The sequence below is a fragment of the Diadema antillarum genome, unplaced genomic scaffold (genome assembly GCF_040938485.1).
Source record: "Diadema antillarum isolate AM-2024a unplaced genomic scaffold, OU_Dant_1.0 seq00000890_RagTag, whole genome shotgun sequence".
NCBI lineage: Eukaryota > Metazoa > Echinodermata > Echinoidea > Diadematoida > Diadematidae > Diadema > Diadema antillarum.
In genome coordinates, this window is record NW_027271754.1 from 107,350 (window position 1) to 251,528 (window position 144,179).

Genomic DNA, 144,179 nt, shown 5'->3' on the forward strand with positions numbered 1-144,179 from the left:
TAGGAAGGAAGAGAACGATGTTTTATGCCGACAAAACGAACTACTTGAAGGCCGGAAAGAGGACTGTTAATCATTCCGACATTAGATAGTATTGAATTGAATGATGATTTATTTTTCAACGTGATTATTATGCATGAGACTGGCTGGTTTATGTCCCTTCGGATAGACTTAGTATATTTAGGATAAGGTCAACCTCAAGTTGTTAAAAATCTACAGTAGTACTTGAGGCTAGCCCAGGAAGGTGGGTAGTGACACCGAGTTAAAGATAAAAGCGCGGCAGCAGCCGAATGAGGAGAAGGTAACCCAAGGTGAAAGGGAATGAGTTGAACACAAACCCGGCAGAGGCGGGTGACGTACGTCACCGGCAACATGGTGGTTGTAGGTGCCACGGTGATATGTCCGCAAAGACAGCGATTTCTCGAAGCTTTCCAAATGGAAAAGAACTATAAAAGCACGACGGTCACCGAGTTAACCTTGAACCACTCATGATTTTTGCAGCTGGAAGTGAGCAGGAAAAAGGAAATGTGAAGATTAAATCAGACGACGGGGGAGCGGGTTAGGGTTAACCCTGAAACGGAGGCAAATGCAAATAATGTTGCCCTACTTCAAGTTTCGTCCACAGTTTTGACCCGTAGTATCACAGTAACGTTGCCTCACCCGAGTGCTAAACTTTTATCAGTCATTGCATCCCTCTCTTTATACAGTACACCAATATCGTCCTAGATTCCTTTGCAGAGCTTCTACTTTCAAATGCTGCTGGCGTCTAACGTACTGCGCTTGTCAAAGGCAGTAGCGGACTTCAAAAGGGGCATGGTTGTGATGTGTTGGTGTGCTGATGCGTTTTGACTCCTTTAAATGTATTATACACTAAGCAAAAAAGAAAGAAAGAAAGAAAGTAAACACTTTTTAGGTTTATATTTCTCAAAGAATATTTGGCTAAAATTAATGTATTATATTACATATTGAAAGTAATTTAAATGGCTATGGGCCTGGTAGGCAAAGAAAAAGGGAAACTTTTTGCTTGATAGCCAGTTAGATTACCTTTCATACGGTATAAAATACAATAACTTTCAACCCAATATCTATATGAAAATATAAACTTTAAAAAATGTTTACTTTCTTCTTTTTTTTTCTGCTGAGTGTATTTCAGTCATTCCTTTGTATTATCAAGTGTTACCGAACTTCAGATACTGATGCAACAGGAATTATACATAAGAAAATTTCGAAATTCGGGTACTCTGAATTTATTTCTTAATTTTTTTTTTCATCATTCACGGACACAATCTAAAAACGTGGCTTTGTTAATAACAGAAGAAAACATTGTGCAGTAGAGAGCATAAGTACGACGAAGGATTCAACTTAGATTTGATTACATCATAACGTTAATAGTCAAAGTAATATGCAATATTGTGTGTCATACGTATATCATCATACATATTTCTATATCACCTTCTACACTAAACACCTACGTACATTCAAACGCACACACTCACAAAAACACGCAAGCGTTATAAACAAGGCAAAACCAATCACATTTTATACATGTAAAAGAGTTGCGTAAATAAACTAGAGACCATGAGAGGTATGGCGCTCGACCGAGTACTGTATCGCAAGTCACCTTCCACGCTTTCTTGCAAACTATTTCCTTAAGAAAAAAAGAAGGAAAAAAAAAAGCTTAGGAAACTTGGCGGGGCGTCCCAGAGAGGCTTATAGTCTCCATTTGTATGTTTACTAACGTTGATAAAAAAATACTGAGAGAATACTGAGAGAACTGAGAACGACGTGTTGCTGACACAAAGGGTCATAATGATTCTGCTTGCTTTCTAAAAGAAGTAAGTCAAGTGCTCTTTCATTATGCTATAAAAATGGAAAGATATTGGATTTTTTCCTCATATTTTCTTCACATCGTTGTCCATTTGTGACGTCATAAAGTGTTGTAATCTTCTCATCCAGTGATGGCTGCAACAAAATGCAACATTTCATAGCTTTGGGATGGATTGTCCGATTTCCCCCAAACTTCGCTGATGTGTTCTGCAATAGTGCTGCATTTTCTCAATTCACATGTGGGTTGCATTTGCCTTTGATCTGCGTAGTTGGTATGACGTCAGTCTGTGAGAGTTTGTGAGCGCTATCGTTTGGCATCTTCGCCCCACCGAACTGGTCCTGTAATACGCTAAATGTTAAATCACTCCGTTGTAGGTAACAGTGCAAATGAATGCAAGCAGTATTGCCGATCCTGGCTGCATAATTGCCCCTCTACCACTCAGTCCCTTTGGCTCTGTATTTCGACGAATATGAAACAAAGGAAATGCAAAAATTCGAAAGTTTCGTGATCACATCGTTTACAGCAGGCTTCAGAGATATGTTTCAGGCCCTTTGTGGGAATCGGAAAATTTTCACATTCGAAAACGTACCTTTTAAGGCGGCCCTCTATCCCTGGTAATATTTCTTGCCTGTTTTAACCCTCTCCTGGAATATTTGACTTCTATTAAATCCAAGTATGGCTATGACCTCAACGGACACAAGGTCATAAATATCCCTTATGTAGAAGATTAAACATCATCCCCAAAAATCATATTAGAGCTCAACTCCCACTGCAAGTCCATGGGTCTTTCCCTAAAGCCTGCAAAATGTTGAAGTCTGTTAATTTTTTAGTGTAGTAGTGTAACATCCTATATTGATACATGTAATATAGAAGTAAATTGCACTGAAAAGAAGGCCCATGTCAGTTTTTAGGACCACGGATATTTTCTCAGTGGGAAACTTAATGAAGTTTTTGATTTTGTGTAAAACGAAATCAGTGAAAAAATATAGAACATCGGCCGATTATTGGTCCGTCCGGAGTATAAAGTTTTTATGTAATGTCCGCAATAAATATTTTGGTTTATAGAATTGATATAATTGTAATAATGATTGCGAGTTTTAAACATTATTATTGATATCGGCGCATTAATCTCACGGATGTCATTTGAATTGTATGTTCTTAAAATTGTGAGTTGTAATTTTCGATGTATACCTGCAATTATCTAAATGGATAATTGACCTGGGCCCTGTTTTATCAAAAGATAAAATCGATTTTGAATTCCCTTAACACACAGGCTGCCATAGACTTATGATGGAAATCAACTTTTAACTTTTAACTCTTCATAAAACAGGGCCCTGGTTATGTATAAACATTTTCTAGAATAAAGAAATGATTCAATCAAATACAGTGGCAGGCTACTATGAGATAGGTACAGATTCGCCAACTGAAGAAGGACCTCTTTAAAAATGATAGTGATAACATCCACGAATACAATACATACGCTGGCCGCATTTGTTTCGAGTGGAATAGAATGAAAGAAAGGGAAAAGGAAAAGAAAAGAAAAGAAAAGAAAAGAAAAGAAAAGAAAAGAAAAGAAAAGAAAAGAAAAGAAAAGAAAAGAGAAAAGACATTCCAAACCAAGCAAATTTGCAGAGGAAACTATACTTACAGCAGAGGTAGTCATAGGTGATGATATTGATAATATCATACTGTAGATGCTCACTCCCAGGAAGTGTACTGTGTATTTCTAGTTTGAACCGATATCGAGAATTATATAGAATCCGTGTCTAATTGAGTCCCCTTTCTAGCTGCCTGTCAACGTAAGTTGTAACTTATGTTTTATCTCTCCAAATGTTAAAGTAAATTTCAATTCATTTTCATTTTCTCAAGGAAAAAAAATGCATAAAATGTAATAAAATACAATGATGCCCAGAATAATCACAATTCAACTTGGATGTGCAATAGTATATCACTAACATGACGGTCAATTTATGAAAATTTGAATCTAGTGAAAATGTTAGAGAAATAGGGTTTGACTTGATTTGATTTCATTTGAGCTTTTATTTCTGCATTCTTTTTTTTTAATACAAAAGTACAACAGAAAACCAATCGAACAAAGTTGTTGAGTGATATTTGAACAGTGAATATACAGGGAAACAGGTCAATGTTTATGATTTTTTTTTTACCCGTCAAACATAACTTCGTTTGTTTGTTTGTTTGTTTTATTTCCGTCATAAACATACATACAGATATAAAAGACAACATAAGGTACAAGGAAAATGATACATCATGCATAAAATAAAACACACATACGTAGCAAATGAATAGTGTGACACATCATCGACATACAAAAAGAATAGAATGTATGATTATAGAAAGATAACGGCTGGATAGCCCATAATCAGCTGCACTTTTCTGGTGCCGCTGGTCTTCCATGCATGGGGACCAGTAATTCGTAATTTCAGTATGTGTGCATAATTTGTCGATTATCATTGTCATACTTTGTAATATATATATGCTTATGATTGAATCTTTGATCTACTCTGTGTTATGTTTTGTTGAAAGAAGAAATGAAAATGAAAATGAGAATGCAATACAAATGAAGCAAATCTAAGTGTAATAGAAATGGAGGAGAAAATTATCATAAGCAAATACTTCATGAGGGTAATTGCCTTAAAATAATATAACGTAATCAAAGACAATCTAGTCACGATTCACCGAGCAGATACCGAGTGGGGAAACCGATGCGAAATCTTACTTACTTAACTTAAAAGCAAGCTTGCTGCTAAGCGCAGGTACCAGTAGAAATCGAGTGGGATGAGAATGGAAAGGAGTACGGATACAGCTTAGGACCAACGGCATAGCAATAGATGTAGAATGAATGGTATGATACCTTGAGGGGTGTACATCTCTGGCCATCCCAGAACGTCTCCGTTCTTCCGGTTCTCCTCCTCGAGGTAATCAATGAGTGGCCGGAAGTATTTCACCAAATACTCGGCACTCACAGTCCTATCACCCGTCATGGCTTCCATCACATCAGGCCATGGCTCGCTGCTACCTTTCTGCATCATTTCACTGAAATCGTTCAATACGAGAGAACCACAGTAATAATCATATAAATCGGATGTTGGTTTAGTACTTTATGTTGTTACAAGTTGTGCTATGGATTTAACGTCACAGTGTTTTATAAGGTATAGAATTAACTATCTTTTAACATTTGAATTATTTGTTGTGTAATGTGTATTCTATTCTCCCCCTCCACATTATCATTCATTCCTCTATATCATACGTACAATATTCATCGAAACACATAATACATCGCAATATTTCCAGGTGTGTATTTTTGATTATCGTATTCCCACAGCAGAATGAAGTAAAAATAGATGTATATCTCATATTTGAATTAGCCACACAATCCATGAATCCAAGTAGTTCATTCTTATTTTTCACCATGCGTGAAATTCAGACGTTGCCATCTTGATAATGACAGGGTGATGATTTCTGCTGCAAAATTGCCTCTTAACATTATGACTTCTTCTACATCTCGACACTATCAGGTAGAACCAGGGTATCCTCAGTGAATTCACTTTTAAAAGTTTTACACGTGAATCCCTTCTTGCGCTCCAAGACTCAATGAGTGCCTCAATGAAGGAAAACGGGACCATCATGCACCTACATGCACCCATCAGACGAACGCTTTGCAAATACACTGGGATTTTTCTAACTGAAAAAAAAAATAGAACAAAACACATGAATGAATCATGATTGCTTGCGTGTGATTCGAAAAAAAAGTAACTCATTATTCAACATTCACTGCGATTAGTATTCAATGGCATATGTACCATGATAATGCCATAGCCACACTAGTAAAAAAAAACATAGGAGGTCTCAACATCTGGTATGAAAAGGCTAAAGATGATAATTTTGACTACAACGATAATGGAACTCACGACAGCAAGGCACCCGCTTCTTTGGACCCATGGATGTCGCAGGTGTAGAGAGGGCCAGTGTGGTTGGCTGCCTTGCACAAGGCGCCATGGAATTGGAACTGTATGATGTAGCTGAGGAAATACCTATCAGAGGTAGATGTTGAAGAATCACGATAAATATTCTGAAATCTTTGAAGGCTTCCGTGGCGGTAGAACGTTGGGTGGAAGACGACTTTAATAAACGATGCACCACGTATCCTTTCTAGGGTATATATTTGGCCCTGAAAAGGGCCTACCGAGGACTGGGTAGGTCCTTTTCACGCCCAAACACATACCTTGGAAAGAATACGTAGTGCACCGTTAAGCCTTCTTCAACCAGATATAAATATCTGGCCATTAACCACTAGTTTTGCGTTCCTGGGATAAAAACTTACTCCCCCCCCCCCCCTAAAAAAACCCACAGTGAACCAGTCGAAAAGTAATAGCAAAGGAAAGGCATACTAGTATAGTCGTATGACGAGAGCAACATTACTGGCCCTGAGCATGGATATCTATGACGATTCCTACCTGTAGGCCTACATGTACGTTCTATTTTTGATATACATGTATTTTCATATGATCATTGAGATACATTCTTCTTTTTTTCACAACACTGGCAGAAGGAATACATGAAGGCTCGAAACAAGTTTTTCAAGGACCACTTTTAACCGGAGCTCAGTCAATGGCCATATTATCACTAATATTTTGTCAATATTAAATCTTCCGTGTCGACAAGTAAATTAGACTTATCGAATTCTCCTGGGAAGTAAAATCGCATGAGCGGCAATAGCAAATATTAAATAGATGGTGACTGAATAAGGGGAAAACAATCAAGTATTCTGAATATCTCATTAAAACTATAAATAAAAGAAATGAGCCTTCAGCCATGAGAAGTGCAGAGTGTTTTCGAATGTCACACATTTACAAACATCACCTTATGTAAGGAACATTTGCAACTATGTGAAATTTTGCCGCGGGGTCGAAGTCGTCTTCAGTTCGCTTCACCGGTGGTATGATACCCTGGTACCGCAGCCTGAAGGAAAGAATGAAAGAAAACAAATAGTGACTACCCCAAGGGTATATATTTTGAAAATCATCATTATTCTAGTAAACCATCCCGGGCAAAGATGGAAACTATATGCCATCGTTCATGTAGACTTATGAGATCTGCAGCATGGTAAGTAATTGCAGGAAACCCTTGTGTCATTTCGCATTTTCATCTGGTATTTTGCTAGCCATTGATTTCGAGTGTTGTCGGCTGATGATATGTCATAAAAACAAAAAGAGATGCAAGAGTGTATCATGAAATTCGTGAATTAACCTCTGGTACTTCCGTGTCACTTTACAGCATTAGAAATATGACAACACAAGTATCTCCCTTTCTCTCTCTAAGAGCACTTCAAGAAATGACGTCCTCTATCTATTGTTTCTTGCAAAGTCATAATATGTTGCATGTTGTTATTACGTTTAAACACTAAAGCAACCCTTTTTATGGCATTGTTCACTAACAATAACACACTTAACGGAAGATGTGTGGTATAAAAGCAATTCAGTTGCCTTGCCTTAATTTCCACCAGTCTGAGTTGTATCGCGACTCGGGGGTGGATCCGTTGAAGACGCTCCATCGCCATTGGTCAAATAAAATACCCGAAGGGAGGAACGCGATCTTGTACAAGGCGACTCCCATCAAGAAGTTGAGATCGGCCTCTGTAGGAGAAGGGTGACCATGAACAAACGATGAAGCAGATTCATTTCTTTGTTGAATCAAACTAGAAAACCACATTAAAGCATAAATGTCAGTTACAGATGATTAATATTCAATCAGAAACATCTGCAGCTTTCACATAACCTCGAGATGCCAACGGACATGACGAATGACAAAGATGATGACGATGATGATGACGATGATAGCGGGTGATGAAGAAGAAGAAGAAGGAGGAGGAGGAGGAGGAGAAGAAGAAGAAGGAAAAAGGGAAAGATGACGTAGAAAAAGAGATTTGATGGACATTATCAACCAAACTTGGTAACTTTTAAGGGTACTTTCGCGGTTGAAGACAAACATCTCTTTGCAAGCGGTAACTCACCGCGGTCAACCTCAAGGTTTTCTAGAAGACCGACTTTGTGAAGATGTTTAGGTGTAGAGACGGAGAGTGCTAGCACGTCCCCGAGGGCTTCGTGGAAGGCAGCGTTAGCCCCGTTTCGGAATCTCAAGGGAAGATCCTTATACTTCATCTGATATTGGGTGTGTCCCATCTCATGATGAACCGTTATGAAGTCATTCATGTTTACCGTCGTGCACATTTTGATTCTGATTTGGGCAAATAAAAAGACAAACAAACAAGTAAACAGAAGAACACCAAATAGGAAAGCGGCTTGATCATTCTCATCATAGTGTGAAATGCAAGTAATTTCACCGTAAGCACAAGAGTGAGATGTATTGTGTTTTACAATCTCACATCGATAGGGATACTCTATGTGCGTGGCAGTTCGTTACAATCGGCCATGCATTGTGCACGCACAGCCACACACACCACACAATACGGTCATGTGTAACATAACATTATAGTTTATGAAGCACCTGTACATCCCCTTTTACAAAGCATTATAACACAATGATCATTATTGTACTAACATAACATTAGTGGCAAATTACAATTAATAGAAGGTAGACTAGGCACGAGTATAGTGAAAAATTTTCAGGTGATATCAGTGAAATTAATGATTTAAAAAAAAACTTCTCCAAATGGTGTGTCATGAATGCATTTGGATGGAATGAATTCGTTTGCAAAAGATTTCGAAATTTCTGATAAAATGCAGAAAATGAACAATCACCAAAACACTGTCTTGTGTGCTGACATGAAAGAATGATTTTCATGATAGGCGATTTGACTTCAGAAAATACCGTAGAAAGAGGTGATCGAATGAGGAACATACAAAGTTCCAGACAGCCAGAATCTTATTCGTAAATAGTACAAATGAATAGCAAACAAATATCGGGAACAGATATTGCAAACTCTCGTCTAGTATGAGAACCAACACTTTCTCACGCAAGGTATATGATTATATTGCATTTCGATGTATCACATTAGAAGGTTCTGAATGGCGGAAGATGAGAGCCCTTATGAGAAATTTACGTTTTACCAATCTTATTTTTGTATTCAGATTGAAATCATATATCATTATCATTTTTACTGTATTTTTGTTCATTACTTTGTATGCATAACATATTGTGTTGTTCTTTGGCAAGGGCCCTTTGAAAATCAGTTCTGTAACTGAAAGGGCTACCCTGTGAAAATAAAAGAGAATGAATGAATGAATGAATGAATGAATGAATGAATGAATGAATAAATGAATAAATAGAAATATAAATAAATAATATTCGACAAGTAATCAATACACAGGTAAAGTGGAAGCGCGGATGTAAATTTCCCAGAGTTTGTTCATCACGTTCCTTGGCTGCGCTGAACTAACCTGAAGTCCCGCTGATTATCAAAATCCCAAGCGGAGGGGTGGCAGTTGACGTTCCGCCCGTCCGATGGTCGGACCAACATGGAGTCGTTCCAGAAAGAAGCAGGCAGCGGATCAAGCCCCAGAGAAATGAAAAATTCTTCGGCCATTTTGTACATCTTGATTACCGTATAATTCTGCATCGTCATGTTGAAACGCGATATACGCCGTTAAAAAAAAAAGGGGGGGTAGGAAAAAGTAAGGATGGAATAAATAGACTAAAGTATGAAAAGAATAGAGAAAGATGTACAACAAATGCAGTCAAAGGAAAACTGACCAGAAATGAAAATATTTGTCAGTGAAAAATTGAGTAAAGAAAATGAGATTCCATCGGGATTCCAACCCGAGGTCTCAAGATTGCTAGGCCGATAGAAAAGAATAGTACAAGTACAGTGTTCGTCCAAGAAGCCCTTAATTTTCGTGTGGTCAGAAACTGTTGTAGCGTGTGTGTGTGTGTGTATGTGTGACACACACATACGCACACGCACACGCACACACACACACACACACTTAACCTGATACAAATTTGGGGTAAATCCGAGGGATCACACAAGTGATGCAGTTTTTCTTTTTAATATGTAATAAACGCAAACAAAGGGGCACTGACCGGAAGTGTATATATTAATTGATCAGTGAAAAATTGAGCAAAGGAGATGGGCTTCAGAAGAATATAGAATGTCATTATACAATAAAACATTAATAAAATTCATATAAAAGCGGGAAATAGACGATAAATGACCGTTCATCGGTACAGAAAAGTAATATGAATCTCACAGTACATCTAGTCAGTTATTGATACTGATGCTCATAGTTTATGTTGTGTATGTATGTAGGCCCTTTAATTATTTTGAGGTTTTTCCAAGACAAGCCGAAAACCTATGAATACAATTTCACATGAAACAATAATCAAATAAATAGATTTGTATGCTGTTTACCTGCTTTACCATGGTTCTGGTCAATTCTTCGAAATCCACTCGAGTCTGGTTCGGAAATGGCTCACAAATGTCGCTCAGGTAAGACCAAGTCTGAGACCACATGTGACCTGCGGAGTGACGTAACAAAGATTACTTTCATATTTGGCAACAAGGACACAATCTATGCAATTATCACGACACTCAATTGAGTCCGAGAGAATGAATCTGAATATGCGCAAATTTCCAGGTATCAAGGTTTGGCAAGGAATAATCTAGTGGCAGCGTTTTATAAATTTTATAAAATTACTCTTCAGGGGCATTTTGTACAAGAAAAAAAAAAGAATCCTCGAATTTCCTTGTCTTAAATGTTGTCGTACTGAGATAGAAAGTCTTTGCACCTCCCTGGTTTATAACCGACTGTCGTATCGGGGAAACTTCATTCCACTTTTGAATCCACTTTGTATAAATCAGTTAAGAAGAAGAACAACAACAAAAACAAAGGCGAACGGTAAAGCTGGTATCTCACTGAGCGGCGAACGTTTGCGAACGTAGCGAATTGAGATTCGCCAACTTTTCTGACGAATGTTTGCGAAAAATCAAGGTTCGCTTCTGCTATTAGCGACAGTTAGCGACTTTTAGCGATGTTTAGCGACAATTAGCGACACTTGAGCGAATGTTTGCGAAAGTGTTTGCGAAACACAGGTGGCGACTATTAGCGACTGGTAGCAAATGTTAGCGACAGTTTTGCAAATATTAGCAACTGTTTGCAAATCCCTTGCGAAAATTTGCGAATGTTCTGGGACCTGAAATAGTACCAGGCGATTATGTATAGTAAGCAAATAATCAACGTTGGTGAAGGTGATGGGACAAACTATCACTTCCGAGGCGATCTGGATGTAGCTATCTTTCCGAAGCGCAGCCAAGAAGAGGCTCAACGTGCTGCTATCCTTGAAGAGCTGCTTTGCCTGGCTGCTGCTACAGCTATCATGCAGCTTAAGAGAAAGAAGATGAAGAAAAACAAGAAAGGAGGAAGAAAAGAAAGACTGTTTGGGTCAGAGAGTGGTCGTTGCAGAGGACAGGCTTTGGTCAATATTAAAAGCCTTTGCAGCAATTACATTATGGAGATGTCAAGAGCTTCAAGAACTTTTCGAGTTGAACCATGCCTGTTTCAGGAGCTTTTATATGGGAACCATATGGTTACTTGTTCGCTAGCAGTGGCGAATCAAATAAAATGTTTAGCGACACCGTATTACGACCGTTTGCGAATTCTTACGAGTGTTTTGCGAATGTTTGCAACTGTTGGCGAAAATACAAATTCGCAAAGAAATTTTGAACATGTTCGAAATTTCTTTGCGACAAGAAAAATTGGTTGCGAGAATAAAAACCGTTTGCGAACTGTTAACGAACCTTTTGCAACCCTTTACGAACCCTGGCGAAATCCCAAATTCGCTACGTTCGCAAACGTTCGCCGCTCAGTGAGAAACCCCCTTTAAGTTTTGATGCCAGTCAGGAGGAAACCTTGATAGAAAATGACTTCAGCATTTCTTACATAATCTTACGACGTCATCATTGTGACCAATACAAATGTTTCTTTCAAACGTATGTGAAAGCCTGAAATCAATAAGTTTTAATCATCTTTAATTGTTCAGTTTTGTTTGCTTCATGTCACTTTTTTTCCCAAAGTAAGTTTGGATCCAATCTCACCTTTAGGGACTTTGGCATATTTGTGTTTATCTGTATGTATGTATGTATGTATGTGTGTGTATGTGTGTGTGTGTGCACTTTGAAAAAAAAGGAAGAAGATGAATTAATTTCATATTAGATTTAATCAAATGAGAGCTATTCAAATCCAACTAAACACACATGAGAATATATGGCATACCCAAAATATGTGCCGGTATTGGTCCCCGGAGGTTGATGTACCTCGGTCCGTAGAGGTTGTAGAGCTTTCTCCTCACGTACGCGTGAAGGCTTAGGTAGAGGGGCTCCAGCTGATGGTAGAGATCATCCACCATCTCGGCCAGGCTGGGAATCGACTCGACCTCATACCTTCCTCGCCAAGCCTCCCCACTGTCAGTAAAGCCTGCCGTTAATGAGAAATGGATTCCACGTGTGTCGTGATTTCATCTGCGATTACGTCATTTTAATGCTAATAAGATGTGTTGTCAATACATTGTATTGTCAAAGTATTCATCACATCATATCAAACCCGATCAACATCAACGCGTCAATGGCATAAAAACATAGGGCGTATACGGAATCATGACATTTTGGTCGATCAGCTGTACACATATTTATGGTAACCAGAAGAATCATTATCATGGCCCCGCTTGCACGTTTTCTTAAATAATACTCACGTCAAGTTTTTAGAAACGTGAGCTAAACCTTTATCTTTAAGAGTGTTTAAGTCACAGTCTTCATGAAAGGATAGCATTATTTACTAAACCCAGAACATCTCGTTATTATTGACCTGTTACTTATCGACTATACCAAACTCTCCCTTTCAATCGATAAGAACTGGTTCTGAAATTGTACACTTCTGCTTCACCTATGTATAGATATGAGGGAGAATAATGAAAGGGGATGTCTAACCTCTTACATGTTTACACAGCTGATTTTTCACAGGTCCTGTGACTAAGTATTAATCCTAAGATCTTCCATACCGTTCGCCCTAGCAATTTTGTTCTTGATCTGCACATATTTCACAAAGTCAGCCCGGGCCGGCGCTCCGACTTCGTCTCTCCAAGAATCCCATGCCCAGAACAACTCGTCATAGTCTCTTGACCTTTCCATGATAGTTTTCAGATCTGGAAAAAAAAACAACAAAACAAGCAAACATAGAATGTAAGGGAGACAGTACAAAAATGTTATGTGCAAAAAAATAATTTTAATACAGATGTCTAGACTAAATTTGCCCACAAAGCTCACGCGACCTATAACTATCATTTGCCTTGAATGAAAGTAAAAGCTAAAACAAAACAAAAAACACAAAAAGATAATACAACAAATAATACACAATGAAATGTTGCCTAAAAATAAACTCAGGCATTAAAAAACAGGCATAAACATTCTGTTGGCAGCAAGAGGAACAACTTCACTGTTTAAAACCAAGGTGATTTAATTATGTTCATACCTGGATCAAGAGGGTAGCAAGTTCCGTCTTTCTTGCACGGCTTTCCGCTGGAATAACGCCCTATCATAGTAGACAGTAACTCCAGGTACTGTTAGAAAGAATTTATAAATAAACGAGTTAGAACAGATATTCTCTCTTTAGAAATGTTAATAGAGTGATTATTGAAGCATTTAGATTTTATCAAGCAACTCTTTAAAAAGATGACATCAAGTAAAGAAAATTTGTGAAAGAGACAGCACTTTCGGGAACAGAAAAAAATAAACAAACTTTCTTTCCTGTACGGGATAGCCTTGCACCTATTTGAACCTCTGTCGTGAAACTACTTTTAACATTCAAAAAGTTTCTCTGAATTTGCACTTTTCTCGTCTCGCCTCGTCTTTGAGCTCAGCTAGGTGCACAAAGCTTTGATTAAGGCCGTGTCACACCATTCCGTGCAAGCTACGTGGGCTTGTGGCGAGGAGGTAGTTTCCAGCACGTAGAAGATTTTCAGCGGGTGAACAAGAATGTTTGCAATTTTCATTCATGCCTTGTCATACCGTACGGGGGAACTTCTGCGGCTTGACTTGCGGGGAAACAAATTTACTCCCCGAAACTCTCCGCAGTTGGTCCGCACCTGACAGTATCTAGCGCGTAGTTGCCCGGAGGTGCCCACGCAAGTCCGATTTAACCGCAGCCAAGTTTTGAGCATGACCAAAACTTTTTCAGGGTGAGTGGCGGGAATGCCCGTAGAGGTCCCACGCGACTGGTACAAAGGTCACACAGTATATTCGCAAGTATAACGCGTCCAGCAAGTAAAGGCCACCGCACACTTCACGATCAGACTGGTCTTAAAGTCTTAAGCCAAGCTGGGTCTTAAGACCAGTCGTACGACCGGACACCGCACACTATACGACCCGACTGTAAAGCGCGCGCAGTGCGCACTGTGTGCGCTTGCATTTTACTGCATTGTGAATGGCTGAAAGCCTACGACCAGTCGCAGAAATTCAACATGTCAAATCCCTACGACTGGCGCTAAGACCCAGTCGTACGACTAGAAAATGGCAAAACTGTGACGTCACATTTATAGTCTTAAGGTCTTAAGACCGGTGAATTGGGGCAAAATCGTGTAGTGTGCGGCGGGCTTAAGACACATGCGCTGACTCGCACAAATCCTTTTCCGCCCTCAGGAATGTCCGGTATGCTAGAAAATCCATACACGTAACAAGCCCGAGTAGCTTGCCCGGAAAGGTGTGACAGGGTCTAAACACGGTTGCGGGTAAAAAAAAAAAATATGCGTGCGCACCTCCGGGCGACTACTTTTGAGATACATGCTAGGTACTGTCATGTGCGGATCATCTACGGGGACTTCCGGGTAGTCAAAATTATTCTTTGCAAGTCGCACGCAAGGCTGGTGTGACACGGCCTTAAGCTTCACTCATGTATACAAACTTCAACCCTTACACTGTCACTGGTTTATTCGTTTGTTTATTTGTTTGTCTGGTTGTTTAACCTGATAAAAGCAACCAAAGGTGTTGAAAAAATGTAAAATTGGAATGTTGCCCGTTAAGAAGTCGTTAATGAAGATAATAGACCCAATGAACACTTTAGGGCAGGTTGTTTGAGAGCCACTCTTTTTTTAACATTCTTAAAGGCCCACCTTTGTCACACCGTTTCGGGGAAACCTTGCGTGCGACTTGCGAAGAACTACCCGGAGGTCCCCGTATGGATGACCGCACATGACAATACCTAGCACGTATCTCACCCGTAGTCGCCCGGAGGTGCACATGCAATTCCTCTTACCCGCAGCCATATTTATTGAATTGAAATGATTTATTGATATCAACATCGTAGCAGCCAAAGGCAGAATTGTGATGTTTTACAGCAAATGATAAACAAGAATACATCAAAATAGCTTCAAAGAAAAAAAAGAATACAAAAAGTTGAACTACACATAGATATTCATAATAGCTAAAAATGATTATAATAATGATGATAACAAAATCCAGTTTTGTTGTCTCGCCTCCCATTTCTCTCTCCCTCTCTTTCTGTCTATTTATCTCCCTCTCTCTCTCTCTCTCTCTCTCAATATATATATCTCTCTCTCTGTTCTGCCATGGACGTCACTGCCCGTTGGCGATCACTGATGCAGTATGTTTCCGCCATCTCCCTCTATCGTCGCACGAATGCAGCAATGTAGATCCTCTCTCGCCGACTAATCCAGCCATTGCAGAAAGGAAAGTGAGTCGCTGTCGTCCACGTGATCTCTTCCCATTCACAAATCCAGACAGGACTAGATGTTCAGTTTGCCTCTTCCTCACGACATGGCCCCAAAACTGCATCTGGCATTTCCTGATGGTCGAGAGCAGCTCACGTTCAGCCGACACCATTTCTAGTACTTCTGTGTTTGATTTTCTTTCCGTCCATGATATTTTCAACATTCGCCTGTAGCACCACATCTCGAAACTTTCTATTCTGTGTCTCATCGGCTTATTAACTGTCCATGTCTCGGCGCCGTATGTCATAGCTGACCATAATGTATGTCTTCAAGAACCGTTTCCTTGTGGCGATGGACAATTTGCGGTTCGTCATCACCTTGCGCATGTTCTGAAACGCTGTCTTTCCAATGCCAATTTCTTGTACTGAGCGGCTGTCTGAAGTCAGCAGGCTACCGAGGTAATTGAAAGATGACACCTGCTTCAGCTCTTGTCCATTTATCATTATCAAACATCGAGGTGGCTGCGCAGCTTTGCTGAAGACCATGGTTACTGATTTCGCGATGTTAATCGATAGCCCCTTTTCCTCGCTTGCTCTGGAGACAACATCCATCAATCCCTGCAACTTCTCTGCACTGTCAGCTAGAATCACCGTGTCATCGGCGTACCTCATGTTTGTGAGTTGACTGCCTCCGATTGCAAAGCCAGGTAATTCGTCCAATTGTCGCATAATTGACTCTGTGTATAAGTTGAACATGTATGGCGAACCAACACATCTTTGTCGCACACCTGGCTCAATATCCTGCCAATCACCAACTTCTCCATCATGCTGTACCGCAGCTGATTGCCTCCAGTACAGGTCTGCCAACAACATTTTATCTTCGTCATCAATGTCTAGCTTGTCGAGTGTCTTGAACAATTCTTCATGTTTAACCTTATCAAACGCCTTCGTGTAGTCGATAATACATACATACAGATGTTGATGCTTCTCTATAGCTCTTTCTGCCAAGCGGCGAATGACGAAGATCGCATTCCGTGTTCCTCTGTCTGGAACAAATCCATATTGCTGCTGTGAAATCTCATTGCGTGTTCGACCTATTATCCGGTTTATTAGCAAACGAACAAGAATCTTGGTTAGATGGCTCATCAAACTGATGGTTCGGTGTTCCTCACATTTGGTAGTTCCTGCTTTCTTCGGTAGAGCAATGAAGATTGATCTACACCAGTCGTCTGGTATATGTCCTTCCCGATATACTGCGTTCATCATTTCTGTGACTGTGTCAAGGATTTCGTCTTCTGATGCTTGTATCATCTCTACCAGTATACCATCCGGTCCTGCAACCTTTCCGGAAGCGCTCTTCCATATCGCATGTCTGACCTCATCTTTGGTGAATTCCAGCATCCGACGTTCTCCTGCATTGTCATCCCCATATGTAGGCTGCGGACCTCTATTGTCAGAGAAAAATTGGACTATGTACTCTCTCCATCTGTCTGAAATTGCTGTTTTTTCCATCAAAATTTCACCGCTGTTATCTCGCAGGCAACCGCCGGCAGCTGACCTTTTCCGCTTTCCAGTCACTTTCTGGATGGAGCTGTGCATGTCGTTATACTTCTTCTCTTCTTCCAGTTTCTGGATGTGATCACATTGTGCGTTCAAAAATTCCTCCTTTGCCCTTCGACACTCGTATCGCACTTCCAGCTGTTTGTACAACACAGCATCATGTGTTTGTTTTTTTTTTGTTTTTTTGTTTTTGCTTTTCTTCTCTGATCCATTAGTTGAAGGATATCGACAGTCATCCATTTCTGCTTTGCCTGTCTCGGCTGCTCAGGTATTACCTATTCCGCTGCTTGTACCAAAGCTTCTGTCAGCCTCATGTTCAATATCTCAGCCTCATCTGATGTCGACTCCTTGTTCAGCAGTTCTCCCACACGCTTTCTATATTGATCAGCCACCGCCGGGTCCGTTCTTAATAGATCAAATCGACGTCTTGGCTTTCGAGATGGATTCCTCTTCGCAGGCCGGTTGATCTTTAACCGTAGATTGCAAATCACTGGAACATGATCACTCCCGCAGTCTGCCCCGGGGTATGTCTTCGTTGCTGTAATCCAGCTATGAAAACGACGGTTGATGGTGATATAATCTATTTGGTTACGCACTCCATCTCCTGGACTGCACCATGTGTATAGGCGGCGTTTCGGCTGTTTGAACCAAGTGTTCTTAATCACTTGTTGATGTACCATACACCACTGAATCCATCGCTCACCACGTTCGTTCCTCTCTCCCAGCCCATAGGGACCCAACACATCGTGCTCGCACGTGGTTCCATCTCTACCATGTCCAACTTTGGCGTTCATATCCCCCATGACGATATTTAGTTCACCTGGCTTGCACTGCCGATATGCCTCCTCGACGCTTTCGTAGAATTCTTCGATTTCATCTTCTGTACACGCGCTGGTAGGTGCATAAAGCTGGATGATATTACAATTGAATGGCTTGGAGTTCACTTTCAAGACGATCACCCTTTCTGAAACGGCGTAGAATCCGGCCATTGCAGACGCAATCTCATTTGACATCAATATCCCGACTCCATTTATACGTGCCTTTCTGTTTCCCGAGTAGACCATGGTGTACCCGTCCACCTTTATTCAATATAAAGGTGGACGGGTATATACTATTCATTGATATTAAATACCATCGATATCTATGTCAGATTTACATCACTGAATATCACCCCATATGGTAACTCTTCTAATGCTTGCATCAAATATGTATAACAATACAAGATATTTTCTATATATATATACATAGTCATAAATATCTTATAATTTTGGATGCTTCAAAAAGATACACAACCCATGATCCAATTCAGTTACAAAAACTCAAAGGTGTGAAATAACAAACAAAAAGAAATCAAAAGAATACCATTTTTAGAAAACAAAATCATCACCCGTGTATATCTATTAGTTACACACAAAAAAATATATAGTCTACATAGAAAATAAGCATCATAAATATTCACTTCTATTTCCTTCAATATCCTGTAATATCATCAAATTGAGATCCAATTCAAAATTATAAAACATACAACATTCTTTTAGACACACACAAGTATATACAAAACTGATTAAGATAAATAAAACAGATAAAGAGACTTCACTATGATCATACTCATACAAGAGATTTGCTGAGATCAAAGAGAAAGAGAAAAAAAAACCGAGGGGAGAAAGAAAAAGAAGAAGCAAATAAAAAAATTGAAATTCAGGCAGTATTTTATCCTTATTATCAAATACACTCAAATCAATACATAACTATGAAGATCAATATTGTTGGTATGGGTAGCCCTCCCGTGAAATCCATAACATATCATAACATATAATAACATAACATAACATAACACAACATAACATACATGTGTAATCTTACGCATAGAAAACTCTTGCAGAATTCAAAATGCGTGTGAAGTGTGGTATCGGACTGTTTCTGAATCTACATCGTACTTGTCCTACACCGAGGCTTTGATCGTTGGGTGCCGCTCCTAGTGTTGTGATCATGAGCTTTCATGGGTAGTAGGAGATGATGCAGTTTTAGATGTTGGGCGTTGCAATGATTGGGCAAAAGTCGTACATAGCTGCTGTCGGCCGTCGGCCAAAGATGACAGGTTGCACTTTACCAACGATTCAGAATATCGGGTATATGTGTTCCCGAGAATGATCTGCTCAATAACCTGGCGTTGCCGCTTTGTAAGACCACTAGACCACACTGGAACGGCGTACTGCAACTCTGGTCTCACAATAGTGACGTATACCGCAACGAGGTCACAGACAGAGGTGCCGTGATGTTTCAGCGTGCGTAGGACATACAGATGGCTATTTGCTCGTTTCACTATGTACTCCACTTGTGCATTCCACTTGGAGTCGTCCTGTACGAAAACTCCTAGGAGTTTGACTGCCTTGCTATTGCGCAGCGTCACATCGTCTAACATGAGGGTGTTTGGCTCACAGTTGCTCCTTCCAAAGCACACATCCATGGTGACACATTTTTCGGGGTTGAGTCAGGTTTGTTGCAGACCACTCTTGCAATGTTTGGAGTGCTGAAGAAAGATGTGATTCGGCGTTAGCTGCTCGTGTTTCTACCAGAAACATACTTGAAACGTCGAACATGTCTATCGAGGTTGTCGTTTTCGTCGATGTCGGCTGCAGCATCGTTCGTTGACAAGGACGATGAATAGAACAGGACCTAATTTGGTTCCTTGCTGTACGCTGGCAATGGGTTCACGCCACTGACACATCTTTCCTTGTATTTCACCCTTTGACGGCGACACGACAGGAAATCTGTTATCCATTATACGTATCCGTGGGAAACATTCATGTTCAGCAGTTTTGCGATCGAAGGCCTTCGAAAAGTCGGTCACGAGTATCGTCGATGCTGTGGCGGGTTTATCTGCATGGCTGTGGAGCATACAACATCAACAAGGTAACGTGAAGTTGAGGCTCCTTTTAGGTTTCCGTACTGGGCTGGGTCTAATCGATTGATCATAGAGCGTAGTACATCCTTAGCGATGGAGTGGTCTGTGAGGGCCACGGTGCGGAGGTTGTGGATGGTGGCTGGAGATGACTTTGGCACAGGAGTCACATTCTCCTGCTTCCATAGCATTGGCCCTGTCACACCTTTCCGGGCAAGCTACGCGGGCTTGTTGTGTGTGGGGATTTTCCAGCATGCCGTACAATTTCTGAGGGTGGACAAGGATTTGGGCGAGTTTTGCATGTGTCTTACTTGCTGGACGCGTTCTACTTCAGTTCTACTTGCGGGTATTCTGTGTGACCTGCATGCCAGGCACGTGGGGGCTGACAAATCAGTGACGGAATTCCTCTGAAGGAATAGCAGAAGTCCCACAGAATGTCATTATCTTGGCCGCATACGGGGATTGCGAAGTATACCTGCGTGGGAGTTGCCTGCGAGGTGCTGCCGCTAAGGGCCTCCTACTGGCGTTCTGCGTAGACCTCTGTGAGCAATCCGCGTGACTCACCCGGAAAAAAGTTTTGGTCATGCTCAAAACTTGGCTGCGGGTAAATCGGACTTGCGTGCGCACCTCCGGGCAACTATGAGCGAGATACGCGCTAGGTACTGTCAGGTGCGGACCAACTGCCGAGAGCTCCGGGTAGTAAATTTGTTTCCCTGCATGTCAACCCGCAGAACTTCCCGAGATACGGCATGACAAGACCTTGAACATGCTCAAAACTTGTCCCGAGTGAGTCGCGGGGGTTCGCTCTCAGAGGTACACTCAGAACACCAGTAGGAGACCCTTACCGGCAGCACCTCGCAGGCAACTCCAACGCAGGTACTTCGCAGTACCTGTAAGTCGCTCGTAGCCAAAAATGGATCGGTTTCAAAGCTCTCACGCAGGTCACACGGACTACACCCAAGCAGAAGATAAATAGCACGCGTCTAACAGGTAAGGCACAAGAGCGAAACTCGCAAACATTCTTGTCCGCCCGCAGAAAATTCTCCTTCGTGCTGGAAAATCCCTACTCGCAATATGCCCGCGTAGCTTGCCCGGAAAGGTGTGACACGGCCTTAAGGGAATCATCCACTCTATGCTTGCCTGTAAGCTTATGTGGGTTCTAGTGTTCAATACAGTATGACGACATAACTTTAACATTGAGCGAAATCAAACAATGATATTGTTTCTCATGTAAATGTTACATCACTATAATCACGCATGTCCTTCAAGTTCTGTGCGTCAGAAGTATCGATAATTTCGAAAATCTATTATCATCTTAACACTGTCCAAAGAAACATTCTTCTTTTCATGACCATCCTTACTTTGACCTCCATTGTGAACGTAATAGATAATTAATTAAAATCAGCAAGGGTCTTTTTATTCCATTTTATTTATTTCTTCTGTAAAAAAAAATCAAACGAATATCGTTTACACTATGATCGCAGTGGCCATGGCAGCCCCGTCTGCCTAGAGTTTTGTTTGGTCTTGCTAAGACTTCTCACGGCCTGTCGCGGTATTCGTGAAGAGTCGTATGGGAAAGGAGCTCAAAAGAATGTCGTGCAGTTCGGTCCGCGGTCTACCAAGGATTCCATTTCGTTTTCTCTCGGCTCAGCTCAACGGTCTGATGGAGTATCTCAGGTCTGACACGATTGTACGGTCTACTACGGTCTGTGACGGTCTCGTATGGTCTGCCCCAACCGGATATCGATGATACGCTGCACTTTTAAAGTTCTATAGCAAAGTAGACTGTCGTGTGCAGGTACCAGGGAAGTGGAAAACGAATTTCTCTCTGGATGTACATAACAAGTGGTTGATAACGTGGCAGTTTGTTTTAGAAAGGTAGAGAACAGAAATACATGTACGATTGAATAAGTAGTCTGTTACAAGACCGGAGCTCGACCTTCATGGACCTACAGTAACGAACCATTATCATGACCCTCGTAACTCCGCCGTGTCATGATACGAATAATCCCGACTCGGCTAAACATTAGCCGTATCAGACAGTTATGGGCCGTTTTGGACTGAGATTAACTGATCTCGAATACGACGATTACTAAATCCGTAAAGTTATGTCAGTAATGGTCCGAGATGGTCTGACAAAGATCTGACCATGGGAACCTCGAACGGGGAACTGAGGGTTAGATACCAATCTCTCAATCTCTGAGCCAAAGTTGCTCCAATCATCATAGTCATCATTACCACATTATCGCGTCATCTGTTATCCTTATTACCAGTATTTTTGTGATTGTATCATTATTTTGTCGAATCACCATTATCATCATCACTGTCATCACCATCACTATATCTCTTATAATGATATTTACCCCCTTGTATTCCTCTTCGTTGTTTAGCGCTGACCCGCCTTTGTAGGTGAGAGAAGAGAGACGTTTCTTTGTGAGCTTCGAGAATTCGGTGTCGTCGAAAACCAAAGCCCGAAGACGCATCTCGGCGGAGAAGTGTGATGTCCTCAGCCGTGCCTCAACCTAACAGAATTATGGAAAATAAATGAATGAATACAATCACAAACTAACGACAATAAACATGATAATATTTTGCTAAGATACAGATAAAGATGTGCAATGCTATAGACATGTTTCATTCTCGTGGTCGGTAAGTGTAGTCTGCACCGCTGAGCAAGGATTTACGTCACTCATAGGCAGTATGTTCCACATGGGGGGAGGGGGGGGGGGTCATCCCACGAGACCGACACCCACGGGTCATATAGTCCACGAGTCATACAGCCCATGAATTCGACACTAGGAAAATGAAGCACATGAGTTCGACCCTAGGTAAACCAAGATACAAGTTTTCTCAGGAGTATCTCGCTACCACGACTAGCCGGTCGGAGTAAATTGCCCGTGCGGACAAGCCCTCGGAGTATCTCTGAACTTACATACCTTACTACCTAGGTAAAACTTCCGGAGTCAAATCACAATGTTGGCATTTTGCGAGTACATGTGGGCGTGCAGTACAATTCGAACGGAGCCGATCGCGACAAAGAAGCTATGGAATATTATAGATATATTATTATTATAGATATATTATTATTAATATTATATACGCTGATCCCCGCAAAGGCCGTTGTGAATTGTTTCTTCCCACGACCGTCGTGTGGACACAGGATCGTGGTAAGATAAGTATAGATTTTAATTTTCATTGCTGCGCCATAAAATTTTACTCCGACTAGAAATACGTCTGAAAATGGCTGAGGTCGTGGTGAGTTCCTCCGACCGGAGGAAGTTACCACGACCTTGTTCAGACGGGCACTATACTCTGACGCTTCCTCCGAAGTTACTCCGACCAAAACTGCCCTCGTCTGAACATAGCTATTATGTTAAGAGTTAATAATAGCCATGTTCAGACGTATTTCTAGTCGGAATAAAAATTTATGGCACGGCAATTAAAATTCAAATTCATGCATATCTTACCACGACCCTTGTGTCCACACGACGGTCGTGGGAAGAAACTCCGAGCAATTTAAATGCGAGGGTCGGTGTAACTTCCGGAAGTGGTAGCTCCGCGCCCGTCGACCATGCGATTGTTTTTTACCAGTGGCATTTGTCTTCTCCATTCTTGTTGATGGAAATTTCTGCATGAGCGCTATCTTCTTCGTCGCGATCGACTAGGCTAGAATAGATTTGCACTACATGCGCACGTGTAGTCGCAAAATGTCAACATTGCGATTTGACCCAGGAAGTTTTTCCTAGGTCGTAAGGTATGTAAGTTCATAGATATTCCGAGGGCTTGTCCGCACGGGCAATTTACTCCGACCGGCTATAGACCGGGGGCCCAGAGGATTTATTCAGCTGAAAAGGGTCACACTTTTTGATGGTCTCATCATATAAGGATGTGGTCAAGGGTCAATAAGATGAATTGCTGGCAAGTCACATCCTGTACCGTAAGCCTTGGGGCCACAAAAAGAGGCCCCGAAAATGGATTTATTCAGCCGAAGGGGGTCATGGACAAAAGTTATTGGATATTGTTCCTTTGGGTGTACTTATGAAAACAGCAATGCCAGCTATTTTATCCTGTATGGGGCCCCAGACAGTAGCCCCAAAGTGCCCCACCCCCAATAGGCCCTACGTAAACACACACACACACGCACACACACATTGACTTTATTCAGCTGATAAGAGTAACGGCTAATTTCTTTTGCAATGAAAGTAATACCCATCAGATATCCAAAACACCAAAGCCAGCTACTTTATCCTGTACGGGGTCCCAGACAGTAGCCCCAAAGTGCCCCCATACACACACACACACACACACACACACACTAGTTTCATTCAGCTGAAAAGGGTCACGGCTAATTTCTTTTGCAATGGAAGTAGTACCCATCGGATATCCAAAATACCAAAGTCAGATATTTTATATTGCACGGGGCCCCAGACAGTAGCTCCAAAGTGATTTGCTTTTTTCTCTTCTTTGTCTTCATCTCTTCTTCTTCTTAAATATGCGCTCCTTCGTCTTCATTTTCGCGACAACGACAACGTCCTCCTCATCATCATCAGTTTTGCTGTTCTGGCAAACATTTTCCAGCGTATCGGTTACGTTCGATTTTAGAGCGGCGAGAGCGGAAGACATGCGTAATTGAGTCTGGGAAAGCGTAGGAACAGCGTAGCTAAATCGGCCAACAGCGTTATCGAAGCAGGAATGAAGCGTCGTAGGAACAAGCCTTGATTTTATACGAGAGTAGAGAACTTAGTGAGAGCGTCGTTAAAGCGGGAAGGTCGTGCTGATTTGATCAAGAAAGCGGCGCAGCAGCGGGACCACGTCGGTGTCTAGTTTAGACTACTTCCCGGTCTTGTGCCGCTGTTACACGGTCAGAAAAACCTGGAATTGTTACACTCTTCCCGCGGTATTTACACTGTCACTGCTCTCCCCCCGTTTGAGCTACGATTCAAAATAGGTCAATCTTGATGGGGAGATGGGGAAGAAATTTTGAACCAGTTCAAAATTTCTTCCCGATCTGTAAAATTGCCAGATCCAACCCCATCACCCAAACGCTGCTGCTACGATGCTCCCGGTCCCCGTACACTTTTGCCGCTCTCTCCCGATCTGACAGATTGAATAGATCGGGATGCAGATCTTGATAGTGGAATTACATGTGGGGACACTTTAGGAACACTCCGTGGAGCCCCGTACAGCTATAACTGGTTTCGGTGTTTTTGATACCTCGTTGAGTACTGCTTCCATTGCAAAAGAAATCATAGCAGTGATTCTTTTCACTTACAATAAAATAATACGGGAACACTTTCCAGCTACTGGCTGGGGGCCCTTAAAGAATAAAAATAACTGGATGGGTTTGTGTTTTAGGTATCTCAGCTGTTAAATCCACTGCCAAGGAAAATAGGCATACATGACTCTTTTCACCTAAAAACGCTTAATTCATATGGGGTGGGAATAATGGGGCTATACCTGTCAAGGGCCCTGCATCCGGGCCAATTTCGCACCTCTTTTAATCCAATTCTTTAATGCTGAATTAGATTTAGCAAAAGTTTCGCCTAGATGATAGGGTAGTTTAATGTCATGATCTCTTCATTCAAATTCCTTTTGAAACATTCACATTACCTCTAACCTTATTCTATATAACACTTTTTCAACTGAAATTCATATGACAAGCACCATTCCACTATCCGTTCATTCATAAATTCATAATGATATAGTCACGTGATCACATGCTGCGCTCGTTCATTCACATTGATTTCTGGGTATCTAATTTAACATGTTCTGCAGTCAATTAAACAGATATGTTCATGCTTGACCTCTTTCCTTGTTTTCTTTCATCGTAGCTATTGTTTTGTAAGCATCATAACATTTCATGTTTTCGTATTCGTTTAAGAAACTTTGACTACAGTTTTTTTTAAACGTGCTTATTGAATCCGAAGAAGTAAGAAGCCACAAATTATCTGGCCGTTACGAGCGGTCGGCCAGTTCCAGGAAGTCAAGGTTATGATCCTCAAAATTTTTTTTTAAAATAATTCTTTCTATATCTTCTAGGAATATACGTCTGTATCTATTGTGCTGTCATGACCATTAAAAAAAAATGAAGTTAATCTTCATTACTGGTACACGTATAGTCCTATATAATGACATGTATGAAAGAGAAGGAGCGTTACAGAACAACCAAATCCAATTATACTAGATAAAAAATATGATACTTTTACTGCTTTATAACAGTAATTTATAGATGAAACAAAAACATATATAGAAAGACACGTTAAAACGTTCTCACCTTTAAAAACAAACAAATAGCATGATGTAAATTTGAATGAAAACATTTGGAATTTGACTGTCTTTCGCGAGATTTAATGACTGAAATACCCTTTTCGGCGAGTCAAGGCGAATTTGAATGAACGTAGGGTACCAGCCAATTTGAATACCCATTTTACGAATTCGAACCTTCTATCAAATGAACCGACAAAAGAGCAAAATTGGCTTGGAAAACCTAACTGGCTTTGATGTTTTGGGTATGTAGTCTACACTGTATGATGTAAACTAAGGCCTACTTTGATTGTAAAAGAAAAACAACTATGACTCTGTTCAGCTAAATGATGTCATAATAATTATGTGGGGGAGGGGCACTTTATGGCTACTGTACCGGGCCCAGCACAGGATGAAATGACTGGTTTTCGTAATATGGTCATGTCGGTTGTGCACTACACAGAAGTATGCTTCCTTTGCAAATTTCTAGGGTGTTTTGCTACTGTAACCTATACAGGACCCCGTATACAGGATAAGATGACTTGCTTTGGTGTTTTTGATATCTCTGTTCAGTAGGCCCTGCTATTTATACGTTACAAAAGAATTTGTAAGACCATTTTCAGCTGATTCACAGTACATGTAGACCTATAATGGATGGGACACTGTGGAGCTACTGTCTGGGGCTCCGTATAGGATAACTGACCTTGGTGTGTTGAATATCTCTGGTACTGCTTCCAGTGCAAAAGAAATTACCCGTGTTTGGGGCTATACTGTCTGCGGCCCCGTACAGGATAAAATAACTGACTTTGGTATTTTGGATATCTCTGATGGGTACTACTTCCATTGCAAAAGAAATTAGCCGTGACCCTTTTCAGCTGAATGAAACTAGTGTGTGTGTGTGTGTGTGTGTGTGTGTGTGCGTGCGTGTATGTGTGTGTATGTGTAAAGGGGGAGGGGGGCGGGGGGGGGGGGAGGGGTTACTCCGACCAAAACTGACTTTGGTATTTTGGATATCTCTGATGGGTACTACTTCCATTGCAAAAAAAAAAAAAAAAAATTAGCCGTGATCCTTTTCGGCTGAATGAAACTAACGTGTGTGTGTATGTGTGTGTGTGTAGGGGCACTTTGGGGCTACTGTCTGGGGCTCCGTACAGGATAAAATAACTGGCTCTAGTGTTTTGGATATATCTGATGAGTATGCCCACTACTTCCGATTGCAAAAGAAAGTAGCCATGACCCTTTTCAGCTGAATAAAATCAATGTGTGTGTGTGGAGGGGGGGGGGGGGAGGGAGAAAGGGAGCAATTTGGGGCTATTGACTGGGGTCCCGTGCAGGATAACATAGCTGGCTTAGGTATTTTGGATATCTCTGATGGGTACTACTTCCATTGCAAAAGAAATTAGCCGTGGCCCTTTTCAGCTGAATGAAACTAAAGTGTGTGTGTGTGTGGGGGGGGGGGGGTGGGGTGGGGGGGGGGGGCACTTTGGGGCTACTGTCTTGGACCCCGTATAGGATTAATAGCTGGCTTTGGTGTTTTGGATATCTCTGATGGGTACTACTTAAATTGCAAAAGAAATTAGCCGTGACCCTTTTCAGCTGAATAAAATCAATGTGTGTACGTGTGTGTGGGGGGGGGGGGGGGGAGGAGGGGGCAATTTGGGGCTACTGTCTGGGGCCCCGTGCAGAATGAAATGACTGGCTTTGGTATTTTGGATATCTCTGATGGGTACTACTTCCATTGCAAAAGAAATTAGCCGTTACCCTCTTTAGCTGAATGAAACTAATGTGTGTGTGTGCCGGGGGGGGGGGGGGTACTTTGATGCTACTGTCCGGGGCCCCGTACAGGATAAAAATATAGCTGGCTTTTGTGATTTGGATATCTTTGATGGGTGCTCCTTCCATTGCAAAAGAAATTAGCAGTGACTCTTTTCAGCTGAATAAAATCAATGTTTTTGTGTGTTTGTACGTAGGGCCTATGGGGGTGGGGCCCTTTGGGGCTACTGTCTGGGGCCCCGTACAGGATAAAATAGCTGGCATTGGTGTTTTGGATATCTCTGATGGGTACTACTTCCATTGCAAAAGAAATTAGCAGTGACCCTTTTCAGCTGAATAACACCATATTTGTGGGGCCCTTTGGGGCTACTGTCTGGGGCCCCGCACAGGATAAAATAGCTGGCATTGCTGTTTTCATGGTAATTACACCCAAAGGAACAATATCCACCAACTTTTGTCCGTGACCCCCTTCGGCTGAATAAATCTATTTTTCGGGGCCCCTTTTTGTGGCCCCTAGGCTTACGGTACAGGATGTGACTTGCCAGCAATTCATTTTATTGACCCTTGGCCACATCCTTATATGATGAGACCATCAAAAAGTGTGACCCTTTTCAGCTGAATAAATCTTCTGGGCCCCCGGTCTACTAGTCGTGGTAGCGAGATAGCGAGCGTGGTAGCGTGGTAGCGAGAAAACTCAGGAGTATCTCGTTCGGAGGAAGAGGTCGTGGTAAGTTCCTCCGACCGGAGGAAGTTACCACGACCTTGTTCAGACGGGCACTACTCCGACCTATCCTCCGAAGTTACTCCGACCAAGCTTCCTCCGACCCTTCCTCCGAAGTTACTCCGACCAAAACTGCCTCCGTTTGAACACAGCTTATGAATCTTCAGATTGCTCAAACAGACGGCGGCATGGAACCACGATCATCAAAGGCACAAGTGCACCTGTGGAATTCTTCTGTGCATCCATATAAAGATTAGTTCTGTTTGAATAATTACAGCCAATTGGAACTCCATCTCTCAAACCTCCTTGGTGTTACAATGTTCATTTCGAACGCACTGCAAAATACCGATACATTGATGTCATATAAAATCATCTGGGCGGTGTCGTTAGAAAAAAAAAAAAAAAAACTGACGATCGCTCATTTCGTTTTACCATCCTCTCTGGACTTTTCTCGAGAATCAGCTTTTCTTGAGAATCAATTATAGTCTGATAGGCTCTTACCAGTTAGAATTCCTACTGCAGTACATTCCTGGGAGATGTTTGTCTCAACATGAGTTCATGTACTCATAAATTCTATTCTCCCGTTTGTTTTTTTACATATTTTCACATATTTTCACAAATTAGTAATACCAGGTACTGTCACATGTGCAAATTAGACGGATTGATTCGCTTTCACTTAAATCTGTTTTATTCATTTCCTGTCTTTTTCTATGACATATTTTGTGCAAGATTTTCATAGTATTGTGATTTCTTTTGCTTTTATATGCATTATGTATTGAATGTCATTGTGCATTTTTTGCATGTCGTCTTGTATACTGAGTGATTACCGTACCCTTTTATGCATTCTGCACAAATGTCCGAAAACAATATCTATTGGTATTTTACATGACAATGAAATACTTTGAACTTTGAACTTTAACGTAAATTAAAGAAATAGAACTGTACTTATTGCGTTCCTCACTGTTAACAATAAAGCATTGATGACTTTTACAAGAGTGAAGAGAATAATGACTGCTGAATTATATTGACAAAAAGGATGATCTTATGATATCTTATATTCAAACCAAAGTGAGAAAATATCGAGATCACCTCATCTACTGCACATTGACATTTTGGTTATCGATACCATCGTTTTGCTATTAAAGAGGCAGAGTCACCTTGAATGCGTGGAATATTTTGTTTTCTTACTTGTATCAATGAGTATGGGATTACCTTTAACGATCATGGAGAGGAAACGGGCCCGTGATGTGCTCATCATTGACCCGAACAATTTGCTGACGTCAACCTTTGGAAATAATAGCAACAGGTGTCCTAGGTACGTGTAATAACAATTTTGTTTCTTTTTTGTTTTTATATTTTTGCTACCTCCTTTCCTCTTGTCGTGACCGAGTTCTTTTCATCTCAGGGGAATTCATGTCAACTTCAAGTTGTCAGCTTCTGTTTTTGGGAGCAATCATATATAACTTTTCCTGTTCATTTTCAAACTCATTTTCATTCAATTTGATAAAGATTTTTAGTTCAATTTCGTCCCAAGAAATCTGGAATATGTCAATCCTATAGACAAAGTCTATTCAATTTAGTCATTTGTCACAACAGTTTCGTCATTTACAATTCAAATTCGTCCGTCACATTCGCTGCACACATGACAGCAAAAGCAATTTCGTCTTTTAGCGATCATTTTCGTCAAATTTTCCTCAAATTCGTCTCATATCCTTTCTGTTGTGATTTCTTGGTAAGGAAATAGATTTTTCCTGCAACCATTCACTTTTTCCACATTTAGGAGTAAAATGAACACACATGTACCCCACCCCACCCACAAAAGACACACACACACACACACACACATATACAACTACATCCTAATCAGAGTACATAAGGCACACAAACAAAAACAGAGATCCGCGATTTCCATGCACATGATGAATGAAGACAAGTTTACATACATGTGTGTTTGTAGGGGGTATGCATATAGATCGTATGGCAAGCCTTTTTTTTAACATTTAAAGCTAATTTCTGATATCACGAATTCCATTTTGTGATATAAAAAAATCAAATTTCTGATATCAAGAATTCAATTTGTGATATCTAGAATTCAATTTTTGATATTAAAAATTCCCGTAAGTGTATCACATGAACTTAATTTGTAACATCAAGAAATCGAATTTGTGATACCACAAAATCCATTCTTGACATCACAAATTCAATTTGTGATATAAGAAATTCTAATTCGTGATATCAAAAATTCAATTTATTATATCACTAAATGAATTTGGGATATCAGAAATTCGAATTCTTGGTATAAAAATAGGTTTCACGTGAAAAACCAATGGTAATTCGTAATTATTATCACAAAATTTATTTTTGATATCACAAATTCGAATTTGTGATATCACGAAATAAATTTGTGATATCACGAAATAAATTTACGATATCACTAATTTGAATTTGTGATATCGAGAATTCTTATTTGTGATATCAAAAACGCGAATTTCTGATATCACAATTTCCATTTTGTGATATCACAAATTGAACTATTGATATCATCAATTCGAATATTTGATATCAGTGAATCACAGGGAATTCGAGCGTTAGTTTTGCACTGAGATTCAACTGTGAATTCGAGCGTTAGTTGAGGGCAGAAATACAAAGGGAATTCGAGCGTTAGTTCAGTGCAGTAAATCGCCCTGAATTCGAGCATTAGTTTAGCGCAAAAATACAAAGGGAATACGAGTGTTAGTCTTGCGCTGAAATTCATCTGTGAATTCGAACGTTGGTTGAGCGCTGAAATACACAGGGATTTTGAGCGTCAGTTCTGTGCAGAAAATCGCTGAGAATTCGAGCATAGGTTTAGCGCAGAAATGTACAAAGGGAATTCTAGCGAAGTTTTGCGCTGAAGTTGAACTGTTCGAGCGTCAGTTGAGCGCTGAAATACACAGGGAGTTCGAAAGTCAGTTTAGTGCATAAAATCGCTGTGAATTCGAGCATTAGTTTAGCGCAGAAATACACAGGGAATTGGAACATTAGTTTTGAGCTGATATACAAATGGACTGTATACTACTGCTAACTTTTTTTAGAACAATGTTCGAAATACAAATAAATAAAGGGATATATATGAGAAACTTACACATCCATCATTCTCTAAAATGATCATCAAGGTATATATATTTGACGTGTTTCTCCTAAAGACATTTTCTCACTCCTCAAAAATCCCTCCTCCAGAACAATGGGGTGTATCCATTAAGACCAATAGTCTTGGGTATACAATCTGTTAAAGGGACTGTACAGGTCTGGTTGAGGTGAGGATTTGGCTTTTAACATTTTGCGAGATATTCAGAAACCACTCTATGAGATGTCGAAGAGCATGCAATTCTGGGTATCGAAAGTTTATTTGATGACAATCGGTTTTGGAATGGCTGAGATATCCCAAAACAAGGCATGGGCGTCACCAGGGGGGTGCGTTGGGTGCGAACGCACCCCCCTTCAGATCCTTAAAAAAAAAAAAAAAAAAAAAAAAAAAAAAATCAGTCTGCGAGCGACCTCAACGCCGGACGCTAAATAATTACTCTTTTCTATCTTTTTTTTTCATATTTTGCACCAGGGACACACACACACACACACACACACACACACACACACACACACACACACACACACACACACACACAAAATCAATTCGCACCCCTGGTTCTGGCAGCACTGATTTTATACATATCTATTAGTAATCTACAGTGTTTCTTATTTATCGACCGTACTGTACATCCGTACGATACGGAGCACTTATACACGTTTGCATGTACGTGTGCACACTTACAAGTATGTAGGGTCTATGTACGTTACTTCTGACCATTCCATATTGCCAGCCCATGAGCGAGCCTTAGCCTCATTAACAAAAGATGGAGGGGCAAGCATATCATTTTGCCCACCCCCCCCTCCATAATTCCAGAGACGAGAAGATTTTCTTATCTTTTTTTTGACAGAAAAACAAAAAGGTACCCACATAAGAATATTGGAGGGGCCAGCATATTTTAATTTTGCCCCCCCCCCCCATAATTAATAATTCCCGAAATGAGAGGATTTTCTTGCTTTTGAAAGAAAACAAAAATGTTGCCCCCATAAAGATATTGGGAGGCAAGCGTATCATTTGCCCCACCCCACATAATCATAATTCCCGCGATGAAAAGATTTTCTTTCTCTTTTGTTAGAATTCAAGAAATCTGTCCAAGTTATTTCACCCAAAAGTAGTGGCGTAATTACGGAGGGGGGCGGGGGGGGGGTGCGTCCCCCTCCCAATCCGCTGGTAAAAAAAAAAGACTTACCGAAATAGTAATTCAGGTGTATAGAAAACTGCTTTTGAATGAAAGGGTGATCAAGAAATAAGGTATTTTTCTATGATTTCTTTTAACCATAATTAGATAGGTATATAGTGTGAAACATTGTTCAAAAAGCCCGGACCCGACAAAAGATTGTGATTCAGCGTGATTTCTGGCATTCTGCATATAAGCAGGATGTGCGCAGTGTACTCAGTACATCCGAACGAAGAGTGGCTACAATGTTGCGCGATGTGATGTAGAATGTACACCTTTGTACCTTACGCTTCGTTATATCAAAGCTAGATCATTGATTTTGCAGTGTTGCTTTACATACTAGTGTATGTAAAAATGTCTTGCATTGCCAGTAAAAAGACTTGACCTGGGCTAATTCCTAACTTTTCAATGTACATATAATACACACAGACAAACAAACACGCACAATTAGTTTAGGGGATGCTCTGAAAGTGCTGATTTTGGACATCCTTTCCCCGCTTGGTCACTTCGACGCCACCTCGCTGGTCAAACCTCCTCCAGTCATGAACATAAACCCACACCCTTGACTACCAATGGGGGATCCAGGGAGAGGGGCGCACCGGGCGAACCGGGCGTCCCCCCCCCCCCCTCCCCCTTTAATTTCCAAAGCGAAAAAAAAATAATATAGCTTAAAACGGCAGTTTTTGGACAGTAAAATGTCACAACTTTCAAGCTCGCTCGCTCCTCTCGCTCGCATTTAGTCGTAATGCCATTCTCCTGAAGTTGCTGCCAGTAATTGCCGGCAGTTGCGCCTGGTGCGCCCCCCTTAATTTCCAGAGCAAAAAAAAAAAAAAATATAGCTATACAAACGGCAATTTGAGGACTGTAAAATGTCAAAATTTTCAAGCTCGCTCGCTCCGTTTGCTCGCATTTAATCTTTATGCCATTCTTCTGATGTTGCTGCCAGTATACCATTGCCTGCAGTTGCGCCCGTTGCGCCCCCTTAATTTCCAAAGCGAAAAAATATGGCTAAGAACGGCAGTTTTTGGACTGTAAAACGTAAAATTTTCAAGCTCGCTCTCTTCGCTCGCTCGCATTTAATCGTTATGCAATTTACCTGATGTTGCTGCCAGTAATTGCCAGCAGTTCCGCCCGGTGCCCTTCCCCCTTAATTTCCAAAGCGAAAAAATATGGCTAAGAAAAGAACGGCAGTTTTTGGACTGTAAAATGTAATATTTTCAAGCTCGCTCGTTCCGCTCGCTCGAATGTAATCATTATGCTCCTCTGATATTGCTGCCAGTATTTGCCAGCAGATGCGCCCGATGCGCCCCCTTAAATTCTAAAGCGAAGAAATATAGCTACAAACGGCAGTTTGTTTGTTTTTTACTGTAAAATGTCAACATTTTCAAGCTCGCTCTCTTCGCTCGCTCGCATTTAATTGTTATGCCATTTACCTGATGTTGCTGCCAGTAATTGCCAGCAGTAAGATGCACCCGATAGTTCAAAAACTATTCATTCGATAAAACTGTCATTGATATGAGTAATAGCTGAATAGTGTACAATTTGTTTGAAGGTGATTTGCACGTGACAGCATAAATCAGTTTCATTAAATCTAAGATTGATTTTGAAGTAAGGTTTCAGATTTTGGTCAAATTTTAACCCTCTGTACAAAAATTGAACTTTGCACAGGAACCAATGATGTGTATGTGAGTGTGTGCTGACAATGGCCCTGAACAATGGACATGCCTGAACCACCTGTTTGACTAGGCGTCAGTCTCCTGCTCCCTTGCACATGAATGCTTAATCAATAATTCATGTGGATTGCCCTGGGCACTATTGTCTGAATTCATGCACGGTAAAGTGCTTGCAAACATCACATTTCGTTCCAGCTGGCAATCGTTTTCAAATTTTGCTTCACATATCACTAAATTTGGGATATAAATAAGAATAAATTATCTAAAGTTCCTCATTTTAATACAACTGTCTACTGATTGAATAGTCTAACAAATTTTTCGCTTTTTCGATAAAAAGAGATCATTTTTTTGGTAAAGAGTTCAGCAGCATTTATCATAGGGGGGATTTGTTTCACAGTAGATTGATTTAAGGCTCCATGATACACAAGTGTATACTCTTTGCTTCCTGTCACCATGTTTACGATAGAACAGAAGGTATTCATTGTAATTTCGTTTTTCAGAAGTAGGGAGAGCACTGTCACGACTCAACAACAGTATCGGCAGGCGTTTGACTTTACACAGATACTGCCAGAGGCTGAATAAAGACTAGTTGTGATAGTGGAATTTCTCATGAATAAATAATGAAGCATTCAAACCCTGGCTATTGTTCAGGACCATTGTCAGGGTGTTAACCACACACTCCCATACACACCCATTGACCCCTGTGCAAAGTGAAATTTTGTACAGAGGGTTGAAAATAGAGCAAAATCTGGAACCTACTGTGAACTTATTCATAGATTTCATGAAACTGATTTATGCTTTCATATTCAAACCACCTTCAACCAAATTGTACACTATTCAGCTATCGCTGATATCAATGACAATGATATTTGATATACAGTTTTTTGGTTATTAAGAATCAAAAGTGGAAAATGTTTTTTGAAACACCTAGTATTTCATAAGAACTTTCGCATTATCTCAGTTAGGAATGTTCAGAACAGCTGAACTAACCCTCGAATTCACAGTTGCATTTCAGCCAAAACTAACAATCGAATTCACTAGCTGTGTATTTTAGCGCTCAACTAACGCTCGAATTCATGGTTGAATTTCAGCGCAAAACTAACGCTCGAATTCCCTTTGTATTTCTGCGCTAAACTAATGCTCGAAATCACAGCGATTTTCTGCACATAACTGACGCTCAAACTCCCTGTGTATGTCAGCGCTCAACTAACACTCGAATTCACAATTGAATTTCAGCGCAAAACTAACGCTCAAATTCACTTTGTATTTCTGCGCTGAACTAATGCTCGAATTCACAGCGATTTTCTGTACTGAACTAACCCTGTGTATTTTAGCGCTCAACTAACAGCTCGAATTCACAGTTGAATTTCAGGCAAAAATAATGCTTGAATTCCCTTTGTATTTCTGCGCTGAACTAACGCTCGAATTCTCGTTGGTTTTCTGCGCTGAACTAACGCTCGTATTCCCCGAATATTTCTGCGCTCAACTAACGCTCGAATTCAGTGTTGAATTCAAGCGCAAAACTAATGCTCGAATTCCCTGTGTATTTCTGCGCTCAACTAACGCTCGAATTCACAGTGGTTTCCTGCGCAAAACTAATGCTCGAAATCAAATGATTTTTTTTTTTTTTGCGAAAGATAAGTGCTGAAATTCCATGTAAATTAATGACATCACAAATTGGAATTAGTGATATCACAAAATGTATTTCTTCATATCAAAAATGTGAATTCGTATCCCCCTCCCACGGTGAGATCTTTTTGCATTTTGATGTTGCAAATGGTGCAATTTGATGCATGTTTTTGCGTGTTTTAACGAGTTGAAACAGTCCCACTTGTTTAAGGTGGCTGTATATTCTAGTGTAGATTATTGTTGCACAATTTGCCTATGATATATATAGAATGGTATCATTTAAATGAACTTTTTCTATTAATACTCTGAATATCGTTAACGCGCCTGAGCCCGAGCAAGCGGAGCGAGCGAGGGGGAAAGGGAGGGTGTGTCCCCCCTCACGTGGTGAGAACTTTTTGCACTTTGATGTTGCAAATGGTGCAATTTGATGCATGTTTTTGCTTGCTTTTGCGTGTTTTATCGACTTGAAACAGTCCCACTTAGCAATATACTTTCATGTCAATTATCACTGAACATTGTGGCTACAAAATGGTATCATTTGAATAAACGTGTTGTATTAGTTCTTACACTGAATATCATGAACGCTGTCTGTTCAGTAATCAAGCAGAAAAAGCATGCACACGAGGGTGTAGATAAGGGGCATTTCTCCTCCCACACGAAGGTGATTTTGCATTTTCAGACCTTAAAGTCAGCGATCTGGAGCAAATTTTTGGTGCAATACTTTTTCATCAAAGTGTTAAAATCGCGGAATGTAGCTCTTATTCCGAATGTGCATCATCTGTGTGTATCTACAAAGTCTAGTGAGGAAGAGCTTAGGGGAAGGGTATTCCCCCTCCCGCTCGGCGAAGACTTTGCGTTTTAAGAATTGAAATAAAGCGATCTGGAGCACACTTTTTGTGGAAAATTCGGAAATGTCATTCCCAAAAATGTACTAAGTCTAAAGTGGGTAACAAGCAATGGAAGCGCGGCAAGATACCTCTCCCATATTCACTCCCATATTCAAGGGAGCCTTTTTTCCACTTTTAAGCTTTTTGAACTGAAATTCAACAATCTGGCGCACACTTTTGTTGGAATATCTGGAAATTTTTCAATCAGAAGAGAAGTGTAGCAAGTCTGTGGAAGGAGATTCTGTGTAGTTTTCTAATTGCAGTTAAACGTTTTGGTGCACACATTTTGTGTCATATTTGGAAAACTGTTTATGTTCAAAGCGTAGCCACACTTCTATGCATGGGGGGGGGGGAGGGGCGGGCGAGCAGGGAGAAGGCGTGGGCGAGTGTTATCTCCAACCTTCCAGTACGATGGAGCTTTTGCCTTTTTAAGGTTGAAATTGAGATATCTCGTATACGCATATTTGATGGAATATTTGGGAAATCATGATAAAAAACTGATGTGGGGGGGGGGGACTGAGGGAGGAAAGGGTCGATTCAAAGGGGAAATTCCCCTTGTACATGAGGGAACTTTGAGTTTTCGGAATGTAAGTGATAAGTCTTGTGCACTCAGAATTATTCATAATTTTGTGTAAATCTAAAAAGTGTACAAGGCTAGGGAAAGAGGCACAGAGGGGGAGGGTTTGGGAGGGGAATACCCCCTCCCAAGCACGACAGATTTTGCATATTTTGAATTGAAATTCAGCGATCTGGTGCACACTTTGAGTGAAATATTCAAAAAATTATGATCTTATTTGATGAAAGGTTGAAAAGGAGACCCGCTTCATGTGCATTCATAAAAGTATACTGTATCCGCCTCGCAAATCCCCAGTCCAAATCTTGGGGGGGGGGGGGGGGGGGGGGCGACTGCCCCCATAGCCCCCCCCCCCCCCCGGCTACGCCAGTATGTTGCATTCAATATCATTACTGTGTATTTGCATGAGAAAAAAAAAAACATCATTTAACCAGAACACAGTATTGTTCATTCTATACAAAGATGTATATTTAGATCGGACAGCTTTCGTATGAATAAATGAAAACATTCGAAACTAGACAGGTTTACCATCTGCTCCTTATTGTGGCTGGTAATGTTGGTGTTGTATATCCACGCTTTGCTCGCAGAAAACGAGTACACTTCCATGGCGAGCCGTTCATATTCCTCCAGGAATATTAAGCACTGGGTTTCGTTCGCGTTGCTCTCGGGTTCTTGGACTGCCAGCTCGTCCATGATGGATGCTGCTTCCATCACGGTGACTGGTGGCGTCGCCTGCGTGGGGATACTTTTCGCCGCTGTCAATCCGCACTTGGCGGCCACCAGAACGACGGCGAAAAAAGCCGTGGTGCGAAAGAGCATGGTCATGATCTTGGTGCTTACCAGTCAGCAGACCCTGATAAGATTGAGTACTTTCTCTCCAATACAGTGTATATCAAAGACCGTAGCCAAAACCAAGACAACAAACCAAACCAAAACAAAACAAACTCGTCCCATACAGTCAACAGTTTTACATTGCGTACATCAAGTTGGTATACTGTCACAGAGTCTCCATCACTTCCCATTGGGCCATTTAGAGGGGAAGTCTTCCTGAAACTCCATATAAAGTGATTGCAGAGGCCTGGATAATGTGCTTTCACCGTGACGGGCACGCCGAGAGGAAAAAAAGATAAGAAGGAAAGGATGGAAACATTTGGAAGAAACTTTAGGTATGTTTGGTATGTGAGTATGTGCTTGACATTGATAAACAATATAGCCCTACGATTTTATGAGTGATTGGTAGAGGTCAGTAGGTCCAATACATGCACGGTACGACCTTCGGAACTATGGGTGCGTTTATCAAGTCTTTTTCTCGGCAGAAACATGTTTTCCAAACGGCTTTCAGGGAATTTTTTGGAGATGATAAACGCAAAGCTGTTTTGATTATGGGGTTCGGTAAGCCTTTTTGAAAACTGCAAATTTGTGATTTCCGAAACAGGTTTCCGAACAGATTTCCAGAAACCTGTTTGTAGAAGCCCTTTGAAGCGAGATAAACGCACAGCTGCCTTGAAACGGCTTTGTACTGCGGTTACGAACCGTGCCGTCTCCTCGAGTCAATTTTTCATTTGTAGAGGGAGACAAACTGAAGAAACTCAAACTTGAGCCTTCACCCCTCTGAATAATATCTTTCTTTCAACTATTATGGAATTTCACTTGCACTGAAAAGGTGGCTTATAGGAATATAGGTCTACGTTCGCGCTTTGTCTTAGGACGGAAAATTGGGAAGGCAGCTTGGAGAAGTATTAAGGCGATTTATACGGAGATGCATCAAGTCACCTCACCTTATGACACTGAACATTGTACCTTGGCCAATTTAAGTACAGTCTCCTTTCCTTCCTTTATTGTTGACACCTTATATGAGTTTTGATAACTTAAGCTTCACCACTTCTCGTTTTACATACGGTGCCTTCGCGAGTTTTAGCATGCATGTGAATTGGATACCAGCTCCTGTCAACATCTTCTGGAAAAGTAAATAATCGTGCCATCCATGTCTCACGCAATCATGAATGGGTGTGTATGCACTTGATACATTATCATTATAAGACAAACCTGACATTATGTCCAATACACATTACGCACAATCACCATAAATCGTTATATATGTCATTCAGGAATCGAGAGAGAGAGAGAGAGAGAGAGAGAGAGAGAGAGAGGGAGGAAGGAAGAAAGGGAGGGAGAGACGAAAGCCTAAAATTATTAACGTCGGATGAATCTAATGATGGCATAATGGTGGTTTGCAAAGGAGTCACTGGAATTCGTGTTTACCTTTGCATTGTGATAACTGTTGACAACGACAAAAATTTGACAAACTAACCCATCTACGTAAATGAATGTATTCATCCTTTATCTAAACAAAAACAAAAATCCATGTTATATTTATATCATAATAGACAAGATGGATTCTCCTTTTTAAGGAGAATTCAGAACGAGGATCGCATTTAATTAACCGTTTTGGTCGGATATTTTTCTGACAAACTGTTGCAAGTTACTGAAATCCTTGCATTTGATTGGCTTAGAGCAAATTTGTCCGACAACTTTGTCGGACAAAAAGATCTATGAAATGCCCCCCTGGCCTAGGGGGAAAAATTACAAACTAATTTGAATGTGCATTCTTGAAATGTGACACTGATCATGAGGTTCGTATCAAATTTTTATTAATTTCATATTTTTCCTTTCACCTTTTTAGCACCTTTCCGCACAACTACTTATCAAAGGTAATTACTTGGCCTACCCCCGCTTCATCTAACAGCCATGTACGTCGTCTCAACCCACATGGTCTCACCCCGTTTTGTCTACAACCAGTTTGTCTAATGACCATTTCGTCCAACTGCCACTTAGCCTCATTATCAGTTGACCTACTTCCAGATGGGCTATGCCCATTTCGTCTAATACCCACAGTTTATTAGACCAAATGGGGAAAATCCCAAGGAGGCAAAATTGCGATTAGACCATCTGGTTATTAGACGAAATGATAATTAGCCAAACTGGGCATTAGACCAAGTGAGGATTAGACCAAACGGGCATTAGACGAGGTTGACAGTAGACCGTCTGACAGTAGACCAAATGGCAATAAACCCTATCATATTGCATCACTTCATGCGTCTTTCTTTTCGTGTCTCCTCACTTTCATATAGCAAATATATTAGTAACGTCAACACGTTTTTTTTTCTTTATGCCTCCGCCAACGAAGTGGCCGGAGGCATTACGTTTTCGGTCGTCTGTCCGTCCGTCCGTCCGTCCATACGTACGTCCGTCCCGTTTTGTTTTTGTCGATATCTCAAGAACCGTGTGGTGGTTTTACATCAAACGTGGTATGAGGGTATATCCTTGGGGGATAATACTTTGTTTGGATTTTAGGGTCACGGGGTCAAAGGTCAAAGGTCACAGGTTATTTTGTGAAAAAAGGTTGAAAATTCATGTTTTTCTCCATATCTCGCAAATGGTTCAAGGTATCTTCATGGAACTTAGTATATATGCTTGCTCCAATGGGCAGTGATTATCTAGGGAAGTTGGGGTCATGGTTCAAAGGTCATGGGTCAAAGGTCAAGGTCAACTCCTCAAAATATAACTACTTTCCTTACATTTATGCAATGCCTGAAGGTTTTTTTTAAAAAACTTGATGTATGCATGTATTACCCGATATATATTCTGTGGGATGTTTCTTGCCAAAAGGTCAAAGGTCAAAGGTCAAGTGAAAGTGTTGAATTACACTTTTTCCTCCATATCTCAAAAGTAAGTCAAGGTATCATCATGAAACTTACATATTTATGCATGTTCAACCTGACTGTGATTCTCTTTGGAACTGTGAGGTCAAAGGTCAAAGGCCAGGTTTAGATAATGCTATTTTCCCATTTGATACTGAAATTATACTTTTTCTCAATACCTTGAAAATTACTCTATGCATAAACTTATAAAAGGGTCAAAAGTCAAGTAAAAATCATCAGTTCCCCAAATACCGGCACTCTGACATTTTAATCATTCATCCAATTGAACCTAGTTCTAGGAAAGTGAACATTCAGCACATTTGTGGCAAACCTGTCATTATAATATTTTGCCCATTGTGTGAAACTGTCATCACACATTGTCAAGACATTGTACTATAGACCTATTAGGAGAACCATGCATTATGGCGGAGGCATATCAGTCGCCGTAGCGATGTATCTAGTTTTTTCATGCAATCGATTTTACGAAACACTGCTTTTCAAGGAGAACATCGTACTCGAGTAATTCACCGGATTGTGACACATTGTATCTCAAACTTTCATACCAAATCACATTACACTGAACATTCCTATAAGAAGCCAAAGCGGAATGTGCCGTTTGAAGTTCAATGTCAAAATGACCTTTGACCTAGATGGATTGGGCCTAAAATCTGATCAGCACATTCGCACCCTGTGTAGCAGATCTGAGCCTAGTACATGACTATATCAAGAAAACCCGAGGAAAGGTTTCGATTTCGACGATTTCTACAAGATATAAGATCTGGAAGGAATGAGTTGATGGATAACTAAATTTAGAAAACATATCGCCGTTGGAATTTTGAAGCAGCGACAAAACAGATCATTAAAGGGCAGCATTTCTATAGCTGCACGTCAGACTTCGGTAGTCTCAAGATGCAGGCCTAAGAAGTTTCGTCGCTGAAAAATATTACCAACCAACCAATGACAAAAATATTCAACGACTTTCCGATGTAATCACATGAATATTCTTTGGCTATAGAACAATAAAGATTTGAAACATTCTTTACTCATTACGATAACCAAATATGACAGGTGAAAAAGTACGATGTAAATCAGATAATAATTGGGTATAGACAAAAGTTTTCACATTATATAATGACATGAACATTGCTGCGTATGACAAGGCTTTGGCACCAGTGTTGCGTCTCCACAGCAGAGATTATAATGATATTGAATACAACTTATTTTTTGTCCCTAGTCTGTGTCAAAGGCCCTTACCCTGCAGTTGCTACAAGAGAAGCGAGCACAGGGGCGTCACGAAGGGACATAATATGGGCAAACCCGTGACAGGACTCGCGCTGATGCCTCCGGCTTCGGCTATCTTCGTTCACGACTATCGCATACTACAGATTGTGAGCTTTGAAAACAAGACTACATGATTTCTTGTGTGTCGAGTATAACACTTATAGTAGGCTTGCTAAGGGCGAAAAAAGGGGTGATCACTGCATTTTATAGTACAAATGTCCTATTTGGCACACATGTTCCTCAGTACAAGTGGAATTTTTTCATCTAAAGAGACAACCTGTATCTATGCAAATAAGCCTTAATTTGCATAATTTATGCAAAAATACATATACAAATTATTACAAAATATATGTGCAATTTGGTAGAAGTATTTGATAGAGCATGTGGAAACAATTCCTGCAAAAATTGATGTCACACCTATGTAAATAAACATAAAATTTGCATAATTATGCGAGTTATGCAAATTGATTTGTAAACAATGAAACCCCCCTTAAATCTCATCCTAGATAGATATAACCCGTTAGAAACACTCTATGAAACCAAATGAGAAAAGAATTTGAATAATTGAACCATCTTTACCAGCTAATTTACATAATTACTAAAGAAAGTAAAGTAAAAACATTATTTTTAAAGTTTTCCTTACAGTCTAAGCACTTCATTTTATGATAAAAACTACCAAAGTAGTATGCATATCCTTTATTAGCCAAAGGAAATGGTTTGTAATATCAAAACACTATTCTTCTATGCAAATACCATCTTATTAGTATATTTTGCATATTAGTACCCAAATGTACCAGAAGTAAATGGTCAAGGTCGACTAAAGAAGTGGTATCATTTTACGCGATAACTCGAGACTTGATTAAGCAAATTTCGCAAAACTTGGTCCAAGGATGACGTATGATGGGGCAATTAATTAAGCTGTTTTAAGTAAAATCGGCTAGAGGTCAAAGGTCAAAAAGTTCAAGGTCAATGCAACAATTTCATTATTTCTCCCATATCTATGCAATGCCTGAAGATATTTTCTTGAAACTTAGTGACTGCATACATGTACTACCAAAATAAGATTCACCAGAGAGTTTGAGGTCAATAGGTCAAAGGTCAAAGGTCAGGTTAAAATGTTAAAATTTCACTTTTTCTTCACTGTATCTCGCGAATGGTTCAAGGTGTCTTCATGGAACTTGGTATTGGCAGGGATTTTCTAGGGAATATAGGGGTCATTTGTCAAAGGTCAGGGGTCAAAGATCAAGGTCAATTGGGCCCTCAAAATTTCACAATTTCCCTCATATTTTGCAATGCTTGTAGGATTTTTCTTGAAACTTAATATACACATGTATTACCTAATGGAGATTCTCTGGGAAATTTCCTGTCAAAAGGTCAAAGCTCTGATGAAAGTGCTATATTTCACTTTTTCTTCCATATCTTGAATGTGAATCAAGGTATATCATGAAACTTAGTACATGTTTGTGCATGTTCTACCTGACAGTGATACCCTTGTTGATTATCGAAAAATGTTAAGCCCTCCCCTCTCAAGTGTTTTGTTTCCTCTTGATAAGTAGGAAAGGACATGGAATTCAGTGACATGGTATAGTCATCACGGTCATTGCATTTAATGTATGGGTTGCATGAAAGTTAATTTTGATGCACACATGTATAACCTCTGACATTCTTATCTTTTACATTTTTACCTGTGTATTCTTTTTTTTAAATCTTAACCTCTGACATCTTTACACAAAACCAGTTAACATAATTATCTTTTGGAAAAAACTTCAAGATCATGTAGGTCATGATCATCTATACAGGTATTAGCTGGTATGTGGTGGAATATAACATTCTTTGGACTGCCAGGGAGTTACATTATCCCAAGGGAAAACAATGACAACCAGGAAGAATAAGACATTTACGATCCTCGTAAATAACAGTAGCATGTGACAATCTGTTGACAAATCACATCCTAGTAATTGTAAAGGCCATCTTATATACTCTTTTATGGTTATGAACATATTATTTCTGCTTTGATTTATTGTTGAAATTGACTGATTTTAAGTCAGAGACTAAGATTATTTGACTTAGAGTATAACATCTCCTATATTGTTCACATGACAATTTTTGCATAAATTATTGCCTTATCAAAATGTTATTATGTAAACATTTCCTAGCATAGTTTCCATGCCATAGCAGTTAATAGTATACTGAGGGAACGTTTTTTTTTTTTCAGAAACAGACTTTGTTTCTAACTCAAGCTTGTAAGTTCTTGATATGTGCAAATACCCTTGCATACACATAATTTGCACAAGTTTATAATCAGTTTGATGTAAAAAGCCTCTTATTCGTTTGGTTGCCTACAAAATACGATGAAAATCAGAATTCACACTTTCGCTATGGTAGTGTTTTTTTGTAATGATTTTCTAACCATGACCTCAGTTGTGTACTGTTTGCAAGGGAAAAACAATCCTTTTGTAAGCAATATTGTTCCGATTTGCATCTGTTCCTATGTAGGCCCTACTGTTTTGCAGAATCATATTTAAAGAGTGTCACTATCGATTGTTATTATTCCCACCCTGCAAAGCATTTATGCAATGAGGGAAAATTGATAGTAGAAATTTTTTCAAAGATCAATATGTTTCGAAATTTCACGTCTTGTATACTTATTTACATAATTTCTGCATAGAATGCCTAAGTTAATTAAATAATATGGAAACAATTTAAGCAACTGAAAAGTGTTGTTGTGATATTAGTTCAAAGCCATATATTACGACATTTCGTCACATAATTGCATTTTGTTTGTTCTGATTATCTATGTGTAGGTATTGATATGCATATCACGCAAATAGCAGGTTGCTTGCATAGAGACAGTTTGTCTCTTTAGATGAATCATTTGCTTTTGACCCAAGGGACATCCATACCAGGTTCAAACTTTGTACTACAAGATCCAGTGTTTAATGGATTAGGAATTCTTTCAAAAATGCAGATTTTTGAACAATAACTTGCATAATTAGGTATGAAATGAATTTTTGCAGGAGTTGTTTCTACTTACTCTATAAATTACTTCTACCAAATTATTAACCAGGTATTTCTGCTGGATGCACATGTATTTTTTTATAATTTTTATGTGTATTTCTGCATAAATTATGTAAATTAAGGCTTATTTGCATGGATACACAGTGTCTCTTTAGATGAAAATTTTTCAATTGCCCTAGGGAACATCTGTGCCAAGTAGGACATTTGTACTAAAAAATGCAGCGTTTACCCCCTTAGCAAGTCTACTATTACAAGTATTTCACCTATCATGCCGATTGCAAATCGCGAAACACTGAGCGTGGAGGTTAGAGATTTGTGATGTAACCACACACTGTTGAATACTGTTGAAAAATTGCTGAAAACTGCAAAATATTGGAACAAAAAAATCATTATGTAAGAAGAGTTGATTCAAACGCCAACGTTCATCACAGTAAGAGACTGGTATCGCTGAAAATTATGTTTTTTTCTTCAACTGTACAAATTGACTTCCATTGTTTGCTTAAAACTCGCTCCCAAGGCTATTATTCGTCTAAAACCGCATTTTTATGAAAATCTTTTTTTCATGTATTTTTTAATGTGAATAATCGAGAAATGAATATCAAATCTATTAAAGTCAGTTTCATCATGGCCTTTGAATTTCAATTAGCCTATATAGACATTGAGTGACATTATCCTTTATAATACTACCTTGCTGAAATCAAGGCACTTTCCTTATTCTTTTGTCGAATGTGTGTCTTGATTTACCTCCTTTACTCTCCTGTTTCTACGGTCTTCTCTCGACAGTCCTTCCATAGACACCTGCAGTTGTCACCACTGAACTCTCTCTAGAGATCAGTGCTACATACACATTTGTGTTTCCTCTTAGTTTCTTGTTGCAGACTCGAGAGCATTCATTCTTGGAACACACGCAGGACACTCTAATAACATACGAACGATACCTCAAGTAGTGATTATAATTAGGACTGTGTTTCATGTTTATCACAGCACTTAAGTATTTCAAGCCCACAAGATGCTCCTTCTCTGAAACCCCAGAGTACTCCAATCAATTATTGTTATTCGTTTTTTGAATAATTGTCACAGCATAACATAGTTGAGCAAAAACATCAAAACACGTTCAAGCCTCCGCACACTTTCCTTCTTTGCATACACACACACACACACACACACACACACACACACGTACACACATAATTTCCATCTGCATCAAACGCAGAACCCACCCACAAACCGTGCTTCAAATACCTTCTCGAAATACCTGCACTTGTCGTAGGCCCTTAACATCGCTAAATGCTGGACGCGTTTGACAACTATTTCCTCTTTTTTTGGGGGGGGGGTGCTGGGGTGGGCGGGTCACTCACCTATGTGATGAATATTAAAGGAAAGTACGTTTATCATTACTTTTTCAGCTTTCTAGGACTACACAATTCAATTTTGAATCCTTGACAAATTTTTTCCCCAAAAATATTCTCCTTTCCCGCTACTTGCCAATGTCGACAAGCAACTCTTTCGCAGTTGAATGATTAGAATATGAAGTGTGAAATCCATATTTTTTGTAATTTCGATCTAAAACATTACGTTATTCTAAGCCTACCTATTTCAAATTGTTAATGAGAGTCAATGAATGGTTCATAGCAGATATGTGGTTTTGCAAAAGCAGACAAAGCAGACCAAAACACATCATAGCAGAAAAAGCTCTGATATTCAGTCTGGGGAAGATTGGACATGTATTCACAGAGATACATGATTAAACACTTTTGACCTTTGGCCTTGATTTTCCTACCCAAGATGGTGTCGGAGGAAGTATTTGTTATTTTTTTTTAAATAATGGTCATGACATGAACTAAACATGTGCAAAATGTTGGGTTGGTAGGACTTCTTATTCTTGATCAATTGCACAGAAAGTGGAAGAAAGAAAGAAAAATAAAGAAAAGTTAAGGCATTGTATAGAAATTTGAAGGATAAGAATAAAAGGATAAGAAAAAGATAAAGCTAGGAAGGGATAATAAGACTTACTAAAGAAATAGAAAGACAATATAAGGGTTTTAAAAAAGCAAAATAATTGGCAAGGGTGAGCCTTGAACATAGGACATTTAGATTAAAAGCCCGAAGCGCTATCGACTGAGCTATTCCATCTCCCATAGGCTGTGTGTACTAAGCAATATGACGCTACATCGAAGCCAAGTGCCAATTTCAGCCAAGTTTATCAACGTGATCCCGACGTCCAATGAAAAAGCTACAACATATTAAAATCTGGGAGAAATTCACCGAAGGGTAAGGGAGCTAATGCTCGATAAAGACAGTCATGTCAATTTTCATATCCAGAAAAATGCACTCCCATAGAGATAACACGTAAACTGGTCAAATTTGACAAGGTCACTTTCAATCCATTTTTACAAGGTGATAACGTCATCCAATCACAATTCTTACATTACGTTACTGAAATAAGCTACAACATACTGAAATCTGGGTGAAAATTGGCAAAGGATAAGTGAGGTACGCTCAAGTGAACTTGAAATTTGATGACGTCATTTTGCAAAAATTTTTTTTTTCTTATTTCATTGAGGAATTTGATATTTCTAAATCATTTTGAAAGCATCCGGCACCCATGAAATGATATCACACAGCTCACCTGCTTTCAGAATATGTAATATAAAAAAAGGGGGGGAGGGAGGGAGGGGTCACCGTCCATCCTGACGAATAAAATCGGGTTAAAAATTGGCGGGTTTTTTGGCATATTTATACTGTATATCGCCACTGACGCACGCGCGGAATTTAAACTTTGATGGGCCTGTATGACGTCATATTGAATCGGATTGACTTGAAACTTGGCAGAATTATTTCTTGTTATCTTAGACGTCTGATTCATGTGGAAAAACGGGAAATTTCTATTGCATTCGAGCTGCGCGTGCGTGTATGCACGCGCGCATACGCGTCCGTCTTTTTTTATGAAATGCTCCAAATGGCCTGAAACATGTGCAAAACAATTTTGAGCTCGATTGGAGAATGTTAAAATTATGAACGAGATCAAATATTTTGAGATGAATGAATAGAGCTTGACTTCAGCTATATGATTTGTAAATTTCATTAAGGAATTTCATTCCATCAATGAGATATGATAGTGAACGTGATTTCAGATGATGACATGACGTCAAGGTTGACTGATCCGAATGATACATTAGATCTGTCGTCCTTAAGACATGATAAATATATGGTATAAGTTTGAAATTGATAGTCGAAGGACTTTTTGAGTTAACCTCTGCACAAGATTTGAGGAGAAAGAAATAAAGATGAAGAAGAAAGAATCCGTACAGACTACAACTTCAACTTCACATTTATTTTCATTTCCACTGAATAAACAGGGAAATTTATATACAGTGCATTAACAGAACATATTTGTAACAATTTCAAAGAAAACGTACATGTGATCAAGAGTAACAATATAAATTCATTTTCTAGGCATAATACATGCATAATACAAGGATTGGAGTAGAAATGGAGGGTCCCACTAAAAAGCAAAGCTTGTAGGGTATAGGACCCTCGGAAAATACATAAGAGAACAAATAATGACTTAATTACATAAAACAAAATCAAAGAAACCAATGTCAACTGACATGAAATCAACTTAGGAAGGGGAAAAAAGAAAGAAAAAGGGAAAATGAAGAAAAAGAGGGGAATAAGACTACAACACGCGCCATCGTGGACACAAGCAGACTGGTCTTCATGATGTAAGGGTAATGATAAAACGCTCCCTGGATTGATATTGCGAAGGATTGGGTACATATACCGGTATGAATGCAGAAGAGCGGACATACCAAAAAAAAAAAAAAAAAAAACCAAACACAGAGGAGAATAGACACACTGTTATACATCTGAGGAAAACTTATGTTTGACAAATTATTTTTCCGTAAAAAAAATGATTTCTGCATGATTGCTTAATGCTTGTAAAGAAGATGACTTGATTGAGACAATAAAAACGAACCTAATTCGACTGTATATCATAAGATTTCAATAGAAATGATTTTAATTTGTTCTTGAAAGAATTCAAAGTTTGTGCTGATACTATGTCGTTGGGAAGTGAGTTCCAATACTTTGGCCCATCGTATAGATGAAGGTGTGCTGAGCCAGCAAAGTCCTAAAAAATGGCAAATGGAATTCATTGAATCGCCTTGTTCGATGACTGTGAACGGATTGAATTTTTGAAAACATTGCCTCAAATATATTTGGAAGATTATTTTCATTATAATTATACGTAAATTGTCCTAAATTGGACAAATACAAAGCTTTGATATTGAATATTACATTTTCAAAAAATAACGGATCAGTATGAGACAAAAATGCATGCAGTGTGACATATAATACGCAGTGACTTCTTTTGTAACAGAAGTAATTTATCTAAGAGTGTTTGATATGTATTTCCCCACACAAGAATACCATAATTTAAATAAGGCAATATGAGGGATGAATATAATGTAAGCAGGGACGACAAAGGAAGACAAAATTTTAATCTTGTTAATTATACCAATATTTCGTGAAATAATCTTACGTATACTCTCAAATTTCCATGATAACTTATTATCAACTGTTATTCCCAAAAATTTGACATAAGAAACATTTTCCAGTGGAGTGCCATCAAAGATAATATCAACAGGTAGTGCCTCTATGGAGATGCTAAAAAGCATATATATATTTTTTTTTGAAGATTAAGAGATAATCTATTAGCTTTTATCCATTGAAAGACTTTTTCTAATTCAGAATTTAACGCATTTACTAGGGTAAGAGGATTATTATGCGAAAAAAAAATAAATTTGAGTCATCCGCAAAGAGAATGAAAGAAAGAACATCTGATGATCTGCAAAAATCATTTATGTAAACAACGGAAGCGGACCTAATAAACTTCCCTGTGGGACCGCACATTTGACATTTAACTTTTGTGAATTACAACCATTTAAAGAGACATATTGCTTCCTGTTCATAAGGTAGCTCCTGAACCACTCCAAGGCCTTCCCGCTCACTCCGTAGTGGTGTAATTTATTAAGTAAAATATCACGATTAATGGTGTCAAAGACCTTGGAGAAGTCCAGGAACAAACCTATGAGATGTGAAGATTTGTCGATAGCATGTGCCACTTTTTCTTCAAAACTAAATAATGCATGTGTGGTGCTATATTTTTCCCTATCTTCAAAAATGTCATCATCAAATCTAACTTTAGAAATATTAGACTTACTATTTGATCTATCCATTGCTTGCTTTAAAACTACATCCATGTATTTTGCATATCATGCCTATAAAATTGTAACTGCTTAATATAATTTTTTTCAATACGTATAATTTTCGACAAAGTATTTTCATATTAGACTAGTATATTTCAGTTTTGATTGCTCAGTAGGTTTCATTTTTGAATTTATGATATAAATTGTTCTTTATATTTATTGAACGCAAGAGTGATTCAGAAATCCAAGGGAGCCTGGGTACTTTTTTGTAGTTGGATGGTTTTCTCTACTTTTTGGAATATGAATGTCCAAGAGTTGAATAAAAACATGCATAAAATATTCAAAAGACAAATTGACATCATTTGTGTCAAAAATAGAAGACCAGTCTATCGTGTCTAAACTAGCACCTAAACTTGCTACATTTTCATGTGTAATTCTTCATCTTAATAAACAACTAGATATATCATCAATAGGATCATTTAAAAAGAAACAAGTCGAAATGGGGAAATGATCTGTAATATCTGAAAGTAATACAAGGGAATCGGGAGAAGGCAGAATATTACAAAAATATTATCAATAAGGGAGGCGGATTCATTAACTATACGTGTGGGCTTAGATATCAAAGGTAAGAAAGAAGCAAATGAAAATATTTCCAAAAAATCTTGGGACATATTATTTTGTTTTAATAAATCTGTATTGAAATCTCCCATTATGAAACAATTTTTTAATGAAAAAACTGGGTTTTTCATCAAATCCGCAAAATAATCTAAAAATGTTGTTAACTACAAGATCATATCCGTCGAGGGCGAAATGAAGACTTGAATCATGGGAAAGCCAGGTTTCGGTTAAACCTATTGTCGAAAATTTGCCTGATGGGATTATTTAAAAGTAACCGCAATTCTTCAAAATGTTTATTAATACTCCTAATATTGAAATGTATAAGAGAAAGAGTGGTATCATCATACTCCTTGACAGCATTATTAAACTGGTCGAGAGTAAAACATTCCGAAGATGGACTTTGCAATTGGTTTTCTATATCAAAGTCATAATCAAATTCTTGCGACGATGAATTAAAACTATCTGAAACATAATTACCGAAGAAAAATATCGTTTTGATTAATATTTGTTTCTCTTTCTGCCAAAGAAGGTCCTACCATATCAAAAAGTCATCATCATTAATTGAATTAAATGCAGTGTCTGTTGGATTGTGTAGTATAGGGTGAGCGTGACTGCCATTGCTTGGGTCCACGAGGGCACCTGTAGAGGGCAACACATGGGATTTTGACATCTTGAATGTCTGTGATGTACGAGACTAAAATAAAAGAAAATGCTGCATCTAAAATTAGTTTGAAACAGAGTCAACGCAACATTAATCCCATACACGTAGTACCACGTATATTACAGAACAACGTGTTAACAATTATCTAAGAGCGTCTTCAGCCTTGATCTAATATAAAATAGTTATTAGAATATACCAGTTAAGAAGTCAGATTACAAAAAGGGAAAAAAATAAACTAGGTAAAATGTCCCTATACATTTATGAGTATTATATAAACCATTTTCAGAGGCGGAAAAAAAAAAAGAAAATAAAAACCTCTCAGACTTATTGAATTCACTGATTCACGGTCGCAAAGTTATAAATGAGATGACATAGTTACAACACTGGTTGAAAGCGAATGGTCACAGTGCGCACGGTCAATAGCCACAAGCAAGGCGCCCCTGCCACGCCCCGCCGATTAGGCAAGGGACTTCCAAGCAGTACCTCAATTAGGGCGCCAATTAACAACCACGTGACAGAGAGGCGCCACGCTTCAGACTGCCTTATGTAATGAAACAAGAATGTGATCCGAGAGGATACTCGGATCACCTAACAAAGAATCCGTACAGAAACAGAAGGTGATCCGAGAGGATACTCGGATCACCTAAAAACAAAAACCAGAAGTGTTCCGGCGCGCTTGGTGACAGGGAATGTGTTGAACACAAAGAGATTTTATATCATCTCTTTGGTTGAACACAAACGCGGCAAAGGCTGGTGACGTCACTGTCAACATGGTGGTTGTGAGTGCCATGGCGATATCAGTCCACCAAGATAGCAATTTCTTGAAGCTTCCCTATGAGAAAGAACTGTAAAAGCACGACGGTCACTGCGCCCATCTTGAACCACTCATGATTTTTTTTTTTTTTTTTTGCAGGTGGAAGTGAGCAGGAAAAAGGAAATGTGAAGATTAAATCACAGACGACGGGGTTAACCCTGAAATTGAGGTATACGCACACAATGTAGCCCTACTTCAAGTTTCGTCTACCGTTTTGACCCGTAGTATCACAGTAACGTTGCCTCACCCGAGTGCTAAACTTTTATCAGTCATTGCATCCCTCTCTTTATACACCAATATCGTCCTAGATTCCTTTGCAGAGCTTCTACTTTCAAACGCTGCTGGAATCTAATCTGGTACACTTGTCAAAGGCAGGGAGGTCTCTCCTCTCTGGTCAAGAGCAGTGGCAGACTTCAAAAGGCGCATGGTTGTGATGTGTTGGTGTGTTGATGTGTTTTGACTCCTTTAAATGTATTTCAGTCATTCCTTGTTTTTATCATCAAGTCTTACCGAACCTCAAACACTGATGCAACGGGAAGCAAAATTCGTAGCGAAGAAATATATCTTTGTTTTGTTTTGTTTTTATCAGCGATAAAAAAGTACATTTGCTACATTTGCTACATTTGCTACATTATAAATGCTTCCTAACATTACATATTCGCTTCAGCATCGCGCTACAATCTCTCTGCTTACCAAGATCGTTTGATTTTTTTTTTTCATGCCGCTAAGGGTACTCTGAATCCATTTTTGTGTTTGTGTGTGTGTGTTTGTGTGTGTGTGGGGGTTTTTTTTGTCATCATTCATGGACACAATCTGAAAACGTGGCTTTGGTAATGGACAGAAGAAAATATCATGCAGCAGAGAGCATAAGTGCGATGTAGGATTCAACTTAAATTTGATTACATCATAACGTTGATAGCCAAAGTAATATGCAGTGTTGTGTGTCATACGTATCATCATACATATTTCTATCCTTACAATTATTTGGTTGGTTATCCCCTCCTCCCCTAAACACCTACGTATATGCAAACACACACACTCACACAAACACGCAGGCATTATAAGCAAGGCAAAACCAATCACATTTTTATACATGTATAAGAGTAGATGTCTAGCGCTCGCCTGAGTATCGCAAGTTCACCTTCCACGCTTTCTTGCTATTACCTTTAAAAAAGGGAAGGAAAAAAAAAAGCTTAGGAAACTTGGCGGGGCGTCCCAGAGAGACTTATAGTCTCCATTTGTATGTTTACTACCGTTGATAAGAAAATACTGAGAGAATTGAGAGAACTGAGAGAAATGCCAATTTTCATGAAAAGTTACAAGTTCCCTCGTCGTGTTGCTGACACATGTTAAGTGCTCTTTCATTATGCTGTAAAAATGGAAAGATGTTGGATTTCTTTATATCGTTGTCCATTTGTGACGTTATAAAGTGATGTAATCTTCTAATCCAGCGATGGCTGCAACAAAATTCAACATTTCATAACTTTGGGATGGATTGTCCGATGTCCCCCAAACTTCGCTGATGTGTTCTACAATAGTGCTACATTCCCTCAATTTACATGTGGGTTGCATTTGCCTTTGATCTGCGTAGTTGGTATGACGTCAGTCTGTGAGAGTTTGTGAGCTCTATCGTTTGGCATCTTCGCCCCACCGAACTGGTCCTGTGATACGCCATAATGTTAAATCACTCCGTTGTACATAAAAGCGCAAATGAATGCAAGCAGAATGGCCGATCCTGGCTGCATGATTGCCCCTCTGCCACTAAGTCCCTTTGGCTCTGTATTTCGACGAATATGAAACAAAGGAAATGCAAAAATGCGAAAGTTTCGTGATCACATATTATACAGTGGCAGGCTACTATGAGAATGGGTACAGATTCGCCAACTGAAGAAGGACCGCTTTAAAAATGATAGTGATAACATCGAGGAATACATATGCGCTGGCCGCATTTGTTTCGAGTGGAATAGATTAGAAGAAAAGAACAGAAAAGAAAAGAAAAGAACAGAAAAGAAAAGAAAAGAAAAGAAAAGAACAGAAAAGAAAAAAGAAAAGAAAAGAAAAGAAAAGAAAAGAAAATAAAAGAAAGGAAAGGAACGGAAAAGAAAAGGACAGAAAAAGACAAAACAAAACAAAACAAAACAAAACAAAAGACATCCCAAACCAAACAAATTTGCAGAGGAAACTATACTTACAGCAGAGGTAGTCATAGGTGATGATGTTGATAATATTATACTGTATAGATGCTAACTACCAGGAAGTGTACTGTGTATTTCTACTTTGAACCGATATCGAGAATCATAAAAAATCCGTGTCTAATTGAGTCCCCTTCCAGCTGCCTGTCAACATAAGCTGTAACTTATGTTTTATCTATCCAAATTTAGAATTAGATTTTAATTCATTTTCATTTTCTCAATAAAAAAAGCAAAAAATTTAACAAAATACAAAGATGCATAGAATTACCACAAATCAACTTGGATGTGCAATAGAATATTACTAGCATGACGGTCAATTTACGAAAATGTTTGTATGCCAATAGTTGAAATAAATAAAACATATAAATAAAAAAAATGAATATAGTTGAAATATTAGAGAAATGGGATTTTATTAGATTTGATTTGCTCAACAGATACAGCTTAGGACCACCGGCATAGCAATAGATGTAGAATGAATGGTACAATACCTTGAGGGGTGTACATCTCTGGCCATCCCAGAACGTCTCCGTTCTTCCGGTTCTCCTCCTCGAGGTAATCAATGAGTGGCCGGAAGTATTCCACCAAATACTCGGCACTCAAAGTCCTGTCACCAGTCATAGCTTCCATCACATCAGGCCATGGCTCGCTCGAACCTTTCTGCATCATCTCACTGAAATCGTAAAATACGAGAGAAAACGTGTCAGTAAAGCAGAAACAGATAATCCTCTAAATCGGACGTTATTATATATATATATATATTATACGTACAATACTTACCGGAAACACATACATCTAAAATACTTAAAGATGCGTTAATTGTATTATTTGTTCCCATAGAAGAATATAAAGGAAACATGCATCTCATATTTCAATTAGCAATGCAGTCCATGAATTTAAGCAGTTCAATTTTATTTTTCACCACCATAAGACATGCGTGAAATTCAGAAGTTGCCATCAAGATAATGATAGGGGGATAATTTCTGCTGCAAATTTGCCTCACAGCTTTATGACTTCTTCTACATCTCGACACTATAAGGTAGAACCAGGATATCCTCAGTGAATTCACATTTAAAATTTCTACACGTGAATCCCTTCTTGCGCTCCAAGACTCAATGAGTGCCTCAACGAAGGAAAACGGGACCATCATGCACTCACACGCACCCATCAGACGAACGCTTTGCGGATATACCGAGATCTTTCTAAAAGAAAAAAATCAAAACAAAACACATAAATGAATCATAATTGCTTGCGTGTGATTAGAAAAAAAAATCCATTATTCAACATTCACTGCGATTAATATTCAATGGCATATGTACCATGATAGCGGCAAAGCCAAACTATTCCCTAAAAAATACAAGGTATTAACATCTTCCTGTATTAAAAGAATGAAGACGATGAATTTTATGCTAATGATTTTGGAACTCACGACAGTAAGGTACCCGCTTCTTTGGACCCATGGATGTCACAGGTGTAAAGAGGGCCAGTGTGGTTGGCTGCCTTGCACAAAGCGCCATGGAATTGGAATTGTGTGATGAAGCTGATGAAATACCTATCAGGGGTAGATGTTGAAGAATCATAATACATGTGATTATATTATGGTCATTAACTGTGATTTTGTTTTCTTGAAGAAAAAGAATAACACCTCCAGTGAACTGATAGAAAAGTGACAGAAAAGGAAGAATATAAAGTCATTTTGACGAGAGCAACAAGTGTGATTTTGAGCATGAATATTTATGACGAGTGATATCTAAGTATGTGCGCCACCATTGGTATATTTCTATATAATCATTGAGATACATACTTTTTTTGTACAGAATACTGGCAGAAGGAATAAATCTAAGATCGAAACAAGCTTTGCAAAGACCACAATCAAACGGAGCCCAGTCAATGTCCAGATTATTACTAATAATTTGTGGATATCAAATCTTCGGTGTTGACAAGTGCATTCGACTTATCGAGCTCTTCTAGCATTGTCTACGAAGAAATTTGAATGAACAGCAAAGGCAAATATTGAGTATATCGCGTCTTAATAAACAGGAATATAAATCTATCAACTATTCTCATATGTCTCATAAAAATATGAATAACTGAAAGGAGCTTTAAGCCATTATAGCAGTGCAGTTTTTTTCGTTTGTTTGACACACATTTACAAATATCACCTTATGTATGGAACATTTGCCGCTATGTGATATTTTGCCGCTGGGTCGAAGTCGTCTTCAGTTCGCTTCACCGGTGGTATAATACCCTGGTACCGCAGCCTTAAGGGAAAAGTGTAAGAAAACAAATACATGTAGTGACTACCCTGAGGGTATATATTTTGAAAATCATCATTATTCTCATCATTCTCATCATTATTCATCATTATTAGTAAGCTTTCCTGGGCAAATATGCAGATTATGAATAATGCCATCGTTCATGTAGACTTTTGAGATCTGCAGCATGGTAAGTATATTGCAGGAAACCCTCGTGTCATTTCGCACTTCTCATCTGGTATTTTCCTATCCACTAATTTCGAATGTTGTCGGCCGATGATATGTCATAAAAACAAAAAGAGAAGCAGGAGTGTATCATGAAATTCGTGAATTAACCTCTGGTACTTCCGTGTCACTTTATAGCATTAGAAATATGTACACACAAGTATCTCCCTTTCCATCTCTAAGAGCACTTCAAGAAATGACGTCCTCCATTTATTTTTCCTTGCAAAGTCATTATATATTGCTGTTATTACGTTTTAACATTAAAACAGTCCTGTTTATGGCATTGTCCACTTACAATAACATATTAAAATGGAAGATGTGTGGTATAAAAGCAATATGGCTGCCTTGCCTTAATTTCCACCAGTCTGAGTTGTATCGCGACTCGGGGGTGGACCCGTTGAAGACGCTCCATCGCCATTGGTCAAATAAAATGCCAGAAGGGAGGAATGCGATCTTTTCCAAGGCGATTCCCATCAAAAAGTTGAGATCCGCTTCTGTTAGAAAAATGTGACCATGAAAGAGCGTTAGAGCAGATTTGTTTCTTTATTGACTCATACTAATAAGCCACAATACAGTATACCAGTTGCTGGTGATACATATTCTATCAGAAGGATCTGCAGCTTTCACATAACCTCGAGATGCAAAGAGAAAATTATGATGACGACGACGACGACAATGATGATGATAGCGATTATAATGAATAGGCCTATGATGATGATTAAGATGATGATGATGAAAAAGAAGAAGAAGTATAGTAGTAGGAGTAGTAGAAGTAGTAGTAATAGTAGAAAGAAAAGACGACGTAGAAAAAAAAAGAGATTTGATGGGCATAATCAACTTGATGAATTTTAAGGATACTTTCGCGTCTGGAGACAAGCGGTAACTCACCGCGATCAACCTCAAGGTTTTCTAGGAGTCCGACTTTGTGAAGATGTTGGGGCGTAGAGACGGAGAGGGCTAGCACGTCCCCGAGGGCTTCGTGGAAGGCGGGATTGGCCCCGCCTCGGAATGTTAAGGGAAGATCCTTATACATCATCTGATATTGGGTGTGTCCCATCTCATGATGAATTGTTATGAAGTGACCCATGTTTACCGTCGTGCACATTTTGATTCTAAATTGGGAAAATAAAGAATCAAACAAACAAACAAACAAACAAACAAACAAATAAACAAACAAACAGAAGAACACCAAAGAGGAAAGCGGCTTGATTACCTTTCAAATTGTTATTCGATTCATTCTCAATATAGTGTGAGATACAAATAATTTCACCGTAAGCACAAGAGGTGTATCACGTTTTATAATCCCACATCGATAGCGGTACATTATGTGAATGGTAGTTCATTAAAATCGGTCGTGCCATTATGCACGCACGCACGCACATACACACACACACACACACACACACAAGCACATGCGTAACATATTCACATTAGAGTTTAAACAGCACCTTTACACCCCCTTTTACAAAGCATTGTACAATGTTGTAACACAATTATCATAATTGTACAAACATTATTGACAAATCAAAATTACTAGAAAGTAGACTAAGCACGAGTACTGAAAACTTCAAGGTGACATCAGTGAAATGAATAATTTCAAAGAAATTTCTTGAAATGGCAAGCCATGAGTGTATTTGGATAGAATAAATCGATATTTGGAGACTATTTTGAAATTTCTGATGAAATGCAGAAAATGAACAATCACCAAAACACTGTCTTGCATGCTGACATGAAAGAATACTTTCCATGACAGATTTGACTTCAGAAAGTGCTGTAGAAACAGGAGGTCGAATGAGTAACATAGGGCCTGATACAAAGTTCCAGACAACCAGAATCTTATCCGTAAATAGTATAAATAAATAGCAAACAAATATCGGGAACAGATATTGCAAACTCTCGTCTAGTATGAGAACCAACACTTTCTCACGCAAGGTATATAATTATTATGTATTTCAATGTATCATATAAGAACGTTCCGATTAGTGGAAGATGAGAACCCTTCTGAGAACTTTACGCTTTACCTAGAATCTATTTTTATTATAATCTTATTTTTATATTCAGTTTGTAATCATGTATCATTATTATTTTTACAGTATTTTTGGACATAACTATGTATGTACAATATTTTGTGTTGTTCTTTTGTAAGGGTCCTTTTAAAATCAGTTCTGTAACTAAAAGGGCTACCCTGTGAAAATAAAAGAGAATGAATGAATCAAAGAATACATGAATAAATAAATAAATAAATTAATTAATTAATAATTTTCGACAAGTAATCAATGCACAGGTAAAGAGGAAGCGCGGATGTGAATTTGCCTGAGTTTGTTCATCACGTTCCTTGGCTGCGCTGAACTAACCTGAAGTCCCGCTGATTATTAAAATCCCAAGCGGAGGGGTGGCAGTTGACGTTCCGCCCGTCCGATGGTCGGACCAACATGGAGTCGTTCCAGAAAGAATCAGGCAGCGGATCAAGCCCCAGAGAGATGAAAAATTCTTCGGCCATTTTGTACATCTTGATTACCGTATAATTCTGCATCGTCATGTTGAAACGAGATATACGCCGTTAAAAAAAGGTGGGGTGGGAAAGAAAGAGGATGGAATAAATGGACCTAAAACAAATGAAAACTGACCAGAAATGAAAATATTTGTCAGTTAAAAATTGAGTAAAGAAAATGAGATTCCATCGGGATCCCAACCCGAGTCATCCGCATTGGTAAAATGATCCTCCACCGACTGAGTTATAGAAAGCCCAAATACAGCGCCCGTCGGCTAGAAACCCTTAATTCGCAGTGCTCATGTGGACAGAAGCTACTGTAGCTCGTGTGTGCGTATGTGTGACACACACACACACACACACACACACACTGATCTGACATAAACCCTTAATCAAAATGTAATTCAACAAATGCGAGGGATCACCGAAGCGATGTATTTCATGTAGGCCTAATAAATGCAAAAAAAAAAAAAAAGAGGCACTGACCGGCAATGTACATAATTAATCAGTTAAAATGTCATCATGTAATAAAACATTAATAAAATTCCTATAAAAGCGGGGGAGACCGATGTAAATAGGCAATAAATGACCTTTAATCGGTACAGAAAAGTAGTATGAATCTCACAGTATTCAGTCACAGGTGCTAATGCTCAAGCGGGAAGAGAGAGAGAGAGAGAGAGAGAGAGCATGATAAAGACAGATGACATGTTCAGGGAGGAAAGAGAGAGAGAGACACATAGAAGGAACAGCTTCCAACCTCTTCCTCCACCCCCCCCCCCAAAAAAAAAAAAACACGACATCAACAGCAACACGACACAAGCACGCAAGCAGACAAACAAAATTACTGTAAAGCCACTTAATTAAATGGCTGATGGAGTTTTGAACTTTTAAGTTATGTCAAGAATTTCTGGACGTCAGAGCTACAGCCCTTGGAATACTTACATCTTTCACTAGTACAGGCCAAGGTTGCAGCCGGAAATGTCCTGTTTGACATAAACTAGGGTGATGCCCGGTAAATGAACCACCAAACACTGACGAACTTTCACTGTCACAAGCTTTGGACAAGCGTCATTTTGCACATGTGTCATGAATCCAGGTCAAGTTCCCTTTTGTTTGTTTGATTTTTTTGTCTCCCATAACGTGATGTCATGAGTAGTAATTTTTTATACATGTAAACGTTTTGTGCAAAATTTCAAGCAATGAAAATATCTAACAGTAACCACACAGTGGATGCCCTTTAATTATTTTGAGACTTTACCAAGACAACCTGAAAACCTGTGAGTGTAAATTCACATGACACAATGATAAAACATACAGATTTGCATGTTGTTTACCTGCTTTACCATGGCTCTGGTCAACTCTTTGAAATCCACTCGAGTCTTGTTTGGAAATGGCTCACAAATGTCGCTCAGGTAAATCCAAGTCTGGGCCCACATGTTACCTGCAGAGTGACGTAGCAACAATTTCTGTCATATTTGGCATCAGGGACGCATCTATTAACTAGAAAAGCACTCCGAGGGCGCAGACCTCCGCCAAGCAGTTACTTTCCATCGATGATCTTGCTCTTCCATATGGAAATCAGTGATTTCCACCCACTGAAAAATTGCCCGAGATCCCCAATATAGAAGCCTTTGTTACGTCATAAACCCTAAGATGCGCGGCGCGCCTCGCCCTAGCAGAAACTAGGGCACGCACTTTAGTGCGCGCATGCAAACCTCAAATACGCCCAGCCTGAACTCCCAAGTTCATTGACCCTACCTGCCAAAATATCAAAAATCCTTCATAAATTCCCTAGAAATTCTTGGATCATTACCAAAAGTTAATCGTTTGGTACCTGTGTCATTCTCAACCTTTCCTGCAAGTTTCATCCCAATCTGTTCAATACTTTTTGAGTTATTTTGCGCAAAACAAACGAACGAACGAAAGAACGAACGAACAATTGAAACCAACGGTAACGAAAACACAACCTCCTCCCTTGGCGGAGGTAACTAGAAAAGCACTGCGAGAGCGCACACCTCCGCCAAGCAGTTACTTTCCACTGATATTGCTCTTCCATAGAGATAAGTGAGTTTCCCAATATAGAAGCCTTTGTTATGTCATAAGCCCTCAGATGCGCGCCTCTCCCCAGCAGAAACTAGAGCACGCACTTTAGTGCGCGCATGCAAACCTCAAATACGCGCTCCCTGAACTCCCTGGTTCATTGACCCTGCCTGCTAAAATATCAAAACTCCTTCATAAATTCCCCAAAAATTCTCGGATCACTACCAAAAGTTACTCGTGTCATTCTCAACCTTTCCTGCAAGTTTCATCCCAATCTGTTAACTAGTTTTTGAGTTATTTTGCACACGGACAAACGAACGAACTAACTAACGAACTAACGAACTAACGAACAAACCAACGGCAACGAAAATATAACCTCCTCCCTTGGCGGAGGTAATTATGACACCCAACAATGTCCAAGAGAGTGCATCTTAACATACATAATTTTCTAAACAATGCTAGGTATCAAGGTTTGGCAATGAATTATAATGTAGTGGCAGAATTTCCATGCATTTTTCTTCGGGGGAATGTAGCACAAGAAAAAAAAAGTCCTATTTCCTTGAGTTTATTGCTGCAGTAATGAGATGGAATTAAAGTCTTCGCACCTCCCTGGTTGTAGTGTAACAAATTACCTACTGAAGTACCAGAGAATCTTCACTTCATTTGAATCCACTTTATCTGAATTAGTAAACAATAACGACGACAACAACGATAATAACAAGACGAACGGTAATTGGTAAAATGAAAAGAAGTGGCAGAGTTCTGTATGCCACGCAGTCAGCTTGATAAATAATGACTTCATTATTTCTTGCATACTAGTAATCATTATGACTCATGCTAGGAGTGTTTTTAACAAACATGTGAAAGCCTGAAATGAAAAGTCAGAAACTTTTAATCATCTTTGTCCTAATTTGTTTGTTTTAAGTCAGGGTTTTCCCCCTATGTCAGTTTGTATCTTCTGTCATCATTAAAGACTTTTGCATATTTGTGTGTGTGCTAGTGTGTGTGTGTGTGTGTTTGTGTATGTGTGTATTTTGCAAAAGAAAGAGACATAATTTCATATTAGATTTGATCAGATCAGAGCCCCATTTCATAGAAGATGTTATGATGTCAACTCTTGCTGGAATGGCAACTTTCAATAGCAGCAGCCAATCAGGAAGCTGGATTCTTGTCGTTGTCATGACAATTGCCATTCCAGCAAGAGTTGATATCATATCAACCTTTTTATGAAACGGGGCCCAGATCAACTCAATCAACCAAATACACGTATGGTGATATATGACATACCCAAAATATGTGCCGGTATTGGTCCCCGGAGGTTGATGTACCTCGGTCCGTAGAGGTTGTAGAGTTTCCTCCTCACGTAGGCGTGAAGGCTTAGGTAGAGGGGCTCCAGCTGATGGTAGAGATCATCTACCATTTCGGCCAGGCTGGGAATCGACTCGACCTCATACGAACCTCGCCACGCCTCCCCACTGTCCGCATAGCCTACAGGGCGTATCAAAAGAAAAAGTTACACTTTTGAAAAAAATTGTCTGAATTACATTTCAAAATATTTGGAAGATTTTTTCATATTTATGGATGCCCAATAGCCTCATTTATTAAGTGCAATCAACAAAACAAATTTTTGTTCACGCTTGGCTGAACACTGACGCTCTTTGTCCAGAGTGTGAAAAATGACTTGCGCCAAATTGCAAGAAGATGAAAAATTCAGCCAGCAGTCCAAATAAGTGCTCCTATTCAAACAAATTGCTCTTTTGCTTAAAACTTTGATTATGCTATGATAGTCTGAGAGGGATCACTCCTAAATCTTCGAGTGATCCCTGAGGTCACTCCAAAATGAGTGAAAATGAACATTTTCACTCAAAATTCACTCTTTTTGTATTCACTCCTTTAAGAGTGAATATTTTCACTCCATTTTTTTAGAGAGTTATGTGACTGATTGTTTGATTGATTGATCAAATGGATGATTGATTGATGGATTGATTGAATGCTCGATTGATTGGATTGATTGTATTGATTGAATGATATGAGGATGCATTAATTTTGTACTTTTCTTCTTGACTGAGTGACTGGCATGTGGGTTCGATATGTCTGTGCATGATTTGTGATTCATTCATTCATTCATTCATTCATTCATTTATTTTTCATTTCCAACAAAAACATATAAATATATTACAAAAATTGAATACAGTGCATAAATTTCATCATACAAAGTAAAGGATAAATTTACAGAAAACTTGTAGGTATAGGAAAATGTTGGAAATGGGGAGGAATGCTAAAAAGCTGAGCTTGTAGGCTGCATTCCCCCCACACGTAATACAAGAAATTATATGATCGATAGACTGATAAGCATTGAAAATGGATGAAACAAAGAAACTAAGACAAAAAGACCTATAACCTAACTTATCCGAAACAAAAACCCTGAACAAATCCCTACACTAAGTCGCTGTCATGCCGGAAAAGAGAGGAGAGAAACAAAATAGTATGTGTGTGTGTGTGTGTGTGTGTGTGAGTGTGTGTGTGTGTGTATGAGAGAGAGGGGGGGGGGGGGAGAAAGCAGCTTAATGCGTGGTGTGAAGATAAGAGACAAAAAAAAATAGGACACGAGAGGTAGTGGATGGATGGAGCCGCTTAGCTGTAATTCCAATAGAATATAAGGTTGGATTTTACACTTCTTTGCAACCAATAAAGAATCAACAATTCTTATAACTGTTCAAAATATTTTTCTTCAGATTACTCTTAAAGGAACTTAAACTTGGAGATGTCCTCAAACTGTTAGAAAGGTTGTTCCAATATTTAGGTCCAGCAAATGTAAATATAGATTGTGTAAACATTGTTCTAGTTAAAGGCAGATGGAATTCATCTGAGTGACGAGTTGGATATTTATGGAACGAGCGGTTTCTCGCAAACATGCTTGTGAAGACAGACGGCAACAAATTATTAGAAAGTTTATACATAAATTGGCCAAGACAATAATAATAAATATCAGTTATCTTTAAAATTTTGTTTTCAGAAAATAAAACATCGGTGTGGGCTCTCCAAGAAACATGACAAATTATTCGAAGAGCTTTTTTCTGGAGACGGGACAGTCTGTCGAGATATGATGGATGTGTGTTCCCCCGAGCTATGATGCCATAATTCAAATAAGGTAAAATCAAAGCTGAATATAACATTAAAAGGGTGGGAATAGAAAAATAATATTTAACTCTATTAATAACACCAATATTTCGAGATATTGTGTGACAAATACTATCAATATGTGACTTCCATGAAAGTTTATTGTCAATAACCAAACCTAAAAACTTCATTGATGCAACTTCATCTATAACTATATCATCTATTTTTATATTATTAGGAAGATTATTTAAAGTATTACTAAATAATATACATTTAGTTTTAAGAAGATTTATAGACAACTTATTTGACCTTATCCAACATAACAATCTCTTTAATTCAGAATTTAACAAATCCACCAAAATATGATAACTGTGCTTAAAAGATCTTGATGTTGTTAATCAACCTTCCATAACAATGGAATCAATTAAAATGTGACAGAAAATAATTGCCAGAAAATTCCTTAACTACTATAAAATAATCAAAACAGTGAGCAAAAGAGCAACTTGTTTGAATGAGAACACTTATTTGGGCTTCTGGCTGAATTTTCCATCTTCTTTCAATTTGGCGCAAGTCATTTTTCACACTCTGGACAAAGAGCGTTAGTGTTCAGTCAGGCGTAAACAAAAATTTGTTTTGTTGATTGCACTTGATAGATGAGACTATTGGGCATCCATAAATATGAAAAATCTTCCAAATATTTTGAATTGTAATTTAGACATTTTTTTTTTCAAAAGTGTAATGCTTTTTGATACGCCCTGTATACCGTTATGAGAAATGGATTCCGCGTGTGTGTCGTGATTTCATCTGCGATGACATCATTTCAAGGCTAAAAGATATTCTATCAATACTGTCAAATTAATCATCATTACATCAGATCAAACCCGATCAACATCATTGTGTCACAGACATTTCTGACATAACTGAAGTATGTACGGAATCATGATATTTTGGGTGATCAGCTGTACAGATATGGTAACCAGATAACTAGAAGCATCATTACCGTGGCCCCGCTTGCATTTTTTTAATAATAATATCCTCGATCACCCTCGTCAAGTATTTTGACACGTGAGCTAAACCTTTAGCTTCAAACACTGTTAGAGTCACAGTCTTCAGGATAGGACCGCAGATGTTTACAGCTAAACCCAGAACATCTCGTTATCATTGACCTGTGGTACTTATCGACTACACCAGCTCTCCCTTTCAAACGAATAGAACTGGTTCTGAAACTTCACACTTTTGCTTTACCTATGTATGAGGGAGAATAATGAAAGGGGATGTCAAACCTCTACACGTTTTATACAGCTGATTTTTAACAGGTCCTGTGACTAAGGGTTGATGATAAGATTTCCATACCATTGGCCCTTGCAATTTTGTTCTTGGTCTGCACATATTTAACAAAGTCAGCTCGGGCCGGCGCTCCGACTTCGTCCCTCCAAGCATCCCATGCCCAGAACAACTCGTCGTAGTCTCTTGATCTTGCCATGATAGTATGCAGATCTGGGAAAAAAAACCATAGAAGGTAAGGGCGACAGTATAAAAATGTAATGTGCAAAAATCATTATGATAGATATGTCTAGACTTAATTTGCTCACAAAGCCCACAAAACATTAACGAGATGGACATATAACTAACATTGCCTTGAATGAAAGCAAAAGCAAAAACAAAAACACAAAAAGATTACACAACAAATAATACACAATGAAATGTTGCCTAAAAATTAAACTCAGGCATTAAACAGGCATAAACATCCTGTTGGCAGCAAGAGGAACAACTTCACTGTTTAAAACCAAGGTAATTTAATCATGTTCATACCTGGATCAAGAGGGTAGCAAGTTCCGTCTTTCTTGCACGGCTTTCCGCTGGAATAACGCCCTTTCATAGCAGACAGTAACTCCAGGTACTGTTAGAAAGAATTAAGAAACAAACCAGTTAGAACTAATTCTCTCTTTAGAAATGTTATGAGAGTGGTTATTGAAGCATTTAGATCTGATAAAGCAACACTTTAAAAAGATGACATCAAGTACAGAAAACGAATTTGTGAAAGAGGCAGCACTATCGGGAACAGAAAAAGTTATACAAACCTTCTTTCCTGGGATAGCATTGCACCTATTTGAACCTCTGTCGTGAAACTATACTTTCAACATTCAAAAAGCTTCTCTGAATTTGCACCCAGGCTTATACTTCATTGTCTCGTCTCGTCTTTGAGCACAGCTAGCTTCACTCATGTATACAAACTGAACCCAACACTGTCACTGGTTTATTCGTTTGTTTGTTTGTTTGTTTGTTTGTTTGTTTGTTTGTTTGTTTGTTTAGCCTTATAAAAGCAACCAAAGGTGTTTTCAAAAAAAAGGAAGTCGGTAATGAAGGTTAATGAAGATAATGGACACGATGAGCACTTTAGGGCACGTTGTTTGAGAGCCTCTTTTTTTTTAATTCTTAAGTGAATCATCCACTCTATGCTTGCCTGTAAACTTATCTGGATTCTCGTGTTCAATACAGTATGACGACATAACTTTAACATTGAGCGAAATTAAACAATGATATTGTTTCTCACGTAAATGTTACATCACTATAATCACGCTTGCCCCTCAAATTCTGTGCGCGAGAATTATCGATAATTTCAAAAATCTATGTATTATCTTAAAGGGGGTGGCTATCCGATAGTAACTGATCAGTGGGAATGCTGGGGATGATTGTTCCAATCCTTGTGGGATTCATTTAAGAGTACATCATATATTCTATATATTGTTGTGTGAAAATTATTTGCTTCAGAATGGTCTCATATTCAAGTAATGTGCAGTTTAATCGCCCCGTCACTGTACAGGCATGCTAACCTGGAAACATTAAACTGCGCATAACTTGAATATAAGACCATTCTGAAGCAAATAATTTTCACACAACAATAGATACATACTATACTCTTAAATGAATCCCACAAGGATTGGAACAATCATTCCCCCAGCATTCCCACTGATCACTTACTAGCCATCCCCTTTAACAATGTCCAAAGAAACATTCCTCCTTTCAAGATCATCCTTGCTTTGACCTCCACTGTAAACGCAATAAACAATTAATTGAACTCAGCAACGGCCTTTTTATTCCATTTCATTTCTTCTTCTTTTTTTTTACAAAAAAAAAAAAATCGAACGAATATCGTTTACACTATGATCGCAGTGGCCATGGCAGCCCCGTCTGTCTAGAGTTTTGTTTGGTCTTGCTAAGATCTCTCACGGCGAGTCGTGTTTTTCGTGAAGGGTCGTGTGGGAAAGGAGTTTAAGGCGTGCTGTATTATACAGCTCGGTCCGCGGTCTCCCACGGATTCCAATACGTTCTCTCTCGGCTCTTAATGGTCTGATGTCTGACACGATTTTACGGTCAACTACGGTCTACAACGGTCTAGAAAGGTCTCTTTATGGTCTGCGCCCAACCGGGTATTGATGAGACGCTACACTTTTAAAGTTCTGCACCAAAGCATGCTGACTGTCTTGTGCAGGGAAGTGGAAAAAGAATTCCATCTCCCTTGATGTACATAACATATGGTTGATAACGTGGCAGTTTGTTGTGGGGCGGTAGAAAACCGAAATACAATTGTATGAATAGTAAGCAAATACTAGTAATCAACGTTGGTGAAGGTGATGGGACAAACTATCACTTCCGAGGCGATCTGGATGTAGCTATCTTTCCGAAGCGCAGCTGAGGAAAGATAGCGCACACATTCAGATCGCCGAGGAAGTGATCGTTTGTCTCATTGCCTGAAACTAAAAGTTGATTATTTGCTTTATATTCCACATCTAGGGTCCTAGAATTTCCCATTTTGTTCCACATCTGAAACCGTTTTAGCTGTCTTTAGGTATCCTTAGAGCTTAGGCCACGTGTGCGCGTAGATGACAAAACAATAAAATTGCTGCGCGCACCGCGCGGCACCGAAGTGAAAGTGCGTTGCACTGTGTACTATCAAGTGACCTAGGTCACATGATAGTCCATGTTAGTACTCATCTTGCGTTAGGACTATTTGGACTGTGTGGAGATCAGCGAAACAAAAGGGACTATCAACATAGAGTGTAACGAACTTTTCTTCTCAGGTGATGTGATGAGCAAAACTACGCTTCATCACGTGATCAGCTCTGGACCAATCCTATTGTAACATTCTTAGTATGTGGAATATAAACCGTTATAGACTGTTACAATACCAATTCGGCCAAAAGCTAACCGTAGTGTTCGTTGGTCAGTGACCGCCACATGGCCGTATCAGACCGTTATGGACCGTTTTGGACTGAGATTGACTGATATCAAAATATGAAGATCACTAAATCCGTAAAGTCCTGTCAGGTCATGGGCGTCACCGGGGGGGGGGGTGCGTTGGGTGCGAACGCACCCCCCTTCAGATCCTTTAAAAAAAAAAAAAAAAATCAGTCAGTGAGCGACCTCAACGCCGGACGCTAAATAATTATTCTTTTCTATCTTTTTTTTTTTACATTTTGCACCAGGGACTAAAAAAAGAAATAAAAAATTCGTGGGCAAAAACAATTCGCACCCATGGTTCTGGCAGCAATGATTTTATACATATCTACTAGTATTCTATTTTATCGACCGTACTGTACATCCGTACGATACGGAGCAGGGGATGCTCTAAAGTGCAGATTTTAGACATCCTTCCCCCGCTTGGTCACTTCGACGCCACCTCGCTGGTTATACCTCCCCAAGTCATGGACATAAACCGACACCCTTGACTACCAGTGGCGGATCCAGGGGGAGGGGCGCATCGGGCGTCCCCTCCCCTCCCCCCCCCCCCTCCTCTTAATTTCCAAAGCGAAAAAATATAGCTTCAAACGGCAGTTTTTGGACTGTAAAATGTCAAAATGTTTAAGCTCGCTCGCTCGCATTTGGTCGTAATGCCATTCTCCTGAAGTTGCTGCCAATAATTGCCGGCAGTTGCGCCCGGTGCGCCCCCCCCCCCCTTAATTTCCAAAGCGAAAAATATACCTACGAACGGCAGTTTGGGGACTGTAAAATGTCAAAATTTTCAAGCTCGCTCGCATTTAAATTCTCTTTATATTGCTGCCAGTAATTGCCAACAGTTGCGCCCGATGCGTCCCCCTTAATTTCTAAAGCAAAAAAAAAAAAAAAAAAAAAAACAGATATAGCTTCAAACGGCAGTTTTTGGACTGTAAAATGTCAAAATTTTCAAGCTCGCTCGCATTTAATCTTTATGCAATTCTTCTGATGTTACTGCCAGTAATTGTCAGCAGTTGCGCCCGGTGCGCCCCCCCCCCCTTAATTTCCAAAGCGAAATATAGCTACAAACGGCAGTTTTTTACTGTAAAATGTCAGAATTTTCAAGCTCGCTCTCTTCGCTCGCATTGAATCGTTATGCAGTTCACCTGATGTTGCTGCCAGTAATTGCCAGCAGTTGCGCCCGGTGCGCCCCCCCTTGATTTCCAAAGCGAAAAAATATAGCTAAGAATGGCAGTTTTTGGACTGTAAAATGTAAAATTTTCAAGCTTGCTCTCTGCGCTCGTTCGCATTTAATCGTTATGCAGTTCACCTGATGTTGCTGCCAATAATTGCCAGCAGTTGCGCCCGGTGCGTCCCCCTTGATTTCCAAAGCGAAAAAATATGGCTAAGAACGGCAGTTTTTGGACTGTAAAATGTAAAATTTTCAAGCTCGCTCTCTTCGCTCGCTCGCATTTAATAGTTATGCAGTTCACCTGATGTTGCTGCCAGTAATTGCCAGCAGTTGCGCCCGGTGCGCCCCCCCCCCCCTTGATTTCCAAAGCGAAAAAATATGGCTAAGAACGGCCGTTTTTGGACTGTAAAATGTAAAATTTTCAAGCTCGCTCTCTTCGCTCGCTCGCATTTAATCGTTATGCAATTCACCTGATGTTGCTGTTAGTAATTGCCAGCAGTTCCGCCCGGTGCCCCCCCCCCTTAATTTCCAAAGCGAAAAAAATGGCTAAGAACGGCAGTTTTTGGACTGTAAAAATGTAAAATTTTTGAGCTCGCTCGTTCCGCTCGCTCGCATGAAATCGTTATGCTCTCCTGATATTGCTGCCAGTAATTGCCAGCAGTTGCGCCCGATGTGTCCCCCCATTAAATTCCAAAGCGAAAAAGTATAGCTACAGACGGCAGTTTTTTTTTACTGTAAAATGTCAAAATTTTCAAGCTCGCTCGCATTTAATTGTTATGCAATTCTCCTGATGTTGCTGCCAGTAATTGCCGGCAGTTGCGCAAAATATGGCTCCAAATGGCAGTTTTAGGACTGTAAAATGTCACAATTTTCGAGCTCGCTCTCTTCGCTCGCTCGCATTTAATTGTTATGCCATTCGCCTGATGTTGCTGCCTGTAATTGCCAGCAGTTGCGCCCGGTGCGCCTCCCCCCCCCCCCCCCCTAATTTCCAAATCGAACAAATATGGCTTAGAACGGCAGTTTTGGACTGTAAAATGTAAAATTTTCAAGCTCGCTCTCTTCGCTCGCTCGCATTTAATCGTTATGCAATTCACCTGATGTTGCTGTTAGTAATTGCCAGCAGTTCCGCCCGGTGCCCCCCCTTAATTTCCAAAGCGAAAAAATATGGCTAAGAACGGCAGTTTTTGGACTGTAAAATGTAAAATTTTTGAGCTCGCTCGTTCCGCTCGCTCGCATGTAATCGTTATGCTCTCCTGATATTGCTGCCAGTAATTGCCAGCAGTTGCGCCCGATGTGTCCCCCCCCCTTAAATTCCAAAGCGAAAAAGTATAACTACAGACGGCAGTTTTTTTTTACTGTAAAATGTCAAAATTTTCAAGATGTTCCTGATGTTGCTGCCAGTAACTGCCGGCAGTTGCGCAAAATATGGCTCCAAATGGCAGTTTTAGGACTGTAAAATGTCACAATTTTCGAGCTCGCTCTCTTCGCTCGCTCGCATTTAATTGTTATGCCATTCGCCTGATGGTGCTGCCTGTAATTGCCAGCAGTTGCGCCCGGTGCGCCTCCCCCTCCCCCTAATTTCCAAATCGAAAAAATATGGCTACAAACGGCATTTTTGGACTGTAAAATGTCAAAATTTTCAAGCTCGCTCGCTCCGCTCGCTCGCATGTAGTCGTTACGCCATTCTCCTGATATTGCTGCCAGTAATTTGTCGTTTCACACCGTCATTCCATAATCCATTGTGGACAACTCCCTCCCACAACCTCCCCCCCCCCCCCTTGCTCGTTCCGCTTGCTCGGGCTCGGTCGCGTTCATGACATCAATGTAAGAATTATTACTATAAGTTTATTTAGATTATACCATTTATATAGTAGGCAAATTGTTCAATAACAATTTACTTCAAAATCTACTGATACCTTAAACAAGTGGGACTGTTTCAAGTCGATAAAACACGCAAAAAAATTTGCATCAAATTGCACTATTTACAACATCAAAATGCAAAAAGTGCTCACCGTGGGAGGGGGACACTCCCTCCCACATCCTCCCCCTTGCTCACTCCTCTCGCTCTTGCTTGGCCGCGTTCATGACATTCAGTGTAAATATTAAAACAGGAAGTTTATTTGGATGATACTATTTTAGAGGCAAATTGTTCAATAATAATCTTCATCAAAATATACTGCTACCTCAAACAAGTGGGACTGTTTCAAGTCGATAAAACAAGCAAAACATGCATCAAATTGCACCATTTACAACATCAAAATGCAATTTCAGTTCTAACCGTGGGAGGGGGTTGGCCCCCTCCCACACCCTCCCCCCTCGCTCGCTCCGCTTGCTCGGGCTCGGTCGCGTTCATGACATCAGTGTAAGAATCAATGCAAGAAGTTTAATGAAATGATATAGTTCATAGGCACATTGTTCAACAACAATTTCCATCAAAATATACTGCTACCTTAAACAAGTGGGACTGTTTCAAGTCGATGAAAACACGCAAAAAGCCTTCATCAAATTGCACCATTTACAACATCAAAATGCAAAAAGTTCTCACCGTGGGAGGGGGGGTGCTAGTATGCGAGGGAGCGAGCAAGGGGGGGGGGGGGGGGTGTGGAAGGGCATGTTGCTTTAACATGCACTTCCACACCCACCCCCCCCCCTTGTTCGCTCCCTCGCATACTAACACCCCCCCCCCCCCCCTCCAAGATGAAATCCTAGCTACGCCGGTGCCCTTTCCCTGCTTGGCTTCCCTCAAAAAAAAACAGTAAAAGTCTAGGGATTGAGAGCTTCCTATGTTCCAAATGTCTGTCAAAAAAATCTCGTTACATCAAGGAGGTAGTACCTCCTTGGTTACATTTAGTGTCAAAACGCACCCCCCTTGAAAAAAAGCTGGTGACGCCCCTGCAGGTAATGGTCAAAGATGGTCTGATAACGATGGGAACCTCGAACAGGGAAACTAAGGTTTAGATCCTAACCTCTGAGCCAAAGCAGCTCCAATCATCATTGTCATCACTATCACATTGTTGCGTCATTTCTGTTGTCATTATCACCAGCATGATTGTGATCGTATGATTATTAAGTTCGTTATCACTATATCTGTCACAATGATATTTACGTCTTTGTATTCCTCTTCGGTTTTCAACGCTGACCCGCCTTCGTAGGTGAGGGAAAAGAGGAGTTGCTTTGTCCGCTCCGAGAATTCGGTGCCGTTGAAAACCAGAGCCCGAAGACGCATCTCTTCGGAGAAGTTTGACGACTTGAGCCGTGCCTCAACCTAACCAGAGAAGTATGGAAAACCAATGCATTTACAAAATAACGATAACAAGCACGATAACGCCCTCTATTTTGCTATAGGCAAAGATGAGTAATGCTGTCGACACATTTCATTTTCATGCTCGTTTAAAGTGTAGTCTGCACCGTCGGGCAGGGAATTTCGTAACTCATAGGCAAGTATATGTACATGTACCTATACTACCTAATCCACCAAAGAACAGCATCAGTGCGATCTTATGTCAGACTGACGCCCTCTGTAATGACCAAACAGATTTTATAGGGTTGTAAATCTCTTTAGAAACGACACATCACTCGATGCAATCGATGTATGCGAACGGAGAGCGTATCATTGCATGTCCCTGCATGCACCCATTTGCAACCACCGCGCGCGAAAGCGTGATATATTTCAAATATTCTTATACTTATTTCAATCGATGTCTTTACTGTTGTCAGTAACAATAGGCTGTGGCGGCGATCGCGGGAGTTGAGGGGGTGAGTGGAGGTGTCCCCGCCCCCTTGATTTCTTGGGGGGGGGGGGGTCCCCCTCTCCCTTAATTTTAAGGCTTAATATCATTACATTTTTATTCTACCTCTATTAGAATTTCTGACAGAGTTTGTATCTGCGAACGTGTTCAAAAGGTAAACATGTTTTATAAAAATGTCCATTCCGAAAATGCGAAATTTTTCTCATGTGGGAGGGACATCCCTCCCACACCCTCTCCGTTCTATCTATCTTCATGACATACAGTAAAGAAGCATATGAATGTATAATTATATATATATGTTCGGGCACCATCTTCCCTCTCGAGTGTATTATTTCGCTTTCGGTGATGCCGTCCCCCACTTCCACTTGTTCTTGTTTACGTGAAATAGCAGTCACTGCAGTCACATCCTTCACCTTTGACGTGTACGCGTATATCATTAAAACGAACGAACGAACGAAAGTTGCTCACTGAATTTGTATGTACTTGATAAATTCTGAAAACGGGTCACTATTTCCTCTCTTTTTTATCACAGAAGTCATAACCATGCTATAGATATTTTATCGCCATTTGCTTTTAAAGCGAGAACAGTTAAACAACTTCTTCCGGTCCACTCTAATGGAATTTATAACAACGACTTTTATTCAACGTTGTATCCTTTAGTTGGCGCGTTTGAAAAAAGGGGGGAATAGTGAAATCTAGTCAATATTAATGAATGAAAGCTGTGAATTTTGTCGCAACTGCATCCTTCACAGTCTTTTAGGGGAAGATTTTTGGTATCAACTTCCCATTCGATAGGATATCAAAATCAAGATCTACTGTGACGGCTCCGCAGTCAAACTCAGCTCGACGTTCGTGTTACACTGCCCATTTCGAATGCACTGCAAAATGCCGATATATTGATGTCACAAATAACCTTCTGGGAAATGTAAAAAGAAAAAAACTGTCAATCGCTATTTTCTTTTTTTACAATCTTGCATGTAATTTCCTTGAGAATCAATTTAGTCCCACTGATTGGCTCTTACCAGTTAGAATTCCTACTGCAGTACATCCATACATTTCTGGTATCTGTAGCTTTAACATGAGTTCATGCACACCTCAACTCTATCTGTATACTTCCGTTTGCTTTTACGTATACAAAACGTATACGAACACAAAAGTTTCATTGTAATAGAAGGGAAGATAAGAAAGTTAGTGAAAGTTGGAGTATATCATGTTTCATATACATGTATTTTCACAAATTAATGGTATCAGACACTCAACTGTCTCACACGCAAATTAAACGGAGTGATTCACTTTCAGATAAAATCTGTGTTAAGTACATTTCTTGTCTTTTTCTATGAAATATTTTGTGCAAAATTTTCATAATTGTGATTTCTTTTGACTGTTGTATGTATTATGTATTGAATGTCATTGTGTATATTTTGCATGCCTTCTGAGTGATTACCGTACTCTTTATGCATTCTGCATTGTAATGTCAGAAAATGTATATCATATTATGTATATTTTTACATAACAATATTATGTATATTTTTACATAACAATATTATGTATATTTTTACATAACAAAATACTTTGAACTTTGAACTTAGATTAGAACTTAGAACGTAGATTAAAGAAATAGAACTGTACCTACTGTGTTCCTCACTGTTAACAATGAAGCATTGATGACTTTTACAAAAATGAAATGAATAATGGCTGCTTAATCATATTGACAAAAAGGATGATCTTTTGATATCTTATATAAAATCGTAAAAGCCAAAGTGAGAAAATATCGAGATCACCTCATCTACTGCACATTGATATTATGGTTATCGTCGATGTCATCGTTTTGCTATTAAAGAGGCAGAGTCACCTTGAATGCGTGGAATATTTTGTTTTCTTACTTGTATCAATGAGTATGGGATTACCTTTAACGATCATGGGGAGGAAACGGGCCCGTGATGTGCTCATCACTGACCCGAACAATTTGCTGAGGTCAACCTTGGAAAACCTTAGCAACAGGAGTCCTAGATACGCGTGATAACAATTTTTGTTTCGTTTTTGTTTTTTCTATTTTTGTTACCTTCTTTCCTCTGGTCGTGGCCGAGATCTTTTCATCTCAGGGGAATTCATGTCAACTTCAAGTTGTCAGTTTCTTTTTTTCACCCCTCTTGACATTTTGATTTGATTGAATTTCAGACTCGAGTATGTGTGCAACATTCTATCCCTTTGGAAGGATTTGCAATCATTGTGTGAGAGCGATAGCATAGGTTTTCCCGTTCATTTTCAAACTTTTTTTCATTCAATTTGACAGATTTGTAGTTCAATTTTGTCCCGAGAAATCTGGAATATGGCAATCCTGTGGACAAAGTCTATTCAATTTAGTAATTTGTCACACATTTTCGTCATTTACAATTCAAATTCGTCCGTCACACTCGCTGCACACATAACAGCAAAAGTAATTTCGTCTTTTAGCGATCATTTTCGTCAAATTTTCCTTCAAATTCGTCTCATATCTTTTCTGTTGTGATTTCTTGGTAAGGAAATTATTTTTTCAGGAAACCGTTCACTTTTTCCACATTTAGGAGTAAAATAAACACACGTGTACCCCACCTCCACCCACAAAAGACACACACATACAACTACATCCTAATCAGAGTACACACGGAGACAGACATGTACTGTCACACAAACGGAAACAGTGATCCGTGATTTCCAGGCACATAATGATTGAAGACAATTTTACATACATTTGTGTTTGTGGGGGTGTTGAGTTTAAGCCCATTTTAGCACAAAAAAATAAAAGACATTAAGTTCTTTGCCGTTTTGATATTGTGTGTTTGTATGTGTGTGTGCGTGTGTGTGCGTGTGTGTGTGTGCACGCGTGTGTGTGTGTTTGAACGTGTGTGTTTTTTGTACGTGTGTGGAGGTGGGAATACAAGTGTGTGTATGTTACTCCTAAATGTGGAAAAAGTGAACAGTTGCAGGAAAAAGGAAATAAGCAAAAAAATAACAATTGAAAAGATAAGAGACGAATTTGAAGGAAAATTTGACGAAAATGATCGGTAAAAGACGAAATTGCTTTGGCTGTTGTTTCTGCATTGAGTGTGGCGGACGAATTTGAATTGTAAATGACGAAAAAGTGTGACAAATGCCTAATTTGAATAGACTTTGTTCGAAAATGATCGACGAAAGACGAATTTGAAACAAGGATTGGCCTACTCATGATTTCTTGGGACGAAATTGAACTACAAACCTCTTAAATTGAATGAAAAAAGTTTGTATAGTAGCGCGTTAGACCGTGCACCTATCTTTTAGTTTTTAGATAGCTGAAAGCCCTAATAAACAAGGCCTTTCCACATTATTCCTTCAGCTGCTTTTATTATGTATACGTATATTACCTACCTTCTTACTTGATGGTAGACCTATAAATTTAGGTTTACCTACAGATATAAACAGAGAGTTGGGACCCCATCTCCCTGGTTTGAAATAGCATCATTTCTGCATTAATACGTACCGCTATTCTTGAATATTTCTTTCTTTTTTTTTTTTTTTTTTTGGGGGGGGGGGATGAAGAACTTAGGTTACCTAAACATCTTTATGTTATTGCCCACTTTTCAAGACCGGAGTAAGATTAAAATAACTTTATATTAGAATCCTCCAGTTGAATGTATGTTATGGTATATAACTAACACAGCAATCAATATAAACAGGATTTTTTTTTTGTTCATTGTACTCAAATTACAACTAATCTTCGTACATCGGAGTTTACTTTTTTGTGTGTGATATCAGACATCTTTAGCTCGTTCATTGACTCCAGTTTGTATGTTTCTATCTACAATCAATCTGACAGTGTGAATGCATGTGGGATGTTACATTCAATATCATTGCTATATATTTGCATGAGAAAAAAACACAAGTTCCCAAGAAGCACAGTGTTAATTGTTCATTTTGTACAAAGATGTATATTTAGATTGGACATCTCTTTCGTTTGTATAAATAAAAACATTTGAAACTAGACAGGTTTACCAACTGCTCCTGGTTGTAGCGGGTGATATTGGTGTTGTATATCCACGCTTTGCTGGCAGAAAACGAGTACACTTCCATAGCGAGCCGTTCATATTCTTCCAGGAATATCACGCACTGGGTTTCGTTCGCGTTGCTCCCTTGTTCTTGGGCTGCCAGCTCGTCCATGATGGATGCCGCTTCCACCCGGCCGGCTGGTGGCGTTGCTTGCGGGGTGGTAGTCGCCGCCGTCATTGCGCACATTGCGGCCACCAGAACGACGACGAAAAAAACGGTGGTGCGAATGAGCATGGCCATGGTCTTGGTGCTCACCAGTCAGTAGACAATGGTGAGACTGAGACGTATGTACTTTCTCTCCAATACAGTGTATAATTATCAAAAACCGTAGCCAAAACCAAGACAACAAACCAAAACAAAACCAAACAAACCCGTCCCATGCAGTCAACAGTGTTACATTGCGTACATCAAGCTGGTATACTGTCACACTGTGTCCATCACTTCCCGTTGGACCAGTGGAGAGGAAGTCTTTCTGAAACTCCATACATGTATAAAGTGATCGCAGATGCCTGGATAATGTGCTTTCGCCGTGACGGGCATGCAGAGAGGAAAGAAAGATGAGAGGGAATGAAGGAAACATTGGAAAGAAACTTTAGGTATGTTTGGTATGTGAGAAATATGCTTGACCTTGGTAAGCAATATAGGCCTACGGTATAGGAGGGATTGGCTGAGATTCTAATATCAGTAGGTGCAATACTTGCCCTGTATGACCTTATCATTCAACGAACTATATCAAAAGCAGCATCACAGAATAATTGGGAAGGCTGGGTTTTGTCGAGCTTGTGTGTTGCACCTCTTCACCCTTTTGAAGTACATGATCACAAGCAAAAACAGTATGGAATTTCACTTGCACTGAAAAGGTGGCTGATAGGAATATAGGTCTACGTTCGCGCTTTGTGTTAGCACGGAAAACTGGGAAGGCAGCTTGGAGAAGTATACAAGACGACTTATACGGAGGTGCATCAAGTCACCTCACCTTATGATATTGAACAATGTACCTTGGCCACTACAATTTTAGTACAGTCTCCTTTCCGTCCTTCAATGTAGACGCCTTATTTGAGTTTTGATGATTTAAGCTTCACTACATCTCGTTTTGCATACGGTGCCTTCGCGAGTTTTAGCATGCATGTAAACTGGATACCAGCTCCTGTCAAAATCTTCTGGAAAAGTAAATAATCGTGCCATCCATGTCTCACGCAATCATGAATGGGTGTTTATGCACTTGATACATATCATTATGATACACATCTGACATTATGTGCAATATACATTATGCACAATCACCATAAATCATTATATATGTCATTCAAGAATCAAGAGAGAGAGAGAGAGAGAGGGAGAGGGGGGGGGGAGGGAGAGAGAGAGAGACGAAAGCCTTGACGTCGGATGAAATGGCACAATGCTGGTTCGCAAAGGAAGCACTGGATTTCGTATTTACCTTTGCATTGTGATAACTATTCACAACGACAAAGATTTAACAAACTAACCCATCTAGGTGAAATGAATGTATTCATCCTTTATCTAAACAAAAATCCATGTTATATTTATAGCACAATAGACAGATTAATTCATCTTTTTAACGAGGATCGCATCCTCGTTCTAGCAACAAAATGACTTTGCGCAAAACCTTAAGGACGCTCTGGCCGAGGGGGGAAAATCACAAACTGATTTGAATGTGCATTCCTGAAATGTAACACTTGCAGTAGATATTGACCTTTCATATTTCTATTTTTCTTTAATTTCACTTTTTCACACGAAATAATATCAAATAACTGTTAAATATATTAAGTAAGAATTTTACTTCATGACCATCTTCTCCGATTTCTGGTGAACTATCTCACTCGACTTCCACCTGAGTCTGTCATGCCGCATCACATACAGTGAATATTATACAATATATTCATATAGTTTTATAATATACATATATATATGTGTGTGTGTGTGTGTGACATTTCTATTTTTACATGACATAATCATAATGATAACTGGAATTATACATAACAGTATACACTGTATAGGTATCATTTACATTTACTTATTCATATACTAGTAGTTACATATATATATATATATATATATATATGTGTGTGTGTGTGTGTGTGTGTGACATTTCTATTTCAATATGACATAATCATAATGATAACTGGAATTTATATATAACAGTATACACTGTATAGGTATCATTTACTTTTACCTAAGTTTTTGACAAATATAGCACAAGAAAAGCCAAATTCTATTTTGTCTTTCCTTATGATTCATTATTAAAGCATTGAATAAGAGTGCCGAAAGTTTTATATGAAGCCTGGGCCCTCTTGCATAAAACTTTCAGATCAAACATAAGCTCAAATAATCGTACAAAAGTCTGAAAACATCAGACAGCGTTATGTTTGATTTTCTGCGTAGCAGAAAGAGTTATATTTGATTCCTATGTTTGATTTGCACCTTATCAATATCACAGGCATACAGAAGGTTTATGAATCGAAATGGCATGTATCAACAAGACCCAACAGGTTCAATACCTGAGCTATTTTGAATGAATGATGATTGTAGCATCAAAGTATCAGTGATAAGGATTAGGAACGGTCGTAATTCCTGTTCTTGTGGTATCACTACTGGCATTACTACATGTATTAATAATGATGTCATCTTTATGATTATTGTCATCATTACAACTTGTGTTAACATAACAAAATGTAGAAGTAATATCATTACTAACCACACTATTATCATTCTATAAGCATCGTGGCGCCTATCGACCATCGAGGTGCTGTAACGTATCAGCAGTCACCATAGTACAATATGTTAGAGTATACCTCCGGACAACGGAATCAAGCAGGTTCAGGAGTAGCCGTATACTAACTCAAATCCCTGAGTAACACATTTCCGTCAGGCCAAGTCTTTCTCACGCAATGTCGGAGGGATATTTGTAAAGGCATGCATGCATGGACACAAGTGTCATGCACAGGCTCGCCGCTGGATGCCTAAAATAAAAGTACATTAACATGTAGAGTACGCAATCCCCCGAACCGTCGCACCCGAAAGCTGACCCCAAAGGATCTACTTTTCGTAGGTTACGATACGTTGTGTACAAAGTACAGAGAACTTCCAACAAATGTCCTACCAGGACGATATAGTGTGTAAGTGTACGTATAATGTAATATCATATATATAAATAAATATATATATATAACAGTGGTTTTGAGTTGATTTTAATAAGAAAAAAACTGATTTGAAAGGGTTTTAAGCAGCAACTACATGTACATGTACTAAGATCTATGTCTAATAAGTAAAAAGAGACAAAAAATATGTTAGGAATTAGAAATGAGCACATACACACATACACATGCACACACATTATTTCACACTGTGTACTGTATACACATTCGTATAAACCACAAATAAAAACAGCCGAAAAAAGAAGACTCAAAACCACTTTGACTGCATTTCACGATTTTGAATCTCATTTCATCGAATTTATTTGATAAGTGATAATAAGCGTTCATGAATTAAGTTTATCAAGTTTCCATGTGGGCGATGCAAACCACTATTGATAAGAGATCATGTATTCCAGTAGTCATAATGGGCAAAAGTAGTCCTCAAAAGCGCCCTCTGTCGTTTACAAACAGTATAATCGATGCTAAGTGAAGCGCATTCAACGACTGGCACAAGTCTGACCTTGTAACCAGGGCCCCGTATCACGAAGAAGTCTACACAAGAATTGCAGCACGCACACAATTGTAATCTTTACAGCAGCTAGGCGACCACTAATCAGCATGATTTAGGTTCTTATCACGGTAAATTCAAGATTTTAAGATAAAATGTATTTGCAAACCTCCTTGTGTTGCGGAACGTTACCAAGATTCGGTCGAAGTCGTTTCTCAACAGACGTCTTAAATGAAAAAAAAAAAAAAAACTTTGCCCCCAAACAAACACAGATTCAGTTATACTGATAGTGTATACTGATGTTAGGAGCTAAACTTTCTATTGTACTTCTAGATTTCATTACTCCCTCATTGCTGTAACTTAAGTGATGTTCGTATCAAATTTTCATTAATTTCAGATTTTTCCTTTCACCTTTTTAGCACCTTTCCGCATAACTACCTACTATCAAATGTGATCTATCACTTGGTCTACTCCCACTTAGTCCAATAGCCATGTAGTCTCAACCCACATGGTCTAATCCCGTTTCGTCTACAACAGTTCGTCTAATGACCATTAAATGTTAGTCCAGTTGCCACTTTTTTTTTTTCATGCAATCGATTTGACGAAACATTGCTTTCCAAGGACAACATGGTAATTCACCGGATTATGATATCTCATACTACTCTTCATACCAAATCACATTACCCTGAACATTCCTGTAAGAAGCCACTGCGGAATGTGCCATTTGAAGTTCACTGTCAAAGTGACCTTTGACCTTCATGGATTGGGCCCAAAATCTGATCAGCACATCCATACCCTATGTAGAATACGTGAGTCTAGTACACGGCTGTATCAAGAAAACCCGTGGAAAGGTTTCGATTTCGACAAGATCTGGAAGGAATGGGCTGATTGATGAATTTAGAAAACACACCGCCGTCGGCATTCTTTAAAGCGGAGACAAAACAGATCAGTAGAGGGCAGCATTTTTATAGCGGCACGTCAGACTTCGGCAGTCTCATGACGCAAGCCCGAGCAGTTTCGTCGCGGAATAATATCACCAACCAACCAACAAATGACCAAAATATTCAACGACTTTCCGGTGTAATTACATAAATATTCTTTGGTAAAAGAACACTAAAGATTCGAAATATTCTTTACGACAACCAAATATGACAGGCATGACACTGAATCTGCGAAGCACAGAAAAATTATTTTGAAGAATGAATGAATCAGTGAAAAAGTACAATTACAGATCAGATATACTAAAGTTTGTCTCTATCTTTTATACTATATGATAAGAACATTGTTGCGAATGACAAGGCTTTGGTACCAGTGTTGCGTCTCCACAACAGAGATTGTAATAATATTGAATACAATTTTTTTTTGGTCCCTAGTCTTTGTCAAAGGCCCTCACGCTGTAGTTGCTGCAAGAGAAGCGAGCATAGGGACGTCACGAAAAGACGGGGAGAGGACTCGCGCCGACGCCTCCGGCTTCGGCTATCTCCGTGCACGACTGTAAACGCATACTACAGGTTGAGGGCCTTTGAAAACAAGACTACATGATTTATTGTATGACGAAGATAATTACATTTCACCAATCATGCCGATTGCAAATCGCGAAACACTGAGCGTGAAGGTTATGGATTTGTGATGTAAACATACACACTGTTGAATATCGGAAAACTGCAAAATATTGGAACAAAATAATTATTATGTCAGAAGAGTTGATTCAAACGCCAACGTACATCACAGTCAGAGACTGGTATTGCTGGAAATTGTGTGTATGTTTGTTTCTTTAACAGTAAAAACTGACTTCCATTGTTTGTTTAAAACTCGCTCCCACGGCTATTATTCGTCTAAAACCGCATTTTTACATCTTTTTTTTTCCATTTACTTTTTTTATGTAAATGATCGAGAAATGGATATCAAATCTATTAAAGTCAGTTTCATCATGGCCTTTGAATTTCAATTAGCCTACACAGACATTGAGTGACATTTGTCTTTATAATTCTCAATAATTACACGTACTACCTGACTGAAATCAAGGCACTTTCGTGATTCTTTTGTCGAATGTGTGTCTTGATTTAAATCAAATATAATTATTATATCTCCTCTGCAAAATTCGCTCTTAATGTTGCGGGTAAGACACCAATAAAATCAAGCAGGTAATAGTCATTTTTGTTTACATGAAATAAATAAATAGATAGATAAATAAGTTAATCCAAAAATTTACAAACACTTTCCACAAATGGCAAAGCCAATTGCATGATTTCCTCGAAGGAGTTATCCTGAATCTGTCGTTTATCTGCATTGCAACAACCATTCAGGTAGAAATTCCACTGATTAAGTATAGCCATAACTAGGATGTGCGAAGCATCGTATGTATACGGTTTTTTTTTTCTTTCGCTATCAGTCAATGAACAGAAATTGTAGGTGTAAAAGGTGAGAAATGAGAGACGGGAAGAATCAAAAAGGTGTGGAAGCGTTACGGTAAAGGAAGGCAATCAATGCTACAGAGGAATCGTTCATACACTCAAATTGAAGAAAGCAGAGAGCGACAGTAAGGCATTAGGCCGTAAAGCGTGGGAGTGATTCTAAACTGGCAATAAAGTGGAAATGCACGCGTGAATCCTTATCGTCGACTTCTCTGCAACTCATCATCTTGCCACGACACGTCCATAGTTGCTGCTCGTTTTATACAAGTACATGGACGTAAGCAAATGCTATTGAAAAGCCAAGCACATTAAGCCACTCCAACTTCTACGCTATCCACCGAATCGCTGTGAAATAAAGGAGTTGATGAATCGGGTCTTTTGATCGCTCGTCTGTCCGAAGGGGTGCCAACGAGGCTTTTGGCGGGAAAACGACGCGAGGGTAAAATTTCCAACTGGGTCGGCTCCTTACTCGTCCTTTCACCCACCTCGTCTAACGTTGACAATTTATCATTGTGGGTGGAATTGCTAAAGTTTCGTTCATCGTCATCCAGTGACGACGCCCGATGATAGTTTCTGTGATCAGCCGATGCGTGTGACATGTCTTTCCATTTGTCTCGCAATGCAGCGGCCTCGTGGTCCACGAGAGGAGCGGTGGAATCGTGCCGGCTCACCGGGCGAGCGACCCTCTTCGGCGGACCGTTGTTCACAACGGTCGCAGTTACTTTCTTCAGCATGGGAAATCGTTGCCGAGTTGCTGGGGGTTCAGGATCCGGAGTTGCGTCGGTCTTGGGGGACTGGGAGACGGCCGCTTCTTGGCGGATGGGGTCGATAGGCACCAGGGGAAAATTACTGGTGCTGCTTTCTTGCGGAGCCACTGTGGTCACCTCCCGGGGACCCTCGCCCGTTTCACATCCCTCGGTCTCTGGCCGCTGAGGAAAACTATAAGTTCTGCGAAACAACAATGCAAAATAAAAACAATTTGACGATTTCTTTTTTCCCTCATACAATCAAGTAAATACCATACCATGATTACCTGGAAAACACGGTTTATATCATCAACAACTTGAAAACAACAGGACATATAGTTTGATCGGATGATAATATTAGAGAGTATAAAACCAACTTGAAAATTACAATAGTTTACAAAGCACAGGTTGTATCGTGACTCGGAGAAGTTTCAAGTCAAATCTCACGCCATACAGAATTTGCCACCCTATATCTATCATTCTACTTCTACGTTGTGTTTAGCCCCATGGTAGTCCGTTTGCCTCGTTTGCAGACAGAAATCGACAATAATGAGATGAAGGATGATGTGAGGAGAGTAAAGATGAAAGAATTAAATAGGACAGGAATGGGATAGACAGCGAGGGGATTACTGGACTGTATCCAGATTGATCTCAAGGTATTCATTTCATAAGAACTGAAATATATGTTGATATAAGGATGGGTTCTCTTTCCTACGTCATGCTATAATTGACTTTGAGTTTTTAAAAAAAATACAGTGAGACAGACAAGATAGAGAGGTAGCATCATCGCAATGCCACGAAAAAGCATGTAATTTACACTTTCACATGCTTTCATAGAAGTGTAAGGAGATAATCACGTGGTGATGCTATCAGTGGCTGAAAACTCTCCTATTAAATGTGTGCATAAAACATCACGAGATTGTATGTTTCTGGGCCCAAAGTTTAGCACCCATAATGAATCATCTTTGCTTGATCATTGTAATAAAGTCGTTGGAATTACACAAATAGTCACAAACTGCGCAAGAAAAGTTCTCGGCCCCATTGTCGGAACACATTCGGAGAAAAACTTCTCCAATTGTTGGACTTTGCCATTTTTTTCGAAAATCATTCTCCTGCTCAGTGAAAACAGCCATAAGTCATTGTCAATGCGACATAGTGGATTAGCCTATACCTTGCTAGACGTAATATATAGAGCTCATGTTCACACAAAGAATGACCCTGCGTAGATGACTAGAATGGCACGTCAATTTACACTAGGGAAAGCATTCATCTGCTTGTTTGACATTGAATGCATTAACAAACCTTTTCTGCCAGATACCAGCGAGGTGATCTCACGTCTCTGCAGATACAAAGCTTCAATGACCACTTTGTTGTTGTCAGGTAGACGTCATGGCACGCTCCATAATCAGGACATTTCATAACCGATGCTTTATCTCAGTGAATTTACAAACCAACATGCCCGTTATCACAGATGACATTTTCTGCTCATTTATTATGCGCAAAGTGGGACAACGAACTGGCTTCTTGGAACATGGAGTGGCGCTCCCGTGTGATGGCGCCATACTTACGCTTTCTTCTTCTTTCTCCTGACGAGGCAGACCAGGATACAGATGAGAAGGACGGCAAACACAAGGGAGACACTTGCTGCTACTAGTATCCTGATGGTAGCTGGTAGAATGATATCAACGAATATAGAGCTGATGACATGGATACAAGATGCTATTGGAGAATAAACACGATAAACTCATCCAAACGCCGTTATCACTCGCCTAGCAAAACTTGTCAATTACCTCCAATACACACAATACACATACACGCGAATATGCATACCTACACACATTTACAACTGCAATTACCTCGAACGAATGAAGCAATTAATTTCGCCATATTCCCACATACATTTGTATTTCATCATCTTTATACACAAAACATGCCACAACTTATGCATATCTAAGTATGTTGATTCAATTTGGAGGTCTCTTCGGATGAAATGTTGGTAATAGGTTTAATTTTCTAAACTAACAAATCAATAACAATAAATAAGAATGAAGAAATACATAGGGCATACAGAACAAAAACTACTCCACCAAAAAAAAAAGCAACAAAACAATCAAACATGTAAATTACAAATACCAAGAATGTGCAGGTGGGTTTTTTATTTCCAGTGGAGACTGACTAACAAAAGCTGGAACAGCTAAAATGAAAACAATCAGCATTCTCTCTTTCATCGGCATACCTGATCTCTCGGCAATCCACGCTCGTGTCTTGTTGTTCGTCTCGGGGTCTACGGGTACGACTGGCGGCGATGCAGTCTCAGCTGGGTACTCGTATTCCACAGTACGCCCTCTGGTGGTCAGGACTGAATAGACCGACTTCGTCTCGCCTGCGATCGTCGAGGGCGCCACAGTGGGAACATCGGTCACGGTGGTGTTAAAAAGGTCAAACTTGGGCAAGGTTGGGAAGCGGTCAAGTCGACATCGGCAGGAATCGAGCGACAGGTTCCCCGTAGTTCCCCGCCAGCACGTTCGACAGCTACTGAACATTGTCTTGGTAGACCAGAACTCGTATCGTTGATGAATTCAAACAGCTGCAGAAGAATGTACGAGATGGAGGAAAAAGAAAGTGAGTCTAAACAGAAAGAGAGAGAGAAAATGAGAGGGGAAAGAAGCCTTCTTATCCTGTTTCCATTTTACCTAGTTTGAAGCCATGATCAAACTACATTTCCTCACAACCCAAAGGTCCTTTTCAGACCAACATCACCAGTGTTCAGTTGTTTACAGGAACTAATAGTATTTCTCAGTTCTTCTCTTCCATTTCAGGACTTCTTATATGTCTCCTCTCCCACATTTCCTCTTCCGCAGAGTCCATTTCAATGCTAAAATTCTAATGATTATTCCTTCTTTTTTTGATTCCGCGCTCCATTGTCAGCATTCGATCTCCATTGCTTACCGGCTTCGTTTTCTCGCTTCGTTTTGTGATACATCGTTCGCCATTGCACACCTTCCATCAGTTCTCTCTCAGCTATCTCCAATATTTCCCAACCGTCTCCTTCCCCCTCTCCTCCTTCCTTGCTGGTTAAGCTTTCTCCTCCCACTGATTTCCGAATCCTTTACCCAATTCTCACTCTATTCTTCCTTTACAACTGTCCCTGTCTCCTATATCTTCCCGTCTCTTCACCGTCCAAGCTCACAGCAGCCCTTCGACCCTGTCGCTATTTCCCTTCTTATATACACTCTCCCTCCCTCGCTTACCTCCTTCACACTCCTCTTTCTGTGGTCTTCTCTCGACAGTCCGTCCACACACTCCAGCAGTTATCATACCACTGAACTCTCTCTAGTAATCAGTGCTATACATACAAGCTGATGTTACCGCAAAACCTCTCTTCCTCCTCCTAGTTTCACATTGCAGAATCGAGAGCATTTATTCTTGGAATACACGCAGGACACTTGTAATTGCAGGAAATGACGTGAGATACCTCAAGTAGTGATTATAATTGGGACTGTGTTTCATGTTTATCATATAGCACATAATCATTTCAAGCCCACAAGATGCTCCTTCTCTGAAACAGAGTACTCCCATCATGTACAGAAAGGAGAGGTATAGGGCCTTTCCCCGTTAATGTATTCATTACATCCTGCACAATCAAATGGCTGCTTATTTTTGGCTCACTGCCTCATTTGATGCTTACTATTGTTAATAGAGTCATAAATACAGTTTTTATGTCCTATTAATTGAATAAATCGTTCCTAATGACAACGGTAATATATAGTTCTTTATATACAGGAAGACATCAACTTCTTGTACTTTCGACGTGAGTAACGCATGATAATGGCGTGATGACGTCGGCGTATAGCATGCAAAGCAACTGGATTGTTTGTTATAGGCTTTTTTCTGTCGAATTTGTATTATCATGGGGTCCCCTTTTAAAATATCGGCAAACTGAACTGAATGTATCACAAAACTTGACCGGGAAAGAAAGAAAAACAAAACAAAACAAAACCCTCATACATACATTCTATAGTGTATGCGTGCATAAATACCAGCTGCTGACTCTAATATCAACAACCTAGCATTTAAATGTGCGATGTAATGTGGCTAGTATTCCGCTAACATGGAAGACCAGAAGTAGCAATTATTGTCACTTCTGTGATGACTGGCTATCTGCCATTATTGTTTTTCTACGTAAAACCAAGGAGGTTTGAGAGAACCTCCTTGGTAAAGCATCTTATATCGCTTGTATTTGAATGTGATGAGGTTTTGATATGGAAATCAAAACCAAGAAATTATGAAGCATACAAGTGTAAAGCGCATATTTGACATCATTTCTGATTTTTTCCTTCATTCGATGATCACGAAAGAGACGGAAGCACGATTCAAAACAACATTCCATCTTCTGACGAATTTCACTTTTTCTTTATATCATTGATAATGCAGTCGAAGCCCACTTAAGTAACCATGAGTTGTAAGGAAAAGACTATAATTAACAAAATTGCTGGATAGAATTTTCCCATAATACTGCAATCATATCTCTCTTATGTTTACTAAACAGAGAGACACGGAATTACGGAATTTCATAGCCCGAAAGATTCGAACATCGGGTGTTTTTCTTTTTCTTTTTTCTTTTTTTGTCGGAATCATGACGGATATAATTTATCCTCCTTCTTTAAACAAACAAACAATCAATATATATATATATATATATATAATATCTACGAACATTTAAGGCAATGAGGAAATCAATTGCACGATGCAAATCTGGGACTCCTTCAGCATTGTGATATATCATATGGGTTAATCAAGTACCATTACAGGCTGAATAAACATCACGTGATTAATTACCGTGTTCTCACACTGGAAGAAAATTTTTCTTGAAAACAGTTTGCAAACTATATCAAAAAGAGACTGATGATTTGCGACGCGTGGAAAATGTGCCATCGAAGAACGCATCAGGAATAACTGTGGGTTTGTTCGTTCGTTTGGTTGGCTATAGTTAAGACGTCGGCTAGGACTTTTTTTTTGGGGGGGGGGAGTGATGGTAATGATGACAAAAAACACACAGAATTTAGGTTGAGTCACTTTGATAAGTGGGAATACTTTAACTCAAGATATTTATTGTATAACAATCGATAACTATATATACTTGATGTTGAGAACATACACTCGGACTTCAGGATTTTAAATGCTATTTTCGGGAGACTGAGTAACCCAATAACGTTTCAAACCGTTCGGATGGATATGTGTTTTGTATTTAACGCCAATAGTAATGATGTGCCCCATGCGATTGGTGAAAGGGATGGTACAGTTTCGGTTGAGACAGAGCTTCAGGTTTACAACGTTGTTTTCCCCCCTTACGATTCTTTTAGAAAATGAAAAAAACCGTTATGGAATATTAAAGAGCACATAAGTCTAAAAGGAATTCAAAGTATATTTGATGAAAATTGGTTTTGAAATGACTGAGATATCCCAAACAAAGCGATCCTCATAAAGAGTGGGACCCACCTTTTATAAGAATCGCTTTGCTTTACTCTGTTTTTGAAATTTTCAAACATTTCAAACGCGATTTTCATTTAATAAAGTTTGAATTCCTCCATGTCCTCTCAAAATTGTATGTTCTTAAACATTTCATAAAGTGGTTTCTAAGTAGGCTACCTACAGTGTATCTTGCAAAAAAGTTAAAAGCTGAATACTCACATAATATACCATCCCTTGAACGTATAAAGGTCAGGTGCTTGAGTGTTCCCAAAATCGTGACAGGCAAGTGTCTCCAAATCAAGTTAATATCCCATGAGGCACAAAATGCTCCCAGCGCTATCACTTTGAATCCATCGCAACACACATCTACCTCTACATCCGTTAATGCAAACAGGGGCAGTGACTTCCAATGCTCAAGATTCGAGGCAGGGTTCCAAGCACACAATATTACGGCAGAATAGCGCACGATTCAAAGGTGATCTGAAACAAAACTTCACCATGAATAGACCGTCTCTTACAGTGTAGTCGGGATCCTATTATCTAACTAAAGAAAGCCCTGTTACACTGTCCAGCACAGGGTAAAGTATTTGAACGCTGCAGTATCCAAGGCTAAGCTTGGAAATACCAAATGGAAATAGGAAATTCAGAAAAATTGGCAATTACATTTTTGTAGGTCGTTTGCGTCGTATTTTTATATTCTTTTTTTCTTTTTTAGATGTAACGTCTTTGTCAAAACTACATGATGGGAAACTTTGGCCAAATTACAATGCTTTTTAAGTCATTACTGACTACAAGTGCAGCGGAAGATAACGTAGTAACGCACATCTGATTCGTGAAAACATAATGCATGTCAGTTTTAGCCTACAGCTGGGAATGTGTTCCTGCTGATGTATAAAGAACATTTGACGCTGCTGTAGTCTTTGGTAATACACCTTGAGAGGAAGAGGATGAGTACAGGGGGAAACCGTTTCGAACTCGGACAATGTGTGTATGTGTGTATGAGCGTGTGTGTATCTAACAAATGACGACAGCAATTTCTATATATAGATCATGATCATGTACCCTGCATGGACGTAGAGGACACTCCAATCGATGAAACATGATATCAAGGACAAGCTTATAAGTGCTCTCTATTCCATATGATTCAACTCGTTATTGCAGTCTATGCCTTCTCCTGCATGCATGCATGAAGAGAGTATATCCTCAGGAGCTACACCTGAGCACCATGCAAGGCTGCGGAACAGGTAGCAAGGTTTCTGATGGCATCTAATCAAGGCGTCGTGGCTTAGGTTTACAACTGAGGTCCTTTGTATTCAACTAGGGGAGCTGAGAGAACTCCCTGGTTTTCACTATTGCGTCATGGAGGCAAGCTTTTCTTTCAGAGTATCTATTCTCCTGTACAGTGCGTCTGGAAAAAAAAAAGAGAACCCTTAAACAAAGGCTTGTTGTGATGAAGGGTATGGGGCGTATGTTCGTAAAAAAAAGAAAGAAAAGAAAACATGTTCAAAACTTAACTTGACTTATGCTCTTTCAAAAATGAGACCTTAAGCAAACTTTTATTCATCTATTTCTAAGTACCATAACTTTGAAAATTTGAATGTCAAAAACCATTTGCAACACGTTTTCGCTTTAATAGACAATCCGCACACCAGGAATATAAAGAGATGGACACTGAATCTTCCCAGTCCCAGAAAAAACAAACAACAACAACAACATCGTCAACAACAGAACCCTAAATAAAGGCTTATTGGCTTATAGCTTTATACTCGAGCACATTCAAAACAGAAAGAGATAGACACTTCTAGGTTTATTTATTCTTCAAGGGATTGTGAAAAAGATTTGCCACACAGTGAATTATAAGTTATACCCCAACACCTTCAACATGACCACCTGCCCTGTCATTGCACAGTCCACATGTCCTCTATCAACATGTCAGCGACAACACGCCTCATCATCAATGAACGGGTCTCATTAATGAATTATCTTATCATCACTGCCCTTGTGACTATCATCCTCATCATTACCGCAATCAAATTTTAAAAAAAAAAGTCTGCTCAAAGAACCACGGCAGCTTGATTTTTATTGTTAGTGTCCAGCACATCGTCTACAGTTATGGCAGATTTCGATCATAACTATAACAGTCATACACTATAGTCTTAAATCACCTCGACAATTGTCTACGCCAAAAACTGATAGGGAGAAACGATTTTATTTTCGCTCTACACCGTCCTTCATCTTGATGACCGGAACACTTACTAATCGCAGGAAGATGTGAGAGAGCTTCTCTAACACCGCTATGCTTTAGGCGAATGTCAGACGAGCTAGAGAGTTAACCTCCACCCATCTTCCTGATACCAAGAAGTATGACGTTATATTTTACCCAATTGATGTCCAGAGGGATCTAGGAGCGTGTGTAACACCACACATCGTATAAACACATCTATGCAAATAAGCAGCTGCTATTTAAAGAGAGACATGCGATGAAAGACATGAGGGACGGGGATAGGCATTAAAACAATGTACACTGCACAGCATTCAGGAGACGACGAGGCCTTATCATGGTTAATTAAAGATACTGTTTACCATTGGGAGCAGTTAATCACATTTGATGCACATGTGTAAGTCAGTTGTATCACGAAACATTCTACCATATAAAAAAAATTCGAAATAAAGCCTAAGGAAATATCACTCTTTTTCTCAATAAACCATAACTGTCTATATAGTTTATTCTAGAAACAATTTTATTCTAACTATTGTTCACATTTTGTATATTTAACAATATTAAACAATGATTATAGGCCTAACTGGTTAACATTTTGTTTCATTGGTTGTTTACTAGTATATCACTAACTAAAGCTGGGTCTTTGTTTCATCTGCAAATGGTAAACAATACTTTTAATTCAGGCTGAAACCGCATAATATTAAGACTCGTGATTTATTTTTCATTTCATATTCATTTTCATTTTCAACACGTCCATAATAAAAGTGCAAAAAATACCATGAAAAAAAAAGATTAGTTGTGCTTTCTTCATAAAAAACAACAATATGGGCCTATAATATATAGTTCAAGAGTCTGCACGCAGGAAGGAACATGATATATGGCCATCGCCCACTAATATCTCAATACTGTACACCTCTGTACAATATATTTCCCTAATATATTATCTATAAGAAATGATATACGGCAGCCATCCTGCTTATGTTGGCATCCACACGTATGTATAATGTTCGACACCGGAGATGTCGAGGCGGGGTAATATACGCGGGAGAGTGCCCAATACAGCCACGTGCATCGCTCTCAGTTTACTTTTGTTTATACGAGCTCACGAGGATGCGGGTTCAAGGGAAATACCGGTCATGTTAAAAGAAAAAAAGTCTGATTAAAAAAAAAAAAGAAGAAAAAAAATCTTTTCCGCAAGCACAATGGTGAGGATTTTATCAGAATCGGTTGAGAATTAAGGAAGTTATGAAATTAGAAGTTTCGTTTATTCTTACCAAACACTTCTCGAACAGTCAGTATGAATATGCAAATAAGAAAACTGATGTCATCCCCTACTGATGTCATCCCCTCACAACTTGCCATATAGGCCTATTGCTGTTGTTTTACACGGAAAAAGAAAAGAGAGAAAAATATAGGCCTATACTTTGCACACAAAAACTTGAAATTTCCACTTTGCTGACATACATTATATATGCTCCAGTCTAAAATTTGGATATAATATCTGAGTGATTATAATACCGAAGTTATTCGGTGATATCATTTTTCACATTTATTATAGCCAAAAAAATGATATTTTTGTCATTCTTTTCTACACGATCAATTGAAAATTGTGAGGTCATGACATCATTAGCTAATTCATTTGCACATTCTCGTTGTTCAAGAACTGCTCTGCAAAATTTAGTGAAACTTCACAATTTCACAACTTCCCTAATTTTTGTCCAATTTTTCGTTTCAAATTGTCAAAATTTAGCTTGTAGAGATTTACTCTGTCTTTTCAGACAAACTCTTTTTTTTATGACTGGTCTGGAATCCCCTTCAAAGAGAAATTCTACACTCTCGTGTCCAAGATGGCTTTGATGCAGAATACAGTGAATTAAAGTGCAATTTAACCCTGTGTCTGCCTTGCAATAAACGAAGTTTTTCTCACATTTCACAAGAAAACCAAATACAATACATATCACTGGAAAAAAAAAACATCTAAAGCATCATATTACCACACAAAACATAAAACTAAATGAAATGATATCAGACGAATCGACAACACAAGGCTATCTGAGGGTAAATGATGGAATCAAAGCATTAGATTCGTTACGAAAACAAAAGTGTGAAACATGATGAAACCAACTAAAAACAATTATGCTTGTAAGCATTAGTCGGTCCCTAATGGATTAACCTAAAAGCAAGGATGACTATTATTGAGAAAGAGGATGAAGCTGCTAAAGTATTGACAGAACACGATTTTAATACTAATTTTGTCAAAAACACCAACGGGAGACATCACGCCTCTTACAATTCGCATGAATTTTGTGAACACAAGAGAAGCTTCACGATTCGATAACTTTCTAAATTCATGTTCGATTTGCTAAAATTTTAGCATTCTATATCATTTTAAGCGATACATCGAAGTAAAATAACCAATTCTCTCGACGAGTTCTTTGTAGTGGTTTTTTTTTTTCAATTGCTATATCAATGTCAACCTGAACACGATATGTAATCGCACTTACGGCGGCTACGACAGTGAGAGCAACATGTAAACCTGATAAAAAGAAGAACACTTCTAAGGATATGGAATCTATAGTAATCGTCCATGGAATAGTCACATTACATGCTACACGTATGCGATGATGACGATGTCTTTTTCCCTGCTAACTTACAAGCAAACATTTGCTAATAATCTTTTTTCCCCCCTGAAATGGTTAAGAGTAAAAAATAAAAAAAAATCATCCTTCCTTCCTTCTATGAAGTTTTATCATAACAATTATCACTCATCACTGTTTACAATAAAAGGGCCTTTACACTAGAAAGAGAGTGAGTTGCAGAATCACTGATCAGAAAGTGATTTATTAAATATTGATCATAATTTACATATCAACTGGGGTTGTGAGGCGAAGTCATAGTCACCGTGCATAGCCTCCTTGCATTATACTCTCTTAATATTTGATACATATATAATAAATGAATAACTTTCTGCAACTGTCACGTTACTGAGTTTTTTTCCCAATTCATTATGACTCATCTATTTCATTATATCACACTCATTTCCACGAAATTTCTCACGAAAACAAGATTTCTCACGAAAACAAGACATATACAAAACAAAAAACTATAGTGATGATGAGATTACAAGATTAAAGACCGCAAACATATGGAATTGTAGCGTCACAATAATAACCACAGTGCATTTTTATGTCCAATGCCTTTAGCATGTATCAGACTACAACAAAAGGAAAGCTGGAAGGTGCTGAATAACCTTTGGATAATCCGGACAGCTGGAGAATAACTTGATTCGTTTTCTACACTCTTATGATTATATTGCCATCACGTACTTTGACATGAAAACCCCACATAATTCAAGTTTTGAGAGGTTATCCAAAAAAGGGTGAGTCAAACTAGCTCTTGATGTCACATATGAATTTACATCTACCGCCAAGAATGACGATATGCGTTATGAAGTATAATGTATATGCCCCTGGTCATGTCGAAGAACTACCGCTAGCATCTTGTATACTTTCCAACATAAATCACTCATCAAATTTAAGTTCACCAATCCCAAAACAATTTTTCCCCGGTTATATATCACACGCCTAAACACTTGAGTATGTCGGATCAGTTCCCGCAAATCAGAGAATGAGATATTCTTTGAGGTTTTTCTTTTTCAATCCTGCACATTTCAGTATTGCGTAATTAAACTAGATCCAACTTGATTCTTCTTCTTTTTTGTGTATTTACTGTTAAGTAGGGTTTTTCCCACGTTTCTTTACTTTTTCTTTCATTTTAGTCCTCAGATCATTTCCATACGCTCTGTGAATCTAAAGAGTAGGGGAAAAGAGGCTATTCGGTGTGATTCACGCATTTACTTTCGGCACTGTGTATAAATTGAGGCATTTCCGCGTTCTCTGTCTATGACGATGATACCAATGAATGACCAAACCTTTTTCGCGTTAAAGGCCCACTTTTCGAGTAATTTCGGTTATCAAATTTCATGTTGTTTTCCGGGGGGCTTTTTAGAAAAAGAAAAGGAAGGATTGCTACAGAAATTTGTTGCGAATAATCGAAGAACGAAAATTCGACTTCGGACGTGGAAGAGTAACATAAGTTGCCACTTTCTACGTTTCATGCAAAATGCAAACACGGCTTTGAGTATGTGGGGCTAGTTGGGTTAAAATGTTCAGTAACACACAAACACACACACACACACACACACACACACACACACACACACACACACACACACGAACACATACGCATGTAATTTCATCCTAATCCTTTCTTTCATACGTTACTTGAAAGAAAATCGAACTTCTGCAAAATTTTCGTTTTCCTTGTATATCATATGATAATTTATGGTGAGAGCCCGCACTTGGGCGTGGCTGCCAGGATACAGTCCACTCATCGTGGTCTACGATCTGCTGTGTCGACCTCCATTTCGTGACCCCCCTTCAACTCTCCCCCATAATACGAACAGCCATGCCAAGGACTGATAATGGATAGCGTATTGTTATTTATTCTGTCACCTTCGAGCCACTGAATGAATTCCTTTTTCTCGCATCAGCTTTTCCGCCTTCCGCAATTACTAGTTACTCGCACAGCAGACGATAGGCCAACTCCACTAGCTATTCTAACGAACCGCGCTCATGCCACTTATGCTGTAACCATGACAACGAGTATTGGTATAGGATCGGGTGTGTCCTTTGTTTGCCTATGTGACAGATTTCGTCCGGAGGCTGTTGTGCTACGAGGTGAAGCGGATCGTGTAACGTACATCGACCGCTCTTTCATCGATGACGAATATGATATTTAAGGCATGGCATTCCATATCGGCTAGCTGGGAGCGGACAATGTTCCATTGTAATTTCTCCCTCTCTCTACCCTCCCCCAAAGAGAGAAGGAGTGAAGGGGAGTAATATCTGTAATGGAGAGAATAAATAGAGCACCAGAAACATAAGGAGAACATAAACGTGCATTTGAATGGTATCGATCGAAGTCACACTGTGCAGTCCAGCGTTGATTACTTCTCCCAAATGCAATGTCAATCACACTTATTTTTTTCTTTATGCAGTTGGCGTCCCATGAAAATTACGCGCGTATCTTCAACTTCAAGCAAGGGTGTACCAGTTTAGCCTACAATAGTCTAACGAGGGGACATTGTAACAATCAATTTTATATCGATGCTATAGCACTTGTCATACACAAGTCGAGATACAGCTTGGGACATCACCATAAAATATTCAGACAGTTAATTGTTTAATAGTTTACAACCTAGGGAAGTAATCACTTCATTTTATCCCGAGAGGAAGTTTAGAAAAGTGAAGTGATTGCGCGCCATCTAAAGGCAAAAAGGCCCAAACCCTGTCCAGCAAAGGATTTTGATTAACATTTTGAGGGTTAAGGAAAGAGGGGTCATTATTGGGCGAAGCAAGACTTTTGAACGGATATTGGCGCAAAAGTGCTCACACAGTGCGTACTTAAGTCTGTCTGATTGAGCAGTAATATGATTTATCAGTTCGCTATTTATTTAAATTAATACCTAGGCGGAGGCTCACTTTACAGATAGGGACCTAGATTGAGCTGAAGGTCATACGACACTCCATATTAGGTTTAATTTTGATATCAATTGTTTCCATAGTGTAAGATGGTCTACGTAAAAAGAGAGAGAGAAAAAAAAGTACAAGTTGAGTTGAGTTGTGTCTCTTCTCTATAATGTTGTCCACTCCCGTCACCCCCACCCCCCTTCCCCAATATCGTGTACGGGTATGAAAAGGTTGTCGATCAATCTGTTCATTTTCCATATGAGAAGATGGAAGGATAGCCCATTCTCCTGTATTCAGCTGGACTAGCTGGTCTTCCATGGGGTCCACTTGTGTGAGGCGGGGTAACACGACATTTGCTTCTGCGACAATTGCTCTGGTCTTATTTTCCCCAAGGACTGACTTACGGTTAGGGTTAGGGTTGAAATAGGGTTTTAGGTTTAGTTTGATGAGAGGATTATGATTAAGGTTAGGGTTATGTTTGTGGGTATAATTTATGTTTGGCTTTACGTGCAGGTATTTCATGGGAGCAATATTGTCGCAGGAGCAAATGTCATGGAACTGTGAGGCGGACCACTTCACTGGGTTATGCACTCTGCTCTTTGCGACGAACGAATGAAGCGGGATTTTGCGTGCATGTGAGTTATGACTCTCTCGCACACGTGTGTCCAAAAGTTGGCACCTCATGTTTTGTGGAGTTTGGTTATGTTTGTGTGTTCTCAGGCCCTCCTATTCGAGAGAAAGAGCAATTTTGCCTCTTAACTGCTCAGCTCGACTCTTCGTTCGTTATTGAATGGAATGAATTTCAATCACATACAGGATAGAACTCTAGATATTGCACTGCAACCATGCACTCCCTCTCCCTCCCATTCTTTATCTGTATTCTTTTCACAATCATTTTTTTTCAGTAATCTTTATTTGATTTCTGTAATTTTACATAACAAAAACATTCACCTTGAATGTTTAAACACAATATACAATCAGCAATATTTTGATTTAAAAAAAAACAATCGGTGCGTGACCCGAAATACATAGGGCTACAACTTACATTCAAACATAGACTTACACGTAGTTGCTAAAACAAGAAAAAAGATAACATCCCTACCTGTCCTCTTACCTACCCCCCCCCCCCCCCATGCAGTACTAAGGTGCCTGCTCTCATCTCAATCTCTGCACTTCACTCAAATATCTTTAAAGCAATCAAATTCCACAATATATTCATATCTTGTTATAATATACATCATCTCAAAGCATTGGCTTTAGCCGTAAGACACACACGCTCACGCACCAACCAACTACAGTATTGTATGAGGCATTCTCTGAAACACGTCAAAAAATACGTCGCCTTCTCTGGTTTCTCCCTCCCCATTCACCCCCTCCCCCCCCCCCCCCCCATGCGGTCTTTTTCTTTAATTGTTTATTTTTGTGTGTTTTTTTTAATGATATACTTTCCCCGATCTTTCAAGGTTCTCCTCTGGAGTTTTCTCCTATAGTTCTTCTTCATCCCCTCCCGCTACCCTCCTATTCGTATTTCTACTTATTCCTTTCGTCTCGTTTTTGTTGCGCTGTTAATCTTCATTCTCCTTTTCCATCTCAATCATTTCCTCGTTATTTTCTCCTTGTCGTCCTTTCATCTTCTTCCTCAACGATTCATCTCGCTGCTACATGCTGCCTTTTCTTGTTAATCACATCGTCTCCTCCTTCTCCCTCTATTTCCTCTCTTTTTCTGCTCACTTTCCTCCACCTCATTCTCACGCTGGTTTCCATAGCATTCTGACTCCTCCCTATATCTCAGTATTTTCCTTTTCACATCGAGAGCGAACCCTGAAAAAAAAATTGCACTCTCCAAAGGAATCCATCGACAGTCAAGCTAACAAAAGTTGACAAGGATGTATGTGAGAGTGCTTATCCGAGGATGAAGGGATCCGAATCGAGGATGGAACGGATAACTTGTAGAGTTCGTATGCCGCAATGCAAGATGGGAGCCCGCGAGGGGTGCATGGGAGCATAAGGGAAAGGGTGGGCATTCTGTGGGAGAGTCCCGCCCATTCCAGTGCGGAAAGATGTCAGTGCGATTTGTCTACCCCTTGGGCCAACAATAAGACTTCTGACAATAGCACATAGCTTCCAAAGGAGCCTTCCTGCATGTAGTGATATACTTTCCTAAGAATGTATCCCGTAACGAGGATTAATGACTTCGATTATAATACTCCCTTTTCCAAAGTAGACCAACCTCCTCTGAGACTCATAGACTGTGTTGCTTGAGATACTCTTGCACTTTTCTGCTCATAAAGGTATACAAGTAGGCCTATACAACAACAACAACAACAAAAAGAGATTGGTGGGAGAAATGATATGAAATGGTAACTTAAGCCCAGGAAGACTTGTCAAATGAACTTGCCCGACATTCATGTGACTTTATAAGGCCATGATAATAACTATGTATGAGACTTCCGGCATACGGAAAAAGAGCAGAAAACAATTCCACGTTCGACTTGGAAATTTCGACTGACCAGACTCTAAGTCTTGTGAAACTGATTTTTTTTTTATTAAATCTTATTTCAAATATTTAGGATCGTACTGAATGAAGCGTTGAACTCTTTGTTTTCTAGAGTATGACGTGGCATACCACGTTTTGTATACCAGAATGACTTCATCAGGGTACTTGAGAATTTCAAAGGAAGAAAGAGGAGACGCTGAAATTACGGGCTATTATCGGCTAGCAACGCCCACGTTATTGCTATCTTTTTTAGGCAAAGTGAAAGTGCTACTGTCATGATCCCTAAAATATACACTTTCATTATTACATAAGTTGCTAGTATACTTGATCAATATAAACATTATACATGTATAAACATACATACACACATACATTATACCTCACATAATACACACATTGACATCAAACGTACAAAAAAGTGTGATGCATCCTTTTTCCTTGTCAAAAAACCCCACAAACAAACAAACAAAACAAAAAGTGCGAGCGCTTCCTGGGGAAAAAACAGAAACTCTTCATCTTACCTTTAGCATTATTTTCACACACACTTTTATTTCTATGGGAAACGAGCAAGTTTTCCCCTGGCCAAATGACACGCGGTTAAAGATCACTTTCGATGTGACAGACCTATTATACCATGCACACATGTGACAGTCCTACGATTGGTGACATACGATTTTGCTCGTTTTATGCCACAACTGAAAAGCATTTTATGGTATACATTTCTGTAATAACAAATTAATGAAAAAATGGAAAACAAATAAAATGGTTTTGGGGGAATGTGGTCGTGAGTACTGTAACCTCATATATAAGTATAAGTAGTAGTAGTAGTAGTAGTACTACTAGTAGTACTAGTAGTACTAGTAGTAGTAGTAGTAGTAGTAGTAGTATCAGCAGCAGCAGCGATACAAGTAAAGTAGCAGTCGGTAGTGGCAGTGTAGGCCTATATAGTAAAACGACGTAGACATGTCAAGTGGCAGTAGCAGATTAATGGTATATAAACCAGTAACACTAACAGAACCAGTATCAACAGAAGTAGCAATTTAAGTAGGTTTATTACAGTGGTATTGATATTAGAACGACGCGCACTTTAAAAGTAGTATCAGTATAGTAGCTATGACGATGCAGTCTCTATAGTTATGACCTAATAGCCACGAGTAATCGATTAAAAGTAGTCAATGTGTACAGTTTAATACACTCAGCAAAAAAAAAAAAAAAAAAAGTTAACACTTTTTCCAGTTCATATTTTTCATAAAAGATTTGATAAAAATCATTGTGTCATATACCTAGGTTATTTAATTGAAAATTTTATGCATGAGTGAACAAACTCGGTTTTGTCCTCCAAGGCACAAAAAAAAACTGCAGAAATTTACATTTTTGTCATTCATTTTCAAATACCCTTCAAGATAGCAATGATTTAAAAAGACAAATGTAACACAATGAGAGACATGAATGAAATAGCAACAATAAGTTTTCTTTCCCTTGTCTATCTTATCATTCTCAAACAAAAACAAAGTAGGAAACTAAAAGGGGAAAATAACTTTCTGTCGACTCAAACTTCAAATGACGGTAGTCAGCCGCAAAGGTGATAAAATGGACAGAATTTCTTTATTTCATTATCTTAATTTAGAAATTTAAGAATAAGTGAGACAAATTAAAGAATCAAATATCATTCTCGATTTTATTGATTTGAAATAGTATTTCAAAATTCTACCATATTTGCTAATATTACTTTTTCTCCAATGTCATTTGAATTTGGATTTGACAGATGATTCTTTATTTTCTCTTTTTTTTTCCTTTGCCTTTCTTTATCTTTGGGGGCTACAAAGGTGATATACAGATCATAGGTCGATCTTTGCAAATTGATTTGGGTTTCTTATTACAAGTGTTAAATTTGTCTTTTGTTCTCATTATCATATGGAAGAGCGCATACGCATGAATGGCAACTCATCTATTTTTGCAATTTTTACTTTTCTGCCTTCGGGGAGAAAATAAAATGTGTTCACTCATGCGTAAAGTTTCTCTTTCTATTGACCAACCAGACTGATAACCAATTAAAATACTTTAACATGATATATACAACATTAATATCTAGCCAAATATTCTATGAGAAATATTAACTTGAAGAAATGTTTACTCTCTTTCTTTTTATTTTATTTTTTATTTTTGCTGAATATAGATTGCATGAGAGGAAGAGGAGAAAGGTGGAAAAATGTGTTGGAAGCAAAAACATGACAAAAAAGGGTGAAAGAAAGGAGAAGAAAAATGAAAATGAAGTACAACAGTATATAAGAGAAGTGAAAAGAAAGAAGGAATAAAGAGTTATGAGAAAGGACAGAGGGGATGAGGACTGGAGACATTATTACAGAAGAGAAGAGGACAATTAGGTATACATCAGACTGAATGCCTAGTGTATGACTGTGTCATCATACGAGAAAACATGTTTCACATTTCCGTTGCATGTTATTCAGCGATGTTAATGACCCAATAATTCGTCTACAAAGATTATGTGCATATAGACGAATCGTGTTTTGTTTTGTTTTTGGTATAGATATGTATGTGTGTATGCGTGTTTCTTTCTCTCCTGTTTTCCTCAAGCAATTTGCCTCCGTGGTGTTATTAGTTCAGTTTAGTAATTAGTTATAGTTCACGAATAGACTGCAAAATACAAGCTTGTCTTTTCAGCATGTCTCCTCCATTTCCAGCAATTTTAATTTTGATTCAGTAAAATCATATAATCAGAAAAAGATGCGCAGTATTGTTAATTCACAGTATTTTCTTCGATATAACATTGTCTCTGTATTGATATTGTGTTACTACGTCTATGTAAATGTTTTGTATTGTTGGAAATGAAATAAAAAGAAATGAAAATGAATTTAAAAAAATGTGTTGAAAAGAAACAAAGAATACCAAAGGGGACAATATTAACAAACAAACTTGTTTATCAATTCCCAAGGGTGTGATAACCGATGAAAGGTGATAGCGGTGGGTTATCGTTTTCGGTCATACGAGGTCACGGAAGAATTTTAGGTCATACAATGTGCCAAAGATTCCGTGTGATTGATCACTCCACCGAGTCTCTTCATGATTTAATACGATAATCATAAACAGTAATAATATACGATGTTTCGAGCTCGGTAAAATTGCCCTGTCTTGCGTCGGCAAATTTTCAAACACACCCTGTAAATTTATGGTCATGACTTTTGTGTTTTAAAACAGTGAATTACTATTCCCAACGACAGAATTGTCACATTTCATCACCGAAAAAAAAAGTGTCCTCGGCCTATACAGGATTGTAGACACACAAACACACAATGACAAAGAAGGCATTGAGTGATAGGTGTCTCTATTCCCTACCTTCCTGGATGGGTTGACTGTACAAGTGCAAGTCTCAACTCTAAAGGCGCAGGATATTGAGAGCAAAACGAAATTCCGCCTTGCTTCGCTGATGTCTAGTACCCCTAAATGGGGACCATATACTACTGGGCATTAAACCAGAAAAAGTCTCCAGAGGTCACCACAAACATCTTCTGAGTGAAAGTTTTCAAACGGTGCATGCGAAGGCCTATAGCAGAACTCACAAAACTGCGACTTATACCTCAGGGTGTATACTCATTGGAAATGGACTGGCACGTTTACATTACAATTGCCAAGCGACAAACCCTCACAAAATCTGTCCAGTGTTCAAACTCTGGCAATTGATTGTCATTAGAATCACTTTCTCCATTAAGCAGTTTATGAAGTACGCCAAAGAGTAGATTGCGTCTCGCGGAACCAACAGGAGGGGAATCGTTATTCTACATTTGCCGTTCGTGTGGTCCATCGTAATTGAATTCTTTGAAGAGTGATATTCTATTTGTACTTGGTTCGGCTTCTGTTTGAGGTTTCTAGATTGGACTTGGACCGTGATCAAAGTGTAGACGAATTGGTTATAAGTCCAAACACCGTCCCAAGCACGGCCTCCTCTGCGGCGCCGAATGTAATAGAATTCCTAATTATCGTCAACGAGTATATTTGGGACGCAGTCAGCGTGACTGTAAAATAAAATTAAATGAGATAGTCGATAAAGGTCTGTGATACTTTCTGACTGCTCAGTTGAAAATAACTAAACTCTTACAAAGCGTGACGGCTACTCATTTCTTCTTCATCGTCTTTTTTTTTTTCTATCTCTTCCTCTTTTTCCAAAGACTTATAGTTAATTTGCCTTGATGGGCCACACGGGACTCTTCAAAACTGAAGCGCACACACCTTGAAAGAACTTTATTTCTTCTCCTTTTCTCCACATTGTTTTACCAACATTTTGGTTTTGTTGTATTTATGTTTTTAGGTATATTTCCTACAGAATTCACTTCGTAGGACCTAGGCCACGTAGTAACTCATGTGTTCGAAGACTATAAGAGTTTTCTATCTTCTTGTCATGAAGATTACATTGATATTTAATCGATAAAAAATATCTCAAATAACGCACGCATCATTAATCTATAAAACATAACATTGTGAAGCAGTACGTGCGCTTTTTCCTCTTTCTTCTTCAAGAAAACATTGCCGTTTCTTCTTGTTTGTCTCCCATTTCTCATTTTTTTCCCCTTCTCCTTCATACAAACCCTTATACTTACATCCCCTTATGCAGGGATGGGGAAAATAGACACGTACACGCACAGTCATGTAAAGTATGTCGTCAATTTCATCGCATATACGATATAAAATCCATAATAATATTCCCCATTTCGAAGTTTATTAACCCCACTATATAATGACGCACTTTGCCAGGAAATCACCCCGGGCATGGAAGTGGGTCGGTTCGCTTGGTCTCATTACCCCAGTTAATGTAACAAATCACCCCCTCAACCTCTACCACCCCCTCCCCCTCCCCCCCCCCCCCCCCGCTCCCTTTGTCATTCAAGACTTCCGGTGAGACATCGGAGGAAATATGAAAATTCTGCTGCGGCTAACATAAAGCCGTTAATTCACCTCAAATGACATGCAGTTTGTTGGTTTTCAGTTGGATGGCGACGATTCAGCTTTCGACTTGTGCATTAGAGCTGAAATAATCTTGACTATGACGATGGTGGCATTCTCAAACACAATCCGTTCAGCTGGGAGAGGTTTTAGCCCTATTGTGGGGAAGTCAAAACTATTAGCGATGATTGACAGCCGATGTATAATATGCCACAGGTTAAAGCCTTCTCACAACTACGAGCCGTCTCTCCAACTCTTGTTTAATCACCCCCTCCCCCCCCCCCCCCCCCCCCCCCCCTCTCTCTCTCTTTCGGCTTGAAAAGAAAGATAGAAGCGCGGGATAGAAAAAGCTGGGCAATAAAGAATATGAAAAAAAAATTACAAAGCAAATGGAAATTAAGTGAAATGACAGTAAAGAAAATTAATGATTCTAGATAAAAAGAAAATTATCGATATCAATCCTGAATGTGTTATTAATGATATCAAGGTCGTTATTACGTGTTTACCACCATATAAGGATAGTTATGCGGTATGTTAATTTAATGTTCTATACCAATCAAAAAACCTGTCACTTGGTATCGATAGAATAGGTGGACAGACCGATATCTATCCATATTGTGTTTCACATCTGAATGGAATGTCAGCGTACTCCACGAACAAACATTAACTACAACATTTTGGTGGCGGGGACGGGGGAGGTTATGTTTTGTGTCATGGATCGCTCCGCTACCCAGTTCTGTTTGTCCTGGACTTCTTTAATGGTTGGGCTCTGTTATGTTGAAGAGGTTAGTTATATCAGGGAGGTGGAAGTAACCACCTCCCTGGTTATATGTATGCAATAATGGAAAATTGGTGATGTTAGTGATCTTTGGATGAGTTTATTCCGTCTCGGAGTTTCGCACATAATTGATATTTGTTGTACATTTCAAATATCTGCCACTGTATGTATCTATTCTGTGTAAGTGACTTTATGGTTATTGTTTATTATTTTTATGTTTCATGATCTTGTTAATTTTGAGAACCATTTGTAAATATTGCGATTTCCTTTGAAGTAACTAATAAAAACAAAATAAAAAACCCCAAAAAATTACAACATTTTGATTGTACTCCTGACAATCATAAGCCATTTAAGCGAGGTATACTTCTCCTAAATAACAGACCGCAAGGGTTTCTATATCTCCGACCGCAGCCACAACCAAGACTTTGGACAGTCTTTGCTCACGACTACAACCAGCAGTCTCCACATCCTTTTTTTTTTTTTTTGGGGGGGGGGGGGGAGGGGGAGGAAGGGAATCACGCTATTTGCACAGTCTGCTTCCATATTTGTACAATGTAATGATCGATTTCGCATAATGTATGCTCATTTCATCGCCGCACCTCTGCGGACCTCACTTCAGAGTGAGAAACTTTGTATGATGATTGGCACACTATTACCAAACGAAGGTTTCGTATGCCGTGCAACTGCTGAACTTGGAAACGAGTGGATGTAATGGCAAAGCGAAAAACCATTCGTTATGGATAAAATTCAAGGTGCGTTGAGAACGTCATTTCAGGAAAAAAGGTTACGTCAGCAGTGCGTATTAAAGGGGATGTGGCACAACTCGCCACCTTCGCTTAATTCCCCTGGTGAAAGGCAAGAGCACTCTATAAATTCGGTGTACTTTCTCGATCTGAGTACAGACGCGGACAAAGGATAAACCTGTCTGTATGCAATATCATAATGCAGCCACGCTGAAGGCAATTTATTCAGAAACTGTTTCGCATAGGCCTATATAGTTTTGCATTATGCTGCCGCGTCGTTACTAGTAATTGAAGCATCCTCATTAGCCTGACATTCAGACGCACGTCTTTCACCGGTACAAAATGGTGCCGTGTCTCAATTGCCTTTCGCCCAGAAAGCGGTACGTCTTATCCACAGCCATCCACTAGATGCTTTCTGATCCCGTTTTAAACTAAGGGCAGGCAGCAACTTCGTTATATTTTATAGAGAGGAAATCCGCAGTATATACCCGGGACTCCTAATTCGATGCACCCATGAAGGCGTATAGAGAGACGCAAGCATGAAACTCAAACTTACACTCTCTGCCATTATGTCTTCCTGTTTGGGCTTATGTTTATTTCTGGGCAGCATTAAAAAAAAAAAAATGGAAATGGATATTGCGCATCCTTCCGAGCAGTGATAAGAAAATATTTCAGTCCATGGAGGTTTTGGATAATGTAACAAACATATCCGACAGATGTCTTTAAAATGGTTGATTATGCGCACTTTCACATTATTCCGGCTCATACAAAGAAACGACCCCTCAACCACCCAACCCCCACAAAAAAAAATCTACATGAACTACAAGTATTTTAACTTGAAGAGCACCTATAGATTACTCGAAACTTATACAGCATAAATTTGAATTGTGCATGCATTGTTTTGACAAATTTGAGTATGTCGCTTCTCTTGTTCTTTTGAGAGATATAGGTGGGAGGGCAGAGACGACAATGAACTTTTTTTTCGAGGTTTTGATTGCATCAGAAGCAAGGCTCCAAGCAATTCCACATTTTATACCATAGGTTCGCCTAACATCTTTGGTGAATGATAAAAATGTGGGCCATTCTTTTTGATATATTAACATTTTCCACCTATTGTTTGTAACTAAGTGTATGTGTCTATAGACGCATATGCATGCAGGAAGCTACTTGTAAGACATGAATGATCTCCAATTCATTCTGCGCTCCTGCTCAGTCTCATAAGCAGAGTTGCAACCTCTAGGGCCTATATCTTTTTTTCATCCATAGCTTAGAATCTGTTGTCAAGGAAAACGATTTCTTGAGGAAAAACATTTTGATAATAAGATGAATTATCATAACGATGCTTGAATCACCATTACCACGTGAATGTGGTATTATTCTTGACTTGATTCGAGTGAATCACTCGAGAATACGGGGTATTGAAGTTTAGTTCATATCGAGCGTATGGAGAGGGGAGAGTCAATGACAACTGAAACTAATAAACAACTATAGAAACAAAAATAACCAAAAGCCATTCGAAATGATATCAGATATATAGAACACTGGTATATTCATGGGGATTGAGTATGAAACAGATTCCTGTTTTGGGTTGAGGTAAAACAAAGAATCTAATAATGATGTCAAAACTTAAACTAAAAACAGTGATATTATTATAGAACAAAATCTGAAGATGGTCATCATATAATTAGGCCTATACCTATAAAATTATATATGGCGTACAAAGATATTCAACCAAGGGGTTTTCTGATATTTGTTTTCCAACACAAGCTAGAATGAAGCTTCGGTATAGACCTTCTGGTGTTGGTAATATACAATGTATTATAAAAGACTGATGATACGACAGTAACCGTTTGACATTACGTTATTAGAACAGTCATGGGCACAGTCACAGCTCCCCAGCGATGAAATAGCAATGGCATAAGAGTAATTAAAATGTTTGGGGACAATAAAAAAAAACTATAGTGTTGTACAACATCAAAATAATAATGCATATAATTCACTAGAACACCGTCCTGTTTGCCCGTGATATATCTTCTCCGGAAATATATGCGTTAGTTTCCAGTTATTATCGTTTCTGTCTAGAGGTAATGCGTGAAAAAAGATTACAGCTAATCTCATATAGGCCTAACTGGCACTCACATAATCTCATATAGCTGGAGCGCACAATTTCATTCGCTTAATTCCTATGCAAATCTGAGGTTTCAATGCGACCTTCTTTGTGGATCGATAAAGACGCTTTGTCCATCAATCAACGTGGTCCTTGGTTGAAAAGAAATTATCACACGTTCCGAATTCCCTGATCAATATCCACATTAGCTCTACTACAATTTAGCCGGGCCGGCTTAAACTATGCAGGGCATTATATCAGCATAACAAAGCGCGGTTTCTAGCTGTAAACAGAAGGACGTGTGTCTAAAGCCGCGTCAAGTGAATGAATGAATGAACTATGAAGTACATGTACATGCATATGCGTATACTCTCCAGTACCCTGCACTGGTTAGCATACTAATGAGTCACCCCGGTGAGTAGCCCCCTTATCCAAGATGCTACCTTCAACAGTAGCATCAACATCGTGCTTCAAACATCTGACATGTTTGAATAAACAAACGAGGGGACTGCGACGAATGCAGCTGCGCCATTCGACCCCTTTATGCATGCGCTCCTGATGTTATTACAGCTTGTCATCCATCACGCATCGCTGCGATTATTACTAGCTATACACCTACCCTACCTATACTGCTCTCGGTATACGGTACTTACTTCACTCCGCCGCCGAGCTGCCGGGGCTCTCCTCCGGGTGGATTAAGCTGCATTCAGTCGCTAACGCAGTCGATGAAATATCAGCCTGGGAAAAAAAAAGAGAAGAAGAAAAAACATTTATGAGTAAATGCTCAAAAATTCACATGTGAATTTGTCCTCCTTGATTTAAGGCTCCAACGTACTTTTCAAAATGTGGTGGCTGTAGTTTCCCAGGATACAAGAGCAGAGAGTCACTAACACGCAAGTTCATCCCATCGACAGGATTTCGGAAAACGTCGTGTAGAGAAGTTGGGGGCTTTAATCTTGGCCTATCCTCCCGGTGTAACTCCTCACGCAGAAACACACACACACACGCACACATTTCAACATCACTACGCGCGGAATGCTGTTTGATCGCTGCTGCCTCACTCACTGGCCATACATCACGCACCTGAACACTGTATGGCATGCCTGTGTTGTTCTCATTACCACGTTCATAACTCCCCACTGCGCGCGGACAAGAATTGAGGGTAGCCTCCAAAATCACAAACGTCAGGGCAAGGTTCAGTCGCGACTCTCCGCCGAGAATTCCGCCTACCCAATTTCAGTCAATATCGGGATGACATTTACACATGATTTACCTTGTAAATTATTCGATCGCAGCAACAGCAAATCGCCAATCACGAAATTTACAAAGTTCAAATGGGTCAACTCCACAGAGATTTCATTTCACTATAAACAATCTCTCTGTTCAACTCACATCAACAACCTGCGAAAATCCTGTGATGTATAGCAGTACACCTCACTGGTGTAGGATCTAATGATGGAATAGTGTTCTACTTTATTTTTCGTGTGTCATATCACTTTTTTTCTTTTTTATTCTATCATCTTAGGATCAATGTTATTATCATTATTAGTAACGGTGTTACGTGCAATCCTATCGTCTTCATAATATTCTCCTCCTCCTATTCCCATACATAACATGTGCAGTATTTCCTTTTTCTTCTTTACTTCGAAAAATTCCTGGAACCACCGAATGTCTTTGCGCACCGGCAGAAAAAAAAGGAATTTGTCCCAACAGGCATATGTTGGTTTTAGTAATTCACCGATAATTCACCGAGATAAGGCTCCTGTGATAATTATGATTATTCATGTGATCCTTATGAATGGCGTTTACCAGTAGGCTCTATATACACCTGCAGAGAGCAAGCCTGGTATTTGGCAATATCAGTAGAATCACTTTGTTGATACATTCAATGAAATTGATGCTTCCCCAAGTGTTGAATGACGGGCCATTATAATGGTCAAGTTTCACGTCTAAACGCAAGTTGAAGTCTATTCTATTCTTTGTTTGAGCGTAAATGATGATGAATGTCATTGGTGTCGAACATGTCGGGCGAGCCTATTAGAAGACGAGTGAAATGCCTATCCAATAACCAACTGAGAAAAAAAAAGAAAGGCCATTTGTACCAATTTACAATAGGCATGAGCTAACTCCGAAATGTCTTATATCTATAATATGTTTGCTCCCACCGTTACTGAAGTTGTCTTTCACGTGATTCTTTCGATGATAGCACTTGGGAACTTTGTTTCAAACCTGTGTTATGCAGTGCATAGCAATAGTCCCTTCACCTGTGTTTCGACCAAAGAGCTTTGTACGCTCTTTGGTTTCGACTAGACAGGGGTGATGTCACACTCTCATTCTATTCGCTTTTTGCTCCTATATCAAACCCAACCCTCTCGCAAGGAAATGAAAAAAAAGTAATATTTCGTGTAATCAGTTGACATTCCATACATTCTTCAGGTGCTCATGTATGTGTTCATGATGTTAACCGAGGAGGTATTCCCACACCTCTTTGTTCTAACCATGGACCAATATATCACACATGTTCATCCATCTGCCCATGTCAAAGGTGTCACAAAAACATTTTAAGCATGCTTTCTTGCTTTGATCTCTTCATCACGGCCGACAGCCAGCCTGGATAAAAACAAGAACAAATACATTTTCAAGCTTTTTCCACATTGTCTCAGAGTTACATGGACAGCCCAGATTAAGACACGTTACCATTAAGCAACGTTACGTGTCCACAAGTGTCAACTTCAGTAATTACCAATGTAATGATAAAAAAAAACTGTCCTGCTTTCAGATTTGCTGCTCCCCATCATTGTTGTTAATTCAAAGATAAAATGTACCTCAGCCAAATTAGACCGAAAATTGAGGGAAATGGTTCTTTTAGCAGCGACGATACACGATTTATGCAATACTTCAAATATCTGAATTGTCCAAACATCTGAATGTACTCATTAGATACACATGATCAGGTTGCGACTATGATGATGACAGGGGAGGATCCAGTTCCGCAAAGGGAGGAGGCGCCTTTACAAAACTGAAGGGGAGCACGCCCCTCCCCCATTTTTCTTTTTATTTCTTTTGTTTTAACTAAAAATAAAGGGGGTGCCCCCGGTGCGCCTCCCCCCCCCCCCCGCCTCCTGGATCCGCCACTGGATGGGATTACAGAAAGTCTATGTTATTAGTCCATGTGTGTAGCACAGCATAGGACTGTATGTTCTAACAAACATGGGCACATTGCATGTCCAGCGTACTTAACTCGATGGTGCAAGGAGGCGGATAAAAAGATTCCTTCTATCTCAGCTGAACCCAAGACGAGCCGGTCCCAGAAACAAATATGAGCGTCAGTTTTGTTTAAGAATGTCCATACATGGAATGCATTCTCACATCGGAGTGACTCACCATCGCTACAAGTAAAAGATCATTTAGTAGGGTGTATTTATATCAATGATACGTGTGCAACCCAATGGCTTCCTAAAGACAGGCATATTTAAGCGAAAAATACTTTTCTACATCCGAAACAAGGGAACACGTACCTTTAAACCTCGTACCATGCTGTTCAACAAAATGCCGGAGATACTTCAGGCTTGTTTTCTTTCTTCAGACAGTTCAGGCGGCAAGCCAAGATGACAGCGGGCGTAATGACGGGGGATGGTCGGCGTTGAGCTAAGGGGATGGGAGGGAGGAAGAGGGGGGGGGGGGGGTGGAGATCAATTGACCTTTGGCTGACGAGAGCGCATGCTCTCAACAATAGCTCGTTCTCCCTTCCCTGCATACACCAAGTATACGATACGAAAATGTGACGTCGTAAGCTGTATGGCATGATATAAATTTGTAATTTAAGATGGAATTTGCCCCTAATATCCATACTAACAAATGCCACGAGGTGAAGTGAAGTTTGATGAAAATCAGACCGTCCGTTCGCAAGTAATGAATTTGTAAAATTTTGATTAAATCCCGTGCAGTCATCGCTGGACAAGAAGACTACAAGAGTTACTGATGACACAGTGGAGCTACAAAATACAGAAGATGCGAAGAAAATATAAAATAAAATAATTGTGAAAAATACAAATTCCTTCGACTTGATAAACTGTTATAAAAGTCATGTCAAGGAATATCGATTTCCATGACGGTGTCTTCTTAAGAGAGGTGAGTCAAGTGCTCTGCTATAATCAAAGGAAAATAAACGGTAATATCTTGAATTCTCTTTACATTTCGTCTATGTTCCCTAAACTACATGCATTTAAATGAGTAACAACAGAAATCTCATAGGTTTGTCTGTTTTATTTGTTTATTTGTTTGTTTTAACCAAAGCAACAATGCATACACAATCATATATTTCTCCTCATTGGTTCATTTCTATTTCCTCTTCATTTGTCTTTTTTTTAACATTCTCTATTATCTTTGATTCTCCGAAAGCTGCCTGACAATTATAGGCCTACTGCCGGTCAGAGAATAATTTCAACATAAATGCCCTAACATGACAAGGAATTTCAGATCGCCGCAAAGCGTAAAGGGTTGGCAGTAGTCACCGACTGATGGCGCTATTTATGTCAATGACAACTGACATCATTGTATCTCGGTTGTACACCGCAGGGAGATGTGGTTGACCACGGTGTTTCTTTGCCTTGTCATCAACCAGAATCTTACTCCTGTGATTACAATGCTTGAAATTCAGAATGAGAGAAAACATCAGAGTAAGACATAAATGCTGTGTTCATAGTTTTCTGATGAACCCTTGTTTGCCCAGAGAGTGAAACAAAAAGACTATTAATTGAATGTTACTTACTGGTGAGTGAAAGTATAATTTTTCTCCATCTCTCTCATCTCTCTCCCTCTCCTTCTCTCTCTCACCTTTTCTTTCTTTCTTGACTCCTAGAAAGACCAGCCGTATCAAACATAAACACAGTTGAAATACTTTACTCAGTCTCTTGTTCGTATTATTTATTTCCCGATGATCAATTTACTTTGATCTCTCACACCTCCTTACAATGTGTGTGTGTGTGTGTGTGTGTGTGTGTGTGTGTGTGTGTGTGTGTGTGTGTGTGTGTGTGTGTGTGTGTGTGTGTGTATACGTGTGTGTGTGTGTGTGTATGTGTTATAAGTATTGTGTGTTTACGGAAATGAAGACATTCCCCCCAAAAAATAATAATAATAATGATAAATTTTACTCAAATACAAGAGGAAGGCAAACCTATAAATTGCACATTAATAACAATTACGAATGAATGTGGCATTTTCTGAGTTAGACCATTGTTGCTGACATTTGCAACAGGATTCTTAATTGACCATCCCATGAAATTGATTTATGAGGTTGAAGATAGTTTCGTAGATATATACATGTATTTTTAAAAATGCGTCCTCCCTTTTCCTCTTTTCATTGCCATCTTTTCTTAAATCGTCTCCATTTGACATTTGTTAATGCTAGCCAACGACCTGAATACTTAGAGAAAATGAGGATCAAAGGATAATATAAAAAGAGAAGACTAGAAAGAGGAAATGCGAGGAGCGTGAGTCGACGGGTTAATTCAAAATCAGGAATATGAATGGGGACAAAAGTAATAGTCTGCGCGTAACCATGCAGAAAGGGCGGAAGACTACCGGGTTTGAGAGAAGCATTTTGTATCACGACTTCCGCGATGTTAACCTCCCAGGACACTCAATGTCATGTAATGTTGTGTAAAATTCATCAGTTTCAGTGCACTTGGTTTCAAAATAATTGTCCAAGGGTGGCGTTTAGTTTTGGGTATGTGTGGGTGTGTGTGTGTGGGGGGGGGGGGCGTAAAGTGGGAAATGGGCTCTAAAAAATGCAATACATCTTTATCGAGATAAATTTGTATTATACAAGTAATGTGCAAAGTTGATGAATAAATGAAGGTGTCAGCCTTCCAGTCCAGTGTCCATTCATTTGACCTACATCCTAATCTGTACTTTTTTGTGATGATAATCATAAGAAGACCGTGCATCCTTCGCATCACGTTATTGCTGTACATGACGTGTTGTTCTAATCCTAAAACAATGACTTGTAAGAAGGAAGGACGAGTGATTGTTAAATCACCGACCAACTTGTATAAGCCTTCATGATTTTCGTATTTTGGTGCGCATAAAAGGTGGAGAGTTGACTGTTGACATCATAACTTCATGTCATTTCTGTTGTACGTTTAACACCTTACTTTTGATCCACAAATGTATGTGAAATTCATTATGCTCATCGTTGACAAGACTGCAAGCAGTCTATTTCATGATTATAGTATTATAGATGCTATTATAAAATCATCTTTTTGATGTTGTCAATACAAGTATACGAATCGACACAAAACAGTTGCGTACCTCCTTTAATTTGTAGTAAGTGGAAAACTCGCAAATATTTTGAAGAGGTGTCTCATTACAGACTATGCAGTAGCCTTAAAGGGAAAACAGATACTGTTCCATGTTGCGATTGGCTGCGATGCTAAAGAGCGAAGTCAAAGAAACTTAATTATTGATCAATTATGTCCTTAGTTTGCTTATGGAAAATAATGGGGGGGGGGGGGGTGTAATCCTGGTTTGTTTTTTTCAAGTAGGAGTCCAATTTTTGAGCTTCTGATGCAATTCAAAGCCAGTTTTGTGACAAAAGTTGCAATGATAGTAATACTTCCCCCTTAGAGGGTGCTAATGTTTTTGTTCGGCTGCTGCTTTATTGCATGGATTGTTTCGTGTGAATCAGGATGTGTGCTTTACGTGCTTCTGGAGGAAAAATGCCTGGGTGACATAGTCTATTCAAATCGACGTTTAGTTTAGTTTTGTGGTGCTTTTCCGTCAATATTGCCAACTATTCAAAGATTTTATTTTCCCATTTTTATGTTCATATCGTTGGGTTACAGGTCTGTTGATTTTATATAAGCATCCCCATACGATGTTCTATAAATACTTTGTAAAAAATGCAGAAATAAATCAAATCAAATCAAAATCAAATAAAGAGATAACTTTTACAAACGGTAATTTGTCTAAATCGCTAAGTCGTAATTAGTGGCTTTCTCTTGCTGTCTGTAAGGTTATTAGTTTCTCCAGTCATTCGGATTACCTCTCCTAATCAACTTAAAGGATGTGTCTTATCAATGTGTTCTTCCATTTGCTTACAAATGGATGTGTGTTTATAGATTTATAATATTAATAATAATCATAAATACTTGCAGAAGTTGTCAAACACGGAACAAAACACTAGTTCTGCAGCAGATGAACTGCTGGTATCATGCTCTCTTATCATTTCAAAATCGTCCTCTTAGTATCACAATAGTGGCGCCTCACGAAAATTGTTCTTCTGCGAGCGCAGAAGAACGAAGTTATAAAAATTCAAACAGAAAAACAACAACAGTATGACGCCTATAGAGTTATCCCATCTACACTACTCTTTCGGGAATCCGACAACCAGATAATTGAGATGACTTCAATGGTTCAGATGGAAATCTTTGTTTGTATCTTTATTCCCATGATATTTCACTGACCTGTTTAACTGCACAAGTAAAATAGGGATATAATCATTCAGATAGTGGAGAAAGAGGGAGGGTACTGGTAAATGGAAATAGAAGAATTTCTATATCTTTTCATTCTCTCTCTTCCTTTAAACCCCCCCCCCCAAAAAAAAAAAAAAACAACAACAACAACAACACTCAATTCCACCCCCTCCTCAGCTTTTAGTAGAGTTTCTTGTTGCAGAAGTTTAGCTTGCGAAAAGGCTTATCATAATAGAGCTATTATACTGGAGATAAATGTTTGTAGGACACTGAACATAGTATCATACTATATTATTATCAGTCCAAACATCAGATTGTATATTAACGCGCGTTCATATCCATGCCAGTGATCCTTTTGTCTAGCAAATTGACGGAACTAAACTTAGGCGACTCTTGTCATCAAATCTTGCTTTAGGAAGGAGTGGGTGGGTGAGTTGGTGGTGCTGGTGGTAGTAGCTAGGGATCCTTAGGATATATGTGATAGAATTATTATTATTATTATTATTATTATTATTATTATTATTATTATTATTATTATTATTATTATTACTTTAAGAAGAGTAGACCTTGCAATAAGCAGCTTAAATATACATGTAGCTATAATGGGAGAACCATTCTCGACTAGCACTTGTGCTAACTTTTGGTTCCCCCTTTAACAACATCATCTTCTGTTTTTCTATTTTTTTCAGAACCTTTGTCTATGCATATATGTCTACATTACATACTTATTCATTCTCTTTGCCTTTTCAGTGATATATGTATCACAACGAAACTAAATCTATTATACCACATGCATTCTCATGTAAGATAAATAGAAGTATGTAAAATATATGCTTGCATAGCTGTAAGAACCTTGTACAAAATCATTGTATTCTCATAATTTTTTTTTCATGTTACTATATCTTACCCTATGGAATTTCATGTTATCATGTCATCATATTCACATCTATGTTGTTAATAAACTCAACTCAACTCAACTCAACAATGATATGATATGACATGATATATGATATATGATATGAGATACTGTAAAACGAGAAATTTTCGCGTGCATTTTAATTTCGCGAATTTCGCGAGCGCCAAAATTCGCGAAATTAAAATGCACGCGAAAGTTTTTGTCTACACTACATGCATGAACACCAATGGCAATTCGCACAAAGTCCATGCCACGAAAAGGGCTGTCAGCTCCAATTCGCGAAAATTTCATGTTTTACAGTAGATATATAATATATATATATTATATATATATATATAGTATATACATATATGTATAAATATATAATATATATATATACATATATATATATATATATATATAATATATATATATATATGTATATATATATATATATATATATATATATATATATATATATACACACACACACACACGTGTATTGTCCTTCCAGATGGCCATGCCATTATCATTTCCCCCTACATCGGTAGGTACTCTCCCCATTTCTACACCTGGGTGTGATTCTTATTAAAGTAAGTGTAAGTCTTATCCTCTGTATATAATGCAATGGCCAGCCTCATTAATCCCTTCCTACTTTCCACTCAGAATTGAAAGTATATTGACCCTCATACTTATATGCTACAATCCTGCAACCGTTTTCACCCTTTATCTTTTCCGTTGTTTGCATATTCATAATGTGTGTGTGTGTGTGTGTGTGTGTGTGTGTGGTGAGTGTCTGCATGTCTGTCTGTGTGTCTGTCTGTATGAGTGTACGACTGTGTATATTTGCGTGGTGTGCGAAGAGTGGAACAGATAATTACTGGTCATTTGAATTCTACAGGAGCAAATTTCTGTTCCTCACTGGCACATTCTAATGTAAGCCACACACATTACAATGACATATCACACAAGGAAATATGATGTGGTTGCTATGTACAAAAACACTGTTTAATGTGAGAAGCATGGACTACCAGAGACAAAGAAATATTACGTCGGTGACACCCCTTCAAATTTTCACCTCTGTCGACATCAGTGAATCAATCACATAAAACCAGTGAACTAATCATGATACAGGTTAAAATCGATTTTAAAATATCTTGCACAAAGGAGTCAAAGTGAATGTTTCCAGTACAGCGAGCTCATCAATTTTCATGAGTCAAACAAAAAAGTGAAATCCTGAACACAAAAAAAGTGAGCAAAATGGCTTCTGAAATTCAGATTGCCTACTCTCATAAAACACTTTAACGGCAGTACATTAGCTGTCATAGACTGTTACATAAACATGAAATAATGTATTCTTATACCAAACAGTTTGTATACTCAGCATTTCGTTGTTAAACATAGAATGTCTGGAATTGCATTCAGTAGACGTATTATTATACCAAGTAAAACTAGCAAAGATCTGGGAAGGAGGAGCTAGTGTGGACGCGAGGGTAAAATATGTAAACATTGAGAACTTGAGCATCGAAACCAACAAGGGCAGAAAGAATATTCACCTCTTTAAAGTTTTCAGCAATCGACGAAAAATCAACATACATAGATGAAACCATTAACGATAAAGATAAAACAATGTATTCGGTATATACCTAGGACACATCATAATCTTATCATGTTGAGAATATGAAGTGACAGTAAGGTCATGCACGAGAAAATAAATCATGATGACTGAGTATAGCTAAAGATAAAAGATCCTTAAAACTCTGTCCACATTTCCCACAAGTTCTTTGCAAGAAGGGGGTCTTGATACATTATTCACTTAAGCAATTATGTTATCAAAATAATTAAAAAAATACGCCATCGCACAAAATAAGGGGGAAAAAAAAAGCCGTCATCGCACGCAAACTAATCTTCCCCGAATCTAAACAACCCTTCATTAAATACCTGCAGTAAAAACTTACACAAACCTACGTGTATATAAACACTTTTGTAATTGCCATAGTGATTACAAACTTCATATCTCTGGGTATTAAAATTTGAAAAAAAAACAAACAAACCGTTACTCCATATTATATAGACTAGAATAGGTTGGGGAAAAGAAAACAATTACAGGGACAAAAAAACAGGAAGAAGAAGAAGAAGAGGAAGAAGAAGAAGCAGAAGAAGAAGAAGAAGAAGAAGAAAGAAGAGCACACCTCTTTGAGTAAATTACCATGATCAATGGGTATTATGACGAACGAAGGCAGTTTGAAGATGGTACAGTGTAGCAGCATGACGGTTAGACAAACGCTTCCCTTGAGTGGAGAGTAGTTCAAGCAGGAGGCACTGTCTCCATAGCAGCATGTATCAGTGGAAACACCGAGGACACAAGATAAGACCACGTAACAAATGACCCTGACAAATACCATACGACTAATGATGAAGGGGAACGAGAACACAAACGAAGAATGAAGATACCAAGAGACTCTTAACTGATTAGAAATCTGGGAAATATCTCTTTAAGACAACTTAAAATCGCTGGGATATTGTGAACCAAAGGGAATGAAAAGAACAGCGCCACAAGTGATGTACAGCTGTAACAGCGCGATGTTCGTAACTCGCGCCAAATCATCCATTGTTCTATGAAGTCATCGTCGAATGTTGGAGGCTGATTCCAACCAAGGATCACAGACAGGTCAGTACCATGTCAGTCATTTCCTTATGAACTGTATATTTTGGAGCCCTTTCGGGGTCTTTAAGAGTAACTATATGCGACATAATGGTACATATGGGAATGATATCTGATTGAGACTGTTAAAATAATTATAATCACACGCGGTGGAGTTGACGTCACTGTGATGCAGTGAATTATTGGTGACTGCGACGGATCTGGAACAACAACAAAAACAAATCCGAACAGTTCTGCATTTACGGGTTGGCAGAGACAGTTACCCGACGCCCCCGAGAGCATGCCACTGCTTCCCTAGTCCACAGACCCTGTGGGGTGATGAACTAGAATCTACTGCTCTACGAAACCTTTGAACAATATCCTCTGACGCCATGCAGGCATGACCATATGATAATCATATAATACTACGCCACAATGGATATCTGCACATCTGTAGACAATGCATGGATGATTAGCGGGAAAAGATCAACGGATATGATTACAATAGCACGAAACCCGCTCAAGTTCTACCTGGTATAGGGATTTCATGATACAAGGGGGAAAGCGGCATTAAAGGATGGCAGTCAACACAAGATTAGACACGCCCTGAACAAGCAAGACAACTCATGAAAATGGAGACTTACAAGATAGAGCATTACACTTAATTGTGGACTTATAGGAGTATTATCCTCATCTAGTGATCTGCAGCATTGGTAGGACATCTGTTTTTATTTCTTTTTACTTGCTATTTAAAGTAATTAATAAAAAAAGAGAAGAATCTGGTTCCTCACAACCACAACATTAAAAAGGGCATATTGAATAAATGCTTTCACAGCAATGAATGAAGATAGGATTAAATCAAATAAACAACAAAATGAATGAATAAACAAATCCTATTTTCGCGAACAGGAAGGTAAAAAGTGAACAAGGCATTTCATGAGCTATGCACGTTGTCAAGGTAGAGATGGTAGGATACAAATCACCATTTTTATCTCTACCACTCTATCTCATCATTACAATAATTCCCAAGCCAGACAATGTAACTTGAGGATTACACACTATGATATGCAACAGCTGTAAGGTTTAATATACGGCAGAGCTAATTCAATTACTCATTTGATGATAGGGGCGACTGTTTTGAAGGTTGAAATGTCAAAATTGATGGTGACTCTCTGAATGTCAGAAATTACCTAACCATTCCCAAGTCCCCACCATGTGATGGAAATGCTTGACACAAACAAGATCTAAGCCAGTGAATATGACCACATGCTCTTGATCATGGGCTACCCAGTTCAAGTCCGCTGGCAACAGAGGTTGTGCCCAGTAGTCAAGGTACACTTTATCCTCATTGCGTAATTCTCCGGTTCCATGATTGCTTGCTTTTGAGCATCTGACTGCGCTTTGAGATATATTCTAAATTTCCTCAATACTTTCACTGCCAAAATGGGCTGAAAGTGCCAAGAAACAACAAAAAACAACAAGCAAGACAGAGAACTCAGAGTCTGACACTGCAAAATACATAAGTATCAATTTTACACATGAGTGGGGAAAAAAGACAATGATTGCTGGCATTATTTGTGTCATCAATAACAATCGATGTGTACTTCATTATCAGTATGTGCAAGTATGGGTGTGTGTGTGTGTGTGTGTGCTCTGACACGATTTAAAGCAAGGTTACATTATCTTTGTTCAGTTCCCATGGGTTCATACAATTCTGTGATATAAAGAAATTCTGTTCATTTACCCATGGAACATCAAGTGACAATTTTGATAATTTCTCTATAAAGTTTATGTCCATCACTATGTACAAGAATAAACTGAATACCTCATGTACTCTCCAGGCAGAGGCATAAAAAAGGTAAAAATTTAAATCTTTTAGAGGGCGACAGATTGCTGAAAAGGGGTTTTTTGATGGAGCAAAATGTCAGTCCATAATGGTATTAAAATATGAGGATGTACACCTCTGTGACATTATTCAAAAAGAATCAGATTACACCAAGATCATTGCAAAATGATGTCATGCACATCAACACTGCATCTGAGCTTACGTAAAGTTGTACAATGAAATATCAACCGACATTTATCACTTCCTGTGCCAAAGACATCCACTATCAATCACAAATACGACAAACTGATTTGAAGCTTGATGTGGTGGTGACCAGGATGTGATAACATTTGCGCGTATTTACAAGATGCTGATGCTACTCATCCAAATCAGACAGGGAAAAATAAATTTCAAATGTCTCTTTAAGTACAAGCTGTGTGAAACACATTCCATGTATGATAATGTACAAGGTGAATAAGATGAAGAGAACAAAATCAAATGAGTTCTAGATCTGCATTTTTTTTTTTTTGATGTGTGTTCTTGCCTTACAAGACTTCACAGTGATTCAAACGAGGAAAAAGAACAAACAAATAAACCCCAAAAACTAAACGTTAATCACTCCAGGGTACTGCGCAAACACAGAGACAAAAGTATGACTTCCATCTCACTACCACACATTTCTGCCGTTATGACTTTCCATCCATCATTTACTCGCTGTCATGTTGTAACGCTCTTCATAAAAATCACTTCTAGAACATGAACTATCGTGAACAGTTTTGGAGGGGACATTTCCAGTCTTACGCTAAACTTATATTTTTCATCTTGAAATTAAAAAAACAAAAAACAGAGAAGAGTTAAAACAAAAATCTGACTCGCATGAAACTGTATTCTATTCATACTGAGTCATTTTCAGCATACACATCAACTGATCTCGATTGTGTATATCTGTCACTTAAAATGTCAACAGTAACAAGCGCTTGGCATGAAAATAAAAAAAGGGGGAAGGAAACCCATAAGAGCTTCATCATCATTGTTTCACTTCAATTATTGGATTGTTAAGAAAAATGTTTGTTACTGCTCAACATTTCATATTGAAAGAAAAAGAAACAAATCTTGTTTCAATTCAAGGTAACTTTTACATTTATCTACTGAGAAAGTCTTGGTGGAGACTAGAACATGTCATAATGATTTTACAAACCCCTCAACATTCTGGAGGCTCATACGAAGGATGCACAAGGCTTAGCATGGAAACCAACAAGGAAGTCATTCCTAATACAGACTGTAAGTTCCCTAATATCATGATGACAATGATTCCACAGCTTCATCAATCAGTTGGAATCTGATTATACCGGTATACATTTTCTCCCACCAAAATGACATCTTTGACAATCTTGAATACATTGAGTCAGCAATCAAGCTAGATCCTTTTCTCTTTCTTTCTTTCTTTCCTTTTTCTCCCCCTCACTCTTCACTCTCTCTTTACACGCCTACACTAACTAAAACAACAGTGATAAAATCTCCTATATCTTGTGAAAATAGACACAAATATTTGCAGAACTTTCAGAAAGTGAGACCTGTACAGATTCCTGAAACAAGAGTACGAAAAATAGATCCAGCCGTCTTCATGCCGAGAAAACGAGCTGGCTTTCTCATCCATCCACATGATAAAAAAAGTAGACACATTCCTCCAGACTAGTACTATCTGCTTTGATAAAGTTTCTTTTTCTCTCTTTCCATTGTCTGTTTCTTACCGCTGCAACACTGTTCACACTCTCTACAAATTTCATGAAAAACAGGATGTCTTAGGCACTGATCACTTTCCAATTTTTTTTTTTGTTTCCTCTGTAAAATATGTACAAAATGAAGTCAAATGGTGATATGAGACAAGAAGCTTTAAAAAGACTTGAAGTGTGAAAGTACCATGCATGATTGCTCACATGCACAAAAGCAACACACAAGATCACAACTCTTTGACGACCACTGAGATAAATTCATAGATAAAATATGTATATAATTTCATTTCTAAGTGTTCCTTTCCCTTTCAGTGTTTTAACTTGCCAGAAAAAAAAAAAAAAAAAGCTCACAAGTGATGCATTCAACTTCTCCCTACTGAACAGACACCTTATAACATGTCCTTTCTTTTTTTTCTTTTTCTTTTCTTTTTTTTTTTTTGCATAAAAACAGAAAAACTTTGAATAGCAAACATGTAGTCTTGATAATTCATGGTTGGAACAGACTAGCATTTCTGGATGCATAATTCAATAACAAAAATAACAATAATTACAATAATAACAACAATAATAACAATAACAGTAAGAACAAGAACAATGATAAAGACAATAATCATAAGATGCAAGATACTTAATACATCATCTAACACTTGCTTAGTACTAGTGCTCATAGTGTGTAACAGTCACTCTAGTCTGTTAAAATGACCAAAGTACAGTTACTCTTGGCTGCATGCCTACGACAGGATTATGAAGAAGTCAAGAGCTTAAATGTGATTGATACTACTACTTTTTGATTGTGCCCTGATTGAGACAGGAAAAAAAGTAACAATATCAGATTCAAAGCGATGTCAACAGTATAAGAAGAAGCATAAATCATGATACAGTATCTCTGCTCAGCGCTTCACAGAATTCGATGTTGACTTGATGAAAGAATACCAAAATATTGTGATATCAGCATAAGACTGTTAGTGTCAGTGACAATCTTGATACATCTCCTACTGATCAACATTTGTATTTTACATAGTCACTATATATCAACACACACCTCACAATGAGACGCTGACAGACTGCATCACACGGAATAAAAAAAAAATCAAAAATCTTGAGAACAGATATTAAGATATTTAGAGTATGCTGTATATAGTATATGTACAATTGTAAGTTGCTATCAGTTTGAAATATACTTTGTTCATTAAAAAAATACAAAAGTACTTATCTGATTATTTCTCTGTCTACTTGTTGGTACTATATTCATGTACTGGTAAAAATATGAGATCCATGTACTGTATTCATTTCACCTTTTTTTTTTCTTAAAAGTTTTTACTTTTGAGTGTACTGATATTCTCTCTGAAAAGTGACTCTGACATGTACATGTATGTCCATACAAACAAGTTCATGTACAGCATTTTGAGCACTGCTCAAGTTCCATCACATTGATAAAGGAAAATGAGGCCATACTGTGATAAAGAAAAACAACTTGACAAACAAACAAACATATTACTGAAGTGTTCTTGATAACAGTGTCAAGAGTGCACTGTCCGAGAGGAACTCGGTGAACTATGAACTAAAAAAAAATATGCTTCACATCCAATGAAAATCAGTCATATTTCATCTACAGCCAAAATTGTCTTCCCACCTATGAAGACTAGCAACGACTACACATTTTGAATTCCTGACTATCCTATCAACAAGTCTGACCTCAACTCAAAGTAGATATAATCCTCTTTGGTGCAAAACATATTTTGTACAATTGCAGACTGGGGAAAAAACAAATCATCACATTGATTTTCAGTGGAATACATCATGTCCCCCTTGCAGCCTTTTATTTTCCACTTGTTTTTTTGTTTGTTTGTTTTTTACATTCTTCTAGCCATGCAAAAGGTATTCCCACATTTTGATCTTTGTGTCAAAGGTATTTGCATGGTTTCATTGCTTGAGATTTAATCATATCAGTGAGCACTCCTGGTATTCCATAGTGGCAACTACAGTACTAATATACACAGCTGCCATTCACACCAAGCAGCACATGCAGTTAAGGTGTGTCACAAAGTGTTTTCCCCATAAGCAGACAAGAACAAATCTTGTTTAAATGTGCCCTGCATGTGGGAGTCTCATGTCTTAACCAACAAAGAATCACAATGATTCAGTTCATGTGAATGAATTGCCCCCTTTTTTGTGATTGATAATCCTCCGGGTAAAAAGTTGTACACATTGCATCAAATAAATAGCAGGCAACCCGTGGTCCACTGCAAGGACTGATCGGCTCAAATGCTCCTGTGTGTCTGCGTAAAAAAAATGCCACAAGTATCACGGCATAGAGAGAAGCCATCGACACGCCACATTTTATTTCCCCTTATGTTTTTCTGAGCAGTGGCTAACGACTGACATAATGGGTCAGAAAATAAAATTGAGCTCTAAATTTTTCCCTGCAAGAGAAGGGGATCTGGGTTCAGGTAAACTGTAGCAAAGTTAACATCACCCATCAGACACACGGCCTTCTGTCTTGACACAGCACGAGCATTTACTCCCAAACAAATACAGACAAGATTGAAATTTCAATCATTGATGCTACAAAATGTCATTAAATGATCTTTGATACCTTATGACTCCTAAGAGAATTTCCATGAATGAAAGATTGCCTACATCAGCAAATTTTACATATCTAATCATACTTTTGGTATCAGTGTTATCAAAATTCATTTCAATCAACATGTTGAAACACATGTACAGGCCAAAATGGATTTTCTCGCATCAAATAACAATGATGTACGGCATGTAGTTGTGACAGAAATCCCATATTGTGTTTGTAATATCCCTAACCAGTATCTTTAAGGGCATTTTAACCTGCAACAACCATGACTACCAAAAAAAAGAAAAAAAAAATCCCTTTGCCCACTAGCATTAGCTAAATCCTCAGCATAAAGCGATTGCGAGCTGACGTAGAAGTGGGTACATTGCTACTTGCATTCTTCCAGATGGAAACTTTCCTGCTTGACAGATGGACCAATAAAGTTTAGAGCCACAACGATTCCAGTGATTCCTACTTTGTGGGACGTGATGAGGGGAAAACAGTTTAAGGAGAGAAAGACAGGCAGCAGAGGATGGGGCTAGGGAGATGGAGATTCACAGTGCATGCCTTTTGTCGAAATTCTTGGGATCATGACTCTTCCCTGCAGCGCCCCCCATCAGTACACGTGTCCCTCTGCGAAGGGCTTGTTGATGCACGGGTTGCTCTGGCTGAGGTCGGGAACGAAGAGGTCACAATTTTCGCTGGCACTTGACCGGCTGTGGGGTTGTGGGGGGCGGGCCATCACACAGTTCTCCTCCTTGGCCGGTGGCATCTGAGAAAGCACAGAAAGGAGTCCAAATTCTTATTTCTACTTCCGTTAGTGACATCAAATGAAGGATGAAATGAGTTTCTTACATGCAATTTGAGACATAACTCTAACAAAGAAGACATCCTAAAAATTTTTTCCTTGCCACCAAGATATCCACAAATCTGAATCAGCATAATTGGGGTAAATTTGATGTAATGTGACAGTTCATTCATGCTGGTGTGTCTAAGGGAAAGAGAGAGAGAAAATTATATAAGTCACTATGTTAATAAATGGATCTGAAACTCAACAATAGCATTTAATATTTCCATTTGCTCATTTGTTATGATAATATGGTGCCATTCTAAAAGAGATTGAGTACAATACTGCTGCAATCCCATCAGCGCAGTCAAAAGCTCAGTTTCCTCAAAGTACACATCACAACAATAGACACATGAACTAGTTTCTTTCCAGAGTGTAATTTCCTTTGATTTTTCTCATGCTACCACTTTACAATGGCTATCACAGAATGTCTTGAGTGCACTTCTGGGAAATTCAAATTAGAGGTGCTGTAAATCTCTTGAGATGTCCTCATTTAAAGGGGAAAAAAAAATCCCAATACAAGAGGCACAATGCATAATGGGAAATGAGTATCACCAAGCATTCACACTATTCATTTCCACCTTTCTGTTTATTTTTTTTCCCATTATGTAGCTAGACCATTTATCAACCCATTCCTGATTACAAGCAATTCTTTTGCTTGTTAGGGCGACATGATTTATCACAACATCTCACTGCCACAGAATTGAAACTTCCTTGAGTTGTACATAATTCATTGACTAGCACGTTGTGAGGACTGCGGCCTGATTACTTGGCCTGTTTGCAGGACAGACCACAGATGAGTTGGGCATGGTCAAAGCAAGGTCTGCAGAATTTACTCTCTTTCTTTATAGATTTTTAGATTGCAGAATTCCTCATTGAATATTCATGAGGAGCCCTAATAAGGCGAATATCTTCCCGGTCATGTCTGGTGTTCTTGAATGACGAAAGAGGATAAGAAGGAGGAGAGAAAAGTGGCAATATCCTGCCTTTCAGATACTCAGTCAATGTCGCAAACTGGTGCATTGTCAGGTGGCACAAGATATTAGCACATATGCCAGTGTTGGAACTAGAGTATATACTTGTTACTATATCAGTTATAATTACAGTTTCACAAGAGGCTGCATATGTGTCTGTATGCATGTACGAATGTATATCTATCTCTCATATCTATTTATCTATCTATCTACATAGTTGTATATGCATACATATATCATCAATTATTATTGATTATACTGAAAAAGACCAATCTAAGCAAACGGTTGAAGAATGAACAGGATAATTTCATTTGGTCAGTACCAAATGAGACAGTGCAATGGATAATAACATCATACATACTTAACAATGATTACAAAGAAATTTCAAAGCTTTTAGTGTCATGTTTCATAAGCCTTGGTTGTACTTTTATTATGCATTCGTAATTCCATGAGACATGGAAGACATTGGGAAGGGGGGGGGGGGTTCTTGGAGCACAACATGACACTGTTTGGAATGCAATCACTATAATTAAGGTCACTAAACCTCTGTGAGATAGGCAGTGGACTTGGAATTCATAAACAGTCAACCTCACTTTATTATGGGGTTCCTTGCACCCTCCCTGCACAAGCCAGCAACTAGCCCATGGTGGTAAGGCCAATGCCATATCAAATATGCAGGAGTACAACTTTGCATGCAAGTGGTTGTACTTTTTCATGATTCCCTAGAATCGTCAGTTATAAAACTGATGGTAGATAGAACAAATTGATACATATTCAGCGGTCATTCTATCACCAAAACATACTACCCTGCGTTTCTAAGATAACATTGATGTGAGGTTGTTTTGAAGATTGATAAGGGGAAATGATTTTTCTCTTGACTTATACACAATGACTGAATAGGGCAAGTTGAGATGATTTTATCAGCCACACAAAAAAGAAGTCATCTATAATTGCTTAAATTCTGATTACAGTATGTTTAATCCCCCAGTACACTTTCAAATGATCAATAATTGTCCAACTTCTTTTCTCCACGCCTACCAAACTAATGGTAGGAAAGTCTGCCACCAGATAAACACAGTTTAAAGAAGATTGACTTGGAAGCTTAGATGCAGCCACATATGAACATGACCAGGAATTCAAACACAGCAGAACAAGCTAAGTTCAAATTCTATCCACGGTAATATGGTTGATAGGAGCCACAGAGTTTAGAATTTCCAAAAATTCTTGGACCTTCATATTCAAACATAGTGGTTGTTGAGATATCACTTTTTTTTTTCCAATTTTCACAATTCCCACCTGTAAGCCAATTAACCCTACATTTAAGTTTTCTGCACTTCCTATAAGTAACTGTATCAGAGTGACAAGTTGGATATACCACAAGCAAGTGGAGACCAGGTGTGAACAGCATCACAAACACAAATGATACACAGGAAGGAAGACAGAAGGCAAAAAAAAAAAAAAATGACTGATGCGTTCTTTTAACCTACCTGTCTGAGCAGGGATCGCTGGTCGTGTTGGGAGGGGGGTAGAGAGACCCTGAGGGGCGTGTGGATACCATCAGGGAAGGCCATGATAAAGAGCGCCTCCGGGTCACAGACGAACTTGTAGACGTAGCGCTCCCCAGCAACCTTTTGCATGATGCCCTTCTCGTAGTAGTAGCGCAGCGAGCGGGACAGCTTGTCGTAGTTCATGGCAGGGCGGTTCTTCTGGATTCCCCAGCGTCTTGCAACCTAGAGCATTTCACAAACAATCCGATGATTATCACGGAATTCCTCCATGGGAAACCTAGCTCGGGCATACCAACATCATTGTATCACAATCAGGAGGGAGATTACATAGAATTTTCATGGAGAATAAATTCTCAGATGTGTGTGCATGAAATGCATCTCAGTATGCAATAATGATTCCAAAACCAAGGAGACTTGATTTATATTGATGTTAGGGTGTGAAACGACAAGTTAATTCTTCATGGAGCCTCTGCAGAATTAGTGAGACTCAGCTGATCTGAGTCTCACTAATTAGTAGCGCAGCGAGCGGGACAGCTTGTCGTAGTTCATGGCAGGGCGGTTCTTCTGGATTCCCCAGCGTCTTGCAACCTAGAGCATTTCACAAACAATCCGATGATTATCACGGAATTCCTCCATGGGAAACCTAGCTCGGGCATACCAACATCATTGTATCACAATCAGGAGGGAGATTACATAGAATTTTCATGGAGAATAAATTCTCAGATGTGTGTGCATGAAATGCATCTCAGTATGCAATAATGATTCCAAAACCAAGGAGACTTGATTTATATTGATGTTAGGGTGTGAAACGACAAGTTAATTCTTCATGGAGCCTCTGCAGAATTAGTGAGACTCAGCTGATCTGCTATTCAAGCCTAGGCTAGCATGATTAAAGGGATGATATAGTTTGGGTTGAGATGGGGCTTCAGGTTTAAAACTTTTTTGTGAGATAATGAGACACCTGTTACAAAATATTTGATAAAAATTGGTTCTGAAATGGCTGAAATATCCAAAACAAAGCACTCCAAATGTAAGGTGTGACCCATCTTTTATAAGGATTGCTTTGTTTTATTTTGTTTTGTGGATATCTCAGCCATTTCAAAAACAATTTTCATCAAATAAATTTAGAATCCCTCTTAAAATTGTATGTTATTTAATATTTCACAAGTGGTTCTACTTGCCTCGCAAAAAGCAAAAAGCTGAATCCTCATCTCAACCATATCTATACCAACCCTTCAAACTAAAGCAGGGAACATTCATTACGAGTGCTTGATGAAAACAAATTTAACTTTTCAAGAATTAAATATATGAACATGTTCATCTCCAAAGAAATTCATTCACATTAAAATCTAACATCACATATCTAATTGCCAGAAGGCATTTTTGCTATATCATGTTTCCTAGTTACTTTCTGTTTCATGTATTCAAAAGGTCTAATAATATTTTATGTCGTGCGATTCAATATCCTGTCATAACTTCCTCCTTCCAGTGATTTAGTCCTAGAAAATTAACATCTTTCATTTTACTTTTTACACCATTGTTTAGGGTTCCCTATGTGGATCCCATTTCAAAAATCCATTTTAACTGAACTGGCTAACTACCCTGTGAATGGGAAAGGAAAAAAAGAAGATATTATAGATACCTCTTCTGGCTCAATGAGCTTGAATTCAAGGCCCCGCCCAGTCCAGGCGATGAAGTGGGCATTGGACGGGTCCTCCAGAAGTGTGACAAGGAACTGCCATAGCTGCAGGGAGCCACGCCTGTGGTAGAGTGGACCTTCTCGCACAACCTCATGACGTCCCTCGCCTGCTGAAGAGGGAGATTTCAAAAAAAAAATAAAAGATTGAAATAAAAATGCATTGACAGAGAGGGGAAAGAGGGGAAAGTAATACCATGTGTGGAAGTGTGAGGCTATCATCCCTTTAAAGTTCATGAGGAAATTCCTTGTGATGTTGACCTTTGCTAAGTGTGGCAAGCAGCAAAGTTCTTTTTTTTTCACAAAGACATTTTATTCATTTAAACATTCAGGTACAAAATAAATGTCACATATAATAATAAAGACAAATAATACAAAATTGACAGGTAGCTACAAAACGTCTAAATAATGTAAATATGAATCCAATTAATATCAGATACAAAACCTTTAGTTTTTTTTCAGACATGTATTTGTCTACTTTCTTTGCTTGCTTAAAAAATTAACAAAATTGGCTAAAAATTTTATGATTTCTTTTTACTTCTTATAGAAAATATAAAGTATTTTGCATACATGTTGTAACACATTGGGATTACTGTAGAACGAAGTATAAAAGCACTTCTAGTATTAAATTTGAATTTGAGCAGCAAAGTCCATGCTCTCATATGAGTTTTAGACAATTGATCACGCATATAATTATGAAGATGAACCTCCAGAGTAGGGTAACAGAAAATGATAAGAAACACACATGCCTGCTTTCACACATCTGCTACACATGAGAGAACACATTACACACAAACACAAGGGCAGTTCATTGATTTTGGAGATGGACGGTCAACGGCATGCCAGGTACTGAAAGATTAATCAAGCATACCTTGTACAGCATCAATAAACTAATAACCTATCATTACAACACAACATGGTAATCATGATGCCTTGTTGTAGTTGTTTACATTGTTTGATAATCAGCAGGCATTCTCTCAGCTACATGTTTTTGTCTGATCCTATTTGTGCATTGTTTTTACTTGTTTTTTTCCCAATTTTCATTTTACTAACCCTATCCAACTTGACTTGATTTCTAAGATGATATTTTACACTTAACTGCCCTGGCACTGCCATTTCACAATGCCATTTCACAATGCCATTGAAATTACATGTAGCAAAGCTTGGTAATGGCCCTGACAGATAATGACTCGCATTCACTGACTATTTTAAACAAATCTCCGTCATATCTACCATCAGTCCACTCTGGTGTGTTCATATCTCTTCAACAGCTCTGTTCTTTTTTTCTTTTTGTTTATGTTGCTGTCAGATATAATGCATGCACAAGAGCATGGTGATGTTGTATAAAGAGAACAGCCATGGCAATAGCAGAAGCCTCATCCCCCAAGTAATATTCATAATGCATGATAATACTTACAGTATCACTGTGAGGACATGTTCTTAACCAACTATTAGTTTCATTATTAAAATGTATGCATTATTCATTGGCATCCCTACTCACTATGCACTTCAGGTCCTTTTTCAGGGACACTGGCATCGTCATAAAATGGTCTGGAATGGTCCCCCTGAACTACTGGAATACAAAGAGAAGAAACAAAAAAGAAAGATACACCTGTGAACTACATTTTCATCAACACAAAAAATATTAAAGCTCGAGAATACTTGGGACTAGTCTCAAACGGGTTGAGCAATGAACATAATTGATCTGTTCTCATTCACTCTTTCACATAGACAAGGAGATGATTTACTATTTTGATTAATTACATCTGATCCACTCTAGTTTAAAGTCTTCATGTTTCAAACACCCAATGTAACATACAAGACAGATCTGCGATTCATACATGGGTAATTGAAGCCGAACAAGTCCACTACTGCGATCTCCTCCACAAAATAGCTGACCATTCACCTGCAAGCACAAACGATACTCATAAACCAACATTGAAGCAGCGTGTCCAGCACTGCTGACTGTTCACTTAATACATAAGGTCCAGAGAGACGTTGCATTCAATCAAAATTGAAGAAAAAAAAATCCTTAAAAAAAGATTCATATGCCAACTCAGGAAGGCCATTTACTTGGCAAGACACAAACAGATGAATGACATCCAGAATGGGAAAAGACCAGTTGTGACAAGAGCCATACAGGTAACACTGTCACAGTTGATCCATGGCCCAGAAATTTCATCCTGTTGACCTTTTCAGACAATTACTGTTTTCAGATGCAATCCACATAACAATTTACATGACCAGTCTTTGTCTTGTAAGGAGGAGGGCAAGGAGGAGGAGGAGGGGGGGGGGGGGAGGGGGAGAGGAAGGAGGGGGAGTTGAAAGAGACAGAAATAGACAGGAGAGGGAAAGAAGAAACAAAGATTAATAAAATAAGACTAGTAATATAATATAATCAGGACATTGGAGTGAGGAAGGAGAAGGGGAGTGAGAAAGAGCAAAGAGGGGTGTTAGCTTATAACATGAATATACATTGCAGCTTAGGTGCCAAGGATGAAAGAGAGAGAGAAAAAAAAAAAGAGGACAGACAGAATATGCTACGAAGGAGAAAAAAGAAGTACAATGGAGAATAATCCCTTGAGGGAGATTACGCTGATGAAAAAAAAGGGAAAAAAAAGATGGAGGATAGGACATGAGAGAATTGTTCTGAATTAGACACTTTTCCCTTGCAGCATTGGCAAGTGTTGACTAGAAAATTATAAAAGGGAAACCCTACTGCATGTTCTTGAGGAGGAAGAGTAAATTCAAACATACCACGCATTATAGATTATATCGAGAAAGCTACAAAATCTGAATATTTAAAAAGTCTTCGTCTAACAGTGATATCGTTGACAGTCGCATCTATGCAAATCAGGCAGTTATGATGTCATTGCCTCACAGCCTGCTGCCCCTCGGTTTGCAGTATAAATACCTCTTCTTAACAAGGTCATCTTTGCTTAATCACTACAACTGTAGAACAATGTGATGAGTAGAATACACTAGTTAGGTTCACAAGCTCTTCCTAAACTTTAAGTTTAGGTCGAAAACTTAACTCTCGATGATTAGCTCGTAGTTTAGCACCATGTGGACACACTCAAAAGTTGGCAATCTTAAAGTTTAGTTGATGATTAGAACCCCAAGACATCTTAGGGTTTACGCTCTCTCCACGAGCCATGGGGGGTCCCCACTCGTAGTTTTCGCTCCGTGTGGACACAAATATCAACGAGCTTGTGAGTTAGTGTGAACCTCGGGTCTCATTCGCTGGGCTATTTTGTATGGGCACAAGGTCATCTGCCAAAGACTCTGCACTTCCGACGTAATCATCAAGCGGGACTCTCTCCTAAGTTGAATATTAAAGTTTAGGTGCGCGTGTGAACCCGCGTCATGAATTCACGAGTGGAGCTAATCATCGACAGTTACATTTTCGACCAAAACTTCAAGTTTGGCAACTGCGTGTGAACGTAACTACTATAATCTACTCTTCTTGAAGTCTTATCCCTGAGGCGAAATTTAATTAGGATTTGTGTGCAAGCAAAAGAGGATGACAACATCATCCTCTCCTTCAATTTGAATAATTGACTGTGATTGCTACCTCATATCTGGGAAAACAAACTATTCCATTACTTCCTTGTTTGAGATACATTTTTTTTTTTTTTTGGGGGGGGGGGACTTTGAAAGTTCTGCTTGTTTGATTTACAACTTCCATTTATTGCAAGGCATTAACAAATTGCCAAAGAATTCATTCATTTGAATTTTGTTCAATCTAGTTTGTTCAATCTAATCTGGCATGGACTGTCATTTTTGTTACGACTACAGGAGTAAAATAAGAGTAAAGAATACATGAGAGGCAGAACAAATGGGGGGGGGGGGGGGGAGATAGATACAGAAGTTTGAAGGTTTGAAGAGAAGAAGAGGACCATCTTTGTTATGTTCCTTCAGAGCATTCATGAAATAAACAGAATATGAAAAGGAGAGATTTCAAACAGATCTATTCAGGCAGAGAGGCAGAATGGGAGATAGTGGCTGACAGATCTACAGAAAAGCCTGCATAATAGTAGATATACAGTCATATCTAACTCTGTTTACTCTTGATCTCTGAAAATGTCATCCTGCAGGGGATGAAAGGAAATAACCCTGCCAGCAACTTCTGGCAACATTTACGTCAAGGGCATCCAACGAAAAGCATGAATAAGATTGCCTGATACAATAATCCTTGTCATTCACTGGTCTCCTTTCATCCGCCATAATGCTGATCATGAAATTCAAATGAAGCATCGTGATGTTGACATTTTGCAGAATGTGAAACAATCCCTTTCCATACATTTGTGTGGTGATTTGGAAATCTTTCTCCAGAAACGTAGAAAAGCGATAAAATGTCTTTTTTTTTTTTTTTTTTTTGCATGGCATTAAGGAAAACTGTAGCAGAGAATGACACAAAATAAACTGTTTGCTGAATTCAGATATACATACTTTTTTCCTTACAAGGCAGCTAAATTCTTGCTGAAAATATTGCACATGACAATGTTGAGAATTGTTTACACACACAAAAAAAATATATATATACTAATGGTACAAAACAATTACGCAAGTGCTGTGAGAGTTGTATAATACAAATTATTCATTCTAACGCTATAAATACAGGTCAATTTATGCTGGTGGCATAAACTTTGATCTTTTATAAAGAACTTACAAGTTTCACACTACTTTCACTTCGGTAACATGGAGGTAGTAGAAGTGAGTTGTGAAAGTGATATACCATTGAAAATAGAAGTACAGGCCTCGAATTAACCGACGGCCACAGACGGCCATGGCCGTCGGTGCCTCTCTCGTTGGCCGCAATGCCTTTTGTTTTTTGATCAAAGTTACGGCCAAAAAAAAATGTGCCCTTTTTCTTGGGGCCGAGGTGCCCTTTTAGAACGAAAGTTATTATTTATGACGTATAATATGCCCTTTCTCAAAGTCTACACTTTAATAAGCTTGAACAACTTTCCTGATCTCAAATATCATACCTTCAGTTCACTCGCGTCCCAATATATCTGATTCAAACTCAAAGTATCTTTCCGAGATACGAGACGACGTGTACGTACGTGTACGCCCGACCGGCTTTTACCATCCCGACTGCCTCCGCAGCGCAGCGGCCATAGAGTTACTAGCTTGGCAGCACATATTCAGATAGAGTACTAAAGAGTGAACACCAAGTTCACCAAGAAAAAAGAAAAATCCCACGATGCCAAGGTGCCAGACTGGGGAATGGGGAGGGGTGGAGAGAGAGAGACCAATCAACAGAAGAAACCGCACATGCGCGCGCAAATTCCTTTGCCTTGTGGTTTTGCCAGCCAGCTGTCGGAATGTGCTTTGAAGTTACATGGCAGCCTGGCCTGGCTGGCCTGAAAGGGTGTCGAGTTTCAATCAATACCTACTGTTGTTTTATTCATGTTTTAAAAAATGTCGTTTCAACTGATAGAAACGCGGAAATCGGGAATGTGTTACAGCTGTAGGGAAGAGGTTTTTGTTGTGTGTTGCACTTTGTGTGTGTGTGTGTGTGTGTGTGTGTGTGTGTGTGTGTGTTTGTTTGTTTTTCTCGGTTTTTTTCTTCTTTCTTTTTTTCATAAACACCCAACATGCCCTTTCCAATGTGGCCTTGGTGCCCCTCTGACTGACCTAAGTGCCCTGGCCGCTTGGAAAAAGTGCCCTTTTCTAAATGGCCTTGCCCCTCCAAAATCCTATTTCGAGGCCTGGAAGTAGTAGTAGCAGAAGTAGTGGTAGTAGAAGTAGTAGTAGTAGTAGTAGTAGTAGCAGTAGTAGTAGTAGTGGTAGTAGTAGTAGTAGTAGTAGTAGTAGTAGTAGTAGTTGTAGTACAGTACTCTCGGCATAATCGGGTAGGCTCGGGCAGAGCGTTTCTTACCCGATTAAGCGGAGTACCCGATTAACAGAAGAACGTGCAAGCGTCTCATTCACACACAATGTATATTTATATGCATTGTGCACTCCAGCAAAAACCTACACTGTATGCTTAACACGCGTGCTTGCACTGCACATTATGCATACCTTACACTTGCTCAGTCACGAGCAATAATTTACACTCTTTTTATGGGCAAATATGTCTTCAGAAAACTGTGTCGTTTGACTATAATAGACTCCTTTTAATATTCGTAACGCTGAAAATGTTGATAGGTTTAAGTCATTGTTGAAAACTTATCTGTTTACACAACCTTAATTTTGCTGTTGTTGTTGTTGCTGTCGTTATCATAATATGTACATAATGCTGTATTTTGTTTTTACGTTATATATATTATTTTTTCCCCGATTTGATGCGCTTAGAAACATCAGTATTAAGCGCTATATAAATGTTATTCATTATCATTATCATTATCATTATCCTCGCTATTACACTCAGGGGTTTCCCGAAATGAACACGTCTCTTTGCGTGCACTAGTAACGTAGAACGTCGGGTTACTTTTCGAGAATTGACTGGGGAAAGCAAAATTATGGAGCTGGTGCATGGCCTGATTTTCGTTGCAAACTTCTCGTATTATGAATGTTGTCGCAGAGCAAGGGAGGAGCGCAAGTGTGTTCAACTCCTGTCTGTCTATGCAATTGTGAGTGCCAGCTACATGTGTAATGAATGCGATTAGCCATGGAAAATTTGACATGCACGATTTCTTAAAGTGTTATATGCAATAAAATGTGGGTAGAAATTCGATTAGAAGAAAATTATTTACCCGTTTATGCGGAGAGGCAACCCGATTATCAGGTAATTTTAATGTGCAGTGGAACTGACTCTGACATTTCTACCCAATTAAACGGAGTACCCGTTTAAGCGATACCCGATTACGCGGAGAGTACTGTAGTAGCAGCAGCAGCAGCAGCAGCAGCAGTTAAGTAATCATAGAAATAGTACAGTGCACTCCCGTTATGTCGAACACAGTTATAACGAAATTCCGGTTACAACAAAGTAAAAATTCAGGCCGCAAGATTATCCACTCTATGTATCTTTATTGTTTATTTGTTCGGTTATGACAAAATTTCGATACAACGAATGAAATCGGACAGTCCCAAGGACTTTGTTATGATGGGAGTCCAATGTAGTACATTTGTAATGATGAATGTAGTAGTAGCAGTAGCGGCAGAAGAATTAAAGAGGAATGATAACATTTTCTGCATCATAGAATGATAATCCCGACAATAAGACTGATCATGGCATAAAAAAATGATTGCCAAACTTATTGCCACAATTGCCATGGTGGCAGCTGAACAACAGCCAATCAGCTATGAGTATTCTCATACAATGATGCGTATATGTAAATTCTTTGGTCTTGTCTCTGCAGCTACTGAAAGTTGCAATAACTGCCATAAGGCTTATGAAATGTGTCTCTTGTAATTCCAGGAGCATATAAAAAGAAGACGTAATGACAATACCTAAAAATCAAAGTTTTTTCAAAGAGTGTCATCTGAAAAGGGTGGTGGGAAGAAGTGGACAAGAGGCAACTGCACAAAGACACAATCAGGCACAATCTAGAAGTAAAAAATACCACAACTTGTTATCACAATATCCATTCATACTCATCAAAATATCCAGATGCACACAAACCACAAAGCATTGACATTTTCCTTGCTCACGTCATCCTGAATTTCTTGACCTCAAAACGAAGTGTTTGATCACTCTATTGCACATTACCCATGACTAGTTTGGTAGAATATGATTAAAATTACTGGACTGATGGTGACATTTCAGATAGTTCAAGAAGGCCTTCCTATTTGACCTTCACATTATACTTTGCCTCACGTCTTCAGAGGAGCTCACTGTCTATAGAAGTCCACTAAATAACTTCACATACAAACATCCATCAATCATATATTGACTTATAATATGCAATAAATGATAGCATGTGGATGGACGCAGAAGCATAATTCCTCTTGTTATAAAAGCATTAAGAAAAAAGCATCTTACCTTCCTCAATGGAAAAGTTGCATACAAGCACAAAGACACACTTGAAAAAGAAAAGTTGTTGATTTTTGTTTTTGTTTTGTTTAGTTTTTGTTTTTCTTACCTTCTTCTTTACAAGGATGTGTAAACATCTCCGGCCTTGGAAAGCTACTGTTGCAGGACCTGGGAACCTCTGCAAAAGAAGTGACAAGTAAAATAATTCACTTTTATGAAATATTTAAGGGAATTCCACAAAAATTCACTTTTCATGAAAATTACACATTCCATCAACTTGATACTGACATATGTTAAGGGTAGCAATTATTCCCCCTGCTTTCTGAAAGCGGTTAGTCACATGCTCTTTCATTATGCTAGAAAAGTGAATTTTTCTATATATTTTCTTTACATTGTTGTCCACACATACATCATAACCTCTAGCAGTCTCCTCATCCAGTGGTTCCAACACCAAAACTTTAAAAATTCATAACTTTTGCATCGATTGTCCGATTTTCCTCAAACTTTCACTGATGTGTTCTACTAATGTTGCTGCTTTCACTCAATCCATATTGCTCTTTCGATTTGAGTTCCCTTTAACTGCATGCATACACAGTATTTTTTTTCTGTAGATATTCCATGTAAATTTAATCTATGCCTCTTCCACCCCCACCTCCCCCCCCCCCACACCACCACCAACCTGTATGTATCTGGCCACCTCTTAAACTGCTGAAACAAATCAATTTCACCAAAGACATACTGTTAAAATGCATCACAATGATGGAACATTTGTCTCCAATACCTCTGAAAGTTCATTGACTTGAATGCTTGCATGGCAGGATAAGAAAGAAATGGAACATATGCATTGATATTCTCCTCTCCTTATCAGTATTGTCAAGGGAGAGTATAGGATGAGAAATATCCTCATCTTACTGTGACAAGTCAAAATTTAGTTTCCTGACAGCTAAATCCTGTTCCTTCTTAGTGGTTGGAGAGGGTCAGTAATTCTCATAAATCAAGATCACTGTTTTTCTAGGTTTTTTTCCCCCTTTTCTTTTTGGTGATACATGGAAACATAACACATCGGCTCATTCATCATACAGCCTTGGATGTCCAAGGAGCTGTGCTGGCACATTAAAATTGCAGTATAAAACCCGAGGTCAAGACGGCAGGCTAAAGTACCCAGAAACATTGACTCATTTGTATTCAAAGAGGTACAGGTGTGCACCTGCACAATTGCAATGTATGTGTGTGTGCATATGTGTATGCATTCTTGTGCATTTGTCTGTGTGTGAGTGTGTGTGTATGTGCGTGTGTGTGCATATATGCTTCGTTTCAATATGGTAGCTTAATGAAATCTTATTGGAGGGGATGCATTCACGTAAATGTATGCAGTTTACTTTGGCCTGATATCACTTCATGAAGATTTAAATTGAAGAGTGGGGAAGGGAGAGGCACATGTATAAAGGAAAGACTGATTAGATAGATAGATCTATAGATAGATAGATTGATGGACAGAGAGAGACAGAGAGAGAGAAAAAAAAAGTGAGCGAGTTGTCTTACAAGACGGTTACCAAACCCAGCAAGTCAGGGGCAAAAATATGAACATGTACTATTGCGTACTTTGTCATTTGTATAATATGCATGAAAGCATGCAATCTGAAGATCAGAAAATAGTCTTACTACTTCTAATACTGCTCCCACTACAAGTACAACAGTACTATTATCCTTATCACACTATTAGGAACAGCTTTAAACATCCAAATTATTATAAAGTGACATCACAGAACAGTGTGATGATACAAAATGTACACACAAACATGTCAAAGATTTTAAGATTCTTTACCGCAAGTTTCACAGTGCAGATGTCAAAATCTGATAGTCTCGCATATTATGTGATGTACAGTGCACAATTTTTTACCTTTGTAGCATATGAACAAAATTCTGCATAGTTGTCAAAAATATATTTTCTGTTAAACCACACTGTTTTATTCAACTATTATTCATTATGCCCTGATGATGCTTAATTCTGTGACCATTCCTTTTGAAACTAGAAATGTCGCTACAGTGACTGGTTATACCTCCGCCAAACAACATTTCATAAGCTTTGGTCAAAAAACTGAGGAAGTAGTTAAATCCGCAAGATCTTTCCTTGATCTTCTGCCATTAATATGCCGTTACCATGGCAACGTACTTTCGGGTACTGTCGAAAAATGCGTCTTGCACATCTACAACCAAAGGCACACATCTGTACCAAGTTTCATGGAAATTGGGCAAAAACTGAGGAAGTAGTTTGCAACACAAAATTTTCCATCATTTTGGCTCATAATATGTGAGCTGTTACCATGGCAACATACTTTTTGTCACTGTCAAGAAATGTGTCATGCTGACCTTTATCCTAAGACAAACATTCAATATGAATTCCATGAGAATTGGAAGAACACTGATGAAGCAGTTTTGCCATGAAGCATTTTGCCCTATATTTTACCAATAACATGCCGTTACCATGGCAACGCACTTTTTGCCACTGCGGAAATATGTGTCTTGCACATTAACATATTCAGATGAACATCTGTACCTAATTTCATAAAAATTGATCAAAAACTGTGGGAGGAGTTCGCGACGCAAGATTTGTACCCATTTTTGCCCATAATATGCCGTTACCATGGCAACGTACTTTTGGGTACTGTCAAAAAATATGTCTTGCACATCTACAACCCAAGGCACACATCTGTGCCAAGTTTTATGGGAATCGGTTGAAAACTGAGGAAGTAGTTCGCGACGCAAGATTTGCAACGGACCGACCGCCCGACCGCCCGACCGACCGCCCGACCGCCCGCCCGACCGCCCGCCCGACCGCCCGACCGACCGTCCGCTGATTCCTATATACCCCCTTCAAACTTCGTTTGGCGGGGGTATAATGAAGTTAAGTAATTTTGTGGTGTATTTTGAAGTGATCTCAGAAATCTTCCTTTCTTGTTTTCTCAGTTCAAAGTATTGCTTCATTAGATTAGGAACAGCAGGGTATTACTATTTCAAAGCAAATACATAGCAATGTTGGAATATTGTTTACCAGCTGCTCTGAAGAAAAAAAAAAATATATATGATAAATTACAGATTTAAAAAAAAAAGGCACAGAAACTGATCATATGTTATCATCAATATATGGATATCCACACCGTGCATCATAATGGAAAGAAGTGTTTTATTTCAAAGACTTTTGGCCCTGATGAAATAAATATTTTTTTCAAGCATTCTTTTTTTTTCTCTCTGAACAGCAGTTTTGTGTGTCTCCTCTTTCTTCTATTCCTTGATTTTTGTCTTTTCTTGAAGCTAACATATCATTGTTCTCTGGCTCCATCAAGTGAATCTGTTTCCTCATGTTACCAAACAATCTGTCTACCAAGGAAACCTATTGAAATTGCTGGGATGTGAAATGAATTTTACCTACTAAAACCTTCAAATTCACACACACACACACACTCACACACACAAAACACACATCAAAATGTATGTTCAATTTAGGAATTGATTTGCATGTAATACCTTTACACTATTGTTTTTGCTTCTATCAAATCATAGGTGGTTGCCTCATGATGATATATAAATGTATACATAACTTAGCACCTCCTTACATTCAGGTAGACTAAGTCTATGTGTGCCAAGATTTTGCACTGATTGTTGAAGTTTAGTCCAATTGTATCTTCTAAATTTGAATGGTATAAGCTGATAATTCAATCAGAACAGCTTTTTCCATCAATCTATTTGAAAGATTGTTTAAACAAAGTTGTAATAAGTAAAACACAGCCAAAGACTGACTAGTTCATAATGGGTGATATCCATATGATACATGCACATAATTGTGATTTAATGAATATTTCTCATTTTTTTTCTATTGCCATTTTGTTGATCTCATGTTCTGCTAAACTAATATTTGTTTGCATTACTTTAAAATATATTTCTAAAATCACAATGGAATCTTATTTGATTTTTTTTTTCTGTATATGTTTACAAATATATTTAGGGCCCCATGGAAGATCTCTGCTTATTGGTGAATGGGCTACCTTGCAAAAGATTACAAATAAATAAATAAATTTTGTAAATAGATAGGAGTCCATGTGATAATTTGTGTGATCTTGCATGTTTCTACAAAGTTTTACATTGCACTAATTATGAAAATAAAGAAACTTACAAATCTTGTACAATAATCTTGTGGAAATCACTGGAAAATAATGTCAGCACCATTTATTTTTCTGTAAGCTCGAAACAAAAAAAATGCAATATACGAAAGAACCAGTCATACCTGCTTCATAGCCAAAGTCAGCTGGTTCCTGCTTCACAATGGCTTGGGGGAATCGA

The 144,179-nt window shown here is 38.9% G+C and overlaps 4 protein-coding genes across 8 annotated transcripts in view; all 4 read right to left on the reverse strand.

Moving 5' to 3' along the window:
- Window positions 1-4,622: 4,622 nt before the first annotated feature.
- LOC139740913 (angiotensin-converting enzyme-like) lies at window positions 4,623-38,655 on the reverse strand. The gene is made up of 12 exons (XM_071651499.1): window positions 38,314-38,655; window positions 22,345-22,503; window positions 13,327-13,405; window positions 12,857-13,000; window positions 12,076-12,276; window positions 10,215-10,321; window positions 9,244-9,416; window positions 7,857-8,080; window positions 7,335-7,479; window positions 6,707-6,805; window positions 5,755-5,877; window positions 4,623-4,879 (listed from the first exon to the last, which is right to left on the reverse strand). The coding sequence occupies exons 1-12, from the start codon at window positions 38,608-38,610 to the stop codon at window positions 4,651-4,653; spliced, it is 1,980 nt and encodes a 659-aa protein (XP_071507600.1). The 5' UTR covers window positions 38,611-38,655; the 3' UTR covers window positions 4,623-4,650.
- Window positions 38,656-52,145: 13,490 nt separating this feature from the next.
- Window positions 52,146-78,866, reverse strand: LOC139740910 (angiotensin-converting enzyme-like). Its single transcript, XM_071651495.1, has 13 exons — window positions 78,573-78,866; window positions 73,922-74,080; window positions 67,221-67,308; window positions 66,762-66,905; window positions 63,576-63,776; window positions 61,583-61,689; window positions 60,112-60,284; window positions 58,646-58,869; window positions 58,107-58,251; window positions 57,440-57,538; window positions 56,707-56,829; window positions 55,769-55,950; window positions 52,146-52,252 (listed from the first exon to the last, which is right to left on the reverse strand). Exons 1-13 carry the CDS (start codon window positions 78,864-78,866, stop codon window positions 52,146-52,148), a joined length of 2,046 nt encoding a protein of 681 aa, XP_071507596.1.
- Window positions 78,867-81,979: 3,113 nt separating this feature from the next.
- On the reverse strand, window positions 81,980-110,669 carry LOC139740914 (uncharacterized). 2 transcript variants are annotated; one of them, XM_071651500.1, is made up of 5 exons: window positions 110,590-110,669; window positions 110,408-110,492; window positions 87,686-88,036; window positions 87,018-87,117; window positions 81,980-85,651 (listed from the first exon to the last, which is right to left on the reverse strand). In XM_071651500.1, exons 3-5 carry the CDS (start codon window positions 87,990-87,992, stop codon window positions 85,012-85,014), a joined length of 1,047 nt encoding a protein of 348 aa, XP_071507601.1. In that variant the 5' UTR covers window positions 87,993-88,036; window positions 110,408-110,492; window positions 110,590-110,669; the 3' UTR covers window positions 81,980-85,011. The 2 variants fall into 2 exon arrangements, with proteins under 2 accessions (XP_071507601.1, XP_071507602.1); XM_071651501.1 differs by lacking the exons at window positions 110,408-110,492; window positions 110,590-110,669 and adding an exon at window positions 91,141-91,208.
- A 10,893-nt stretch (window positions 110,670-121,562) lies between these two features.
- Window positions 121,563-144,179, reverse strand: part of LOC139740907 (ETS translocation variant 1-like) — a 24,906-nt gene continuing 2,289 nt past the window's right edge. The window contains exons 3-8 of one of the 4 annotated variants that reach the window (XM_071651492.1): window positions 144,124-144,179; window positions 139,951-140,019; window positions 133,419-133,487; window positions 131,864-132,027; window positions 130,201-130,443; window positions 121,563-127,664 (exon numbers count right to left, since the gene is read on the reverse strand). The exon at window positions 144,124-144,179 is cut by the window's right edge and continues 162 nt beyond it. In XM_071651492.1, the coding sequence (XP_071507593.1) occupies window positions 127,509-127,664; window positions 130,201-130,443; window positions 131,864-132,027; window positions 133,419-133,487; window positions 139,951-140,019; window positions 144,124-144,179 (757 nt within the window). In that variant the 3' untranslated portion in view covers window positions 121,563-127,508. Of the gene's footprint in view, window positions 127,665-130,200; window positions 130,444-131,863; window positions 132,031-133,418; window positions 133,491-139,950; window positions 140,020-144,123 lie in introns of all 4 variants that reach the window. The other 3 variants (XM_071651491.1, XM_071651489.1, XM_071651488.1) reach the window with 3 other exon arrangements.

Excerpts from the sequence above, each read along its gene's own strand:
- LOC139740913 (XM_071651499.1), bottom strand. The coding sequence starts at position 38,610 with ATGACCATGCTCTTTCGCACCACGGCTTTTTTCGCCGTCGTTCTGGTG. Across the intron at positions 22,504-38,313 it reads GCCACAATAAGGAGCAGATG|GTTGAGGCACGGCTGAGGAC; the intron begins GTAAACCTGTCT and ends TAATTCTGTTAG. Across the intron at positions 13,001-13,326 it reads TTGCTACCCTCTTGATCCAG|ATCTGAAAACTATCATGGAA; the intron begins GTATGAACATAA and ends TTTTTTTTCCAG.
- LOC139740910 (XM_071651495.1), bottom strand. The coding sequence starts at position 78,866 with ATGGCCATGCTCATTCGCACCACCGTTTTTTTCGTCGTCGTTCTGGTG. Across the intron at positions 61,690-63,575 it reads AATACCGGCACATATTTTGG|GTAACATGTGGGCCCAGACT; the intron begins GTATGTCATATA and ends GTCACTCTGCAG. Across the intron at positions 60,285-61,582 it reads CCAGAGCCATGGTAAAGCAG|AATTATACGGTAATCAAGAT; the intron begins GTAAACAACATG and ends ATGACGATGCAG.
- LOC139740914 (XM_071651500.1), bottom strand. The coding sequence starts at position 87,992 with ATGTTCAGTAGCTGTCGAACGTGCTGGCGGGGAACTACGGGGAACCTG. Across the intron at positions 87,118-87,685 it reads GTGGATTGCCGAGAGATCAG|CTACCATCAGGATACTAGTA; the intron begins GTATGCCGATGA and ends TCATTCTACCAG. Across the intron at positions 85,652-87,017 it reads AGGAGAAAGAAGAAGAAAGC|AACTTATAGTTTTCCTCAGC; the intron begins GTAAGTATGGCG and ends GTTGTTTCGCAG.